The sequence below is a fragment of the Benincasa hispida genome, chromosome 1 (genome assembly GCF_009727055.1).
Source record: "Benincasa hispida cultivar B227 chromosome 1, ASM972705v1, whole genome shotgun sequence".
Lineage (NCBI taxonomy): Eukaryota > Viridiplantae > Streptophyta > Magnoliopsida > Cucurbitales > Cucurbitaceae > Benincasa > Benincasa hispida.
The window spans coordinates 81,171,873-81,314,337 of NC_052349.1; the positions used below are offsets into that span (position 1 = coordinate 81,171,873).

Below are 142,465 nucleotides of genomic sequence, written 5' to 3' on the forward strand. Positions count from 1 at the left end.
TTATGGAAAAAATAAATTGATTAATTAATTTTTCAAAGAAAAGGAATTTAGTGTTTTGCAAGAACCTTGTAAGGCTAAATAATCTACTAAAAAAGTTTGAACAATAGGTGCTCAAAGATTAGACATAGATAATTGAAGTAGCATGCCTTTTTGGTAATAAAAAAGTTTAGGGCTATAATTTTGATGAATTGTTTCTACTCCTTTACAAGTTCTAAACACTATCTTTGTTAAAGCATCTCATAATACGTATAAAGCTTAATTATGCCTAGGTTGTGTCTAAGCCATGTTAAATCTAAACGTGTATTGTGCCTATTGTATTATCCGTCCGGTGTTTGGAGCCATACTTAGACCTAAGTGTTTTTTAAATTGAAAATTATGCTCAATACTACTTCATCGCAAGAAAGAAATTTTTCTCAAAGGAAAAAGTTTCACAATGCTCCAAAGATAATTCTCCCAAGAAAGTAGGTGCATAATTTGTTGTAAGAGATAAAGCCTTTGCAATAATGAAATTGTTTGTTTCTCATGGGCAAGTTTGGACATACAGATTTTATTCTTGTTACTTGTCTTAAGATCCAATGCTAAATGTCTATGCCAAGAAAGAAATGGTTCCATGTTTGTCAATTGCTAGACAATCTATGGACCCAACAGTGTGGGTACCAAAGAATCGAAACTGAACCCACATTTGTGTTTGCACCTAGGATCTAGAGCATGAACAGTCTACAATAAAAGAAAACAACAAGTAGGATACTGGATAAAGATCTGGTCAATATTTAACGCCAACTAACAGAAGGCCTACATAAATATCAGCACGTGTAAAAAAAGAACAAGACTCACACATACACAAATAAAAGGATTTAGCTCTCCTCTACATACGCAAAAAAAAGGTATCAGTGAGCAGAATCTTATGCTAAAATACAACTAATAGATACAGGTAGACAACAAAACCAAATGAACAATAGAAAAGGTAAAAAATCACTAATAAAAAACGAAAGGTATAAAAGGAATGTGACACAGCAATATAGGTAAAGTATGACAACGACCTCAACTCTCACCCAATAAATCTGTCCTCAACTAATGAAAAAAATTAATACTATTCTTCGCGCGCTTTGCTGGCTTTGAAGCCAAACCCAACCACAATCACATCCTAACCTTGAGTATCAAATGGTACAAAGTCAATACTCTGTGTAGATCTCAAAGGCCACCGTTAAAGAGAATGCATGTTTATAAAAACACGAAGTTTGACCAATAACATTAGAAAAAGCTAGTGATTAGACAAAAGTATATATATTGTTGGAAAATAGAGAAAAATCGAAACCAGACGTACAATGCTTATGAGTGATCATAAGCACTATCACATATACTCGAATTAATGAAATGTCTATTTGCTCATAATCTAAATGTTTAATAGAACTGTATTACTCTCGCGAAGCTTAAAAGTGATGAAAATAAAATATGAAATCGTACGTCAAATGAACAAGCATAACGAGAACAACTATAATAGAAAAAACAATCAAATAAGACAATAGCTACATATGCAACAGTATAAAATGATTCAAAATAAAATGTACAAAGCCACATTCCTCATTGGATAATAAAAGAAAGGTCTTCCAAATTTGTAAAAAAACCATTAGTAAAGACGAAAAGTTTGTATGATGTCTAAAAAAAACATGTCAAAAAAAAACAAAAAATGCGAAACAATATGCAAACTAAGTCCTCATTTCAAATCTTAAAATGTAATCTCTACAACTCTAAGATCCCTTACATAATACATAATTACACATAGGCATAAATAAATAAATTTCGCAAGAAAACCCTTTTAGAAATATGCTAAAGTCATTATCGGCAAGGGAATACTTAAAACAAACATCAATACAACCATTTAGTAAGAAAAAATGTATTGATCGACCTTTTCAAATGCAACTTACGTTAGGGTATCATCTCAAATAGAATGCTAAAAAACACTAGCGTAAAAAATAAGATTGAACACGTGATATTTTCCCAAACGAAACATAATATACTTCAAGATTAATTGATTGATAAAAACCCAAAAGAGACTGAGCATATATGCAAATTATAAAAAGCCCACATTTTCAAAAACCAAAATTAAGTTTGCCAATCAAAAACACAAAAAATCCACGAAAGTAATCAAAGCCACACTGACAACACACAAGTGCTTTTAGACAAACCACATACGGGATGTATGGCGGAGAAAAATTTCATAGCAATGCTTTTGAAACTTTTTGTGGAAGAAAAGATTTTTCTCCATAATCTTCTCCCGCCTCCAAGACTACTCACACAAACGTGTGTAGTTGAAAGCAAAAATGTTACTTTGCAAGAATTGCTAGATCAATGTTGCATGAGATATGGTTTACCTATATACTTTTGGGCGGGAAGCATTAACACCACTGTTATTTTTAATAGAGTTTTTAATTAGACCTTCTTTGGATAAAACTCCTTATGAACTTTGGCATAACAAAATTCCAAATATTGGGTATTTCAAGTTTTTGGTTGCAAATAGTTTTTTTGAATTAACAAAGAAAAACTTGAAAAATTTTGAATTCTAAGACGGATGTTGGTAATTTTCCTTGGCTATTCCTTACTAGTTAAGCTTAGTAGAGTTTTCAATAAAAGAACTTTAGTAAATTGAGGATCTATGCATGTAGTATTTGATGAATACTTGCAATGTTATTTCTAATGAGCCTATTTATAGTGATGTTTATAAGGAAATTTTGGAGATTTACTTGTTAGTGATAAAGGCAAAGGAAATTGTTTCAAGTAAGCAAAGAGGTGAGCTTAATCGAAAAGAACGAAATTGGTTCTTCATCCATACCAAAAGAGTAGAGGTATGCTCCTTACCATCCCAAAGAATTAATTCTTGGTGATCCGAACAAGTATGAAAACTTGTTCCTCTCTTAATATGTTTAATAATCTTTGCTTTTGTTTCTCAAATTGAACCAAAAATTTTAAAGATGCCGAAAAATGAGATTTGGATTTTAGCTATGCAAGACAGAATTAAATCAATTTGAAAGGAATAAAGTTTGGGAGTTAGTCCCTAGGCCCTCTCACAGCTTCTATATTGGAACTAAACGGGTCTTTAGAAATAAAATAGATGAAAATGAAAATATCATTAGAAATAAAGCTAGACTTGTAGGCTCAAGGTTATTGTCAAAGGAAGGAATAGATATATGAAGAAACTTTTCACCCGTTGCTAGATTAGAAGTATTAGATGTTGCTTGCTTTTGCTTTTATAAGAATTTTCATTTTTATATCAAATGGATGTGAAAGTACATTTTTAAATGGTTATATTCATGGAGGAAGTTTATGTAGAACAACCTCTGGGGTTTGAAAGTTTTGATTTTCCTAATCATGTCTAATAAGTTGAAAAGGGATATTTATGGCTTAAAAACAAGCTCCAAGAGCTTGTAGGATAGACTTAGTAATTTTTCTTTGAGATAGATTTAAAATGGATAAAATTGATACTACTCTTATTTGTTAAGACTAAGAATATGATATGCTTTTAGTACAATATATGTGGATGATATATATTTTGTTCTACTATAATCCATCTTTGTGTGAAGAATTTCTAAGTGTAATGCATCAGTGAATTTGAGATGAGTATGATGGGAGAACTTAGCTTCTTCCTTGGACTCCAAATCAACAACTAAGATGGTATTTTATAAGTCAAGAAAATCACAAGGGATTTGCTCAAAAGGTTCAAATTCAATGAAGGTAAAATTGCAAAAACCTCCTTTGACCACATCCAATAAGCTTGACAAGGATGAAAAAGGTAAGTGTGTGGATATAAAATATATAGAGATGTGGATCTTTAACCTTTTACCGCTGTTAGAAGCCGGTATAGTTGTAGATCTCAATCAATCTTAGTTATATACCTTACCTGATATTAATTTTATGTTTAGTTGTATGTTTAGGCTTATGTCGTAGTCTAAGGAATCTTACCATAGATCATACTTTGCGTTAAAAAGAATATTTTTAAATATTTGCCTTACGGAGGTCTATTGATTTAGGCTTATGGTATCTAGAAAGTTGAATTTCATTTGTAGGATATTCCAATGCGTGTTTGCGGTAGTTTACATTGACCGTAAGAGTACTAGTGGACTTGTCAATTTCTTTGGTAGTTTCTTCGTTTCTTGGTTTAGTAAAAAGCAAAAATTTGGTTTGCCTTATCTACTACCGAGCGGAATATATTGCAGCTGCTAGTTGTTGTGCTCAAATTCTTTGGATTGAAACAAACTCTTTGTGATTTTGGATTAAAGGTTGGTAATGTGTCTATATTTTGTGATAATACTAATGCTATTAATTTGACTAAAAATCCTATACATCATTCTAGGACTAAGCATATTGATTAAGCATCACTTTATTTAGAGAGATGTACAAAATGATAATATTACTCTTGATTTGTAGGCTCTAATAATTCAATTAGCGGATATTTTTACCAAGCCTTTGAATGAAGAAAACTTTTGCAAAAATAAGCTTGAGCTCGGTATTATTCGTTTGTGTGATGCCTCGCTTGGTTTTATATTTTTACTTGTTAAATTTTTTAGAAGGCATTTTGATAGGGGAAGATATGGAAAGCATGTGTTAACATTCTTAGGGGAGTTGTGCTAAATTTATATTTATGTTTTTAAGGAGAAACATTTATGTAGTTCTAAAATTTTTCTTAATTTTTTTTTTATGATTCCAAAGGGGGAAAAGTTTAAGGAAAAATATGCTATAAATTTGTTATGATTTTGATTGTATTAATTAGGGGGAGGAATTTATTTTTTGAGTGAATTTCAAGAATGATCTTTATGGTGATATGTTGAATTTTATTATGTGCTATATATGGTTTTAATGTATTTCAAGCTATTTTTCTTGAATGGTTGTCATCATCAAAAAGAGGAGATTGTTGGCTTTTTGGCCCTTAATCTCAAATTAATTAATTATTAATTAATTAATTAATCAATATTTTGATGATAACAAACTCAATTAATTTATAAAAATCTTAATATTTTAATAGCGTAGAGCTCGAACAACGATTCCAACACCTCTTGAATCGCTCAAATCGGAGTAAACGAAACGATATGACCGAAACAAGTCTATAGAGAAAATACCGTGGTGGATGACGTAGATAACCAGACCATTTGCATTGTAGACATGTGGCAGCATATTGTGTTAATGGTGGATCTTAAGAGATTATATATGATGACTTTTGATTTTTGAATTGATTTAAAATAAAAATTTGAATTTAAAAGAAATTTAAATGGAAAATAAATTTAATATTTTATGTTTGTGTCTAACGCTAGTTTTTACACACGGTATGTTTTTAATTTTTGGATTACTTTAAAAAGAAAATGAATTAAAAGGAAAATAAATTTAATATTATTTTATGTTTGTGTCTAACGTTTTAACACATGGTATGTTTTTTTATTTTTTTGGATTAATTTTAAAAGAAAATAAATTTAATATTATATTTTGTTTGTATCTAACAACTAATTTAGTTTAAAATCTCTACCATTGATTTTTCTTTTCTAAAATCCAATGGTCCAAATTAATTGTGATTTCTAAAAAATTTTCCATTTCTTATAAACCATCTTCCTCTTCAAACTAAACCAACAAATTTTACATTTCATAATCCTCCAAAACTCAAAAGTTCAATTGTTGCTCTCTCTAAGTTCCCAATTTTTTTCATCTTATTCTTGAGAGAGTGCTATTGTATTGTGAGAATAAATTGTTGAGTGCTTAAACTTATAAATCCACTCTAGTGAACGTTGTATTGTGTTCTTAAAAATTTCAACATTTGTAACGGTTTGATCCTAAACCGTGGAAAGGATCAGGTTGCTCTTGAACCCGTAAAAGGAGCGGTGGTGTAACGGTTGGGCTCTAATCCGTGGAAAGAGTCGGAAAGATTTTATTCAAATTTCCTAAGAGGCTTGGGGATGGAGTAGGTCGACCGAATCACTATAAAATTACGGTGTCTTCTTCTCTAACTCTTTTCCTTTTTATTTTTGCAATTAATTTAAACAATTATTGTATTTGTTCTTATTTATTTGCTAAAATTTGATAGAATTAAATTATCACATTTTTGTCATCTTATTTGTTGCATAAATTGAATTTTTCTTATTATTTATAAAAAGTGTATTAATTAGTTTAATTGGGTTAATTTAGAAAAAAAAAGTTTAATTAAACCCTATTCACCCCTCTAGAGTTGCCATATCAATTCAACACTAATCACATTATTTCTGCAGCCCATTGTTAACCAAAAAAGTTTAAAATTTAGTTCAAAAGTATTTTAAAACTGTGAATCTTGATTAAGTTTAATAGAAAGTATAATAAAAACAATAAATCTCGGTTGAGATAATTAATATAATATGATAATTAAAATTTCAAATGAAGATTTTAAAATTAGTTGTTGTAGAAGATTAGAAAATTCAAAATAAGTATTAAATTTGATGCATAAATTCATAACAATTGCTAAAATCGCGAGATTTAAGGATGATTATCCACTTGAAATAATCAAGTTAGTTGGTGCTGAAAGTATACTGAAATATATAGTTGAATTAATTATAGTCTCATTAATACAAATGTCGAATTAATTACACTGCAATTAAAAGAGACGATAAAGGCATTTTAGGATTTCTAAAAATTTGACTCACGTGATGTCCTTGCTTTAATTCAAAACTACTCCGCCTTTTGCTATTTTTTTTTTCAAATAATGATGTAATTACTGCTATTTACCTTATTATTCCAAACATAAACCAAAACCAAGTTAATTTCACAAAATTCTAAAATGAAAATTTCTCCTTAAAACTCAACAAAACAATGAATAACCAAAACTAATACATAAAAATGTCATGATGAACCTTTTAAATTAAATCACAATAAATAAAGTAATTTAAATCGTAAAAATGATCTACAAAGTCTTCACTATTACAAAAATTTGGTAATTCAGATGGTTTCTTTATTTTTCCTCCTACTAGTCCTCCTTCAAATTATGATCCAAATCTCAATTTGCCTCCGCATTCAAATGACATGTTAACACACACTCAACTAATAATGTACAACCTTTATTAAAATATTTATAACGTTTGCACAAGATTGGACCATGAAATAAGTCATTCCTACTTTATAACGTTGTTTACTGTTTTAAGAGTGACTATTCCAAAATGATGACTTAGGTAACTTGACCTTAATCCTGAACTAACTATAAACTTCTTATATTTGCATAGGTGAGGGTTGCCTCAATAGTGTCGGCTTAAGGTTACTCCCTTAAGTACTAACTCCAGATTTTGAACAAGGGACCCCACCCTCTCATTGGCCCAAGAAGGACTCGGTTTTTTGATCGGATCACAAATCAATTGTTCATTAGAGGATCAATGGGACTTAAGGAACAAGAGGTAATCTCGGGGGTGAGTTAACTTACTAATCATGATTATATCGAGTGGACATAATATATGGGGAGTGCAACTCTTTAGTGGAGTGACCCAGTAGTTAACGAATGGGGTTATTTCAGTGTAAAGAGTTTAACCGATTAATCTCGGATTGTTAGAGCCCATGATTTGTAGGTTCACGAGGTCACCCTACTAACTCACAAATGGATTAGCCTTAGAGTAACGTGATAAGTTAATTTGAAAACGTTTTATTTTGGAATTAAACGAAATTGAAGAATTAATTAATATTTAAATATGATTTAAATATTAAACTCATGAATAGAGATTTATGATGGTGGAATTAGTGTTAAATTAATTTAATATATGATATTAAATTAATTAGAATTAATTAAATTATTAAATTAATTAATTATTATTAATTTTATTAGAAAAATAATTATTGAATTAATTTTGTAAAATTAATAGAGATTTCATTTTTAAAAAATTATTTTGGAAATCAATATAGAAAATCAAAATTGAGAAAATGGAAAATCCCAAAAGTGGAATTTCTCCACTTTCAACTTAGTAGCTCACATATTTTCCACCATTGTTTTGAGTCAAATTTCCAAGCATGAGGTGCAATTCATGTAGCAATCCTCTTTGCATGATAGTCTTTCAATAAATAGAGAAGATTGAAGTGGAAATCGGGCATGCATTTGATAGTTTTTTGCTGAAAAACTTGAGGTTGAAGAAGGTGGTATGTCCTGAAACCCTCTTATTAGTGTATGAGCATGCTTAATTTAAAGTCAAAATTAATGAATTAAAATGTTTAATGATCCATTTTACTTCCGCTGTGTGTTTTCTAACTCTAACAAAAACATAATAAATAAAGGTCGAAAAGTTAACATGAAACAATTATAACCAGTAACAAAAAGATAATCAAAGAATGAGGAAAAGGAAGAAGGGAAAGTGTGTATAAGAGAAAATAGAGGGAAAAAAAGAGATTATAAAATTGTTAGGCCATGGATTGAAGCATAACAAAGATAGGAAATGGAATAGGCCCAGGTGATATGGTGTAGATAATGGGTGTGAGAATTTTTTTAAACATTTTTTTGGGGGAAAGAATAATGACATTAATGCAACTTTTCAAAGTTCAAAACAGTAAGAATACGTTTTTTTTTTCTTTTTCTAAAATATTTAGAGTACTTTTTAAAAGTTTAAGGATATTTTTTAAATAAATTATTGATGATTTTCATTCAAAACTATTGGTGAGATAATTTTTAATTTTTATTTTTATTTTAAATTTAAAGGTATTTTTGAAACTTTTAGAAGTTTAATAGTATTTTTAACGCAAAGTACAAAATTGAATGGTGGTCTTAGTGATTTATTGTTGCCCGCAAACCCCTAATAATCAAATATATTTATAAATACTGATCTAGGCTACTACTATCATAAGGCGTAGTACTGGTGGCAAGACTGAATCGATCCACAGAGAAGCACGAATGTAGCTTCAAGTAATTAGGATTTCTAGCTAAAGTGGTAGGGGGAGTTGGAATGGTTTTAGGATTTAAAGTGAGGAAAGTAAAGTGTAGGAATGTAAAATGCAGAAAAGTAAGGTGCAAGAAAGTAAAAGCGAGTCTAGTTTAGAGAATAGGATTCACCCAGTTATTTAATTTGATCATCAGATTTTCCATCAATTGGTGTGTTTAGCCTACTTATCCGAAATTTTGGGACAAGCACCCTAATGCAATTAATTACTTAATTATACTAGATACATGATAGATTATATTCGTAGTGTCCATAAAAATCAAACATCCACAACAACACTAAGGGATTTTTCTAAGTCAATTAATAACTCGAGTAGCTCTAAGTTACTAATTGATTATGTTGTTAAAATCCATTATTTATGGCTTAGAAATTTTTAATGGGTTATTGTTGTTTTTTCTTAAGAACATTGTTTGTGACTTACAATGGGTTATTAATTATTTGTGCCTCTAAGTTACCTTAGAAATTTATTGTGTTGGAAATTAGAGATTTTTTTTTTCAATTTATGAGTAGAAAAGATGGTGAGTAGACCTATATGCATGTATTTTATGGTGACTGTCTATGATGTATTTTGAATACGCATGTTAGATGATCTAGTGTGGAAATAGGATAATATATTCTTGAGTTATGATCTATTTAAGTCTCTCTTGGAGTTACCTATATTTCGAACCGTAGTCATTTTAATCTAAAACTATTAACTAAAAGATGAGTTAATTTGAGTCAATTTAGTTGTCTCGAAAGGCCCCACCGATTAGCGAGTCATCTTTCATGATGGTTGGTAATATTATATTAAAGGAAAATAAAAATAAGTTTGTTTTCCTATTAAAAAATATAGATTTGAACTCAAAAGAATGGAAAGAAAAAAAATATCAAAAGAAACATAATTGAAAAAAAAAAGAGAATAAATTTGTAATGTATATGCATGGATATGAGTAAAAAGAGATGTCTATGTTGTGATCAGTTAGGTCACCCATAGAACCAATTTCTCTGAGTACGATTCCCTGCATTGAATGTGTGAAAACTAGTATCTTAGGTAAAAAAAATCAAGTTCAAGCTACTTTTAAATTTCAATCTCTACTTTTCAATCTTTAAATAAAACCCAAACAATTTTATAATAGCTAAACTTAATATGGGCATTTGATCTCTAGAGAACGATACTCAGTCTCTTAATGTTGCCTTACTATACTATTACTTGAGACGTGTTGTCACACCCCCTCTCAAATTACCCCTTGATCCAAAAAGAGATGTGAAGATGCTAAACATCACCTCCCTTGATGACATTTAGATCCAACTAACCAACTCAGCCTGTATCTGAATCTGTACAGTTACACAATAATCATTCAAAAATCATTTACAAAGCATAGCATATTAAATTCTCGTTTCTTATCAAATCCACCATCTCAAATTTACTTATAAAATCAAACAAATCGTAATAAAGTAAAATCATGCTCTGATACCAATCATTACACCCTGTTCTAGATTTCTCCTCTAATCCAGAACGAAGGGTGAAGACGTTAAACATCATAATAAATAACAACATCACAATAACAAAGCCACATGATTTAATTGTTTTTATTAAAAACTTATTTACATGCTATATATAGTGATGCTCCTTAATGGTATATCACATTATCAAACTCCTGAAGCTTGACAACTATCTCTCACAACCTTAGGTGCATCGCCCATTTCCTATTGTATTACCACATATATCCTTCCTTGTTGGCGAGGTTAATCTATCACTCCCATTTATTTTACTCAATAAGCTTTAATTTCGTCCAAAAATGGCAAATTTGCACAACTAATTTGGGAGAACCATCGTCTTCTCCAGACCCCAACTTTTTGGCCGAAGCTACTCACTTTTTTCTCCAATCAAAACCCTCCGATCAGCTACTTAAAGGTTAAAATATGGTGTTTCCTTTTTTTCCCCCTCCTATTTTTCACCTTTAACTTTTAAAGTAATTAAAAAGAGCAAATTGCAACGTAAACCTTACATTAGAATCAAATCAAGGTTTTGGTGAAAACTTAAGTGAAATTGATTATATTTGAAGGTTAATTTTCAAATAATTGGATTAGTCATGTGGAGGATAACCAAGGGATTATGAATACAATTTTAGGATAAATGGGAGTCGGAGAAATTAGAAATTTGAGGAGAAGCCAGTTGAATGTGAGTGGTTTATTTTCAACTGTTTTTGATATAAACTATATGTTTTGAACTGTGAGTGGTTTTATTTTAAGTATTTCGATTTGAAAAATATATAAGTATGTTAATATGTTATGATTTATGAATGTGATGACATAATCTGTTTTACTTGACTATGATTTAAAAAATGCTTGGATCATGATTTCCAAACTCTCATTGGCTTTATATGAGCTGGATTTATGAAAATGTAGTTTGGAACCTAATTTTACATTATTGTGATTTGTATGGTTTTATATGAAAACCTCTTGATGGTGGATTTAAGAATGTTAAATGGTTTGTGCATACATTTGAGAGTACTCCAGGATAGTTAAACTTGTGAGTTTCATGTCATGTGAGGTCTATTAAAAATAATCCTTAATGTCAGTTTGTAAATCTTTTTAAATAGTACTGTGATTTAAACTGAGTTAAGTTCTTACCCTCTGTTAATGAATGTACACTATTTTTGAAAATTAGTTGGGAAGTCTGGGATTTGAGTACAAGATATGTTAAGAGTTGGGACGTTGGAGGTCACAAAGAGAAGTGATGTTTAACGTCTTCACGCTTCGTTCTAGGTCAGAGGAGAAATCTAGAATGGGGTGTGACAGTGCACTTTCGTTTCACATTAGGTCGTGATAGCTCTTGAAAAGAGCTATTTATTTGTCTGTAATCTCCTTTGTTGTGTTTTATGTGTTCAAATCTTTATTTGTAGGAATTTGAGCAAATCATGCAATTCAGAGTGTTACGGACCGCTCAAGGTTGATTTGGAGCTATTGGAAGTGAAATCGGGCACCCGGAGCTTCAAGGACACAAAATTACGAAAATGCCCTTAAGGCTAGCGTAGCAACGCTTTTCTTAATGCTTAAAGGCATATAGCAACTTTGGTGAGAGCATAAAGTAGAGCGTAGCTATGCCCTATTTTACACTGCGACAACCAAAAGGCAGCGTACCTATGCTCCTCTACAGTATAGATATGCTCTACATTATCTATAAAATATTCTCTTAGACTTTTTAGGGTTTTTTGTGGTGGATTTGATGGAGACCAAAGTAAAACATCAAATTTCTCTTCCCTTCTATTTTTCCTTCATCTTTACATCATATTTTACTTTTTGTTTCAATTGTAAATAATGGATTAGAACTTCTTTCTTTATCTTTCTTTGTCTATGAAGATTTTGAAGTACGTAGTTCTTTTCTTGTTCTTGGGAGTACACTATATGTAAGTTTTTTAGGATTATTTTGTACAAATTTCACATCGTAACTATGCCTCTTTGAATCTATTTTAATTATTGTTGTATGTTTTTGGATGGATTGACACCCTTACCTTCGAATGTATGTCTTATGTTAAAGATTTCAGGCTTGCACGATTCTTTGTTGTTCGTCTAGCTTCAATCAATAAGTAGTAAATAATTGAATCTTGTATGCTAGGGTTTATAGACTATTCTTCAATCTTAGAATGCATGATTTGATTAGGTTCAAAGAAAATTGGTTAATTAAGTTAGAGTTTCCAATTAATTAAACACACAATAGAAACCTTAGGCTTAATTCAAATGTAAATTGGTTCTATATGACTGCTTAGGATCTAATAGGATTGGTTGCATTTAGTTTAGTTAGGGATTTGCTTTAAGACTTTAATGATTAATTAGATCACTTGCATGGTTCAGTCTTAGCTAGTTGTCTGCCATTATAGAGGCTAGTTCGATCGTGTCAAGCAAATTATTGTGCAAAGCGTAATCAAATATGAGTTTAATCAAAATAATTCAATGGTAGACAATTACCATAGGAATCCAATTTACTCCAACACTAGATTTTATAATCCTTAATTACATTTACCTACTTTATCTTTACTTTCTTGCCTTTAAATTCATACTTAATTCGTATCCACACCAACCTTCTCCCTTCCCCCTCATTTACCGCTCTAACTAGATAATTAGCTTTCCTGAAGTTCGACCCGGACTTACCATTGTTACTACGCCATGGTAGTATTAGGAGGATAGTTTTGGTAGTTCACAAATTTTGTTGTAATCCTTTTTGGGAATAAAACAATATTGAAAAAGATCGTTGTCAGGTTGCCCGGGACTCAAACCTTGAACTAGTTGTATGGAGTAGATAAATTGCTTTTAAAAAAAATAAGAAAAATCCCTCCACAAACCGTGCTTTCACTTTTGATTGCTCAAACTTTACCTATATATACATCCAAAACATAGTTACTTCCCTAGGCATGAATCTAAATAAGAAAGTGGAAAATTATGTTGATCAACTATTATTAGAAGAACATTTCATAATAGAAATTAATATGGAGAAACCACGATGAGCATCTTCGCTCCATGCAAAACACGCTCGAGCATCTTCACTCCTGGTAGAAAAAGCCGTTGACTTCGACCACTTCATTGACGAAATGCTTAAGATATCTTTTTTGATATGACCCATCAAGACATCAAATTATTAATTATATTTGTTTAATAATTTTGGTGTAGTTTTTCTTATTTTCACTCCTGATAGAAAAAGCCGTTGACTTCGACCACTTCATTGACGAAATGCTCAAGATATCTTTTTTTATATGACCCATCAAGACATCAAATTATTAATTATATTTGTTTAATAATTTTGGTGTAGTTTTTCTTATTTTCCAATTTTATCCTTTCTTATTTTCCAATTTTTTTCTTTCAAAAACCTATTAAATAAGGCTATTTTTACTTTTCTAAGGTTATGATGTGAAACACATTATGTTTTGGGAGATTATATAACAATCTACCCATTAGGTTGTGTAATACAATTTTTGGATCTTGAATTTGGGAATTACATTTTCCCTCTATAACAAAGATTCATCACCATTGTTTTTGCAATTCTTAATCTAGAGTTGCATGCTTGAGAAGATCGATCAACTTATTGTGGAGTATTCAAATGTTGAGTAGAAAAGTAGTTCTCCTTACCTCATGGTTTTCAATCACAAGATAACTTCTTTTTTTTTTTTTTAAAAAAAAAAAGAGCTTTGTGCTAAATTGATTTTAGAAGTTTTAGTGATTGAATTAGAGGTTATCCTACTAAATGATTGTTAACTTTATTTATAGATGATTTTTTTTATGGTTTAAAATGCTCATAGTATAAAGCTGAGAAAGACGGTTCAAATACTTTTTGAATCACTCAAATTGAACATTAAATAAAGAAATTGTATCCAAAAGAAAATTTGAAAGTAAAATTCTACGTGGTAATGATGTGACACAAATGGACCAATCATGTGACAATATGGGTGGAAGAGATAGTACATACATGATAAAAGAATCAAATTAATCAAAGGGATCAAATCAAGAACATGTGCCCTTATTTGAATATTTGTTTTAAATTAAAAGAAAACAAAAGGCATTGGTTTTTTAAATGATTTTTATTTTATAAAAAAGGTTTAAAAATTTGACCAACAGACAAATGTTAAAGGACTAGTTACATTAATAGAATCAAAATAATAGAATATGTAGTACAAGGATAAAATAATTGCATATATAGATCAAAAAATGGTAAAAGACTAAAAAACTCATGCCTAACCACCATTTTACTCGCTTCTTCCCAATTTTCTCAAATTTAAAACTATCACTGATAGCAGTTATCAATGATAGCCACTAATAGCTACTATCAGCTACTATCGCTGATAGATTCTATCAATTTCTATCGATGATAGTTGTTATCAGTGATAGCTTTCATTTGAGAAAAATTAATACAATCTTGAAATAGTAGTTTTTAATTTGCTATCAATTATCAGTAGCTATCATTTATTCACTTTCATCAATTGGAATCAATCTTGAAATATCAATACGTAAGGCTATCAGTGGCTATCAATGATAGATTTATAAATAGTGATCAACTTTGAAAGAAGACCAACAACTTTGATTACCACAGTAGCTATCACTAATAATCTTTTATCATGGTTATCACCGATAGCGTCTATCAGTTGCTATCACTGATAGACTTTTATCAATTAGAATCAAACTTGAAATATTAACACTTAAGGCTATCAATGATAAACTTCTATAACTGATTATCATTTTTGAATGAAACTCGATATATTAGATATCACCTAAGTTTTATCACTGATATCACTAACATCACTCATATTGTGGTTATCAGTGATAGCTTATTTGATTGATAACATCATTGATAAGATGCTATCAATGATCTCACTGATCTCATGCTATCAGTGATAGTTCTCTATTATCGATAACGTGCTATCATGGTAACTTCTATTACTGATAACGTGCTATCGGATAACTTCTATTATCGATAACGTACTATCGGGTAGCTTCTATTATTGATAACATGCTATTAGTCTTAGTTTCTATCATTAGTAATATGCTATAATTAGTAATTTCTATCAATCATAGCCACTGAACACCTTTTTGCCATTTTCTTGTCATTCCCAAACATTTATAAGTCTCTTTTCTTTTCGATGATAGCTTCTATCACTGATAAACATGCTATTAGTGATAACTTCTAGGCATTCCACTTACATTTTAGTTCGAGATTCAACTTTATTAATTAAATTCACCAAGTTGGCTATCAATGATAGATTTCTATAAGTGGCTATTAACTATGAAAATATAATAAAAAATTAAGTTGTCAATGATAGAAAATATTAGTGGCTATCACCGATAGACTTTTATTTGCTATTTATATTTATTATCTGTTATGATAATCAAACTTGATGATTGACTTGTTGGTGTTAAGTCACTTATGAATCGAGTACTTTTCAAGTCTTGGGTACGAAACTCAGCCTCATAATTCTTGTGAAAAAAAATAAGAAGAATAAAATAAAATAAAGGAAAGAAAATAAAAGTTTAGAAAAAAAAGAGGTGTGCAATAAGATAAGACAATGGAGGGCGAAATTGAAAATTAAAAAAAAATCAAAGATTGACTAGTCAACTCATCCATATTTTTAATATGCAATATATTTTTAGATTTTTTCTCTTATTCTACTGTTTATTACAAATATCCTTAGCATATTTCAAATATCCTTTACCTATGTATACATCTAAAACATAGTTACTTCCCTAGGCATGAATCTAAATAAGAAAGTGGAAAATTATGTTGATAAACAATTATTAGTAGAACATTTCATAATAGAATTAATATGGAGAAACCATGACGAGCATCTTCGCTCCATGCATAAAAACACGCTCGAGCATCTTCACTCTTGGTAGAAAAAGTCGTTGACTTCGACCACTCCATTGACGAAATGCTCACGATATCTTTTTTGATTTGACCCGTCAAGACGACAAATTATTAATTATATTTGTTTAATAATTTTGATGTAGTTTTTCTTATTTTCCAATTTTATCCTTTCTTATTTTCCATTTTTTTCTTTCTAAAATATATTAAATAAGGGTATTTTTACTTTCTAAGGTTATAATGTGACAACATTGTGTTTTGGGAGATAATATAAAAATCTACCCATTAGGTTGTATAATACAATTTTTGAATCTTAAATTTGGGAATTACATTTTCCCTCTGTATTGATGACAAAGATTCATCACCACTGTTTTTGCAATTCTTAATCTAGGGTTGCATGCTCGAGAAGATTGATCAACTTATTGTGGAGTATTCAAACACTGAGTAGAAAAGTAGTTCTCCTTACATCGTGGTTTTCAACCACAAGATAATTTTTTTTTTTTAAAGCTTTGTGCTAAATTGATTTTAGAAGTTTTAGTGATTGAATTATAGGTTATCCTACCAAAGGGTTGTTAGCTTTATTTATGGATGATTTTTTTACGGTTTAAAGTGCTCATAATATAAAGCTGCGAAAGTCGGTTCAAATACATTTTGAATCACTCAAATTCAACATTAAATAAAGAAATTGTATCCAAAAGAAAATTTTGAAAGTAAAATCCTAAGTGACAATAATGTGATATAAATGGACCAATCATGTGAAAATATGGGTGGAAGAGATAGTACATACATGATAAACAAATCAAATTAATAGAGGGATGAAATCAAGAACATGTGGCCTTATTTGAATATTTATTTTAAGTTAAAAGAAAACAAAAGGCATTGGTTTCAAAATGATTTTTATTTTATAAAAAAGGTTTAAAAATTTGACCAACGGACAAATGTTAAAAGAAAAAAAAACTTTTTCACTGTGACCAACGGTCACATTTGATTTGATTTTTATTTACTAATATTAATATTATCATCATTATTAATTTTATATATACTTTCCTTCTTTAACCATTTTATCTCCACTCTTGATTCCTTCAAGTCCTCATCCAAAGACTATTTTCAAATCATACTTTAATATTATTTTTAGGCCTAAATTCTCTTTAAATTCCAAAAATCATCTTCTTCAAAAATGAACCACTTTCAGTTGTTAAATCTCTTCCTCCAAGACTAAATTCTTCCGTTTCCTCGAACTTCAAAAATTTAATCTCAGGAGTGATTATTTTTTTAGTGTTGGGAGAATACTTTAAGTACTCACAATATGTATAATATACTCTTATGAGAGTTTTATTTTATGTGGGAACTCAATTTCATCACTTCATTATTGGGTTTTGTATTAAGGTACGGGTGCACATCTTGGATTTTAGTGCATTGTTTTAATCCTGAACTTGAAAAATGATTTAAGTGTGGTGTTTAATCCTGAACCTCGAAAAAATTTAGTTTGATTTAAAACTTAATTATAAAAGAATTGGTTATGATTTGAATCAACCCATTTCTTAATTATAATCAAGCTATCAAGGTCTGTATCGCAGTGACATTAGAGATAATGTTTGATTATAATTCTTCAAATCAACCCAATTCTTAATTATAACCAATTTGAAGAATTGGGTTGATTTGAATCAACCCATTTCTTAATTATAATCAAACTTGAAAAATTTAGTTTGATTATAATCAACCCGACGGAATCGCAAAATTTAGTTTGATTTAAAACTTAATTATTAAATTCCAAAAAAAACTTAATTATAAAAGAATTGGTTATGGGTTGATTCTTCAAATCGTAAAAAAAGTAGTAAATCGGTTTGGTTCTCACCTACAATAGGATCCATGCAGTTAAATATCAAAGAAGAAATTTTGGGAGTGGAGTATGGATTTCAAACCATTATAAAAATTATCAGTGTCATTTCTTTTTCTCTTTGATGCACTTAATTGTTTTTATGAGAAATTGCATGCCAAGTGATTTGCTTGTACTCATTGTGCAAAATATTAGTTGCTTATTTGTTTATTTTAGATTAATTAGTTTCAATTAAAATTTGTCAAAAAATTTATTTTTTCAAGCAACCCTATTCACCATTTCCTTGCTCCTAGGTGCTAGAGTTTTCCATGTCGATTGATATCAAAGAGAGAAAGAGATGAGACTAAGGTTTAGAAATATAAATTGAACGAGAGCGTAGTATTATTTCAAATATGGTATCTTCAAGAGTGGAATAATCATCGAGAGAGGAGATTCAAGTTATCTGAATCGTGTTAGAATGGATTGGATAGAAAAATTTATGAGAGAGAAGATTGAATGAGAAGCCTAATTTAGGTGGGATGTTTTGTTTTTGTAATTAAAATATAAAAAATTTTAAAATTTAGGGGACGTTTGGGGTAAAAATTATCATAAGATTATACTAACCTCCATTGTTACAGTAAATATTATTTTAAAACCCCCAATTAGCTACAATAAACACTCATTCAAAAACTCAATTTGCTATAGTGTTACTATTTGTTACATATTTTATTATTTTACATTCATAATTTTTTATTTTATACTACCATGTTTACTATTTCATTTTCAAACTAAAATAGTTTACACCTCAGAAATTATTGTAATCTAAACTAAAATAATTTATATCCTAAACACAAACTATTAAAATCCAATTACAATAATTTAGAGTATAATAATCACCTTATTACTCCGAACAGTCCCTTGAATAGTAGGGGAAATAATTTCCCGATATTTTGAATTATCGGTACTATTATCCGAATATATTTTTCAGGAAAAGGAAAAACCGTATACAGTGGAAGGCAGATGTTACCATGTTGGAACGTAGAGATAGCTATTAGCGGGAGCGGTGAGTTGTTTGGACAAAGCTCTCTCATCCCTTGTAGGTGTCAGGAAGGGTAAAACGATGCTCTGTGCAGCTCTTTTTGGGCATCCCCTCACCTGGACCTGGACCTGGACCAACTCTTCTACACTGCCGGTGCCGGTTAAATTCCAGCATCGAGCTGCGTCCGTACACTTATCCCTCTCTGCAAACATTCCCGTCGGCAGTGACATTAGAGATAACAGAACCCAACATTCAGTCCACCTGGACAGTCTCAGAGCGCTGGAATGGGATAAACTTTGCGATTCCGTCGCTTCCTTCACCCGCACTTCTCTGGGGCGTCAAGCTATCAAGGTCTGTATCGCAGCTAAATTGTCATTTTCCCGTCCATGGTTCTGTTTCTCCTATGAAGAGCACTGCTTCACCTTTTGATTTATAGGATTGAATGTATGTTACCTAGCAAGGCCAAACTAATTCCTGAAAGTTGGATATTATCATAACTAACCGATTGAAAAAATCCGAATCTAAAAATATCAACTGCTACAAGATTTCATTCAAGCAATTGCTCTGTTATACCCCTCAAATTGGAGCTTGAGTGGTGAGTTTAATTTTGTAGTGGATGAGGGGTGTGTTTTACATACATTTTCAAGTATTTAATTTAAAAAATAAGTCATTTTGGTGGGAGCGTTATTTTCATTTCTTGTTAAAAAAACAGTAGATTTTTTGTGATGATCGTTTTAGCCTATAACAAGATTTCTTAAATTTACATACGTTTCCTTTGGCGATTCCTTATTCTTGAATAAACAAAGAACCGTGAAAGGTAAGTGCTCTCTTCTCTTCCTTCCTTCCCTTTTCCCTTATCAATTTTAGTCTTCTTTCGTTGCTAGTTTTAATAATTCCGCTTGTCCATTCAGATTCTTAAGTAATTTTGCTGTCAGTATTGTTCTTTATGTTTCAAATTCTTTTTTTATTGAAAGTTATATGGAGGTGAGGAGTTGTTGTATTCACTATTCTTATTTCTGAATTTCCGTCTGGAATGATACTTTTTTTTTTTGGTCGGAGACATGAGTAACACGCGGAAGCAAAACAAGTAAGAGAGGATAGTAGGTATCACAAAAGTATGGTATTTGCCATCCTCACGCCTCCTTCTAGGCGAAAGATGTAAGCTTGGGAGGGGGTGTGACATACAATCTGTTTGATCAAAAGTCTTAAAGGAAATTTTGGGAATTCTTGATTTTAGAAGGTAAAGGAAATGGTTGGATTGGATGAGAACCTCGGAGTGATGGTCATTGCATTGCACGATGATCAGAGACGAAGAAGGGGAGGGAATCCCAACTTCAGCCGGAATGAAACTTGTGAAGTTCTTCTTAACTTTGATCGACGCTTCTAAAAGGTCCAACCGGGAGAGGGTTTTCTTGGCCACTTCAATAAAACCTCTGCAGGCGTCCCCGATAAATTTGAAGGAGCTGTCATCCCATCGATCTAAAGGAAGATTCCTAATTCTAATCCAATTGCCATAACAAGGGACGACCGGTTATCTTTTGCGACATTGTTGCTCCATGGGGACAACTTGAGAGAGAAAGGGCCCACCTTGTAGCACTCCTTGATTGCACCAAGGATTGTGGCTTGATCTGTGCTTTCACAACGTAAAAGGGCACGATTGGCTTGTATAGGGTTAATGGCACAACAATCACATCCATGGATTTGTAATGCTCTCATAATGTTGTACCAATCATTGTGGAAGCATTGCCTCTTAACGATTATAGTTGTGTTGAAATGTAATGTGGCATGTGGGTACTCCAAGGCTGGCTTGATCTAATGAACGAGGTCCGAAGTGAGCATTAACGGAGATTTGGCTTTAAGCGCCTCTTTGGGGGGGTGGGTGCCTCAGAGCTGTAGGGGACATTTGTGGCGGCTAGTTGTGGGTCAAGCTTCTTTTTTGGTATTACAGCAAGGTATAAAAGGCTTTCCAACCTCTTTTTCCTTCGCCAATCGGTATAAGGATCTTGTTTAGGCCACCATTGTTATCTAGTTTGGTAATCTTGATTAGGATACCCCTTTTGTTTGATGATTTTTCAATCTAGATCGTTTGGTTGTCGAAGCGAAATTCTTTGAAAAATTTCTGGTTTAAGGGGGCAATCAGTAAGATCGAGAAGGTTTTGGTGATCCAATTGAGTGTTTGCCAGTGAAGGGAGATGAAGAATGCACGATCTTTTGTGGTTTCGGTCAAATGGATGTGGGAAGCCCTGTAATACTCATCGGAATCAATGGAGAAGACTTTCCGGTCTATGGTCACTGAGGACTTTGACGGAGGCATTTCGGCTATGGATAAAATAAGGCAGTAGCATGATTCATGGCCGCCGGAGACAGATCGGTAAGGGGAGGCGAGTCGGGATGGAGGAGAGAGAGTTCTCCGGAGACAGATCTTTGGCTGCCAGAGACAGATTGGTAGGGGTTGTTTTCTGTATCCCAACTAGCATACTTCTGCAGAATGTTTCAAACTTACCCTAGAGATCTTCCTAACTAGCCAGAAAATACTTTTTAATGCATGAAAAATAAAAAATGCGGTGAACTCTTGATTTATGGTTCCAATTAACTTTAATTTTTTATTTTTTATTTTTTATTTTTTATTTTTATTTTTTATTTATTTATCTTCCGTTTTATATCTGGTACTCTTTGAGCTTTGTCTCTAGCCATTGATGAAAAAATTTGTTTCTTGTTAAAAAGAAAACATGTATTTTTCTTCAAATCAAGGAGGTAAGCCTCCTCCATCAAGTCTCAATTCGTCATTCAAGAATGCATTTTTTTTTTTACAAGTTGAACAACGGCCAATTGCCAATTGTTTTCACAGATAAAAGTACCCAAATAGTATTTAGCGGCAACTAGAGAAAAGGTCTCTTGATAGTCCATTCCATAAGTTTGGATGGAGCTTTTAGCCACACGACGAGTTTTGAAACGCTCTGTACTACTATTTGCATTGTGTTTGGTTGATAAAATCCAAATTCAAGTTCAAAAATTATTTCAGTAATATTATGAACATGTAATTGATATTAATTACATTTGTGAATTTCTTTATGTTCCATTTAAATCTGTTTTGAGTCACTTTATTGTTAAATGAACAGGCCCAACTTTGGTCTTCGAACTGGACATATGAAGAAAGCCTTAGACTTTTGGATGAGACTAATGCAGCAGTAGAAATGCACAAGCATGGTGGCTGCAGCTTGGATTTAAGTGGCGTCAACCTTCATCTGGTTAGTGCATTGTCACATATTTTCCCTTTTTACCATTGTGAAATCATCTGAAATTTGGGAAGATGGGAAGGGAAGGTAAGAGAGTTTTTTCCTTGGACAAAATTTTGAAGCTTCAATGAATCGGTATTTTGTCTTTTTAACTTCTTTAATGGTCAATGGAGAGTCCAATCGGGAGATACCAACAGTCAAACTCTGTACTGACTTAAATGTAGGCGCCTCTTTGTCTTTTTCAATAAAGGGAAGTGAAGAGGACACGGACACCATTACCGAATATTCATCCGAAGAATTTAATTCATTTTGCTCACCAACCTCAGTAATGCAGTGCTCAAGAGGCAAGGCAACTGAATTATCTTCCATCTCCAACCTACCTTTTTGGGTTCTTCTAAAGATAGCGCTTTAACTAAGTCGTTAAAAACGCCAATTTGACAAATTGATTTACAAGCTGTCTACAAAAGTTGGTTATTTGCTGATAGCATATCTTCTTCCTGAAAAGGTCTAACCATACATTGTTTCATCATTAGAGCTGAATACTAAAGCCATCGTCAAACCAACTAGAGGGGGTGGTGAAGACCAATTCTTGGAGAACTTTAGAAAACTTAGCAATTTTGTTATATCCTTTAAATGAAAATTAACCCTTTAAATAGACCCAAAGAGGAAGGGCTTGGTCACACCTATACTACAACTAATCCTAAACAAAGTTTAACAAACTTGGCAAACTGTAAATAGAAAATATCAACACAAAAGATAATGAATACCAGCAGCCTATACAATCGGTAAACTACCCAAAAGGCTCGTACTTGGGGAGTGTTGGATTTTCATTTTATATTGTAAGCATGAGTTGTATATTAATTGTCTTTTTTTTTTTTTTTTTCCTTTTCTTTTTTGAATTGCTTGTATTGTCTATATTTTTGTTAAATTTATATGTTATTTTTTTCTTTAGTGATAGATGACTTTTCTCCTAGTTAAGAACTTGTGTTTGATTCATAAAATATAAGAGAAATATGATATTTTATTTCTTAAAATCCTAGTGTTTTTTCACCTTGTTTCCGGAAAAAACAAAAACTAAAAGTAGTTACTGATGCCATTGTGTGTTGTTGTTATTATTATTATATTTTCATTTTTTTAAACAAAAAATGATGCTCAAAAGATGCAAACTCTTATAGTAAAAAGAAAATTACTAATGTACTATGTACTTTTGGAGAATAAATTTCTTATCATTTAGTTAGATAAAAGGTACATATATATAGGAGAATGAGAAACCCTAATCTAGGATATACAAAATTACAATAAAGGACGACTGTACATGTTAATTTAATTATATGTTATAACACTCCCCCGCAAGTTGGAGTAAATATGTTAATCATGCCCAGCTTGTTGCATAAATAACTTATTCTTGCTTCATTTACATCTTTGGTAAATATATCTCCCAACTGTTCTTCAGTCTTCACATATCCTATAGATATTAACCCATCTTGTATTTTCTCGTGAACAAAATAACAATCCACTTCAATATGTTTAGTTTGTTCATGAAATACTGGATTGGATGCAATGTGAGTGCAGCTTGATTATCACACCATAATTTAGTTGGCACGGTAACGCTGAAACCCATCTCAGATAAAAGTTGGTGTATCTGCTAGAAACCATTATTCTTTTCTCTCAATCTTAGGAGGAAAGGATTTCTTAAATAGAGGATTTCTTAAATAGAAGAAATACCTAATTACAAATAAGAACAGAATAAAATATAGCAAATGTAATACAATAAGTACAATATAAAATTTCACAATAAAGGAAATAATCAACATTCCCCCTCAAGCTGGTTTGAAGATATCATTCATAGCCAGCTTGTCAATCAACTTGTTGAATTGCCACTTTGGAAGACCTTTGGTTAACACATCTGCAATTTGCTCTGTTGTCGGGAGAAAGGGAATGCATATTATTCCTGCATCAATCTTTTCCTTTATGAAGTGTTTACAACTTCAATATGTTTGGTCCTATCATGAAGGACTGGATTGTGGGCAATTGTTGACTTGTTATCACAATAGATGCATATGGGCATTGTCTAAGAGAAATTCAATTCTTCCAATAGTCTTCTTATCCATATGCCCTCACAAATACCATGGGCTAATGTCCTAAATTCTGCTTCAGCACTACTTCTTGCAACCACACTTTGTTTTTTACTTCGCCAAGTAACCAGATTTCCTCCAACAAAAGAACAATACCCCGAAGTAGATGTTCTATCAGTCGTTCTTCCTGCCCAATCAGCATCAGTGTAAACCTCAATGTTTAGGTGGTCATGCTTCGTGAATAATATACCTTTTCCTGGAGTACCTTTCAAATATCTCAAAATTCTATAAACTGCTTCAAAGTGAATTGACCCGGGAGCATGCATGAACTGACTTACTACACTAACTGCAAAAGCAATGTCAGAATGTGTGTGAGAGAGGTATATGAGTCTCCCTACAAGCCTCTTGTACTTTTCCTTTTCTTTTACTTCTTTTGCAGTTGTAGCAACCAATTTTAAATTTCGCTCAATAGGAGTTTTTGCTATCTTGCAACCAAGTAAACCTGTCTCATTCAGTAGGTCAAGAATATACTTCCTTTGGTTGACAAGAATGCCATTTTTAGATTTGGCAAACTCCATTCCTAGGAAATACTTTAAGGTTCCCAGGTCCTTGATTTGAAAATCATTAGCAAGGTTTTTCTTCAAGATATTCAGTCCTGTCTGATCATTACTTGTAAGAATGATATAATCAACATACACTATCAAAATGACCAACTTACCACTTCCAGTATGTTTATAGAACATAGTATGATTAGCTTGACTTTGACTGAATCCATAGCTTGTGACTGCCTTTCCAAACCGTTCAAACCATGCTTTGGGAGATTGTTTAAGCCCATATAATGATTTTTTTAACTTGCACACTTTGTTAATCTCGAGATCCACCTCAAAACCAGGTGGCAAGTCCATAAAAACCTCTTCTTCAAGATCCCCATTGAGAAATGCATTCTTCACATCAAGTTGATAAAGAAGCCAATCAAAATTAACTGCCACAGACAACAAGATTCTAATAGAATTAATTTTAGCTACTGGAGCAAATGTTTCTTGATAATCAATGCCATAGGTCTGAGTGAACCTCTTGGCAACCAATCTGGCCTTGTACCTTTCAATACTACCATCAGCTTTACATTTTACAGTGAACACCCATTTGCATCCCACCGTCTTCTATCTTTTGATAGTTCGACTATGTCCCATGTGCAATTTTGTTTCAGTGCATTGAACTCTTCTATCACTGCTAATTTCTAATTCAAATCATTTAGGGCTTCCTGGATATTCTTTGGAATAAATAGGTTGGTTATTTTTGATGTGAAGGCTTTATGACAGTCGGACAATCTATGATAAGAAAGATAGTTTTCAATGGGATATTTGGTGCATTTACGAGTACCTTTCCTATGGGCAATTGGAATATCAAGATCAAAGACATCAAGTAAAGGATTAGGAGGAGATGAAGAACTAGGAGAAATAGAAGTAGAGTGTCTAATACCTGGATCTTCAGGTCATTCCTCAGAGTATTTGATTGGTCCTGTGATAAGTCAATTGTCTGATCTCAGACTCTTTGAGTCAAGTTTCTTCTAGTATAAACCTAAAGTTCAGGATTTCGACTTGTAGAGTCATTTTGTAGTGTTTCTCCCCCTAAAGAAGGACTCTTCATACTTGGTATCGAAGGACTAAAGTTCATAATGGTAGGACCACTGATGTTTGGGAGAGATAAAGTATCCCAAAAATTATCTTCAAGGTTAGATATCTCCTCCTGAAGAAAATTTGGGCAAAAAAAGGTTGATTTTCCAAAAAAGACACATCCATACTCTCAAAATACTTGTGGGTCAAAGGATCAAAACATTTGTTAGCTTTCTTATGAGAAACATAGCCTACAAAAATGCATTTAGTGGCTCGAGGATCAAGCTTAGTTCGAGAAAGTGGAGAAGTATGGACATAAGCAGTACACCCAAATAATTTAATTGGTAAATCAGAAGATAGCCGGTTATTAGGAAAAAACTCATTGAAGTGATTAAGAGGAGTTTTAAAATTCAAAACCTTAGACGGCATTCGATTGATCAGATATGTAGCTGTAAGAACGGTCTCACCCCACAAATATTTTGGAACATTCATAGAGAACATAAGGGCACGAGCAACTTCAAGTAAGTGTCTATTCTTTCACTCAGCAATGCCATTCTGCTGAGGCGTGTCATGACACGTAGCTTGATGAAAAATGCCATTTTCTTGCAAAAAAATGGTTAATTGTTCATTGAAATATTCAATGTCATTATCAGAGTGAAGAATTTGAATTTTAGTTCGAAATTGAGTCTTTATCATATTGTAAAACCGAACAAAAACCTCTTTTACCTTTGACCTTTTTGTTAACAAATAAAACCAAGTTAAACGAGTGTGGTCATGTATAAAGGTAACAAACCAATGCTTACCACTATGAGTTAAGACTTTAGACGGACCCCAAACATCAGCATGAATTAAGGAAAAAAGTGATGAAACCTTGTACGGTTTAGGCAAATAGGTGGATCGATGATGTTTGGCAAAAGTGCAACTTTCATATTGAAAAACTGAACAATCAAATCCTTTAAATAAATCGGAAAACAGATACTTTAAATAAAAGAAATTTGGGTGCCCTAATCTACGATGTCAAAGCATGATAGTTTCTTTAACAGAAGGAGAACAAACACTACTCAAGCCTTGAACTTTTTTATGACTAGCAGAAACTTCATCAAAGTAATAGAGACCGTCAATCATCCTAGCACGTCCAATCGTCCCCCCCCCGATTCCTGATCCTGAAAGATACAATGAGTTTCACAAAAGATTACACGACAATTAGCATCCTTAAACAAGTTACAGGCTAATTTTGGAACATGAAGGACAGAACGTAATATAAGTTTTGTAGTCAAAAGAATAGTTCCTTTTCTTGCAATAGAGGTGAAGCTGCCATCGACAATGTGAATTTTTTCATTGCAATACACAGGAGAATATGATTCAAATAAACAAGAGGAACTGGTCATATGATCAGAAGCTTCAGAGTCTATAATCCATGGAGATGAATTAAGGCAAGAGAGAGTTTGAGGACAAGTACCAGATTGTGCCAAGGAAACACTAGGATTACCAGATGATGAATTGGTTTGTAGCAGCTTCAAAATTTGATCAATTTGCTCTTTGTTAAACGGGCTGGAGTCAACAACATTAGCATTAGAGGCATGTTGCTTAGAACTTTTCCAATTCGCAGGTTTTCCATGAAGTTTCCAACAAGTTTCATGTGTATGTCGAGGTTTATTGCAATGGTCGCAAACTCGAATGATGGGTACCTTAGTGTCCGACATATCGTTGAAAAAAAAGGAAACCCATAATACAAAATCAGTAGATTTGGAAAAAAAACAACACAATGGCTTAAACTAACCAGCAACTAGGAAAATTATAGCTGACGGACAGCGGCAACCGATCGGCAGAAGACTGGATTTTTTCTAGGGTTTCAAAAAGAAAAAAATAGGTTTTTAGGGTTTAAAAAATTTTGTTGCTCTGATACCATACTAGAAACCATTATTCTTTTCTCTTATTAATCTTAGGAGGAAATGATTTCTTAAATAGAAGAAATACCCAATTACAAATAAGGAAAGAATAAAATAATTACAAATAAAGAAAGAATAAAATATAGCAAATATAATACAATAAGTACAATATAAAATTTCACAATAAAGGAAATAATCAACAGTATCCATACTATTTCACACGTGGATTGTGACATAGCTCTATATTCTGACTCAGGAATCGAACAAGAAACTACATTCTGTTTCTTACTTTTCCATGACACTAGGTTTCCTCCTACAAAAATACAATATCCAGAGGTTGATCTCCTATCCTCTCGAGATCCAGCCCAATTAGCATTTGAAAAACATTCAACCCTTGTATGACCATAATCTTTATATAAGATCCCACGTCCAAGTGCAGCTTTTAGATAACATAGAATTTGTTCTACTACAACCCAATGATCCACTGTAGGAGAAGACATAATCATAAACTAACTCACAATACTCACAGAGTAAGCAATATTTGGTCGTGTCACTGTCAAATAGTTCAACTTTCCAACTAATCTTTTGTATCTCTCAGGGTCATTAAATAATTATCCTTTTCTAGTGTTATAATTCTATAGTTAGGGTTTTCCATTCTTGTAAATATTTTGTGATATTTTCCTTTTCTATGCTTTGTACACTTGTATATATTCATATCTTTGGTGAATGAATAAAGCATTCTGATTCTTTCTCAAACCTAAAAGTTTTACATGGTATCAGAGTCCTCTAAACAAACTTAGGATTTTGTGAACCTTAGGGTTTGAGAATTTAGAATCCGTTTGTGATACGTTTAGGGTTTTGTGGAGAGGTGGGTTTACATTTTTGCTCACAAACGCCGTCTTTGGTTCGTTCGTTGTCGTTAGCCGCTGCCGCCACCGCGGGAAAAAAAAGGCTATTTTTTCGACACCGCCCAGTTTGTCGAGGAGCCCAGCCGCCGATCTATAAAACCCTAAAGTTCAGATCCCATCTGACCAGCGCGTGAGGCTCACGCGCCAATTGTTCCTCTTTTTGTTGTCCGTCCATGCACCGGCACGTGTAGGTGCGCGTGCCCGTCTTCTATGGGTTTCCTAAGTTTTGTTGACTCTTCTTGGTGGTGTGTTTGTTTGGGATATATAGATATACTCACTGCTTGTAAAGACATCAGTAAATTAGGGTTTGATTCTCCGCTGTCTGGTGTCTATTTTTTGAGGTAATGGCTGATAAGAACCAGTAGTCATGTCTGAGATTGTTCCTATGGTGTCAAAAGTAACTGAACATAAGTTGAATGGATCCAACTACTATTCATGGAGATCAAATGTTCGCCACTTTATTAGGAGCATGGAGATGGATGATCACATCACAGAAGAGCCACCGATTGATGCTAATAAGAAGATTTGGTGGCGGGATGATTCAAGAATGCTTCTACAAATCAAGAATTCTATTGACCGTGAAATTGTTGAACTAGTAAATCACTGCGAATCAGTCAAGGAACTATTGGAATATTTGGATTTCCTTTATTAGAATATTAATAGTGTTTGATGTTTGTAAGACTCTATATCAACCTGATCAAGGAGAAAAATATCTTACAAGCTACTTTATGGAGGTTAAAAATACATGCGCGGAATTCAATGCCTTGATGCCAATCAGCACGGATCCAAAAGTTTTAATGGCCCAACGTGAAAAATTGTTTATCATGAGCTTTTAGTAGGTCTTGCACCTAAATATGAGATGGCCAAAGATCAAGTGTTGTCAAGCTTGAATATCTCATCGTTGGAAGAAGCTTACACTCGAATACTTCGTACTGAAAAGACACAAGCAGTTACATCATCTGTAACTAGTAGTTCTTTGATTGGGTACACGAATGATTATAGAGGTAATAAGGGGGTTGAATCAAATAGCTCCAAAAGTCATCCCAATAACCAAAGATCAAATCCAGGAGGTGCTGTTTGCTATTATTGTCATAAACTTGGCCATACGAAGCGTGAATGCAGAAGATTGCTGAATAAGAGTCAGAGGATGCCATCACCCTCCGCACATGCCGCTTCTACTCCTGGTAATCTTGACAGGTCAATTACGATTTCTGCAGAGGAGTTTGCTAAATTTCAGCAGTATCAAGAGTCATTAAGGGCATCATCTTCTACTCCCATTACGGCCATTGCAGAGACAGGTAACATTTCTAAATGCCTTATTTCCTCCACGTCAAAATAGGTCATTGACTCTGGTGCTACAGACCATATGATAGGTAACCCTAGTTTATTCTCTAACCTTTGTACATCTACCTCTTCACCTAATGTCACTATAGCTGATGGAACCTCCACTCCTGTTTTAGGATCATGAACCGTCCATCTTTCTGAATCAATTTCTTTATCATCGGTTTTAAATTTACCACATTTCTCGTTTAATTTGATTTCGGTCAGTAAAGTCACTCGTGATCTTCATTGTTATGTCTTCTTTTTTCCTGGTTATTGCTTATTTTAGGATCTTACGACGAAACAGACTATTGGTAAAGGGTGTGAATTTGGAGGTCTTTACATCTTTGAACCACAAACACCTATGGCCATCACATGCTCAAACGTGTCGTCTCCCTTTGAAGAGCATTGTCGTTTGGGTCATCCGTCTATCTCTGTGTTGAAGAGTCTTCGTCCACAACTTCAACATTTGTCTTCTTTAGATTGTGATCATGTCAGTTTGCTAAATTTCATTGTTTGAGTTTGTATTCTCGAGTCAATAAACGAGTTAGTGCTCCTTTTGAATTAGTCCATTCTGATGTTTGGGGTCCATGTCCTGTTGAGTCCAAAGGAGGGTTTAGGTATTTTGTTACATTTGTCGATGACTATTCTCGTGTTACGTGGTTATATTTAATGAAAAGTCGTTCTGAGTTACTTTCTCATTTTCGTAACTTCCATGCTGAAATTCAAACTCAATTTAGTGGTGCTCTTAAAATCCTACGGAGTGATAATGCTAAGGAATATTTCTCTCATACACTCAAGTCTTATTTAGATACCCATGACATTTTTCATCAATCTTCTTGTGTCGATACTCCATCTCAAAATGGGGTTGTAGAACGAAAGAATCGTCATCTCCTTGAGACAGCCAGAACTTTGATATTTCATATGCATGTTCCAAAATCTTTTTGGGCTGATGCTGTTTCCACAGCTTGTTTCTTAATAAATCGCATGCCCTCTTCCATTCTTAAGGGTGAGATACCTCTTTGTACTTTATGCCCCAAGCAACATTTGTTTCCCATTCCACCCAAAATATTTGGTTGTACCTACTTTGTTTGGGATGTTCGGCCTCAGCATACCAAGTTGGATCCAAAGTCCTTAAAATCTGTTTTCCTTGGTTATTCCCGTGTCCAAAAGGGGTATCGGTGTTATTGTCCTAGTCTAAATAAATATTTTGTCTCTCCTGATATCACGTTTTTTGAACATACCCCATTTTTTTCATCATTGTCTTTCTCTTTGAATAAGAGTAAGGGGGGAGCATAAGGAATTAGAGGATGATTTCCTTGTCTACATTGTTATTTCTCCTTCTGAACCTCTTCCTGATTCATCTCTACTTGTGGCTACCTCTACTCTTCCACCCATCGTTAAGGTCTATACTCGACGACAACCTCCTTCAGTTCCATGCCCTGTACCAAAGTCTTCTTCGTCATTGGATCCAGAAACGAGTGATGATCTTCCTATTGCTCTTCGTATAGGTAAACGTACATGTGCTCATCCTATTTCCTCTTTTGTTTCATATAACCATTTGTCGCCTTCCACATGTTCATTCATTGCATCCTTAGAGTCTGTATCTATCCCGAAAACTGTTCATGAGGCTTTGTCTCATCTTGGTTGGTGTGCTGCAATGGTGGAGGAGATGACTGCCTTAGATGATATTTGTACTTGGGATTTAGTTTCTCTCCCTGCAGGAAAGAAGGCTATCGGTTGCAAATGGGTGTTTGCAGTTAAAGTCAATCTTGATGGTTCTGTTGCTCGGTTAAAAGCGCGCCTTGTAGCGAAAAGCTACGCACAAACTTATGGCGTTGACTATGCTGATACTTTTTCTCCTGTAGCAAAAATGGCATTTGTGAGGTTGTTTATTTCATTAGCTTCAATCAATCATTGGCCTTTACATTAGCTTGATATTAAAAATGCATTTCTTCATGGTGATCTTCAAGAAGAGGTGTATATGTAGCAACCCACCAGGATTTGTTGCTCAGGGGGAGAATGGAATGGTGTGTTGCCTTCGTAAATCCTTGTATGGATTAGAGCAGAGCCCATGAGCTTAGTTTGGAAAATTTAGTCAAGTGATTGAAAGCTTTGGAATGCGGAAGAGCATGTCAGATCATTCAGTCTTTTTTAAGAGATCTGAGGGTGGTGTCATCTTTTTAGTCGTATATGTGGATGATATTGTGATTATTGGTGATGATGCTTTAGGTATCCAATCTCTAAAGACCTTTCTTCATAGTCAATTTCATACAAAAGATTTGGGCATGTTGAAATACTTTTTAGGAATTTAGGTAATAAGAAGCAAGAAAGGAATTCTATTATCATAGAGAAAATATGTACTTGACTTGTTGACTGAAATAGGAAAGTTAGGAGTTAAGCCATGTAATACCCCAATGATGCCCAACTTACAACTCACCAAAGATGGAGAACTGTTAAAAGATCCTGAAAGATATAGGAGGTTAGTGGGAAAACTTAATTACCTTACAATGACTCGACCCGACATAGCTTATTCAGTAAGTATTGTGAGTCAGTACATGTCATGTCCTACAATTGATCATTGGGCTTCATTAGAACAGATTCTTTATATAAGATTCCACGTCCAGGTGCAGCTTTTAGATAACATTGAACTTGTTCTACTGCAGCCCAATGATCCACTGCAGGAGAAGACATAAACTGACTCACAATACCCAAAGAGTAAGCAATATCTGGTCATGTCATTGTTAAATAGTTCAACTTTCCAACTAATTTTCTGTATCGCTGAGGGTCTTTAAATAATTCTCCTTCTCTAGCAAGTTGCAAATTCGGTATCATCAGAGTACTAGATGGTTTGACACCTAATTTTCCAGTCTCAGACAACAAATCAAGTACATATTTCCATTGTGACAGATAAATACCTTTTTTGCTTCCCATTACTTCAATACCCAAGAAATACTTCAATTGTCCCAAATCTTTAGTATGAAATTGACTCTGAAGAAAAGTCTTGAGAAAAGATATACCTGATATATCATTTTCAGTGATAACGATATTGTCAACATATACAACAAGCAAAGTAATACCATTATCATATCGTCGATAGAATACAGGATGATCAAAAGCACTTTTCTTCATACCAAAACATTTGAGTGCTTGACTAAACTTACCAAACCATGCACGAGGACTTTGTTTCAGTCCATACAAAGATTTTTGAAGACGACATACCTTATCACTCTCTCCCTGAGCAACAAACCCAGGTGGTTGCTCCATGTAAACTTTCTCCTGAAGATCACCATGTAGAAAAGCATTTTTAATGTCGAGTTGATGCAAAGGCCAATTATGAGTAGCAGCTATGGACAAAAATAGTCGAATGGAAGTTAATTTAGCAATAGGGGAAAATGTATCAGAATAATCAGTCCCATAGATTTGGGCATAACCTTTGGCAACAAGACGAGCTTTCAAGCGAGCCACTGTTTCGTCAGGATTGGCTTTTATAGCAAACACCCATTTACATCCAATAGCCTACTTTCTTCTCAGATGCGAGACTAAATCCCAAGTACCATTCTCATCCAAGTAGCAAATACCCATTCACTTGAGTTTATGACCCAGTTAGTAGATGATGTAAGAAGGAATTTCGAAATACCTGTCTCAACAATGGTAGCAGTAGGGTTTGATGAAGAAGATGCCTGCAGGGATTCCTGAAATACTTGAAATTTAGCAAAATCGTTAGCAGATATTGTAATAGACTTTTCAGCCATATCACTGGTGGAAGCTATCTGAGCATGTTGAGATCGTTGAGCCTTGTTCAACAATTTCCGACAATCACGTTTCAGATGTTCCGGCTTACGACAATAGCGACAAACAATCTCCTGAGAATCTAATTTTTGATTATCATAACTAGGCTTTTGAAAATTTTTGGTCATCCCTGGAGTAACCCGAGAATTATTATTCTTGCTTATAAGAGCACTACTAGGATGAGAAACAGACAAACCAAATTGTGAGCTCTCAATACGAAGAACACGACTGAAAGCCTCCTCTAGCGATGGAATCTCAGAATAAAAAAAAATCTGTGTTTTAGCCATTCCAAATTCAGGTAAAAGTTAATTAAAAAATATCATAACAACCATCTTTTCTCACTGGGTTTGTTGAACTTTGACATCTGGACTAAAAGGTAATAATAAGGCAAGTTCGACAGCTATCTTTTTAAGCCTCATAAAGTAGCTTGTAACAGATTTTGCTTTCTGTTTGGCTCAAAAGAATTGCATACAAATTTCAAATATTCGATGGACATTCTCTTTTCACAAGTACAAAAATTCTAAGAACTTTAAGTGTTCCTTAACAGAATTACAATGATCTACCAAACCAATAACCTCACTCTCAATGGAATTCTTAATCTGAACATAAAGTCGAGCGTCATCATGAAGGCAAGCCTTTTCCTTATCATCTTGTGGTGGATACTCAGTCATATGATCATCCATATCAGTACTATGTAAATAAAACTGAATAGTACGATGCCAATCATAGTAATTAGCTCCATTCAACTTATGTTATGTTATCTTTGATGCTAAGAGAATTACATTGTATACAACCATATGCTTCATCTCATCCATTAAGAACCAACACACGATCCCACAGGTAGAATTAAACAAATCAGAATTGAATACAAGGTAAATCAAATAGCGAAACAGCCCCAAATGAGAGCAAAACATTCACAAACCCTAGGAACAAAAGGGTATTTTCCAAACAGCCTCACACTTGAGTAGATGTTGGTAGAACTAAAGGCATTGTCCATAGATGGACCGGAAAGGCTAACCCGAGACGAACCCAACTGACGGAAGCAAAGAGACGGCCTCACGCGCTCCCACACGCTGGCGTGTGGCGATGGAGCGATCTGAACTAGTGGCGTGTGCGACTCACGCTCGGATGTATCTGGTGAACGACGATGGCAGACTGAGTCAGACGACGGTGGTGCTCTTCTTGAGGTGGGCAGTGTCGTCAAATGGCCACTCGAGGTGATGACCCAAATTCAAACCCTAACTCACAAAGCCGTCAACGAATATTCTAAACCCTAAAACAAAGTATGGCTGTGATTCCATGTACTCTGTACTTTTGGAGAATGAATTTCTTATCATTTAATCAGATAAAAGATACATATATATAGGAGAATGAGAAATCCTAATCTAGAATATATAAAATTACAATAAAGGACGACTGTACATATTAATTTAAATATATCTTATAACAACTAAGGGCATGTGAAGGCATTTCAATTCAAACAAATATAGTGCAGAAAAAATAAAGAAGAAGAAGAAGAACGAAACAATATAATGCAAAAAGAAAACGTTAAAGGTTTTGGGAAGAAAACATCACCAGGATGAAGCGTTTAAGATGAGCTGAACCAAATCAATCTATCCAAGAACAACATTTGTCTCTGATTTATCTCTAGCCATAATTTTGAAATCAAGGGTTTGACTGCATTGATCCATAAGTGAGGCCTCAAAGGTAAAGGTAAGACCAATAAAACTGGAGGACCAATACTCTTGGCCGTCGGATAAAACACCCACTGCAAATTGAAGATACTGAATAGTTTGTATCAACAAGCCATTGAGAAAGAACTTTCACAAAATATGTGATTGAGATTCCCCTTCCGCATGGCAAAAACAGCAAATAGGAGGCAAAAGACATGAAGTAGGAAGCCTCCTCTGAAGCACATCAGCTGTATTCAGATAACTATTAAACAAAATCCAAGAAGGAACGTTAATTCTTTTTTGGCATTTTTATCTCCACAAAGTTTTTTACAGGTCTTTTGACATAGGAGAAGAATCCGCCTGCTAACAATTCTGTAATTACTCCTTTCTACTTCAATGTGCTCTGTCTTTTTGTTAAAGGTGAAATCTGCAATAGAACATGCTCAAAGGAGTCTGCCAATGGATGGAAATGAAGCAATAGCTATTGCAGCTCTTCTACAGTTTGCTGATATGTTGCAATTTAATTTGAAAACAGCAATCAAAGAAGATGCTGATTGGTCTGCACGTTTTATGCCCCTAACAAAAGTGGTAAATAAGTATCTGGGTATGACCTTAACCACTGCTCTATTCTGTAATATAATATGACGTCTTATTTAAACCTTGATTGTAGATAATGGGAATGCTTGTAAATCAATCATTGATTAAACTGATACTGAATGCTGTAGATGAAGATGGCTCGGTCAAAGATTCTGCGGTTCGCTCCTTATAAACTTGCTGGTTTTAGTTTTTTTACTTACATATGCTTTTCACATTTAGAACCCTAATAATTTTGTCTTAAACGCTCATCTTCATATTTTAATTTTCATTTGGTTATTTATGTCATTTCCTTCACATTTCATTTATGGAGAAAATATATTAATATTTAAGTATGTAAACTTGAGTATGTAAATTTGAGAACATCTGTTATTTATTTATTTATTTTTTCTTAATTTACCATGGTCCATAATCTCTCTCTCTCTCTCTCTTAATTAGAGTTATGCCTTAAGAGAATCTCGAGATCAAGTTCGCAAGCTTGAAAAAAAGGTGACGTCTATTTTTCTTTTATTGAAGTTTCGAGGAAGCTTTGTTGTTCAGGGATTTGTTAATTCTTTTGACATAAGGTTTAGTTATATTTGATGAATGACAATGAGGGTTAATATTGGGCTACAGCATTGGAATATGTTTATAATGTTTGCTTTCGTGGTGTTTGAGCTTTAAAAAACGCTGGGAGTAATCTTTAGTTTTTCTTTGCCTTCAGAATTGAAAGGTTTATATTCCGGGATTTCTTCTTCAACAAGAAATGCAAAACTTTTGATTGAAATTATGAAAGGAAACTAATGCTCAAATGATGTTTGATTGAAATTATGAAAGAAAACTAATGCTCAAATGATACAAACTCCTTGAGAGAGTGAATAAGGGAAATAAATAAAAGCCTTTACAAAAATAAAAACATCCCAATTTATGATATATCTGTCAGGCCACCAATCATCCATCAATACAAGAGGAGGGGTAATAGGGTAATTGTGTAGAGTTAGTTATCATGTGGGAGTGAGGAACGTTAGAGATGGGCAGTGGGGGATCAAGGGGAGCGTGGTGAGTATCCTTGTAGAAAGGGGGGGGATATAGCAGTGTAGGGGGAGGGGGGTTGTTTTTCATCTTTTTGCTGAACTAAGCCTTTCTCACAATGAGAGGGAAGAGTTGTATTACCTTAGGGCAAGTTCTTATTCAATAATATCACGTGGTAAGGGAATGCCTTACAATGTCACATAAGGGAAAAAAAAAATCAGCAAAAAACTTAGATTTTTAGTTTTTGAGTTTTAAGATTATGTGCAATTGGTTTCTAAGTTTTTAAAATGTATTATCTTTTGTCCCTGAGTTTTTAAATAGGTTTGAAAGGTCCTAGTTAGGTGTTAAAAAATTGGTTTGAGTCGACAAAACGAGCCGAATTGAACCAAACCAAACCGAATCAACTGGTTAAGTTTGGTTTTCTTTAAAATAAATGGAATCTCGGTTTTGTAGCAAAGAAAACTGAAAATGTTGGTTCGGTTCTCAGTTTATTGTGGCGAAAATCTATATATGTGTGTGTGTGTTTTATATTTATTTAAATTAAATAAGCCCAGCCCATAGTTTTTCGAATTCAAAGAGGCCCAATTCCCCACCCACCCATGATCTCATGTCACATGTCATGCCAGCTTTCTTTTCTCCTTTATTCATGGGAAGTGATGATAAAAGACCCTAAAATTCTCATTTCTCAAATCTCACCTTCAGCCTCAATTCAAGCACACCCCACCGCCATTTTTTTCCCTTCAGTTTCCATGCTCAGATTCTTCTACCAGCCAGCATCCTCCAACCTCCCATCTTCTGCATAGTTGCCAGCCCTGCTAGCCTCGTTGATTATTGTTGATCCATTGCCACGCCAACCTCTGAACCATTCCACCTCAGATTCTTCTACCAGTAAACACCCTCAGGCCTCCAATTTTTTCCTTAGTGGCCAGCCATACTAGCCTGTTTTTTTGTTCATTTAGGGAGTATTTGGGGCACTTAGTTGGTTATATAGTCAGTAGTTATTATAGTTTGTGGATTATAATAGTTTGTTGGTTATAATAGTTTATGTTTGGGATGCAAATTATTTTAGTCTTGGCAGGAAATAGTAAACACTGTAACAAATATTTTAAGAGAGGTTTAGTAGGAAATAGAACACTGTAACAAGTAGTAAACACTATAATAAATAGGGATTTGAAATAGTAATACTGTAGTTAGTAGTAGGTAATAATAGTTGGAACACCAACTATTATAATTGAAGCCCCAAACATAGTATGGGATGTAATAGCCCACTCCACCTTCTTGAAAGTGGTGCTGCAAACACCCCCTTAATGAACTTAGAGTTTAAAGTGATTAGTCTGTTTATGCTTAGGAAATCTGCCGACCACCGCCCTTGTGCAAGCCTCCACAGAAAGCCACAGATCTATGTTTTTTCCTCTAATTTTTTTCTCAAAAAAACTGACCTGAATCGAATCAGGGTGGTTCAATTAAAAAATCAAAACCGAGTTGTATTCATTTTGGATTGGTCTTCAAGATTGAAAACTGACATGTTCACTTCGGTTTGTGGTTCTGTCCAAAATCAGACCGAACCGAATAGTGAACACCCCTGGTTGCAATATTTTTTTTTTATTAATTTAAATTGCAAAATAATTTTATAAAATTATTTATTCTCTCTAAAATTATTTTTTAAACTTATTTTTCTAATTTAAAATGTTGTACAATTATTTAAAATAATAAAAAAATTACTTCAAAGTCCTTTTAATTTTATTCTTAAATATTTAGGGACTAAAATGGTACATTTTGAAAACTCAAGGGCCAAATGAACTTGTTCTAAAAAAATTCGAGGACTAAAAAGGTATGTTTTAAAAATTTATGGACCAAACACACCTATTCTTAAAAACTCAGGGATTAAAAAATAGTTTTATCAATATATTTTATGTGGAATCAATGTGGACTCCAATCTTAGACATTTCTTTATTGCTCAGGTCGTACATCTGTTAGCTTGATGTGATCCAGGCCTAAACCATTAACAAAGGACCACATGATGATTCTTTCTTAATTTTCTGGTTTTTCTCTTAATCTGCAAGCCACCTTTTTAAGGACTGTTTTAGTCTTCTTAGTCTAGAAGAGGATAAAACCAGCCCACCCTTGTTGTCCCACCACTTCCAAAGATCTTTCAATTACCTGACACACTCTTGTTATTTAACCAACTATTACAAAATCTGAATGGAAATGGTCCCCATTCAAAAGCCCTGGCTTCAAACAAAAGAGGGAAATGGTCTGATATAATACGTGTTTGCCTTGATACTCTTGAATTCTCAAAGATCTTGTCCCAATTATTAGAAATAAAGAATCTATCAATAAGAGATCTTGAAACCACTTCTCCTTCTCTTGACCACGTAAATCAACCATTGGAAAGAGGAATTTCAAGCAAATTAGATTCTCTGATGAAATCGTTGAACTGCCTCATTTCTCTTGTTGCTCTTCTCATTGGAAGTCTCTCCTGCCTTCGCCGGATACAATTAAAATCCCCACCAAGACTCCATGAATCTTCACATCGTTCAACTAAGGAAGACAATTCTAACCAAAGTCTTGTTCTTTCTCTATAATTATTCGGACCATACACGTGTGTTATCTGGCACACTTTCTTACATGTTGTTAGGCATTTTACTGTTAAAGAGAATTCAGCTTTAAATACCTCTGAAACTGAAATTTTTCTTTCATCCCACGTAGTCAAAAGGCCTCCTGATCTGCTCGTTGCTTCTACAAAAGTCCACCCCACCTCCTTTGAACTCCAAATAATTTTTATGAATGATAAATCAAAGCTGTCTCTCTTTGTTTCTTGAAGTAGCACTAGATCCGGATTAATCTTTTTCAAGAATCTTTTAATCGTCGATCTTTTTGCCTTATCACCAAACCCCCCGATATTCCACGAGATAATCTTCATATGGCCAGCACGCTTCAATGAGCTTTTCTGAAGGAATTAATGTATACCCCTGCTCATCCAAGGGTCCAATATAGAATGCAACTCCTGAGGTATGTTGGATTTGTTGAAAGGGGCAAAAATAAATCCTTCTTCCTTTTCTGTCCCCTGTTTTTTTTCTTCTTGGAATAGATGATCCAATGCCTTGTCAATTTCAACTAATTCTTCGTTAGCCTCGTGTTCTTCTTCAGGATCTGCTTCCTCAAATTCCCTCACTGCTCATGCTTGCAATTGACTCTTCATCGTTTTCTTGTGATATACTTCTTGAATTGTATGAATCATTGCTTGAATTACCTTGCACAAAAGAGATATTTGAGTCTGATAATTTATTGATTGATTGAACAAAAGAATTTCGCTTAGAATTTAATCTTACTGACCTTTTCGGATTGCTGTTGGGAAGTTGAAGCCTAACACAACTTTCCTCAAGAAGATCCGAATTTGCAATAAAGGACCATGATTTGATAAAGGATCTTCTTTTTTATGCAAAATGCTTAGGGAATGGCTTGAAAAGATGAGTACACCTTTTAGTAATCGAGGGGACTTCGATCTCTCTGCTTACAATAGTCTCCTGAGTAATTGGGGAGGCTTATGGTATTAGAGTATTCTGATCTACTGATTTCTTTTGAAGGGAGAATGACTTTACATCTTCAACTTCCATATTGTTATATAAGACCATCGGGGAAGATCAAGAGACAATTTTTGAAATTTTGTTTTCCCGCTTACTGATGTTATGCCGATTTGGTTATCCTCTTGGAAACAGCCTTCTATGGAACTCTCTCTTCTCAATAAATCCTTGTTAGTGTTCACACCAAGCTGGATTGGGTTTGAGGAAGGCTGCTCCGTCGATCGCATCTGTGTGAATGGTTGCTTCGGCGGACTCTGTGACCGTATCTCACTTTGTTTCTTTGAAGAACTGTTACTGACCGGATTTCTGAAAAAATTGGAATTGTTTCCAGCTGCTTCAAGGAATAACCATTCAGGTCTTAAAAAAACCGGTTCCACTTCATCTTTCAACATTTGGTTAATCCGAACTAAATCAATTTGATTAGCAAAGTCTTTCATATATAAGTCCCCTTTAACTTTAGGGAGAGGATCTTGAAGCTCTATGTCTCCGTAATTTAGAAAGATATTACCACACTTCACATCTGAAATTTCTTTAGTGGCTGGCATAAAACCACAAAGATTCTCTGGCTTGATTTTTTGCTTCAGCTACATTTATCAAATTTAAAATATCATTTGAAATACTCTAATCCTCCAAAGTAGGCGCCTATGGCTTCAAATTGAAAAAGATATTTAGGAAGTTAAACAAATCTCAGCAGAAAACCTTTTTGGTGGTGGGGATGCTTTAAAATTTCTCTTCCAAACAGAGGAAGTTCAGGGGATTGAAAAGAAGAATCCACTGTTTTCCATATAAATTAACAAAGACTGCATACCTCAGGAGCTCAATTCTCTAATTGAAAAATGTGAACTTACTTTTGGGTAATCATTGTCCGGAGCTCATTAAACCTTAATAGCAGTATGAAGATCATCGCATGGAATATCAGAGGGCTTGGTGATAGGAATAAAAGATTGGCAATCAAAAGAGTTTGAAAAAAATAAACCCTGATATAGTTCTTCTCCAGGAAACAAAGAAAGACAGCTTTGATCTACCTTTTATTGAAAGCTTATGGAGCTCTAAAGAAGTAGGCTGGGCTTTTGTGGAAGCTTCGGGAAGAGCAGGAGGTATTCTATCTATGTGGGATGAAGCCAAAATTTCAGTTTCAGAAATTTCAAAAGCATCATACTCTTTGACCTTAAAATGTCAAACAATTTGTTGAGAAAGTTGCTGGGTAACAAATGTGTATGGTCCGAATTGCTACAGAGAAAGGGACAGCCTTTGGGCTGAATTGTCTTCTATATTAGAATCTTGTGATAAGCCATGGTGCCTCGGAGGGGACTTTAATTGCATCCGAAGAAGACAGGAAAGATTTCCAATAGGAAGATCTACAAGAGAAATAACAAAATTCAATAAGTTTATTCGAGAATCAAGTTTAATTGATCCATGTCCAATGGAAAATTCTCTTGGTCAAGAGAAGGAGTAATGCCATCAATATCCCTCATCGACAGATTTTTTGTTTCTCAAAATTGGGATGAATTCTTTGAAAATTCAAGAGTATCAAGACAAGCTCGAACCATTTCCGATCATTTTCCCCTTCTTTTTGAAGCTGGTGCCTTTGAGTGGGGTCCTTCCCCTTTTAGATTCTGTAATAGTTGGCTAAAAAATAAGGAATGCTGTCGGATAATTGAAAACCATAATTCAGATAGAACAGCCTTGATAACATTGACCCACAGAATCTGGTGCGATTTCTTGACAGCTGGCCCTATCAACATCTGCTGCACATTTAGGCTAAATTCTGCTCCAAAGGACCAGCTCAAATTGAAGACATTGAAGAGCGAGAACCAGCAACTTTGTGCATAAACGCAGTTAAAAAATAGGTGCTGTTGGTCTTCCCCATTCTCCTTACACAAAACACACATATTGGGGGAGAGAAAATGAGAGGCAAGCTTCTTTTGCAGCACACTTGAGCAGTTTAGGGACCCAAAAACCATTATCCAAAGGACTATGTTTATTCTCCTTGGGCTTTTTGATTTTCAAAGAGCTTCATGAAGTAGAGGATCCATTCGGGGGGCTTTGCAAAGAAAGTTGGATAAGGATTTGACCGAGAAGGATCCATTGGTTTCCAAAGACCAAAACCTTGAATCTGGGCGATCTTGCACCTTTAGGCTAGAGATGAGGCTTAACAATTCTTGAAAATCCGAAATCTCTTCATCTTTTAAGTGCCTCCTAAAAGAGATGCTCCAAGAGTCGGTGGTGTGGTCCCAATGCTCTCTCACAGAGCCATTTGAATGAGTGGTCAATCTATATAATCTAGAAAATCTGGATGAAAGGGGAAGATTGCCTACCCAAGTATCTAACCAAAAGCCAATATTAAGCCCATTGCCCAAGACAAACATAGACAGATTTTCCACTATCAACCAAGCTCTTGAAATGCTGATCCATGGGCTTCTAAGGCAGCCCACTGCTTTATCGGAAGTGCGACCCCTTGAAATGCTACTGCTATGTATACTTTTGACCACTCTACACCAAAGGGAAGAGCTTTCCAGCTGGAATCTCAAGCCTCATTTTGCTAAAAGAGCTAGGTTTTTCTCTTTTAAGCCACCCAAACCGAGGCCACCTTCTTCATAAGATTTGGACACAAGTTCCCATTTGGCTAAATGATTTAGTTTGCCCCCTTTGTGGCCTTCCCAAAAGAAATTCCTCAATTTTCTTTCTAAGATTTGCAACACTTTATTAGGAATCAAGAAGGTAGACATGTAATAAGTGGGGAGGTTTGAGAGTACTGACTTACAAAGGGTTGCTCTACCTCCTCTTGAAATGTTGTATCTTCTCCATTTATCAAGAGTTCTTTGAATTTTATCAATAATAGGCTGCCAGAAATCAGTCTTCTTCGGATAACCTCCCAAAGGAAGTCCTAAATAGAGAAGGGGAAGTTGCTCTGCTTTACAATTGAACTTTTTTGCCCACTTATCCAACATGTCTTGGTCAATGTTTATACCACAAAGGGATGATTTCTCCCAATTAATTTTCTGTCCAGAACACCATTCAAAGAGGTCAAGAGTAGCTCGAAGAGATTCTAACATATCATCATATTTGCAAAAAATAAGGGTGTCATCGGCAAATTGCAAAATAGAAATGTGGACTTGATCTTTTCCAACCAAAAACCTTCAAAGCGATTTTTCTCATGCAACCGGTTGATTAAGGCATTTAAGACTTCTCCCACAAGGATGAAGAGGTAAGGAGAAAAGGGGTCTCCTTGCCTAATTCCTCTAGATGCCACTATCCTTCCACGAGGCCTTCCATTGATAAAGATGAGAATTTTGGATTGGTGATGCATTCCAAAATCCAAGATATCCATTTTGAGCTGAAATTCTTTCCAATTAGAACTTTTTCAAGGAATGACAAGTCCACTCTATCAAATGCTTTCTCCAAATCAAGCTTTAGAAGCCATCCTTTCTTCCCTTTCGATCTATAGTCCTCGACTGCTTCATTTGCAATTAGGATGGGGTATAGGATCTATCTTCCTTTGATAAATGCACTTTGAGTGGGGGCAATTATGCTTGGCATGATCCTTTTTAGTCTTTCCACTAGGGCCTTTGCTATTATCTTGTAGAAGAGGGTGGTGAGACTAATTGGTCTGAAATCTTTGACTTTCATTGCATCAGTCTTTTTTGGAATTAGACAAATAAAGTTCTCTTTAATGATGCATGAATTGAGCTTACTGTTTCTGTAGAAATCATCAAACATTTTTATTAAGTTGTCTTTCAGAATATGCCAAAAATGGATGAAGAATTCTGGTGTGAAGCCATCCGGCCCTGGAGCCTTATTCCTTCCTAACCCTTTCACTGCCAGCTTGATTTCTAGGGCAGAAAAACTTACAACCAGCTGCTCATTTTGACTTCTTGAGACTCTTGACCAGTCAAGGTTGATAGGAATGACTCGAGGATCATTACCTTTTGAGTATAAAGATGAGTAGAAGGCCAGAATAATATCTTCAACATCCCGGGTGGATTTGGTTGGAATATCTTGATCATTAAGCAATTCTGCAATCAAGTTCTTCCTCTTTCTGGTTGATAGGAATCTGTGGAAGAAAGAAGTGTTTTCATCCCCTTCTTTTAACCATTTTAGTTTGCATTTTTGAATGAGGCTTCTTTCTTCTAATTGGTAAAAGGCTAGAAGATCTGCCTTCAAGGAAAAGGCTGCATCTTCTTCACTGACTTGAGGGTATTCTCCCACTGTTTGAGAGTCTATTCTATAAATTTCTGCTAGTAAGCTGTCCTCTTTCATCTTCTTCTCTTTTTCATAGTCATGAAACCATTTTTTTAGGACTGATTTTGTTTCTCTTAAGTTGTGGAGAGAGTAAAACCTGCCCATTTATGTTTTCCTTCATTTTCAAAGATTTTTCAATCAATTTATAGCAATCTTTGTTGCTCAGCCAGCTGTTACAAAACCGAAATGGTGAGGGCCCCCATTCAAAAGCTCCTTCATCTAATGTAAGAGGAAAGTGATCTGACATGGTTTTAGCTTGTCTTGTAACCCTTGAGTCATCGAAAACTTCTTCCCATGTGTTTGATACAAGAAAGCGATCTAGGAGAGATCTTGAAGCCCCATTACCTTTCCTTGACCAAGTGAATTGTCCATTTGATAGTGGAAGTTCCAGCAGGATGTTTAATCTAAACTTATTGAAGTTATTCATGTCTTACGATGCTCTACCAACTGGAAATCTCTCATGCCTCCTTCGAATGCTGTTGAAATCTCCCCCAATACACCATGGATCATCAGATTTTTCTGCCAAAGAGGATAATTCTACCCAAAATCTTCTCTTTTCTCGGTAATCACAAGGCCCATAAACATTTGTTATCCAACAGATCTTTTTGTTTAACGTTTGACATTTGATTGAAAGGGAGAATTCATCTTTTGAGTTGTCAGTGACTAGAATTTTGCTCTCATCCCACATTGAGAGTATGCCTCCCGATTTTCCTTTAGCTTCCACCAACACCCATCCTACCTCTTTTGAGCTCCAAAGGCTTTTGATAAATGAACCCTCAATTCTGTCTTTTTTTGTTTCTTGGATAAGGACAATATCCGGATTGACTTTTTCTAGAAATCTTTTTAGAAGCAGTCTTTTTGATGAATCCCCTAAACCTCTTGTGTTCCAAGTCACTATCTTCATTGAGGCTCTCTGTGAATTCTTCAACACTTTTCCTTATGATCAAGCTAAAATGAAATCACACTCTTTTATGATGGAGTGTAGATTCTGTGGTGCATCTGACAAATTTAGAGGGGGGTGTTTCGGCTGGGAAATTGACTATCTGCAGAGAAGTTATCATTTCGGGTACAATGTAGAGGAGGTTGGATAGGACACTCCCTTTCAGGTCTCAAAGTTTGAGGATTGGCTTGTAGGTTAGCACAACTTACTTCAAGAATATCCGGGTTAGAGATGGCTGACCAGGGGTTTTGAAAGGATGTTTGTTTTCTGATGAAGTGTCTGGGAAAAGGTCTTAGCTCAAATGAATTCAATTTTGCAGAAATGTGATGCTTGAGTGGCTTAATCCTTTTCACTTTTTGGATCCGTCTATGGGAGGAAGGAATGGAGATCAAGGCCTTCGGCTTCTCTGTGATTAAGTCTTGAGTAACAAACTTCTCAATTTTGGTTGAAGATGAACTGACATTCTGATTTGGAAGGGTTGGACCGGGTTTTCCCAAGTCAAGTTTGGCGCTTTTGTGAGAAGAATTTGAAGGATCCCGATCCTCTGTTTTACTTTCAATCAGTGGATCTATCTTGGCACCTTTTTGAGAGGAAGTTAAAGGGTCACGCCCCTCTGTAATTTTTTCTTTAAATAACTCTTTGTCTTCTGTAGACGACGCTGAAGGTGACTGCTTGGGAAGGTCAAAAGGCAGAGGCGTGAGGCATGAATGGGGGGCGGCTCAGATTTCGAGCGGCCTCTTAACTTCTTGGCCTTGGATTCAATCTCTCTCATCTTACTTTCTTTATTATCCACAAAGACTCCTGGACTTCTAGATGACTTAATAATGTAATTAGAGGGAAGTAGGAAGTTGAATTTTGAATTTAACGGGTCACAATAAAAGCCTTCATCACGTTTAGCTTCATTAATCTGGATTAAATCAATTGGATTTGTAAAATCCGATTCAAATAAGTCACCACTGACCTTATTAGGAGGGCTGGTTGATATGATATCTCCAAAATTCAAGTAAATTGATCCTCTTTTTTCATTAGATACTTCAATTGTTGCTGGGATAAATCCACAAAGATTCTCCTTTACTTTAATTTTGGCCTCTGAAACATTGATCAAATTAAGTGTCTCCATAGTTATGCTTTCTAATCCCCCAAAGTATTTCCTGGCCTCGAAGGTCTGTTTGCACCAATAATCCAGGGGTAAGTTCTTGATTGAGATCCAACCCCCATAACCCTTGACATAAGCTGGTCTACCATGGGAGGAGTTGTTCCATCTTTCAAATTTCAGATGGAATGAGCCAAATTTCTGCCACTTGCCTGAGAATTTATCTAGTTCATCCAATGAGCTTCGGTCCATTGTTACCAGGGCATTTTCTGCAAATAGAGGATTGATAATAACATTAGATTGAAAGTGGTCTTTGAGTACCTTACAAATATCAAGCCAATTATCGAATTCAACAAGGCGTGAGACAATCCAAAGATTAGAGAAATCAGGTTGGAGCACATTAGCTTGCTTGATCACCCATTGATGCAGCCTATTCTGTTTTCTGATCACCGAAACAGGGGACCTCTGTTTTCTTTGGGAAGTCTGTGACTGAAGAGGGGAGCTTAGTGCTGGCATGTCTACAATTGAAGGGGGGGTTGATGAGGAGTTCTTGAGGCAGCCACTGACCATATCATTGAATTCTTGCCAGCCTGAGATTCCATCCCCAAAAGGGATGTGAATGTTTTTCCTTCCACCCGATGATGGCCAGACTGCACATTCTATGAACCAGCCCCTGCTATTTCGGAATTTGGAGAGGCGCATGACTCCCTGATCAACCCTTTCTTTAAGGAGAAAAAAATTCGAAAGATGAGCCATACAGTAATCTCTTCAGATTACCCTCTAGCCATTGCACCATTAGTGGGGAAAGGAGAACTTTTTGTCCTTTTTTCAGATCTTCTATGAAAAATCCATTGTCTCTTTTCCACATACAGAAGAAATGGACACCTATTTTGCAACTCTTCACCTCCATGGATTCTGGGGCTGATTGAAGGATTAGGAAACCACCGTGGTTTGGGATGGCAAGGCCAAGGCTGGAGAGCAGGGCTGAAACAGGGGAGGAAAAGAGGTCAGGGAAGGGGAGGGGGTCGGAGGGAGAACGGAGGGGCAGGGGAGGAAGAGGTAGTTAGAGGGAGGGAAGGCTGCAGAAGGCATGGTGGGTTCCGGTGAGGTGGTCGGAGGGGGGAAGCTGGGGGAGGGAGAGGAAGAGGAGAGAGGAGAGAGCATTTTTTTCCCTTTTGTATCTTGGACCTTGGAAGGAATGCGCGTCAAAACCTTTGATAGAGTTGATTGGGAGTTTCTTGAAAAAGTTCTCCATGAAAAAGGCTTCCACTCAAAATGGATATCTTGGATTATGGGCTGTATATCCAATCCTAAATTATCCATATTCATCAATGGAAGGCCTAGAGGAAGAATAATGGCATCAAGAGGAATTAAACAAGGAGACCCCCTTTCTCCTTTCCTTTTCCTTTTAGTAAGTGAAGTACTTTCAGCCTTGATCAAAAGAATTCATGAAAAAGGTTTGTATGAAGGTTTTGTAGTAGGAAAGGATAATATCCATATTTCAATTCTCCAATTTGCAGACGACACCCTCTTATTTTGTAGAAACGACGATGGAATGTTAGAGATTCTCCAGAAAACTTTTACATTATATGAATGGTGCTCTAGTCAGAAAATAAATTGGGAAAAGTCAGCCATATGTGGAATTAATATTGAAGAATCCAAGCAAGAAGCCGTGGCATCAAGGTTAGGCTGTAAATCTTTACAGCTGCCTTTTTTATACTTAGGTCTTCCTTTGGGCGGTTATCCAAAGAAAATAGACTTTTGGCAGCCGGTGTTAGACAAGTTTCAGGGTAAACTCGATAAATGGAGAAGGTACAACCTCTCAAGAGGTGGTAGAGCAACTCTATGCAATTCAGTGCTTTCAAATCTATCGACCGATTATATTGTCTTCTTTCTTAATGCCAGAAAAGGTTATTTCTTCTATGGAAAGAATCATGAGAATTTTCTTTTGGGAAGGACATAAAGGAGGAAAACTAAATCATTTGGTAAAATGGGAGATTGTATAAAAAAAAGTTGAAGATGGGGGCTGGCACTAGGAGGTTTAAAAAACAGAAATTTGGCTCTTCTTGCCAAATGGGGGTGGCATTTTTTCCATGAAAATTCCTTTCTATGGGCACAAGTAATAAGGAGTATTCATGGCAGAAGTTTTGGCGATTGGCACACTCTGGGAAAGTCCTTTTGGAGCCTTCAAAGTCCTTGGATTAGCATATAAAAAATCTGGTTGAAAGTAGAAGCCTTGGCTGTCCTCAAACTGGGAAATGGTAGCAGATTTGCTTTCTGGCATGACTCTTGGGCTGGTAATTCACCACTTAAACTCAGTTTTCCCTCTTTATTTAGAGTTGTTTCCAACCAAAATGGTTCTATTATGGACCATTGGGATTCACAAACACTCTCTTGGTCTCTACCCTTCAGAAGACTATTAAAAGAAGAAGAAATACCAGAATTTCAGACTTTGCTCTCCTTGATTTCCAGCATAAAGCCTTCTTCCAGACCTGACTCTCGATCTTGGTCTTTAGAAGCAAGTGGTTCATTCACGGTAAAATCATTGTCTAACCATCTTGCCTTGGCCTCACGTATTGACACCCACCTTTTAAAAGCTTTGTGGAAGACCAATAGCCCTCGAAGAGTGAACATTACAGTCTGGATCTTGCTGTTTGGATCCTTAAACAGTGCATCAGTTCTGCAACACAAGCTGCCCTGCCATTTTATTTCTCCAAATCAATGTGTTTTATGTAAATCAGCAGGGGAAGACTTGCAATACTTGTTCTTTGACTGTTCCTTTGCAAGAAATTGTTGGTTAGTCCTTTTTAAATCCTTCAATATCAGCTGGGTGTTTGACTTTACTTGTAAACAGAATGTTCAGCAGTTACTCACTGGTCCTATCCTCAAAAAAGCCCCAAATCTGATTTGTTACAATGCAGTAAAAGCAATATTAGTTGAAATTTGGTTCGAAAGAAATCAAAGAATCTTTCAGGATAAAGAACACACTTGGTTCTTCCGCTATGAGGCCGCCAAACTTAATGCTTCTCAATGGTGTTCTCTTTCAAAGCACTTTGATGCCTACTCACTTCAAAATTTATGTTTGAATTTGCAAGCATTCATCTTCCCAGTTTGAATATGTTTCAAGGAGAAGGATCATTACTACCCAATTTTGAAGACTCAAGGAGCTAGGTTTATTTTATGATTCTCTTGTTTCCCTCTTGGCTTGTATTTTGGCCATAAAAAAGAGGACGTTTTCTCTGTTTTTTCAAATATTCTGTAAGCTTCATATTTTCCGTCTTTGTCTGAGTTCTATGGATATGATGAGGACGTTAAGGGGGTGTCAACCTAGTTGAGATGCCCGGGTGCGTTTCCCGATCCCTTATCTTGTATCGATCCTATTCAAGTACACATCTCTTGTACTTTCTTTTTATGAATTAATAAAATGTTTGTTTCCCTTTATAAAAAGAAGTAGGAGCATTTGAGTGGAGACCCTCACCGTTTCGTTTTTGTAACAATTGGTTGAGCAATAAGGAATGCTGCAAATTGATTGAAAAAACTCTAAGGAAGGGGGAAAAGCACCATTGGGCAGGCTTTGCTCTCTCCACAAATTTGAGAGAGATTGAATCAGCTCCTAAGAAATGGTTTCATGAATATGGGAAAGGGATGAAGTTGAAGGAGGAAAGCTTATTAAATGAAATTCAAAGAAGGGATCCACTGACAGATGAGGAATTTTCACAAAACAGGGTTGAAGAAGCAACCATTTCCTTGAAAGCAGACCTGCTGGCCTTATATCAACAGGAAGAAAAAAGCCTCATTCAAAAATGTAAGTTAAAGTGGTTAAAAGAAGGAGACGAGAATACCTCTTTCTTCCATAGATTCCTATCTACTAGAAAAAGGAAAAATCTGATTGCAGAATTGCTCAATGATCAAGAACCTCCAACCAGATCCACCCGGGACATTGAAGACCTCATTTTGGGCTTTTACTCCTCTTTGTACTCTAAAGTGGTTTTCGCTCTTCAATGTCTTTAATTTGAGTTGGGCTTTTGGGGCAGATTTTAGACTAAATGTCCAGTAGCTGTTGATTGGTCCGATTCTCAAGAAATCTCATCAGATTCTGTGGGTCAATGCTGTAAAGGCTGTGTTAGCTGAATTGTGGTTTGAACGCAACCAAAGAGTCTTCCAAGACAAGGAAACTCCATGGTTTTCAAGATATGAAGCAGCCAAGCTGAAAGCCTCTCTTTGGTGCTCCCTCACAAGCTCCTTTGCAGCATACTCTAGTCAGGAAATTGTCTAAATTGGCATTCATTTCTTTCTTCAGCATTCTGAAGTCCAAGCTACAAAGAAGCTTTAGTTCTCAAGGCTGTGTTTTCTTTTTTCTTTCTTAATTTTCCAGCTCGGTTTTTCTTTCTTGCTTTTAAGCTTTGTATCCCATTGTATTGCTTTAATTTAGAGGATTTTCTAGTGTTCGGATGTGATGATGGGTGCTAAGGGGGTGTCAACCTAGTTGAGATGTTCGGGTGCTGATCCTTTTGATTTCCTTGTAATTTGAGCATTAGTCTCACTTCATTTTCTTAATGAATAAAGAGACTTGTTTCTTTTTTAAAAAAAAAACAGCATTAGCTACTAATGCAGCCAAGCAAGAGGATAGAGTTCCAAAGAAATTCAAGTGCCTTTTATTAGTGGGAGCAGCCCCTTTAAATAGGCCAAGGGGCTGAAAACAGAAGCTTGACAGCTGGACAAACTAATCTTGGCAACTAACTAAAACATTACAACCTTACAAAAGACTAATTAAAACATAAGGGATAACTCCTTCGATGATAATGTTACTCAAATCCTAGTTGGTCTGTCATTCAAGCCTCAATCGGATTTGATTTGGTCAATTGTGGAAGAAAGCATTGCTTGCTGAAAGTTGGTTTTAGGAAGCCAAAGGGTCTTTCAAGTCAAATCTCTCACATCACTAGAGCGTTTTGAAATTGCAATGCTTTTTGTTCTCTCGTGGTGTTCCTCTTGGTGCAAGTTATATGTTTGACTTGATGTGCTTTTATTTTCTTTGATTAGCTTTATTTTTGCACACTTTTGGATGCTTATTTTTGTATTCTCATTATTTCTATTCTTATTTCAGTTTGAACATTAGTCTCTTTTCAATAAACCAATGAAAACTTCGGTTTCCTTTCCCAAAAAAAAAAAAAAAAAAGAGAGAAAGAAAAAAAACATAAAGGAAAAGGCCAGCAAGACAAAACTAAATACATCTTTTATATTACTCAAGAAAGTTGCCAAGAACTAACAAGAATCAGAAAAGAATCTCAATAAGAGATGTCCTACATCAGCTACCTTTGTTTCCATAATATAATTTGCCTGCTAATGAGATTCGTAATATCATGCTGCTGCCTTTGATTCAAATAATAAAACTTTCTCTGAGCTCGATGCTATAAGTGCACTTCTTAATACTAAATTCAACATCATTTCTTTATGTACAGTTACATCAGTTAATGGACAGCTTAGTTAGGAATGCAAAGAGTGGAACTTCCTTTTTGGTAAGAAGCATCAGATTGGACTTGTATTATGTATTGACTCATTTGTTTGTTTTCAAATAAATGTTCATTTATGATGATAAGAAACATATGTAAGTTAGTGGACTGATTGTTTATCTTTCTAATGATACTATACAATTTTGGCTTAGGAAGTGGAAATCGTTGATGGAAGGTGGTGTATAAAATCAGAGGGTGATCAATTAATGGATGTTAAGGGTCTCCTGTTGTCCAGGTTCATCCATGCATTCATGTTCCGTTGCATCAGCTTATGAATTATGCTTTTTGGCCCTCTTTCTCATGCTAAGTAATGCTGGTAATGAAAATGTTGTTTATCAAATGCAGTATTTTCTATTGAAAAAAATAAGAAACCTGCAATCATATTAACGAAGCTCTATTGCAAAAGAGGACAAGTCAGAAGTTTTCTTCTTGATAGTATTCCAGCTAGAAGCCAAAAGTATGNATATACTTTGTTATGCTGTACATATGAGGAAACAAATGATGAAAATAAATTATTAATTAAACAATATAAGGATAGGGTTCTATCTCTAATAACGCAACTAAAAAAATTATAATACCTTCCGGGAATTTGTACATTGTATGCTAGTGAAAAACCGGATAGCAGTTAAATTTGAAGAATTTGTATGCATTTCCCCCAACTTTTTCTTATAAAAGGAGATCAGCTCCTAAATGTTCCTCATCTGAGAAGAATATATTGTTGTAGTGATACAGGGACTGGTTTCATCTTAGAGCCACTCTCTGCCGTTCCTTTAAATGATGAGTTGCAACAAGCAAGGGCTTCAGTGGCAAAAGCTGAGGAAGATGTTCTCTTTATGCTAACTGAAAAAGTATGGGTGAGATGGTTCGAAAATAATAGGTGACCATAAACGTCAAAAGTTAGAACACCAGCGTTAATTTTGAAAACTACGTTGTTTTTTATGCAACCATCATCCTTCTGGTGATTTGAAGTTTATTTATATATTTAGAGTATATTAGTTTATGATATGATGTTAAATCATATTTAAACCTAAAATTTTAAGCTTTTAGGTTAGAATTAATACAGTTTTAATATCAATTGATGATATTTTAAAATCTTATATGTTTCGTGACAGGTGAAAATGGATTTTGAAGATATAAACAAACTCATTGGCTGTATAATTGAATTAGATGTGGTGCGTATTTTTCACAACACCGTCATTCCGTTTTTTGGCCAATTCTTGATGTTCTTTTTGAAATAAAAAAGCGCACTAACTATAACTACATCTAGAAGCTTATTGGAGTATCTAAATGAATGATCTATTTTTTTTTTTTTTTTTTTTTTTTTTTTTTTTTTTTGGATAGAAACAATAACTTTCATTGAGAAAGAATGAAAGAATACAATGGCATACAAAAAAACAAGCCCACAAAAAGGGTTTCCAACTAAATAAAATGTTACTTGAGGAATAATTACAAAAAAGCTTCAAAATCGAAGTCCAAAGTGAAACATGAAACTTAACTAAGGACCAAACTTCCCTAGGGTCCTCAAGACCTCTAAACAATCTCGGAATTTTCTCACCCCAAATATCTCACAACGTAACGCACACCCCAACAAACCAAAAAAATCAGCCTCTCTCTAGAAGGCGGATGGAGGAGGAACTCTCCAATCGTCACACGAATATCCCTTTGGCCGGAAATTTGAATCCCAAACTCCAGCAAGATGCAAATCCACACAAACCTCGCAAACTGACAATCCCAAAGTAGGTGATCTAGGTCTTCCTCTGCCTTTCGGCAGAGAATACAGTAGAAAGGACCCATTAGTATTGCCATCTTCCCAACAAGCCTATCTAAGGTGTTCACACGACCTAACAAGACTTCCTAGGTACATAACTTAATTTTCTTTGGTATCGATCCTCTAAAACACATCAATGACCGACTCACTACCAGGAGAAGGATCTAAAAGCAACCTGAAGAAAGACTTACAAGAGAAGCCTTCAAAAGGATTGGGCCTCTAGACATGAACATCCCTCCTTCCCTCCTTAAAAATACACTCATCCAGCAAAGAAAGAAGGGAAGGAACCTCCGCAGTCTCCTTATTGGATAAATGATGATAGAAACTAAAGGAAAAAGACACAGAGCTTCCCGACCATACTAGGAAATCAAAGATCGGGATATTTTTAAGGGAAGACAAATGAAAAAGATGAGGACAAGCATAACAGAGAGGGCTATCCCCCGCCACCGATCTTCTTAAAAGAACGTATCTTTACCATCCCCACAATGTTTAGTTATAAAACATAACTCTCCTTTAATTTCAAAAAATCCTAATTCTTTCAATTTTTTTTTTCAAATTTTAAAAAGATAAATAAGATGTTTTATCACAATATCTCCAAAATCTCCAAAGATTCTATTAAATTAATAATTCAATTAACTTCTCAAATTACCTTAATTTAGGCTTCAAAAACCAAAATTAAATGGCATAAAATCCTTGATACAAATTAAGTCCTTTCAAATATTTAAATTAATTTAAAACCACATAAAATTAATTATCTTTTAAGTTGGCTCCAAAATCCATCAAAGGGAGGCAAAATTCAATATTTTCAAGATAATTAGTTCAAATATCTAATCAATTAAATTCATTTTAACCAATAAAAATTTTTCAATTATTTCAATTTAATCCCAATTTTCAAAAATGAAAGGGAAATTAAAACTCAATAATTTTAGATAACTAACTTAAATTTTCCTGAAATTTAGGATGTTACAATCCCCCACAATGCAACTGACCCAAGGAAAAAAAATGGGAAGCTCAAGCGAGATATCTTTCCAAGGGTTTCGACATGTGCCTTTGACCCCCTTAGCCACCCATTCAAAGGGAAAAGAGCCATGCTTATTCACAATGATCTTATGCCACAAGGATTTCGAATCAAGGGCAAAACGCCAAAGCCACTTAGCCAACAAAACTTTGTTACGTAGCCTTAAGTTTCCAATCTCCAACCCTCCCTGATTCACAAGACCAGATGAGAACCCTTACTTTCATCCTATTGGAATCTTTATGAATATTTGACCACCAGATACTAAAAGTTGTAGCCTGCTCTAGCTTTACATCCCTGTTTGTAGTTCACTGTTGTCTGGGCCATCCTTCTTTGTCTGTGTTGAAGAAACTTTATCCTGAATTTCGTTCTTTGTCGTCTTTGAATTGTGATTCGTGTCAGTTTGCTAAATTTTATCATCTTAGTCCTAGAGCCCATAAACGAGCCAACGCTCCATTTGAGTTAGTTCATTCTGATATTTGGGGTCTTTGTCTAGTTGTGTCCCAAACAGGTTTTTGTTACTTTGTTACTTTTGTTGACGATTATTCTCCTATGACATGGTTATATTTAATGAAAAATCATTATGAGTTATTGTCTCATTTTTGTGTTTTTCATGCTGAAATTCGAAATCAATTTAATGTCTCTATCAAAACCTTGAGCACGGATAATTTCTGGTGAATATTTCTCTCATGTACTTGGATCTTACTTATGTAATCATGGCATCATTCATCAATCCTCTTGTGTAGACACTCCATCTCAAAATGGAGTTGCTGAAAGAAAGAACAGACACCTCCTTGGAACAGCCCGCATCTTATCCTTTCAAATGCATGTTCCAAAGCAATTTTAGGCTGATGCGGTATCTATTGCTTGCTTCCTAATTAATAGAATGTCTTCCTCTGTCCTCAATGGAGAGATTCCTCATCATACTCTTTTTCCTACAAAATCTTTGTTTCCTATTGCCCATAAGATCTTTGGTTGTTGCTTGGGATATTCGTCCACATCGTACCAAATTTGATCCAAAATCTTTGGAATGCATTTTCTTAGGCTATTCGTGTGCTCAAAAGGGTTATCGTTGTTATTGTCCTTCTCTTAATAGGTATCTTGTCTCTCCCGATGTTACATTTTTTGAAGATATACATACCTTTTAGTCCCTTACTGTCCAATCATTGTAAAGGAGAGGAGGATGATCTTTTTATCTATGCGATTACCTCTTCCACATCATTTCCTACTTAACATTCTTCTGTATCTCTTCCTTCTCGCCCATTGGTCACTTGAGTTTACTCTAGGCTATTTCTATCCATGGCTACTACTCACAGTTGGCCTTTGCATCAGCTTGACATTAAGAATACTTTTCTACATGGTGATCTTCAGGAGGAAGTTTACATGGAGCAACCACCTGGGTTTGTTGCTCAGGGGAAGAGTGATAAGGTGTGTCGTCTTCAAAAATCTTTGTATAGACTGAAACAAAGTCCTCATGCATGGTTCAGTAAGTTTAGTCAAACACTCAAATGTTTTGGTATGAAGAAAAATGCTTCTGATCATTCTGTATTCTATTGATGATCTGATAAAGGTATTTGCTGTTTGTGTATGTTGACAATATTATTACCATTGGAAGTGATATATCTGGTATATCTTCTCTCAAGACTTTTCTTCAGGGTCAATTTCATACTAAAGATTTGGGATAATTGAAGTATTTCTTGGGTATTGAAGTAATAAGAAGCAAGAAAGGTATTTATCTGTCATCACGAAAAAAACGTATATGATTTGTTGTCTGAGACTGGAAAACTAGGAGTCAAACCATGTAGTACTCCGATAATACCAAATTTGCAACTTGCTAGAGAAGCTAGGTATAGAAAAAAGATATGTTTTTCTTAAATCTGAGTGATTGAGAAAGACTCAATATATACAAGAGAATTATCAATTAGTGTGCTGAAATTAAGCCGTCAATCTATACCTATAAGGAAAGAATAAAATTACAAGGTATAAGGAAATAATATGAATTAATTCTCTAATTTACAAATGCATAATTAACTTGATTTCCTATATTTAGCTTAATTTCCTACACTCCCCCTCAGGCTGAATGGTATATGCTAGCCATTTCAAGCTTGGAAATTAGTCTACCAAGGTTTGTTCGATGCGAAGCCTTAGTTAATATGTTGGCGACTTGTTGTTGGGACGACACATATCTCAAGTTGATGGTATTTGTCTCAATCTTTTCACTGATAAAATGACAATCTATCTCGACATGCTTCATTCTATCATGATGTATTGGATTTCTTGCAATGGCTATGGTGGATTGATTATCGCACAATACTTCTATAGTGCCTTCAGTCTTAATTTGAAGTTCAGTGAGAAGGCGTTTTAGCCAAATTCCTTCACAAATTCCATAGGTTAATGATCGAAATTCAGCTTCAACACTACTTCGAGCCACAACTTGTTGTTTCTTGCTACGCCAGGTTACTAAGTTTCCCCATACGTAGGAGCAATATCCCGACGTTGACTTACGATCAATAGGGGATCCAACCCAATCTGCATCAGTGTAAACTTCTAGAGATTTGGTCATTGTTTTTCTGAACATAAGGCCTTTTCCAGGATCGCGTTTGAGATATTTCAATATTCTATACACAGCTTCCATATGTTTTCTAGAAAAGGTTTGTTCAGAAATTGACTTACCATGCTAATTGCAAAGCTAATATCTGGTCGGGTGTGAGTCAAGTATATGAATTTTCCCACCAGTCGTTGATACCTGTTGCGATCAACTGATTCATCTTCGAGATTAATTCCAAGTTTTGAATTTGCATCAATTGGTGTATCAGCAGGTTTACAACCGCTCATTCCAATCTCTTTTAAGAAGTCTAAAGTGTATTTTCGTTGGGTGACAGAAATTCCTTTGCTTGATCTTGCTACCTCCATCCTTAGGAAGTACCTTAAATATCCCAAGTTTTTGATCTCAAATATCTTTGACAGGTGTTGCTTCAATCGAGTTATTTCATAAAAAACGTTTCCTTTAAGAATTATATCATCATCGTATACTATTAACACGATGATCTTACCTGGAGAGAAATGTTTGATGAATAGAGTATGATCAAATTGACACCGAGTATAGCCATCTTGCTTCAATATAGTGATAAACTTTTCAAACCAGGCTCGAAGTGACTGTTTCAGTCCATAAAGGGACTTCTTGAGTTTACATACCTTTCCTCAAGTATATTTGTCCTCAAATCTTGGGGGTATATTCATGTACACTTCCTCTACTAGATCACCATTTAAAAATGCATTCTTTACATCAAGTTGAAATAATGGCCAATCTAAATTGGCAGCAATAGAAAGGAGTACCCGGATAGTATTTAACTTGGCGACTGGTGCAAAGGTTTCCTGATAGTCAATCCCATAAGCTTGGGTGAATCCTTTGGCCACAAGGCGAGCTTTGAATCTCTCTATACTGCCATCCGGTTTATGTTTGGTTGAAAAAATTCATTTACATCCAACTGTGCGTTTACCTAGGGGCAAATCTGTAAGAACCCATGTTCCATTTTTCTCAAGGGCCTGCAATTCATCTAGAGTAGCTGCTTTCCATTCAGGCTTTTGTAAAGTTTCTTGTATAGTTTTTGGAATTTTTACCTGATCTAGTGACGTCACAAATTCTCTAAAAAGTGGTGACAAATTTGTATAAGATAAGTGGTACTGTATAGGATGTTGAGTACATGAGCGAACACTTTTTCTTAAAACAATAGGTCTGTCCATGTCTTCTTCTGAAATCTCGTTTACTATTTCAGAGACACTAGGATTTTGGTTTAGATCTTGGCTTTGCTGAACTTGTGTAGATTGTACTTTATTTCTCTCAGGTTTCCTCGTTCTTCGTGAATATCTTGCGTTTCAGAACCACTTACTGAAGGTTGATTTGTTTAGCGGGTGTACCATCAGCAATTCGAACGGAGAGGTTTCCCCTATGGGGAGAGAGATGAAAATAAAGATTTATCACCTGTCATATGATCTGATGCTCTAAAGTCCACTATCCATTCAGATGGAAGGGTTTGAGTATGGAGAGCACGAGGCTTTTGGTTACTTTGTAGTTGCCCAGTCCCAGAACCACTTACTGAAGGTTGATTTGTTTTATTCAGCAATTGTTGAAGCATGTCCAACAGATCTTTTGTCAGTGGTTGTTGGTTTGAAGTTTCAGAGACAGCAGCATTGGCCCTAGTTTCACGGTTTGATCTTACAACATTTGGCTTCCAATTTGTAGGTGTTCCATGTAGTTTCCAGCCAGTGTCTTTGACATGTCCCAATTTATTACAATGGTCACACCATGGTCGTCCTTTGCACGGTCAACTATCACCTCGAGCAACAAGAGCAAGTGGATATGACCTTGTTGGGAAATAAGAGCAGATCCACTTGGAGTAAAGGAACGTTCAGTTGGGCCCATCATTACTTGCTTTCGACTCTCTTCTCTACGAACTTCAGAAAAAACTTCTCGAAGACTAGGTAATAACTTAGTACAGAGGATTCGACCACGAACTTCATCTAGAGATTTATTCAGACCCATAAGGAACTTGAAAATCCTTTTTGTCTCCACGATTTTTCGAAATAGAATACCATCAGTAGAACATTTCTATTCATGATTTTTGAATAAATCCAACTGTTGCCAATAGCGAGATAAAGTGGTGTAATAAATGCATGGGAAAAATATTCTTTAGCATTATCGCTCCATAAGATTTTAAGAGCACCACTAAACTGAGTTCGAATTTCAACATGAAAGTTACGAAAATGAGAAAGTAACTCAGAACAATTATTCATTAAATATAATTACATTACACGAGAATAGTCATCGACAAATGTAACAAAATACTGAAACACTCCTTGGGACTCAATAGGACACAGGCCCCACACATTAGAACGGACTAATTCAAATGGAGCACTAGCTTGTCTGTTGACTCAAGGATACAAAGTCAAATAATGAAATTTAGCAAACTGACATGACTCACAATCTAAAGAAGACAAATGTTGAAGTTGGGGATGAAGACTCTTCAACACAGAGATAGACGGATGACCTAAACGACAACGTTTTTCAAAGGGAGACAACACACTAAAGCGTATGATGGCTGTAGGTATTTGTTGTTCAAAGATGTAAAGAGTAATGATCTTCCTATTGCTCTTCGTAAAGGTAAGTTGAAGTGCCTACTTTCACTCAAGCCCTAAACCACTCAACTATTGCCTACTTTCACTCACTCCCCCTCCTATTTATAACAACCTTCGGTAACTAACTTCCTATCTAATTACCCTCATACCTCGTATTAATACCATACTTATATCCTTATCTAGGCACCTCAGATAAAGTAACCATCAAACGAAGAAAATGTATATATTAATCTTCTTTATATTTCTTTAGGCTCCAAAGATTTCTAGAGAATTTGTTTAGTTAAGGACAAACTTCATGAAATTTTTTTGAACATTTTAAATCCAAGAAGAGCCTAGAAAAGCCATTTACTTGGTCTTCAAGGATCTCATACCTATAAATAGGGAGTGTGTCCTCCAATCATCTCTTTCTTAATTGCCTGTTTGTAAAAAGGTGTTGAATTTCATCTTTAATTATCCAACAATCCTCGATCAAATTCAAGTTCCAAATTATGTGGAATAAACAATTTATAACTCGTAACCTTAAAAAAAATAGATAAACCAACCTAAGCTTTCAAGTAACAAGAACGATAATAAATCAAGTTTAAGGAAAGAGAGATGACACCCGATTTATACTTGTTCATCCCATGTGGGCTACGTCCAGTTCTATGCTACCAATGCAGGTTCCACTAAAATAGTCAGGAAGAATAGTACAAGAGTTTACAACACTTAAGAATGATTTATCTCACTTCTTTCTCAAGAAAATTGGTCATGAATCACTCTTACAAAGCTCACAAAACTCTCAAATGAAAGAAAAAGCACTCACAGTGAACAACCAAAGAAGAACCTCACTCCAACGACTTTTCTTTCTTCAACAAAGATGAAGCTCTCGACACACACTCTTCTTCTAAATTGTGTTGTATATATAAAGATTTTCACCGCCCAAATTTTCTTCAATTATTACTCACCTCCCCTTCCACCAATCACAAACTTGCTTAAGGGTTAAGTACAAAGAAAATGGGCCTTTGTTGTTTGGGCTTCGATTTTCTTAACACACAGTTATATGATCCTTGTGCAAATTGCAAGTGTTATAATTCTATAGTTGGGGTTTTCCATTCTTGTAAATATTTTGTGATATTTTCCTATTCTATGCTTTGTACACTTGTATATACTCATATCTTTGGTGAATGAATAGAGTATTCTGATTCTTTCTCAAACCTAAGAGTTTTACATGGTATCAGAGCCCTCTAAACAAACTTAGGGTTTTGTGAACCTTAGGGTTTGAGAATTTGGAACCCGTTTGTGATACGTTTAGGGTTTTGTGGAGAGGTGAGTTTACACTTTTGCTCACAGTCGCCGTCTTTGGATTGTTCGCCGTCGTTAGCCACCGCCGCGGGAAAAAAAAGGCTATTTTTTCGACACCGCCCAGTCCATCGAGAAGCTCAGCCGCCGATCTACAAAACCCCGAAGTTCGGATCCCATCTGAATGACGCGTGATGCTCACGCTCTGATTGTTCTTCTTCGCCGTCCATCCACGCGCCGGCGTGTGTAGGCGCGTGCGCCATTGTTTTTGGTTCGTCTCTGCGGGTTTCCTCAATTTTGTTGACTCTTCTTGGTGATGTGTTTGTTTGGGATATATAGATATACTCACTGCTTGTAAAGACATCTCTTCGGTAAATTAGGGTTTGATTCTCTGCTGTCCGACGTCTATTTTTTGAGGTAATGGCTGATAAAAAACCAGTAGTCATGTCTGAGATTATTCCTATGGTGTCAAAAGTAACTGAAGACAAGTTGAATGGATCCAATTACTATTCATGGAGATCAAATGTTCGTCACTTTATTAGGAGCATGGAGATGGATGATCACATCACAGAAGAGCCACTGATTGATGCTAATAAGAAAATTTGGTGGCAGGACTATTCAAGAATGCTTCTACTAATCAAGAATTCTATTTACCGTGAAATTGTTGAACTAGTAAATCACTGTGAATTAGTCAAGGAACTATTGGAATATTTGGATTTCCTTTATTCAGGGAAAGAGAATATTAATAGAGTTTTGATGTTTGTAAGACTCTATATCAACCTGATCAAGGAGAAAAATCTCTTACAAGTTATTTTATGGAGGTTAAAAATACATGTGCGGAATTCAATGCCTTGATGCCGATCAACACGGATCCAAAGGTTCTAATGGCTCAACGTGAAAAGTTGTTTATCATGAGCTTTTTAGTAAAAGTTGTTTATCATGCCTTGATGTCAATCAGCACGGATTTCGGTTAGTAAACTCATTCGTGATCTTCATTGTCGTGTCTCCTTTTTTCCTACTTATTGCTTATTTCAGGATCTTACGACGAAACAGACTATTTGTAAAGGGCGTGAATTTGGAGGTCTTTACATCTTTGAACCACAAATACCTACGGCCATCACATGCTCAGGCGTGTCATCTCCCTTTGCAGAGCATTGTCGTTTGGGTCATCCGTCTATCTCTGTGTTGAAGAGTCTTCGTCCACAACTTCAATATTTGTCTTCTTTAGATTGTGAGTCATGTCAGTTTGCTAAATTTCATCGTTTGAGTTTGTATCCTCAAGTCAATAAACGAGTTAGTGCTCCTTTTGAATTAGTCCATTCTGATGTTTGGGGTCCATGTCCTGTTGAGTCCAAAGGAGGGTTTAGGTATTTTGTTACATTTGTCGATGACTATTCTCATGTTACGTGGTTATATTTAATGAAAAGTCGTTTTGAGTTACTTTCTCATTTTCGTAACTTCCATGCTGAAATTCAAACTCAGTTTAGTGGTGCTCTTAAAATCCTACGGAGTGATAATGCTAAGGAATATTTCTCTCATACACTCAAGTCTTATTTAGATGCCCATGGCATTCTTCATCAATATTCTTGTGTTGATACTCCATCTCAAAATGGGGTTGCAGAACGAAACAATCGTCATCTCTTTGAGACAGCCAGAACTTTGATGTTTCAGATGCATGTTCCAAAATCCTTTTGGGCTGATGCTGTTTCCACAGCTTGTTTCTTAATAAATCGCATGCCCTCTTCCATTCTTAAGGTGAGATACCTTTTCGTACTTTATACCCCAAGCAACATTTTTTCCCATTCCACCCAAAATATTTTGTTGTATCTGTTTTGTTCGGGATGTTCGGCCTCAGCTAGGGGTGGAAACGGTTCGGTTCGGTTCGGTTTTGGTGGTCAAACCAAACCGAACCGAATTTTTTAAAATGTGAAACCGAACCAAACCAATTTATTGGTTCAAACCGAACTGAATCGAACCGCATAGTTTCAAATTCGGTTTTGGTATTTTTAAATAATCCATGTTATTTCTTTTTAATTAAAAAGCGGTTCGGTTCGGTTTTAAATTCGGTTTTGTTCTTTAAATTAAAAGTGGTTCGATTTTAATTTTTAAATTCGGTTTTACTCTTTTTTTTTTAATATATAAATAAATAAATATATATATTAGTTAAAAACGGTTCGATTCGGTTTCAAATTCGGTTTTCAAAAATGAAACCGAACCGAACCGAATTAATTCGGTTTAAAAATTTCTTCAAACTGGATCGAACCGAATTTTTCGGTTTCACTGAGTTTTCGGTTCGGTTTTTGCGGTTTGAATGACCACCCCTAGCCTCAGCATACCAAGTTGGATCCAAAGTCCTTAAAATGTATTTTCCTTGGTTATTCCCGTGTTTAAAAGGAGTATCAATGTTATTATCCTAGTCTAAATAAATATTTCATCTCTCCTGACATCACATTTTTTAAACATACCCTATTTTTTTCATCACCGTCTTTCTCTTCGAATAAGAGTCAGGGGGAGCATAAGGAATTAGTGGATGATTTCCTTGTCTACACAGTTATTTCTCCTTCTGATCCTCTTCCTGATTCATCTCTACCTGTGGCTACCTCTACTCTTCCACCTATCGTTAAGGTCTATACTCGACGACAACCTCCTTCAGTTCCATGCCCTGTACCAGAGTCTTCTTCGTCATTGGATCCAGAAACGAGTGATGATCTTCCTATTGCTCTTCGTAAAGGTAAACGTACATGTGCTCATCCTATTTCCTCTTTTGTTTCATATAACCATTTGTCACCTTCCACATGTTCATTCATTGCATCCTTAGTATCCATCCCTAAAACTGTTTATGAGGCTTTGTCTCATCTTGGTTGGTGTGCCGCAATGGTGGAGGAGATGACTGTCTTAGATGATAATTGTACTTGGGATTTAGTTTCTCTCCCTGCAGGAAAGAAGGCTATCGGTTGCAAATGGGTGTTGCAGTTAAAGTTAATCCTGATGGTTCTGTTGCTCGGTTTAAAGCGCGCCTTGTAGAAAAAGGCTACGCACAAACTTATGGCGTTGATTATGCTGATACTTTTTCTCCTATAGCAAAATTGACATCTGTGAGGTTGTTTATTTCATTAGCTTCAATCAATCATTGGCCTTTACATCAGCTTGATATTAAAAATGCATTTCTTCATGGTGATCTTCAAGAAGAGGTGTATATGGAGCAACCACCAGGGTTTATTGCTCAGGGGGAGAATGGAATGGTGTATCGCCTTCGTAAATCCTTGTATGGATTAAAGCAGAGCCCACGAGCTTGGTTTGGAAAATTTAGTCAGGTAATTGAAAGCTTTGAAATGCGGAAGAGCACGTTAGATCATTCGGTCTTTTTAAGAGATCTGAGGGTGGTGTCATCTTGTTAGTCGTACATGTGGATGATATTGTGATTACTGGTGATGATGCTTTAGGTATCCAGTCTCTAAAGACCTTTCTTCATAGTCAATTCCATACAAAAGATTTGGGTATGTTGAAATACTTCTTAGGAATTGAGGTAATAAGAAGCGAGAAAGGAATTCTATTATCACAGAGAAAATATGTACTTGACTTGTTGACTGAAACAGGAAAGCTAGGGGCTAAGCCATGTAGTACCCCAATGATGCCCAACTTACAACTCACAAAAGATGGAGAACTGTTAAAAGATCCTGAAAGATATAGGAGGTTAGTGGGAAAACTTAATTACCTTACAGTGACTCGATCCGACATAGCCAAATCAGTAAGTGAGTCAGTACATGTCATGTCCTACCGTTGATCATTGGGCTGCATTGGAACAGATTCTTCCTTTTCTATGCAATGAACAGATTCTTCCTCTCTATGGCTTGGTTTTTGTCCTTATTTGTCTAATAAGGAAACAATGGATGTCATGGTGCTCTTATCTTTGATTGTTATAGTTCTATTGTTAGGGTTTATCATTATTGTAAATATCTTGTTATATTTTCCTTTTATATGCTTTGTACACTTGCATATATTCATATCTTTGGTGAATGAATAGAGTATTCTGATTCTTTCTCAAACCTAAGAGTTGTCCAGGAAGAAATAATGACACTCGTTTATTAGATTTATTACTTGACTTGTAATGTCATCAGTTGCCCATCTCAAAACAATATTGCTTATGTAACCGCCCTTTCTTTTTTCTTTTAAATTTATCTCAATATTAAACTTGACAATTGGCGTTGACATATTTATTTCTGAATTTCTATGAAAACATCACAATATCCCTGTTCTCAAATCTTATTTCTTAGTTGGAAAATTTATGTTTTTCCTTAATGGACAGGTCAATGCTCGAGCATCCTATGGTCTTTCATTTGGGGGGACGTGTCCCAATTTAATCCTACCAGAAGGCTGCAATTCTTCTATTGCTAATGTCTGCTTATCAGGGGACCAAACATCTGAGGCATCACACTCGAAGAAGAATGAATGGGTCCTCTATTTACAAAATGCCCATCACCCTTTACTACTTCAGCAATATAGAGAAAATTTGGAAAATGCCAAGAGGGATGTCCAAAATGCTTTTACTGTAAGCTATCCTGAGTCTGTTACTGTAGAAAGCAATTATTTATTAAATTGAGCTGTTCTGAGCCATCATTTTTCTCCTAGGAGATGGGGAGAAAACTTCCTGGGGGGAATATGTCATGGAAAGAAAAAGAAGTTGTAGATATTTCATTATTAAAAATGAAGGTAATTTGTTAATGTGATTTAGTGTCAGTTGATAAAATCTTCTTGCATTATTATTTAATATGTTCTAATGCAAAGGTGCTTCTTATTAGGTTGAACAATTGGAAAAAGCTCGTCCTGTTTCGGTTGATTTTTCAATATCTCGTAGAATCCAAGTATTAGTTATAACGGGCCCTAATACTGGGGGTAAGACTGTTTGTTTGAAGACCATTGGATTGGCAGCCATGATGGCGAAATCAGGTATTTTTATGAACTGTCTGCTTTCTTTTAATTTTCTTTTTTTCTTTTTTTTTGGCCCACAACGTTTTTTTTGTTTTCATTTATGTAACGAATTCAAGCTACGCTTGGTTGGTCAATCTTGTTAGGCCCAAGTGGGGCCGTTAATGTGGTGGAATGGGGTCTAATTTATGTAACCACTTCAAAATGTGGTGGAATGAGATGCAGAGCAATATTACCTATATAATGAATAGAAAATGTGTGATATCAAAAGTCTACCTTCATTATTACTATACTTCAATTTTGTCTCTTGTGATATTGGCTTTTTAAAACGGAATATTTAAATGACCATTCTTTCCTTTTGATCACATCATAGGGCTTCATGTTTTAGCTTCAGAGTCTGCACAAATCCCTTGGTTTGATTCGATTTTTGCTGATATCGGTGATGAACAGTCCCTTACCCAATCTCTGTCCACCTTTTCTGGCCATTTGAGAAAAATAAGTGTAAGTAAAAATTTGGATCCTAACCCTATCTTTGTCCACTTCATTCCTTTTTCGAATGATTTTATATTTATTTGGTTGAGATACTATTCTATTCTATATATTCTCATGAGCTATATTTTTGTACTTTAGAAACAATTTCATTGATGTATGAAATTACGGAAAAGGGAAAAGTGATCCCAATCCAAAGGAGTTATGAAAGATGTCTCCAATTGGATAAACGAGGGGCAAAGGTATAAGTAGAATATATCTAGAGAAAAGCATAGACAAGTTACACCAAAATATCTCTGAGAAAATAACATGTTCCAAGAAAATATCAAATGACTGCCCTTTGTTGTTGAAAATGTGGCTATTATGCTCAGACCAAACCGACCAAAAAAATACCCTGGTGAGATGCATCCCTAAGAGACTCTTCATTCAATGACCCTCAAGAATGGAAGATAAAAAACAAGGGATGTCCATGGGTGAAGCCGAAGACCAATTGAAAGCAGAGAAAATGAGACTCCAAATTCTGTTGGAAAAAGGACAGAGAATAAAGAGTTCCGACTTGCTATCTGCATACAGAGGGGCACCGACCGGGAGATATAGTCATATTAGGCAAAGCAAAGCTGTTTTTGTACTAAATATTGCTCGTTTCCTTTTGTATTTTTCCATTGTATTATATCTTCTTGTAATTTGGAATTTTGTAATACATTGAAACTTTTCTCGAAAAAACTACAATATAACAAATTTCCTATAATCCATTAACTTAGGCTTTGATAAGCATTTTGTTTTTTGTTTTTGTTTTTGAAAATTAAGCTTATGGACACTACTTCAACCTCCAAATTTCTTCATTTGTTATCCATTTTTCATCAATAGTTTAAAAAACCAAGTCAGATTTTGAGAACTAAAAGAAGTAGCTTTCAAAAAGTTGTTTTTGTTTTTGGAATTTGGCTAAGAATTCAACCATTGTACTTAAGAAAGATGCAAATCATTGTAAGAATTGTAGATAAAATAGGCTTAATTTTCAAAAACAAAAACAAAAAATCAAATAGTTACCAAATGAGGCCTTAAGTTTTTGGGTTTATTGGTCATTTAACGTGGCTTTTGAGTTGATCGATGATTTAACATGGTATTAGAGTCAAAGGTCTTGGTTGCACTCTTGTAATGTCATTTTCTCCCCATAATATTGATTTCCACTTGTTAGACCTTCTACAAATTTCTTAATGCACGAATGTTATTGAAGTATTAATATAATTAAACACACTTATTAATCTTTACAAATTTTCATACTTATAAATGAATGGGAGTATTGAAGTATAGATATAAATAAATTTACAATAACCCATAAGGTATTATATATATACATAGTCTAAATTCTATTTTGGTCCCTGAACTTTGAATTTTGTTCTATTTTGGTCTTTAAACTTTTAAAAATGATGAAATATAAGAAAAGAGAGTCCAACACACAGTTTACATGGAAACCCTAGAACAGGGAGAAAAATCACGATACAAATCTTTTTCTTATTATTTTAATTGATACACTGAATACAAGAGAACAGGGTGAATAAATAGACAGTAGAGAGCCCTAGGGTAGAAGACAATTACAATAATACCCCTAGGGAAAAAACCCTACTTTCAACACTCCCCCTCAAGTTGGGGCATAAATATCAATAAGACCTAACTTGCTGATAGTAGTCAAAGTTTGGTCTAAGTAACCCTTTGGTGAGAACATCTGTCACTTGTTGACTTGAGGGAATATAGGGGATGCAAACGCTCCCATTATCCAGTCTTTCTTTAATGAAGTGTCTATCAATCTACATGTTTTGTTCTGTCATGCTGGACTAGATTGTTTGCAATGCTTATTGCTCCTTTATTATCACAAAACAGTTTCATTGGAAGCTCACTCTCTTGGTAAAGATCAGACAGCACCTTGTTCAACCAGATTTCTTCACATTTCCCTAAGCTTATTGCTCTGTACTCAGCTTCAGTGCTACTTCAGGTCACCACTCCCTGTTTCTTACTTCGCCAGGTGACAAGGTTACCCCAGACAAAGGTGCAATACCCAGAGGTTGACTTTCTATCAACAACAGAGCCTGCCCAATCAGAATCGGTATAAACTTCAATAGTCCTTTTTTTAGACTTCCTGAACATCAGACCCTTACCAAGAGTCCCTTTCAAGTACCGAAGAATACGCTCAACTGCAGTCATATGCTCCTCATAGGGAGCTTGCATAAACTGGCTTACCACGCTTACTACATATGAAATATCTGGTCTCGTATGGGACAGGTAGATCATCTTTCCAACCAACCTCTGATACCTTTCCTTGTTAACAGGAACTTCGTTGTTTATACCACCAAGTTTTGGATTATACTCCACGGGTGTGTCAGCGGGTTTACACCCAGTCATGCCTGTTTCTTTGAGTAAGTCCAGTGTATATTTCCGTTGCGATACTGAAATACCTTCTCTTGATCGAGCTACTTCCATTCCAAGAAAGTATCTCAGCTTGCCAAGGCCTTTAATCTCAAATTCTCTGGCCATTCTTGTTTTGAGCCTTGTAATCTCACCCTCATCATCGCCAAACAGAACAATATCATCAACATACATTATGAGGACTGCAATCTTCCCGGAGTCGGACCTTTTCGTAAACAATGTATGATCTGAGTGCCCTTGTTTATATCCCTGTGCTTTAACAAATGTGGTGAACCTATCAAACCAAGCCCTTGGAGACTGTTTCAGTCCATATAATGACTTTCTCAGTCTACAAACCCTGTGCTTGAACTGACTCTCGAATCCAGGAGGAGGGCTCATATAGACTTCCTCTTCAAGTTCTCCATTGAGGAATGCATTTTTAACATCTAACTTGTGAAGTGGCCAATCTTTGTTTACTGCAATCGACAACAAAACTCGAATAGTGTTGAGTTTGGCAACGGGAGAGAAAGTTTTAGAGTAATCAACTCCGTAGGCTGGGTGAAACCTTTAGCAACCAGTCTGCCCTTATATCGGTCAATTGTCCCATCTGATTTGTATTTTACGGTGAACACCCATTTGCATCCAACAATCTTGTGCCCTTCAGGTAAAGGCACCTGTTCCCACGTTCCATTTTTCTCAAGAGCCCTCATTTCTTCCATAACAGCCGTTTTCCATTCAGAACTCTCCATTGCTTCACGAAAACTACTTGGGACCATGATAGTGTCCAAACTGGTAGTGAAGGCTCTAAATTCGGGAGATAGATTACTATATGTTATGTAGCTGTGCATAGAGTACCTCGCGCATGAACGAGTACCTTTCCTCAGTGCTATTGGAAGATCAAGAGAGGCATCAAGATTTTCCAACTCTCTAGATTTCTCAGCATGATCGGTCATCTGCATATCAAGAATTTCAGTAGTATCTTCCACTTCCTTATCAAAAACTGGCATTTTTCCTTTATTGCTATCATTCTTAGTTGTCTCCTCATCTGTCACATTTTCAATATTGTCACCTCCTTCATCCTTATCTTCCCTGCACTTGTCAGTCTCCATACATATATCAACATCATTAGTTTCAGGGATACACGTACCTGGACCAGATGCAGAGTTTGATTCATGGACCGGAGCCAGCTGTTCAATAGGTGGCGTCCCTTCCTTTTTAAGATTCTTCCTATAGTAGGTTATCCATGGAATCTAGTTGGTAGGGAGGACAGGACAGGCTTTTTCAGAACTAGGAGAAGGAATCGGGGCGGATTCCCCTAAAGGGATATCATAGGAGGACCACTTAGGCTCTTCACTCAAGCTCTCCCCCTGAAGATGACTAACGGGGAATAAGGGCTGATCTTCAATGAAAGTAATGTCCATGGAGACAAAATACTTACGAAAGGACGGATGATAGCATTTATACCCACGTTGGTGGAGATGGTACCTAACAAAAACACATTTCTGAGCACGAGGGGTGAATTTTGTGCGATTTGGGCCATGGGAGTGGACAAACGCGACACAGCCAAAGACAACGGAGGGGTACATCAGAAATCAGGTGAGTAGCCAAATAGGATTCTTTGAAAAGGTCCAAGGGATTATGAAAGTCAAGGACACGAGAGGGCATGCAATTAATGAGGTGAGCCAAAGTAAGAATGGCATCTCCCCATAGATAGAACGAAAGAGTGGCAGACAACATTAAGGACCGAGCAACTTCCACCAGATGACGATTTTTACGCTCGGCTACTCCATTCTGTTGAGGAGTATAAGCACACGAGCTTTGGTGGACAATCCCCTTAGACACAAGAAAGTCACGAAAAGAGGTGTTAAAGAACTCTCGTCCATTATCACTCCTCAAAATTCCAATCTTTGCATGGAACTGTGTTTCAACCATGGTATAAAACTGTTGAAAGGTGGAAGACACCTCAGACTTATCAGCAAGTAAGAACACCCAAGTGAGGCATGTGTGGTCATCTATGAAGGTGACAAACTAACGTTTACTAGTGGAGGTAGTAGTAGGTGAGGGTCCCCAGACGTCACTATGAATGAGGGAGAAATGACTGGATGGCTTATAAGGTTGAGAACGAAAAGTAATACAACTTTGTTTAGCACGAATACACACATCACAATTTAGAGACGCTATATTAATTGTAAAACTCTTAGGTTTGAGAAAGAATCTGAATACTTTATTCATTCACCAAAGATATGAATATATACAAGTGTACAAGGCATAGAAAAGGAAAATACCACAAAATATTTACCAGAATGGAAAATCCTAATTATAGAATTATAACACTCCCCCTCAAGTTGGAGCATATATGTTAATCATGCCCAACTTGTTACATAGATAATCTATACGTTTTCCATCCAATGCTTTCGTGAAGATATCTCCTAATTATTCTCCAGTCTTCACATATCCTGTAGATACCAACCCTTGTTGAATTTTCTCATGTACAAAATGGCAATCAATTTCAATATGTTTAGTCCTTTCATGAAATACTGAATTAGACGCAATATGAAGTGCTGCTTGATTATCACACCACAACTTTGTCGGTGTGGTGATTTCAAATCCCAACTCAACAAGAAGTTCATATATCCAAATCAATTCACACACAGATTGTGCCATTGCTCTATATTCTGATTCTGCACTTGAACGTGACACCACATTTTGCTTCTTACTCTTCCAAGAAATCAAATTACCACCAACAAATACACAATACCCTTAGGTTGATCTTCTGTCTTCTTTAGATCTTGCCCAATCAGCGTCTGAGAAACATTCAATATTAGTATGACCATAATCCTTTTATAATAAACCACGCCCGGGAGCAGCCTTCAAATAACAAAGAATCTGTTCCAATGCAGCCCAATGATCAACTATAGGGCATGACACGTACTAACTCACAATACTTACTAAATAGGCTATGTCGGGTCGAGTCACTGTAAGGTAATTAAGTTTTCCCACTAACCTCCTATATCTTTCAGGATCTTTTAACAGTTCTCCATCTTTTGTGAGTTGTAAGTTGGGCATCATTGGGGTACTACATGGCTTAGCCCCTAGCTTTCCTGTTTCAGTCAACAAGTCAAGTACATATTTTCTCTGTGATAATAGAATTCCTTTCTCGCTTCTTATTACCTCAATTCCTAAGAAGTATTTCAACATGCCCAAATCTTTTGTATGGAATGACTATGAAGAAAGGTCTTTAGAGACTGGATACCTGAAGCATCATTGAATCGTCCCGCCACCAAATCTTCTTATTAGCATCAATCGGTGGCTCTTTTGTGATGTGATCATCCATCTCCATGCTCCTAATAAAGTGACGGACATTTGATCTCCATGAAAAGTAGTTGGATCCATTCAACTTGTGTTCAGTTACTTTTGACACCATAGGAACAATCTCAGACATGAGTATTGGTTCTGTCTCTTATACACATCTAGATGTGTATAAGAGACAGCCTACACGCGCTGGCGCGTGGACGGACGGCAGAGAAGAACGATCGGCATGTGAGCCTCACGCGCTGGTCAGATGGCAACCGGACTTTGAGGTTTTGTAGATCGGCGGCTGGGCTTCTCTTTGGACTGGGCGGCGTCGAAAAAAACAACATTTTTTTTCCAGCGGCGGTGGCTGACGACTGCGAACGAACCGAAGACGGCGACTGTGAGCCAAAAGTGTAAACTCACCTCTCCACAAAATCCTAAACGTACCACAAATGGGTTCTAAATTCTCAAACCCTAAGGTTCACAAAAATCCTAAGTTTATTTAGAGAGCTCTGATACCATGTAAAACTTTTAGATTTGAGAAAGAATCTGAATACTTTATTCATTCACCAAAGATATGAATATATACAAGTGTACAAGGCATAGAAAAGGAAAATATTACAAAAGGAAAATATCACAAAATATTTACACAAATGGAAAATCCTAATTATAGAATTATAACATTAATATTGCGGAATAAATGCGGAAACAAGTCCTAAACGATAATACCATAACATAAAGTCATTTTCGGAAGTAGAAAAATTTAAAGACATAAAACCAGTTCTATGATCCTCCCTAGAAGAAGCATCGTCAGAAAGGAAGTAGAGTCCCCTATTGTGCCGGACAGTGCTAATCGTCATCCCCGACTTCTGATCCTGAAACACAACAGAATTTGGTGAGAAAATGGCCTTACAATTCAAATCTCTTGTAATTTTACTGACCGATAAAAGATTATATGAAATTTTAGGCACATGAAGTGTATCACGTAGTACTAAACCATCAAAAGGAGAGGTATTTCCTTTCCCTGCAACCGGGGCAAAAGACCCATCTGCAATTCTAATACGTTCATTTCCCGCACTCGGACAGTATGAAACAAACAATTCTGAAGAGCTGGTGAGATGATCTATGGCCCCTGAATCTACAATCCAGGGTTTCTTGCCATTGATGCTAATAAGGCCAAAAGATGGAAATGTACCTGATTGTGCAATGGCACTCACCTCGACAGCACTCAAATTGGTCTTATTATCGGCTGAGGGTTGATGCTGTGTATTCTCATTAACCGAGTCACTTACAAGTACACGCCTAGAGTTTGATTTGTCATGTGACTGTCGTCGCCTACTGTTTGGGGGCCTGCTGTGTGTCACAATCTCTCTTTCGGAAGCTTCTCTTAGCGATTGTGCGGCACTTGTTCCCGCTCACGAACAAGTCAGCCAACTCGAATACGGACTGCCGATGGCACACCGAGTGCCTCTCGCAACCTCCACCCCCGTTTTACGGAAAACGGTTTTAGAAAACGGGTTTGGAGAAAAGGTTTTCGTAAGAAGTTTTTGTAAGTGTGAATAAAGAAAGAAAGATTGTAGTAGACTAAAAAGCAATAAGCAACAACAACAGCTTTATAGAGTACTACTCCGGGTATGAGGAAGTGATTGTTAGTCTTATCCCCATATAGTGAATTCTGAACAAAAAAGCCAACTGGCGCCCTTGCATATGCAAAAGGGCGAGTGGTCACTTACAAAGAAAATGTAAAGAAAGCAAGCTAACTAAGCTAATACAATACAAGATATGAAAGTATGCTAGAAGGGGGTTGGATCGGGCATGCGGCCATGGCAACAGGCCCTGGACAAGCATGACCGTGACATTCTCCTCCACTTAATTGGTTGACGTCCCCGTCAACTGACCTTGTTCAAAATCTGCGATGGCTGGAGCTGCATTCTTCAAATCTTCGGCCCGCTCCCAACTGATCTCTTCGTCGGGGAGATCCTTCCATTTCACTAAGAACTCTGTCAGTTCTCGTCTGGGTCTTCCAATACGGCGCTGTACGTTTATCCAGGATTTGTGCAACTTCTTTCTCTGCAGAAACTCTTCATCGTGACCGGTGGGCGCCTTAAGCATGTTTCGTTGTTCATCCTCGGATCGGGATGATAGGGCTTCAAGATACTCACATGGATGACAGGATGAATCTTCATCCATGAGGGTAACTGAAACCTTATATGAGGTTCTCCCGATCTCAATTACCTCCACTGGACCTTCATATTTCCTTACTAGCCGTTGGTCTCTCTGGCCTTGGAAACGAAACTGTTTCGGTCGTAGCTTGATCAGGATCTTGTCCCGGCTTGAAACTCGAGGCCCTCCGCTTCTTATCAGCCCACTCTTTTCATCCTTCTTGATGCTCTTTCTAGGTAGGCGCGAGCTATCTCAGAGGTTTTGCCTCCACTCTTTAGTGAAGTTATGTGCCTGAGGACTTTTGCCTGCAAAGGGTGGTTCACACAAGTGTGGCATGAGTGGCTGTCTACCGCACACCACTTCGAAGGGCGTTTTTCCAGTCGCGAAAACTCTGCTAGCTATTGAAGCTGAACTGAGCCACATCTAACAACTGGACCCAGTTCTTCTGCCTAGCGTCGATAAAGTGACGCAGATATTCCTCGAGCATACTGTTGAAGCGTTCCGTCTGGCCGTCAGTTTGGGGATGATAGCTAGAGGAGATATTCAGTGTTGACCCCAATATTTTGAACAATTCTGTCCAGAATGTCCCAGTGAATTTTCCGTCCCGATCGCTAACAATGCTCGCGGGGACGCCCCATAATTTCACGATGTGTTTGAAGAACAACTGGGCAGTCATCACGGCTATGCACATTTTCGGCATTGGACGAAAGTGGCAATATTTTGAGAACCGGTCGATGATAACAAGGATCGATTCGAACTCACCCACCTTGGGCAAATGGGTGATGAAGTCGAGAGACACGCTCTCCATGGTCTAAAGGGCACAGGTAGGGGTTCCAGCAGAACCGCTAATTTCGCCTTTCGACCTTATCTTATTGGCAAGACAAGGCAAGTCTTGGTAAATTGCATGAACATCTCTCGAAGGCTTGGCCAACAGTAGCCTTGTTTCAGAAGGGCAATAAGTCCTCTACCAACCATTATGTCCTGCCACCACGGTGTGTCGTGACACTCCTTCATCACAGCGACCCTTCGTAACCTCCGCGGATCTGGGGATGTAGAGGCGATTGCCCTTGTGTAATAGTAGATCATCTTCCACCCAGAACTGGCGTGTCTTCCCCTCTTTGGCCAACTGTAGGATGGCCTGCGCCGCTGTGTCGTTTGTCAAGTGAGTTTTGACAGTTTCTCGTACTGTTGCACTCAACGTACTTGCTTGTAGGTGGGCGAACATGCATAGGGCCGCATGTTCGCTCTTTCGGCTAAGAGCATCGGCCGCTTGGTTACTTTTCCCGGTCTATGCTCGAATTGGAAGTCGAACTCCGCTAGACACTCCTGCCACCGTGCCTGTTTCGACGACAACTTCGGTTGGTTGAAGAAGTGACAAAATGGAGTTGTTGTCGGTCTTGACCACGAACTTGGCCCCCAAGAGATACTGTCTCCAGGCCCTCAAGCAGTGAACTACTGCTAACATCTCTTCTCGGAGGCGGCATACCTCCGTTCGGCATCATTTAGTTTCCTACTCTCATACGCGATGGGGTGTCCGTCTTGGAGGAGGACACGCCAAAACGCGAAGTCAGAAGCATCAGTCTCTACTTCAAATGGCTTGGTCACGTCGGCAATTCCGAGGACCGGCCCTTCAATCATCACTTTCTTCAAGCCCTCAAAGGCGGCTTGACATTCAGGAGTCCAGCTCCATTGGTTATCCTTCTTCAACAGTTCGGTTAATGGCCCTGTTCTTCTCGAGAATCCTTCTACAAACTGCCTATAGTAGTTGGCTAGTCCGAGGAAGGATCGTAGTTCGGTCACGGATGATGGTACCCTCCAGTCTCTAATCGCGGCCACCTTGCCCTCTTCCATACTAATCCGACCACACTCAATCACGTGGCCGAGGAAATTTATGCGCTCTTGGGCAAAGGAGCACTTCTCTCTCTTACAATACAACTGATTTTTCCTCAGCTTTTCGAAGACTAAGTTGGAGGTGATGTCGATGGTCCTCTCAGCGAGGCACTAAGACCACAATGTCATCAAGATACACTACGACGAATTTGTCGAGGATTCAGTGAAACACTTGGTTCATTAAGGTACAGAAAGTTGTTGGAGCATTTGATGAGGCCAAAGGGCATCACGAGGAATTCGAAGGCTCCATATCTCGTGACACAGGTCGTCTTAGGTTCGTCTCCTTCAGCAATTCGGACCTGATAATATCCAGACCGTAGGTCAGCTTTGAGAAATACTTAGCATCGTGAAAGTTGATCAAATAAGTCAATAATGATAGGAAGGGATATTTGTTGCGGACTGTGAGCTTATTCAAGGTCCAATAGTCGATGCACAACCGGAGGCTCCCATCCTTCTTCTTCTGGAACAGTACTGGGGCTCCGTAAGGGGCCTTTGCCGGTCTGATAAATCCCTGCATCTAACAACTCGTCTAACTGTTTCCGGAGTTTCGGCCAATTCTGGCGGGGCCATCCGATATGCATTCTTGGCAGGCGCTTTGCCCCTGGTAACAACTCAATCTCATGGTCAATCCCCCTTCGTGGGGTAAGGACTTGGGCAAGCTTTTCGGCATAACATCCCGATACTCTCCAAAGACAAATAGAACATCTTGGGGATCTCCTCTTCAGTGGACTCAACTGATTCTATCGGGATGGCCATGAACGTGGGTTCGTCGTGGGCCAAGCCTCTCTCAATTGGAGGGCTGAGATCATTTCACCCCATTTGGCTGCTTGATACTGCTTGGACTACGGTGGGTGTAGATCCGGTAATGACTAAACATTTGGCGAGGGGCATTGGTATGACTTTAATGTTCAAGTAGGAATTCCAATCCCCAATATTCACATCGAAATCATCCATCTTGACAATCACGAAGTCCACGAAGCCTTCAGTCTCCTAACTTCACCGGAGTTCTCTTCGCTATCCCCGTAATCGGTAGGGCTGCGGAATTCACAGCTTTCATCTTCCCTGCATCTCTTTCCCAAGTCAAGTTCAGGCGGCCGAGCTTCCGTTTCAGCCATGAAGTTATGGGTAGCCCCAGAGTCAACCATAGTGTTTTTGGCCGATCTTTGGTTGACCCAAACGTCCACATACATGAGTCCTTTCTCTAGTGGCTCCGTCGCCTTTCCCATTTTCTCTGGAGTGCAGATAAGAATTCAAATGCCCCCATCCTGGGATTCTACAATTTCTGGCAAAGCTTGGCTCGGTTACCATCTCCTCCAGTTCAGCCTTGTCTTCGGAGGTAGAGGCTAACGTGGCTTGAAAAGCATTGAACGCGGTTCGATTTGGACATTCGCCCGCCCTGTGTGGCCCTCTTCATCAAACCGATTGACCAAAAACATGGTTGGTCAGTCGGTTTTGGGGTGCTTAAAGTTGAGAGTGAAATAGGGAACAACATTGAAGTAGAAAGAAAATGGAGAGCAATGTTGAGGGAGAAGGGAAAAAAGAGATGAGAGTGATGAAAATCAAACCGACCATGTATAGAACATATTTTCTTGAGGTGAGGTGTTGATGAAGCAATAAGCATAATCCCAAAACAAAGAGTGACGAAAAATGTTGAAGTGATGAAGAGAAAGGAGAAGGGGAAGGAGAAAAGAGAGAAAGTTGAGAGAGAGAAAAGAAGTAATCATGATTACTTAACTCAAAGTTGGTCGGGTTTTTCACAAATAAGGGAATCGATCGACTGTTGATTTTGCAAAATGGTAAAACCGACATTGACCAACTGTTGAAATCATCAAAGAGCGTCTCATTAATGGGATCAATAGGCATCTCTGAGATTTCCTTCGAAGCATGCAAAAAAATCTGGACAAGTTTTTGTCGTTACAACAGCTACTACAATCCATTGATAACCAAAATCAAGTAATTTGACGGATGAAGAAACCCAAAACTGATGCTAACCAACTTAATTGACGGCATCGACTTTAACTTCAAGACCCACAACCACCAGCAACTTCTGTGACTTCTTGTATTATTTTTGTCTCTCTTTTCCCATTTCTGTGTTTATTCCATTCGTTTTTATCTTTCTTTTTTCTTTTTCTTTTAATTTTTGTTTTTTCTTCCATTTGTTAAAGGATAATTATTTTAAATGACAATAGTGCTGAAAATATTTTCAAATATTGTAAAATGTCACTATCTATTAGTGATAAACAACGATAAGCACTGATAGACATCTATCAGTATCTATTATTAGATGTCTATTAGTGTCTTTCAATAGACAGTGACAATTTTGTTATATTTATAAATAAGTTGGTTCATTTTTCTATATTTGAAAACAACACTTTGTTAAATATGTGTGCATGTTTCACAATATGTCAAAATATGTACACATATTTTATTTATGTGTCCCCAACGTCGCGTCCTACTTTTTTGAAAATTGACACTTCACCGTGTCGTGTGTCAGTGTATGTGCTTCTTAGAGTGAAACAAGTGGTCAAAGAGAGACGAACAACAAACTAGCTAACCACCAACAGTTAGAGCAAGACAACTGATAAAGACAAGTTGTTCTGAGACGAAGACACTAGTGATCATTGAAAGGACAAAGGTTGTGAGTGGGAGAAAAGAAGGACGTGAGTGGAAGGGAGAAAACAAAAGGTAGGACGTTAGACAAGAACGCATGAGATTGCAAGGAGAGAAGAAGATGTGAGGATGTGAAAGGCAAACAATCGACAAGCGGCAAAGATAGAGAATGTTGGCTGGCAATGACGAGAGAAAACTAAAAGAGTACCACAAACAACTACTAAAACATCTGGCAGGTGGCGAGGATGACAACCACAAGTAGCGACAATGAGCAATGACTTGTTGGAAGGATGACTGACGACGATGGGTGGAGAGGGTTAGGGTTTTAGGGTACGGGAGGAGTGTGGGAGGAGAAATAGCTGGAATAAATGTTGATAGTTAGCTTAAGCTTTTGAGTTAGTTGAAAACTTTTCGGATAATTAGTGTTTTGACAAAACATAACAGAATACTTGGAAAGAGAGGTGCTGAAGAGTTTTTTAATGAAGAACTGTATGTNTTATAAGCTAATTGCTAGGGAACAAACCAAATTTCCCACCACTTACACCAACAAATCATCAGACGATTTGGTGGCGACTAAAATCAAGATAATAGCTGTCTCTTATACACATCTAGATGTGTATAAGAGACACCCCAAAGGCTATTGTCTATAATGCAAATTGTTTCATACTCATTTATTGGAATTATCTGATACCTTTTCTTCATATGATTACTTTCTTGCATATGACAGGACATACAGTCAGTTTCAACTAGTCGGTCGTTAGTACTATTGGATGAAGTAAGTATGAAACTCGGTTCGGAAACAATTGAAAAACCATCGTCAATTTTAGTCTAGTTTTTTCTGCATGGTAGGTTGGAGCAGGGACCAATCCTCTGGAGGGAGCTGCACTTGGGATGTCACTGCTGGAATCTTTTGCTAAATCTGGCGCTGCATTGACAGTTGCAACAACACATCATGGAGAACTTAAAACCCTAAAATATAGGTACAGTATGCAAATTACAGATAGGATTTGAATGCAAAATTTACAGGTTTTTTCTTTTCTTTTCTTTTCTTTCTATGAATTCAATAATGACAGGTTTTGGTTGCTTGACTTTTTTAACTTTATAATAGAAACCTTGTTTTTTAAAAAATAGTAAAACAAATAAATCAAGTATCCTTTTGAGTACACATGCTTTTTTAACAATTCTTTCCTTTTTCTTGCTCAAAGATCTTTTATTCATGGTTGTGAAGTTTTTCTCCACAGCAATGAAGTCTTTGAAAACGCATGCATGGAATTTGATGAGGTGAACCTAAAGCCAACTTACAAGATTCTCTGGGGAGTACCAGGTTCTCACTACTGAAATATGATTAACCATTTAATCCCCTCACATTTTATACATTCTCCCCCTCCTCTTTTTTAAAACTTTTGTTCTTTCATTTTGGATAAGAGAAACATTAGCTTTCATTTATTATTCAGTAATACCTTTGGGCATTTAGTATGCAAATATGAGAATGCGACGCCTAGGAATGCAACGAGTGTGTTTGGACATGGAAATAACATCGATAAAACTTGATTTCGAATTATATTTATTTTCTTTATAAAATCCTATCTTATTCAATAGAAGTGAACTGATTGTATAAAATTCCAATAAAGGATCCTCAAGGAATTCCTGAGTTCTTTTCATATGCTTGTTGAATTAAATTTGTTAATAATGTTGTCTGATAAACCACTTCCTGATATATTTTAAATGAATTATTTTAACTTGCAAAATGAATTCTTAAAATCATAGGAATTTAAAGTACGTAATTAATTCTTGAAGTTAATTATGTCTTAGGTTTAAGATGTCAATGTCTAATTATTGAGAAGAGGTCGTCTGAAGAAACTTTATGCCCTGGCATAATGCTCTCTGTGACCATGAAATGACATTTTTCCCAATTTAAAACAAGTTTGGCATCTTGGCACCTTTACAAAATTGGAGATAGGTCAGCAAGACATCAATAAAAAGAGGATAAAAAACAGGAAAAAAAAAATCATCCACGAAAACCTCCATCACATCCTCTATAAGTCCCTGGAATATGACCATCATGCAATGCTGGAAAGTTACTGGTGAAATGCACAACCCAAATGACATTCTCTTGAAAGCGAATGTCTCTTATGGACAAGTGAATGTTGTCTTTTCTTGATCTTCTAGATCAATAACAATCTGATTGTAACCTGAAAAGCCATCAAGAGAACAGTAATGAGAAAAACCTCCAAGCCTATCAAGCATTTAATCAATAAAAAGAAGAGGAAAATGATCTTTTCTAGTTGCTTTATTCAATTTCCTGTAATCGATATAGACACGCTAGGGGTGAGCATCGGTTGGTCGACATCAGTTCTTGGGTGAAGTTTCAGCTGCCATAAGCCAAAGATGCTATTGAGGGAGGATTCATTGGTGTCTAGCCTCTGCAAAGCATTAGTAAGCAAAGCCATTTGAGCTTTTAGAGAATTTACCTCATCAATCTCATATGGTCCCACCACTTTAGTTGTAGATGATCTCTCACTGAGCCTAGCTTGTCACTAAGCCAGTTGTAGCTTGTATTGGCTAAGTTCTCCAAAAGAATGTGAGCTGCTTGGGTTGTTTTTGCAAATATGAACCCTTCTGCTGCAATATCCAAGATAGATTTCATGGTACTAGTCAAACCATACAACTGGATTTGAAACCAGTCTGGATATCCACGCTGTGGACACTTCCTTAGGAGATCCTTATACATTTCTCATGCCTCAAAGAGTGGCTCATCATCTTGTTGAGAATGTGCCAATCTTTGTCCTCAGTCTGGTTGTCTTAGCTCGTGGGAAGTATTTGTTCGAGAAAGTTTGTGCCAACTCATCCCATGTGGTTATGCTCTCTGATGGGGTGGTTTCCAACCAAACCTTGGCTCTAAGGGTGTTCACAGTTTGGTTCGGTCCGGTTTTGTCCAAAATCGATGATCGAACCGAACATGCTAGTTCTGTGGAATTTTGAACCGAGAAATTGAAATGTTCCTCGATTTCAAGAAAAAACCGAGCTAATCGGTTTTAGCTCCAACCTGTTCGAATCAATTCTTAACCGAATTTTTCCTTTCCGGTGACCTAGCCACACAAGAAAGAAGGTGAAGAATTGCAGAAGATGAAAAGAAGGTGAAGTTGCGAGAGATAGCACAATTTTTAGAGAAGACAAAAATGAACAACAATTACAAGTTCAAAATGAACATGAAGAAAAATAAATTATGATGAACGACAATCACACTATCGACAATGAGAGAGAGATGATGGAGCCGATGAGTAGAGATGGGAAGAGAAGAACGAACGCTCTTGAAGCTGTGGTGGTAGGGCCTAGGGGTCAAAATGGAGAGGAAAATTAAAGCTTGAAGGAGAGAGGGAGGGGGAGAGGCGACTGAAGTGTTTTGAGTGAAAGGGGAGAGACAAGGATTGTGAGAATTAGGATTTTAAGGCTTTTGGGCTAATATATTATGGGTTTTTAAAACTTAATTAAAGTGTAGGCCGGTTCGGTTTTTTCAGTTTTTTAGAAGATAAATTGTAGACCAAACCGAAAAACTCGATTTTCAATAGAATAAACCAAAAAAATTAAATGTTTAATAAAAATCGGACCGAACTAGTTGGTTTGCTTCGTTTCGCCTCAGTTTATCAGTTTAAATCGGTTTTTGAACACCCCTACTTGGCTTGATCCTGCAAAGAAAAATGCAACGGTCTTAATCTAATAGCATCACTGGAAACCCCATTGATTTTTACCTCCACAAATTTCAATGAATGATTTGAGATGCTTGTGAGGGTCATCATTGGGACGTCTTCTAAAAGCATTGTCCCTTACCATCTGGATCAAGCCCGACTTGAACTCAAAGTAGTTTGCATTTATGAGTGCATTGACTATTCCAGGTTGAGTCAGAAGGGTCAGTTGGAAATACTCCCTTATTGCCTTTTGTTGTAATTCTTCTGTTATCTCACCAGTTTGTTCTTTTTCTCTTGAGATGTTTCTTGAAAGTCCTATCAATCTCAGGATCAAAAGGAAATGTCGTGGACTCCCTTATTTCTTAAAAGCTATATCAAATTAGTTGGAGGTCATCTGTGCTAACTCAATGCGTTTACTCTCATTCTCTCTATTTTCTTTTGAGTGATTATATTAGTCCTAATATTATCTAATTTTATATATTCACTCTCAGTCAACTTGAGCACTTTCACACATTTTGACTGTTCCTTTGCCTAAAACATGCTACTATTTTATATCAGTTGATCAGGCAGATAAAAGCAATTTAAACATGAACTCTCAAAAAGAAGGTTCAATAAGATGATTCATAAAAGCTTAGGCTAAAACATAAGTATGGTTGCATCATAGGGGCATAAGTCAAACCTTGAAGAGAACTTAGCTCATATTACAATCTGTCGAAAATAGTTGTATTGCCTTAGGGACATATTTGTAATTTTTCCATTGACCCAGGGTTTCCCCTTGTCTATTTATTTGAGCAGTCTCCTTGTATTTTGTGTATCACTTCAATAATAATAAAAAAAATCTCTATCGTGGTTTTTTCTCCCTGGTTATAGGGTTTTCCACGTAAATCATTTGTGTTCTTCTCTTTCATTTTTTATTTTCATCATGGTATCAGAGCAAGGCAACGAAACCCTAGCCGCCATTGATGAGTCCCCTTCGACGACCAACTCCGAGATGGCTGCCACGATTAAGGAGGCTGTCCAACAGTACCTGGAGGCTGTTTTACCTCGTCTTCTTCAACAGATCAGTGCCGGACAAACAACCCCAGCCATGGAGACAGCCTAGCTCTTCGATAGTGCCCAGATCGTGCCCAACCTTTCGACGGCAGCTCCCAGCTGTTCGACTGTCTCTTATACACATCTAGATGTGTATAAGAGACAGGCTCCCAGCTGTTCGATGCCCAGTCGTCAGCTCAACCGTGGATCGTGTCAACCCAGATGGCCTCAAACCCTCGGCTGCAGACGATGAGCCGCGTCGATCTCATCGGTTCGACCAGCCGCGGAGTTTCCGTTGAGTAGCAGTCACCACCGGTTGGTCCAGCCACGTCTGACAGCAACGACGCAGCTCACAGCTTCAATCCGGCAACTTTGAATGGAGATACAGGCAATGGGCGGTCTATGGGTGTTTTCCCTATTGAGATTCAAAGGCGATTTACTTATCTTCAGCAACAGGTTACGAATCTTGGAACGGTTATTGGCACAACCCCATAAAGTGCTCAACCAAAGCCAACCAATCTTCCGTTGTATTTCGAAAACCTGGTAAATTCTTTCCATACTTTACCTACTGCAAATTTGTTGTCTGGATCAATGGGAAATTCTGCAAGAATTATTAATGGAGAAAAGCTAAATGGCCAGAACTTTGGTGTCAGTGCTATTGCACACTCAAGTATGGCTCAGTCCATTGGTCTGATTAGTATAAATGGTAAAAAATCTTGGATTGTGGACTCAGGAGCTACAGATCATCTAACTGGCTCATCTGATCACTTTATTTCATACTATCCAAGCGCTGACAATGAAAGAATCAGAATCGCAGATGGGTCCTTTGCCCCTGTTGCTGGAAAATGGCATCTCTCTCCATTTGAGGGTTTATTATATAAAGATTATGGTCATACTAATATTGAATGTTTCTCAGATGCCGATTGGGCAGGATCTAAAGAAGACAGAAGATCAACTTCAGGGTATTGTATTTTTGTTGGTGGTAATTTAATTTCTTGGAAGAGTAAGAAGCAAACTGTGGTGCCACGTTCAAGTGCGGAATCAGAATATTGAGCAATGGCACAATCTGTGTGTGAATTGATTTGGATATATGAACTTCTTGTTGAGTTGGGATTTGAAATCACCACACCGACAAAGTTGTAGTGTGATAATCAGGCAACACTTCATATTGCGTCTAATCCAGTATTTCATGAAAGAACTAAACATATTGAAGTTGATTGCCATTTTGTATATGAGAAAATTCAACAAGGAGGATATGTGAAGACTGGAGAACAATTAGGAGATATCTTCACGAAAGCATTGGATGGAAGACGTATAGATTATCTATGTAACAAGTTGGGCATGATTAACATATATGCTCTAACTTGAGGGGGAGTGCTCCAAAGATTATTCTAAGACATTTTCCCCTGTGGCCAAGCTTAATACTGTCCAGGTACTGTTGTCTGTTGCAGTGAATAAAGATTGGCCCTTTCATCAATTAGACAAAAAAATGTGTTTCTTAATGGAGAACTTGAAGAGGAAGTCTACATGAGCCCTCCCCCGGTTTCGAAAGCCAATTTAAGCACCGGGTTTGAAGACTAAAGAAGTCGTTATATGGGCTGAAACAGTCCTCGAAGGCGTGGTTTGACAGATTCACCAGCTTTGTTAAAGCCTCAAGGGTATAGTCGAGGGCACTCAGAACACACATTGTTCACAAAGAAGTCAGGTTGAAGGAAGATCGCGGTTTTTATTGTTTATGTCGATGATATATGTTGTCAGGTGATGATAATGTTGAAATTATGAGACTTAAAGCAAGAATGGCCGAGGAATTTGAAATTAAAGACCTGAGAAAGTTCAGGTATTTCCTTGGGATGGAAGTGGCTTGGTCAAAAGAAGGTATTTCAGTCTCTCAACGAAAGTACACTCTTGACCTTCTCAAAGAGACAGGAATGGCTGGGTGTAAACATGTGGATACCCTATGGAGTATAATGCAAAGCTTAGCAATACAGATAATGGAGTTCCCGTCAACAAAGAGAGATATCAGCGATTAGTTAGGAAGTTAATCTACTTATCCCACACTAGACTCAATATATCCTATGCAGTGAGTGTTGTCAGCCAGTTCATGCAGGCCCCCTACGAGGAACATATAATAGTTGTTGAACACATTTTACGGTACCTGAAGGCAACTCCTGGTAAGGGCTTAATGTTCAGGAAGTCCAATAAACGTTGCATTGAAGCCTACACCGACTCTGACTGGGCAGGTTCTACTGTTGATAGAAAGTCGCCGTCTGGGTATTGCACATTTGTCTGGGGCAACCTGGTCATTTGGAGAAGTAAGAAACAAGGGGTTATAGCTAGAAGTAGTGTTGAAGCTGAGTACCGAGCCAGGAGTTTAGAGATATGTGACGAGATCTGGTTAAAGAAAGTGTTGACAGATCTTCATCAAGACAGCGAACTTCCAATGAAATTGTTTTGCGACAATAAAGCAGCAATAAGTATTGTGAATAATCCAGTTCAGCATGATAGAACTAAACATGTTGAGATCGATAGACATTTCATCAAGGAGATACTAGACAATGGAAGCATATGCATTCCCTACATTCCTTCAAATCAGCAGGTTGCAGATGTCCTTACAAAAGGATTGTTGAGACAGATTTTTTACTATTGTATCAGCAAGTTGGGTCTTATTGATATTTACGCCCCAACTTGAGGGGGAGTGTCGAAAATAGTTGTATTGCCCTAGGGGTATATTTGTAATTTTTCCATTGACCTAGGGCTTCCTCTTTTCCTTGTATTTTGGTATCACTTCAATAATAAAAAATAAGTCTCTATCATAGTTTTTTCTCCCTGGTTCTAGGGTTTTCCACGTAAACTATTTGTGTTCTTTTCCTCCTTCATCTTTTATTTTCATCACAATCTAGAAGAAATAAAAGTGCGCAAAAAGTTCATAACAATAAATATTAAACACCGTAGGGATGAAGAGATGGAAAGAAGAACAAAAATCTTGTTGATGGAGTAGCATAACGCTATAGCAGAATTCTGATGCGGTAGCCTTTTTTCCACAGCAACAGCTTCATCGCGAGCTTAAGAATGGTGGTTTGTCCATCTCCACCCATGTACTTCAGGTGAAGATGGAGGAAGAAGATGAAAAGCTCCTCTTCTCTCTCTTCTCTCTTCAAAATGGGATGCAAGACTCTATTTATAATGTATTTCAGCCAATAAGAATAATCCATGTACTTAGAGGGGACAAAAATACTTTATACAGTTGGCTAGCAGTGGTCCCATGTGCTCTTGTCGACCATGTGCACTGGCAGTGGCGCTGGTCTCTAGAATATCTTATCATGCAGCAGAAATTCCACCATGTTATAGCATTGACTTTCCATGATGGTGTAGCATGTCAATTCGACACGTTGGCAATTAACAATCATTTTCCCAGATGCGTCAAGCATCAATTTCCTGATGCATCAATCATTAGAGCCATCACAATTTCATATGAATTTCTAATGATTTTATGATATAAAATGCATTAAGGAACATATTGTGCTAGCATCCTTTTAAGATATTATTGCCATAAAAATTTCTTACAACTTTTGAGTTTTTCTAATGCATTGAGGTTGACATTAGCCCAATTTTAGGTGCCAAAATAACTTGTTATCACAAGTTATCAATATTACCAAATGATCATCCGTCTTCCTTGCTCTAAATTTCGAGTCCTCAATATCTGGTGCTGAGGTACCCTCAGTTAGATGACCATCTTTGCCTCCACCGTCAATATACATAAAAACTTATTGATTCCATTGAAGAAAGTTGTGACCTTGAAGTTTACAATTTGTCATAATTTGAGGAGAGAAATCATGTGGTTGAGGTGAGTGTTCAACACTACTGCTTCCTAACCCGTGTTGTGTCATGTTTGTAGATAATGTTGGAACAAAAACAAACTAGCAGCATACCCACGAAAAAAAATGGGGGAGAGATGCTGAATAGCAGACCCATGAAAAACAGCATTGATTTTGACACAACTTTCGAATCAACTCCACAGAACCCACTGGAAAACAGAATGGACAGCGAATGACGAGTGGCGACGATGATGAGAAGCGCGAAGGAACGATGGGCAGTGAGAGGCGTAACTGAGGGAACCACCTGGACCGAGGAGGATGTCAATGGTGATTAGGAGGTGGTAAGATGCCGGAGAGATGCCTAACGCCGAAACAGATGTCGGAGTAAAACCGGCTAAGACGAAAGACGGCGCCAGAGAAAAAGGGTTAGCTTAGGGTTGCTCTAATACCATGAAGTTTTTGGGAGAAACTTATTTTTCATTCATTCAAATGAACCCCAAAAATAAAAGATATAATACAAAGAAAATTCTAGGAAAGGAAATAACCCAAAAAAGGAATAAAAAAACATTTCACACAAAAAGGAATAAGTCCATACTGTTGGTGGCTTATAAGCTAATTGCTAGGGAACAAACCAAATTTCCCACCACTTACACCAATAAATCATCAGACGATTTGGTGGCGACTAAAATCAAGATAATAGACAAGGGTGTAAAGGATAATAAACAAGAAACATGTCCAGTTATTCACTCAATAGACCACTCATTTGAGGAGGATAAATAGTCATTCAGTTTATGATTACACTCGTTTGAGGTGGGCAATTAGTCAATTAGTTTATGATTCTTCTCTTCTCTCTCTCTCTCTTTTAATAAGAAACTGGGTAGAAAAGAAATCAAAAGGCTGGAGCCAAAAAGACAAAAAGAACCCAATGTCATCCCTCAAATGATCATGATTTTTCCTTGTCATAGAAGACTCTCCAATCCTCTACCCTTCTATCCTCACAAAAAAGTTGGACATGAATTGAGCCATAGAATCCCATGCTTATTGAAGTTTTGACCAACAAACATTTGAGAGACCATTGTCTGAAGGCGTCAAGAAACGTGGACTACAGGGAGGAGGCTGAGAGACCATTTTCTGAAGTTTTGACCAACAAACATCTGAGAGACCATTGTCTGAAGGCGTCAAGAAACGTGGACCACAGGGAGGAGGCTGTAGGACAGGAAAATAAATAAATAAATAAGTGATTCACGTCCTTCAAGCATTTCCTGAACATAGGGCACCAGCTGGGGGCTAAGGCTCCACAAGAGGACTGCGACTCTATGTATGAAGGCCTCCAAGCACAACAGTCCAGATGAGAACCTTACACTTCTTAGGGACCCTAAATCTTCCTTTTGACTTTGGGAAACTAGCTAGGAAAGCACAGGCTTGCCTTTGAAAAGGATGGTGAAGAGGATGTCACAGAAAATCACCAACGCTTTTCAAGGTTTCAAACTCCACTATCTACCAAATCCACTCATTAACTTCGCTGTCAGGAACATGTCTTCTAGGGCAAAAAAACATAAAGTATACAGTTCATGATCAGTGTCTGTTCATGCACGTGAAAATTGATTTTTTAGTTTTAGTTGAGGTTCGTACTTTTTAAGTAAACCAATTGCTTATTGTGCCTTGGATTCTATTATGGTTTTTCTCTCAGCAAATCTAAAGGAGGCGAAATTATGTTTGTAGGACGTTCAAATGCTATTAATATTGCTGAAAGGTTAGGGTTGCCTAGTTCTGTTGTAGATGATGCTCGGGAACTCTATGGTGCGGGAAGTGCAAAGATAGATGAGGTAGAATGCAGAGTCATTGCAAATTTGTACCTTTCTTTTTATGTATGCCTTTTTATTTGTGAAGCATCATAAAAAGAAAAGTTTATGGGATACTATCATTAGCTATTATTTTGTTACCGTTTACCAATTCAATATGTTCTTATTTTTTATTCAATCTGTATTCTTTCTTTAATTTTTTTTTTTTTTTTTTAAAAAAAAAAAAACCCTGAAAGATGGTCCTCTCTTCTCCAGTTAGCAGTACCAGTGGCAGATATGGAATGTTAATTCCTTGTGCACTTAGTATATTGCTTCTCAAGCATATGTTAAACTATATTATTTACAATTTAATGTTACATTTTAATGCAGGTCATAACCAATATGGAATGTATAAAGAAAAAGTATGGAGACCTCTTACAAGAAGCTCAAAATAACTTGACGTGAGTCTCGTAAAAGTAATTTTATGGAAACAATCTCAGTCCAATCTAGTCATCCTGTAATAATATCATAGCCATAGGTCTGATTTAAATCCTTGTATGTTGATTAAGTTCCGGACATTGTTAATTCGTATAGTTGCTGAAATTGTGATATCAATCTTTTTTTAATCGTGGCTATTATTATCCGCATAACGCAATTTAGAAAAGAAATTAAAAGAAAAGAAACTGACCCTTTTAAATGTGAAGGAGGAGATATTTGGAGAAGGCGTTGAGCTTTTTTATGTGATATCCATATCTAGATAGACGATAGTTCCTTTAAAGTCGTATATATTTAATAATTGTCAATTTCTCTCTAGAAAAACTATCGAGATACAAGTTTGTTTCTAGCCTATATATAACAGTTTTAAGTAACAAATATGGTTCTTTCCTCAAAACGCTAGCTTTATTTCATCTTTTCGTCATTTTCAATAGATGATGCTCTTGAACTTGTGCAATCGTGATCTTTTAACCATCCACCTTTTTAATCATAGGGAGTCAAACAGTCTTCATGAAAAGTTGTTGCTTGCTAGAAGAAACATTATTGAACATGGTAAACGACAGAGGCTTAGAAAAGTGCAAGAGGTAATCAAGGCTGCAACAAGGGCTCGTTCTAACATTCACCAAAAAGTACGGGAACTACGTGCATCTCCAATCGAGTACTCCCCACCCTCTGCCACTGATAGTAGACAACGCGGAGGAATAAACTCTAATAACCGAACTACAGCAGGCAAAAAGAACTTGATGGCATTGCATGCGCATATATCGTCAACCAGTGACATCAGTCAACCACGATCAGGTTTGCCATTGACAAATCTCCTGTTTAATTTTGTGTGTTTTGAAGAGTCGCAAATTTTCTTCCTGATAGAAGCTCCGTTTTTTATACTTAAGTTGTCGGTTATGTGATGAAAAGAATTCTTGTTACCTTATCTTTGTGAATTTTGTACATTACAGAGGAGCCCAAGTTTCCCACTGTTGGCGATACTGTGTACGTTTCTTCCTTTGGGAAAAAAGCGACAGTTTTAGGCGTAGAGCCATCGAAAGACGAAGTAATTGTTCAAGTTGGTAGCATAAAGTTGAAAGTGAAGTTCACTGACATAATGAGATAATCATCTAGAAGCCATGCGATGTTGACGAGTATACGTTAATCTATAAAATTAACCAATTTCATATCTCTATTCTCTTTGTTGGTTTCGCCTGATGAACCCAATCTGAAAAATTAGAAAAATGGCCACAAAATAACTGAATTGGCTGAGTAAATGTTTTTGAAAACAAAATCAATTTTATTCCAAGCACTTTTGAAAAAAAAATGAATTATCTAAATTAGGTTTAGTATACTATACATTCTTCAATTATTTGTTTTTCAAACAAATATTGAAATTCTTTAGATAGATGGTTCAAAAATGACTTTTCAAGTGCTACTCTCAAATTCTCTTACTTTCATATCTAGTATAACGAAAATTTTCATCATTTAGAACAATAAAAATTTTAAGATAGAATAACATATTTATTGAAAATACTTTTTGAAATAACTAACAGTCGTAGATGAATAGTGAAAATTTGCTAAATAGTTTGGTTCATTTTCTTATATTTGAGACCAACTTTAAAAAATATTAAAGTTATGTTGCATTGTGTCAAAAAGTCATTTGAAAATTCTTTTGATCAAATAATTCAAATTAAATCAGTTAAAATCACTTTTAAAAACGCATTAGTTTCACATTTACTTGATTCTTCTAAAATCAGGTAATCTTTTTAATTAACATTTAGTTTTCAATTTTATACTTAAAAATATATTTATATATTTATATATTTATATATTTCTCATCTAATTAAATCTATTTTCTATTTTTTAAGAGTTAAATGCATCATTTAAAAATAAAAAAGTGTACCATATTGATATTTTTTTTAAATAAAGTTATTTTCTTTAATATTTAAAAATTAATCTATAACAAACAAAATTTATCATACTAAGTAACTATTTAAAATTTTAAATTACAAAAAAAAAAAATTGATGATAAGTCTATTTTAATTATTATACCTAAAATAATATGTTTTAATATTTATTTACCAAACATTCCAACCTACCTTTTCAAGTTTAATATTTATTTACCAAATATTATTTAATTTCTTTTCACAATTGATTTTTCTAAAAACACAATTGCCAACAATTATTTTTAAAGCTATAGCAATTCTAAAAGAAGCCTAGATGATATTTTTAAATGGTTACATAACCTGACTTTGAACCATCATGTCTTTTTTCTTTTCTTTTATTTTTTTATTTTTTATTTTTTATTTTTTATTTTTTATTTTGACAATGCACTGGACCATCTCTTCGGAAAAAACAAATTCAGAATTGAATGCACGACATCCTCCAGAAAGAGGTACGATAAGTTTCATTGGAAAAGAAAAACTAAATTGCCATGAGGTGAGCAAGAATTCAAAGGTGACAATAAGAAGGTGAAAAATAAGATGAAAACATAGAAATAGGTGGAAAGATCCAGAAAACAGAGGAAATGAGAAGTAAAACCAGAAATAGGTGCCTTCTATTAAGGTGAGTGGTGAAGACGGCCCAGCCAACAATAGCAAGACTCACACGTCAGACAAATCCAACACAGCTAACATAGTCAGCAAGTCCACGCCAATAGATATCCAAATAATTTGCTCAACAAATTATGTTAAGATGAAAACATAGTCAGCTAACATGGTCATCTATTTTTATTATTTCCTGCCCATCCCAAATTAGGGATTTTTCCGTATAAATATTCCTTAAATATTTGGAAATAATACAAGGTGAATTCATATTCAAATAGCGGAGATTCACGAAGAAGTCTTGCGCTATTTACCAGTGCCTAGACTGAATATCCAACGAGATAAAATCATCTTGATCTCCACAATATACTTAATAGGATGGTGGTGCCGCACGCTGTGTTAGGTTAAGAGCAGGTCAACTCAATCATGTATGATGGAATCATCAAAGATTTGACCTTTTCGACCAATCATGCATCTTTATTTCTCCCATGCTTTCCGTTGGTCAACAACCAACCACTGCTCTCTATAGTGCATTGTATCATTTGGTCTACGTACCGGAACTGATAACATTCGAGATTATGCAGGATTTCGGTTACGACGACAAGGCTCTCTTTGAGAAGACCTATTGCTCCCCATATCTATAGGCGGCAATGGTCAGAGTTGTCCATAGATCAAATTATTTCGTAGATTGGATTTTACTTGACTGTCTACGGCTCCATTGCGTGTGCTCGGGGTTCTTGTTTCCTTTGTTCAAAATAGAATATGTAGAAACTTAGGGCTAACTCCGTGCCAGCAACCGCGGTAAGACGGGGGGGGGGGGGGGGGGGGGGGGGGGGCAAGTTAAGAAAGCGCTTACCGAGGAATAGAAAGGAGGGACAGGGTGGTTCGAGGACCCAAAGGTCTCACTCATTGATCCCCGGTAAGGTAATCAGTCGGTGCCGGTGTCTTCCTTTCGAAAAGATCCCATCCAAATGTCTCGGCCAGTCTCTTCTTCTTCTTCCTTATCTTGGTATCAGAGCACGAGGAATGGCCAACGCCAACTTCAATGGAGGCCCGGCCACAAATCTGGGTAATACTAATGTAACTACCCGACTCCCTAGGACTCAAGTTAGGTCGTTACTAAACACATGCATGCATGGAACTTAAAACGATACCCTTTTATAGTGAAATAAATAAGGTAAATGTAAAAGACCTCTATTAAAATCAAATGATAGGGTACCCATAAATTATAAATGATAATAAATAGGTCTGAAAACAAATCTTAACAGTCAGTTTCCAAATAACAAGACTGAAAGTTAAAAACATAAAAGAATTCTTAAAACGTGAGTGGAAGCATTAAAATTGGTTCCAGTGTCTGATAGCACCGAAAATGTACTATTTTTCTCCTCTTAATTCGAGGTTGTTACTATATTTAATGTGTTTATTTGATAATTTTGTAAGTATTGAGTATCTTAGAGGTAGAATCAGTCGTTACGAACTATTTGGGGTTAATTTGGAGCAACTAGGAGCTAATTTGAGCAACCGAGACATGAACAAACAAAAATACCCCTGGACAAAGCGTTGCAATGATTAAACAAGCATTGCTCAACGCTATAAGGCAGTAGCTACCTATTTTGGGCAAAATAGAGCAGCGCTGCAATGCTACGAATTGAAGACGGAAGCATACTGCAAGATAGAGTAGCGTTGCAACGCTACCACTTTCCATTTGTGTAGCGTTGCAACACTGCTACGCTGCTCTTTAAATATCAGTTTTTCATTTTAGGGCAGAAAGATACATCCGTCGGCCTCCAGCCGAATTTCCTCTCTCTTCTCTCTTTCACTTTATATATTAGGCATTTTTTTAGTAATTTCCGAGTAATGTCGGATTGTAGCTTCCCATCCTCCATAGGAAGGTAAGATTTTGGTTTCTTAGTTCAGGGATTTGGACGAACTCGATGTAATTTCTTGAGATTTCGATTTACTGATGTATACAAACTTATCTATGGGTTTTAATCCGAATTTATATTTATGAATTGCATTATTTTAATTGTTGATTGATGCCTAATAATTTTGTTGTGTGATTCTAATGCTTTGCGATTAACTTGTAATATTTGATACATATTTATAAGTTAATCCCAATGGAAGCAATAGGTTAGTTAGGCAAAAAGGACTACTCCTAGCAACCTAGAGAAAAACCATATTGATTGTTTAATTAGACGTTGGAAGTTAAACACTCATCTTAGCATAATCCTTAGAACTTAATGTGATTCGTTAATTTGTATGGAGCGGATTCGTTTTCTATGCATTTTGATTAATTAGATAATTACCATTGGTTGGGATTCCAATCAATTGGAATAAGCATAAATAAGAAGTTTAAATCATAAATTGGGTCAATGATCTAAATTACATTGGGTAAATTCATTCCTCTAAGCTAAGATATCTTGATTAATTGTGCTTCTATCTTTTATTTTCTCACTTTATTTTATTCGTCCACACCAAATCCCCCCCTCCCCCTCCCAATTTATCTCTTTAACTGAAAACGAGCTTTGACAAGCTAATCTTCCGCGCTTCCCTGAGGTTTGACCCTGTACTTGCCGTTTGTACTACCAGTTGGTATAAGTAGTTAGTTCGGTGATTTATAAATATTATTTGCATAGGCACGAGTTTACGGGCAACGGTAAACTCGACACTACCAAATTGGCATCGTTGTCGAGAAAGCTAATTAGTTCTTTTTAGTTAGTTTTTAGTTAAAGTTTCTTTTGCTTTGATTTGTTTTCTTTTTGTGTCAATTAAGCATGACAGGAATTCTGAATCAATCTTCGACGTCCAAAGGTCAAGTTGCAAATTTTGATGACGAGGTAAGTGGCCTTCGCCGCAAGCTTACCGAATTGACTTCCTTGGTTGGCCACTTGGTGAAAAGGAGATCGCAACAAATAGAGGTGTGTGAGAGTTGCCTACTCGAGGGGCAACCCACACAAGCATGTCCGAGGTTGCAGTGGATGTCAGCACTATGTGGATTCGTCGAGGAGGGGTATTATGGTCCTTGGGACTACGAGCCTCACCATTCTTGACAGGAGGAGTCCTTTGACCGTGGATACTCAAGATGGAAACAGAGCTTTGACGACCAAGATTTCACAGCACCACGCCAGTCGACTTATGCTCAGTCTTCAGGGTCAAGTAAGTCTTTGAGGCTTTGGTTATGGAACTTGCTGACAAAGCTTTTAAGTTTGAGCAAGACAACCTCCGTAGGCAGCAAGAGTTCGAGCACATCTAGCAGGAGAGCCTTTGTCTCGAGGCAGAGGCTAGAACTGACTTGCAAAGGCTGAATGACCTTGTTGCTTAGTTTGCAACTTCAGGTGGGAGGCCGGACGAGCCGTTTCCAGACCATTCCTTTGATTTTCCAGAGGCCCAAAGGCATGAGGTAGTCCATGTCGACATGGTGGAGGAGCATGAACCACTTCCTGGGGATTTATGTCCACATATGACGTTAGAGTTTTCAATTAATGAACTTGCTAATAGTACTCTTCAGTCTCAGTAGGATCTTCAAGCCCGGCTGCAAGGATTGATCACCCATGTTGCCCAGCTAACTGATGCCACGCAGAGACTAGAGAGCACACCAGAGCAGCCCATCGTCCTTACCTCAGAGGCCAAGTTCCTTGCGGAGTGCTACTACTCTAGTGATGATGAGGACGTCACTTCATGCTTCACAGTTTGTGAGGTTAAGGATAATGTTGAGCCTAAATCTGACGAGATCCAAGTGATAGAGTTAGTGGTCAAAAGACCTCGCCCTATTCTAACCCCTGGTGTTTCGTATATATTTGAGTTTTGTTCCCCTAGCCCTCACGAGTTTGTTGAGTCTTTTATGTGTTTCAACTCTTTTAGGTCATTTGAATTTTTTTATTCTTTCTTTTTACCTTTTTTACCATATTCTAAAAAACCAAAATTTGACTTGTCTAGTTCTCTTCAAAAGATGAGAAACCTTATAGTCTTACCGGGATATATTAACTCATTCAAGAAAGGACTAGAGAAATACGACAATTTCTTTGTACCTTGATAGGGGAGAGGTCACGTCGAGAAACTGACGTTAAAAATTTGTAAAAATTTATTGCTTTCCTTTACTGCTTTCTAGTTTAACTTCTTGTTTTTCTTTTGTATGATCTTTCCCTCTACCCTAAAGAAGAAGATCAATTTAGCGTCGCCTTTTTACCACCATCCCATGTGTAGAAATGTCATCAAGGGAAGTTTTCTATTCCCTTGACTCTCTTATTTTATTAGACTTAGATTAGAGATACATTGGGGACAATGTATCATTTTAAGTTGGGGTGGGGTATGTTGTGATTGTTTGGGTCTTTGAGCGTTGTGCTCGGACGATGTTTATGTGCTTAAATTGCTTACTTACTCTCTTGCTTGGTTTGTTATGATGAAGTAGTTGATGACACACCCTTTTTGTGATTAGGTTTGCATGAAACTAAGTTTAAAGAGCATGATCATGATTTTTAGCCCGTTTTAAAAAAAATTCTTATCTCTCATGCATCTTTAAGTCCCTTGTCCAGCGAAATTAGGACTTGCATACTTAGAGTTGTATTGTTGGACTTATATTTTTGTTGTCACCCCGAAAGGCCTAGGTGATATGTGTTAAGTGACTGAAAGCTCAACCTAGTAATGCATACCTAGGTTTTTGCCAAACTCTTGTTATGTATTGTAAAAGTCAAGTGTAGAGTATGTAAAAAGCAAGTTTGTAAAAGGCAGAGCGTGTCGTAAAGTAAAAGTAAGTTTGTATGTTATTTTTTAAGGGGATTACTCCTCTTTCTTGGATTATAATTAACCTGGGGCGGCTATGTGATAACTTGTAGAAATACAAGTTATTTATACTGCTTTATTTAGATATTGCAGCCAAAAGAAAGGAAAATTGTGTCAATTGTATAGAAATTAGCTAAGAAATGCGAGAATTATAAATTGTCGTCAATATACCCACTGACACCATTGCAATGGTAGAAAAGAATATTTCAAGTCTGTTTTGCAGGAAATCAAGTCACCGCATGCGTTCATGGCTCAAGATAAAAAGAACAACGCATCTATGTCGCATTGCGCCCATCATTCAGAAATGAATAGACGATCAACGCAATGACGGCGCATGCGACAATCAATCAAGAGCTAAGCGATTACCGCAATCTCAACCACATGCAGCAATCAAAATCAACACCACATGTGGGCAAACGATCAAAGAAGTAAAGAGCAACGCAATTGCGGAGGATTCTGACGCGTGTACAGCTGACCGTTGTGTATTTTTGAAGGGATTGATTTCGTAACAGAAGGAATATTCACTCCACCATTTTCGGAGCTGCCATAACAATAAAGTGGGGACCACAAGTCAGAAAGTTAAAGCTAAGCCTATAAATAGCTCCAGCCATTCCACTGAAAAGATATACTTGATACGAGCATATTTTGATATTTGTATATTGAGAGAGAGACTGGTTTGAAGAGCCTGATCGGAGAAGATTCGGGAAGATTTAAGAGACAAGGCCGAGAGGTGAGTCTTCAGGGCAAATCCTTTCAATCCCCGCCGTTGAAGCTCTGTACCAAGGTCACTTCTACCGAACGAGCAAGCCTGAGAGGAAAGCTCTTCTCTTCATCCATTCCATACACCGGCAAGCAAATCCACCGTCCAGATCTGTGTCAAGACGTTGGCACTCATCTGTATTTGTTTCTATCTTTTTATCATCAATTGTACTCATCTTCTTAGTCAATCATTCACACCATGTATCAGACGCTAAAGCTTAGTATTGAATGTCATGATCATTTCCATCTCCATCTTTTTGTCTATTTTCGTTCATCCGTAATTCGCTTTCTCTATGATGTTTTCTTAATCCCCTGGTAATTAGCATGAATCTAACAAGTAAATTAATCTATGTTAAGGATATAAATATGTTTAGCTAAAGTATGCTAGACGGCATCTTCACCTATAAGAGCAGAAATGAAGATGCCATTCCTCCTGTCGAGAGAATGTTGGAAGAATTCAACTAAAGTGAGAAGTACTTCCAGAGATGGAAGCAACTTTGCGTTCATTACGTTCATCCCTGTTTCACCACAGAGATGTGGAAACACGGCCGATCACCGAGAGGTGTACGCCAAGGGAAAGCGAAACCGTAGTTATATCTTTAACGCAATTAATAACTTGCAATGTTCATATTAGTTATCTTTTCTATTTCTGTTTCATACATAAAGACTTGCCATCGCATATCACGACCATTTGTATAATCTTCACAGTCAGTCTCAAACTTAGTATCATGTATCATGTATCATGTATCCTGTATCTTGTATCATAATAGCTTAGGTTTACTTTTATCGCACTTTATTTTATTAATGCAACTTTACTTTACCGCACAATTTTACTTCACTGCAACTTTAAATTCCTGTATAAACAAAACTTTTATTAATTGAAAAACCCCCGGTCGCATATATCACGAACGTAACGCATTAACTAAGCAATCCCTGTGTTTGACCTCGGATTACTTCGAGAAACTTGCGTTGGAATTATACTTGGTTTCAACGTAAGGAAACTTGTGACAACGCATAGCATATACAAGCATTCCATTAATAACGCATATATCTAGAAGTAGTATCGTATAAGTATGAATAAGCATATCACAGCATCCACATTCCATTTTCATCCCAAGTCAACAAATTTATGGCAACATGAGCTTGTATGATCCATCATTCATATTTGCCCACATGCTTATTTTCAAGAACATCAAATTTTGCGTACCACTATGACACCCGTAGTTTCCCTCTGAGCTCAAGTACCTCGAGAAATGAGTAAGCTTCAGCATCTTGTTAGAAGACATTGCTTGTAGTTGGATGACTCGCATGACACCCGTGTGGGTAAACCAAAACGAAGGTGATGTGTCTAGATAAGGTTTTCTCTTTGTGTAAAGTGTATATATATATATAATAAAATAAAAGTTTGGTTTCCTTAAGTGTGTTATTAGAAAGTTGAGTCTAGGAAGCTTGGCTCTTGAACCTTCGAACCAGTGTAGGGGGAAAACGAATTGAGGGCCCTATAAAACGGTTCCAAGCTTTATAGGGCTTTTGACTCACTCATGCATGAAAAGTTTAGAATCATTTTTAATTGTGCTTCATTGACTGATTATAATTTGATTTTTTTTTTATTGCAAATCTCATCCTTATAGACTGTTGAGACTAGAGTAACGACCTTTGTGATGGAGCAAGCATAATTTTCTGTGTGAATTTGTGATTCTACCTTGCTCAAGGAGGACCAAAAATTAAGTTGGGGGTATTTGATATCATCGAAAATGTGTTATTTTCCTCATCTTAATTTGAGGTCGTTACTATGTTTAATGTGTTTATTTGATGATTTTGTAGGTATTGAGCATCTTGGAGGTAGAATCAGTCGTTACGAGCTATTTGGGGTTAATTTTGAAGAATTAGGAGCTAATTTGAATAACCGGGCTTCAAAGGGACGTGAACAGACGAAAACACCCCTAGACGGAGCATTGCACAACGCTATAAGGCAGTAGCTACCTATTTGGGCAAACCAAGGCAGCGTTGCAAACGCTATGAATTGAAGACGGAAGCACGTTGTAAGGCAGAATAGCATTGCAACGCTACAACTTTCCATTTGTGCAACGTTGCAATGTTGCGACATTGCTCTATAAATATCAGTTTTTCATTTTAGGGCAGAAAGATATACCCACCTTCGGCCTCCAGCCGTGTTTCCCTCTTCCACTTTATATTTTGGGCATTTTTTAAGTAATTTATTGAGTAATGCCAGATTATAGTTTCTCATCCTCCATGGAAAGGTAAGATTTTGGTTTCTTAGTTTAGGGATTCAGACGAACTCGATGTAATTTCTTGAGATTTCTTATTGATGTATACAAACTTATATATAGGTTTTAATCCGAATTTATATTTATGAATTGCATTATTTGAATTGTTGATTGATGCCCAATAATTTTGTTGTGTGATTCTAATGCTTTGCGATAAACTTGTAATATTTGACACATATTTATAAGTTAATCCCAATGGAAGCAATAGATTAATTAGGCAAAAAGGATTACTCCTAGCAACCTAGAAAAAAACCATATTGATTGTTTAATTAGACATTGGAAGTTAAACACTCATCTTAGTGTAATCCCTAGAACTTAATGTGATTCGTTAATTTGTATGGAGCGGATTCGTCTTCTATGCATTTTGATTAATTAGATAATTAGGACCATTGGTTGGGATTCCAATCAATTGGACTAAGCATAAACAAGAAGTTTAAGTCATAAATTGGGTCAATGATCTAAATTACATTGGGTAAATTCATTCCTCTATGCTAAGATATCTTGATTAATTGTGCTTCTACCTTTTATTTTCTTGCACTTTATTTTATGCAATTTTAATTATCCATCAACACCAAACCCTCCCCCCACCCCATTTGTCTCTTTAACTGAACACGAGCTTTGACAAACTAATCTTCCGCGCTTCCTTGAGGTTTGGCTCCGAACTTGTCGTTTGTACTATCAGTTAGTATAAGTAGTTAGTTCGTTGATTTATAATATTATTTGCGTACGCACGGGTTTACGAGCGACGGTAAACTCGACGCTACCAATGGCTCGATCATGGATTCCGCTTGTCATTCACAAGCACGTCCCTGCTCTTACCTAAAACATCAGCATGAGAAATGATAAGTATAAAATACTCAGTAAGTAACCCCACTACCAGGGTCAGACTAAGCATTTATGTCCAATAAATGCTACATAAACTGAACTTTTTATTTAAGGCATACCTGGCGATGATGAGGGATTCGTTACTAGGCTACCGGAACTATCTAGACTTTCGTAGTACGTCAGTCTTCAGAACCCAAAACATGGACTCTGATACCAACTGTAACGAACTGATTCCCTACGACTCAAGCTAGGCCGTAACTAAACACATACATGCATGGAACTTAAAACGACACCCTTTATAGTGAAATAAATGCTAAATAAATAAGGTAAATGTAAAAGACCTCTATTAAATTCAAATATTAAAATCAAATGATAGGGTACTCATAAATCATAAATTATAATAAATAGGTATGAAAACAAATCTTAACAGTAAGTTTCTAAATAACAAGACCGGAAGTTAAAAACATAAAAAAAAACTCTTAAAACATGAGCGGAAGCATTAAAACTGGTCCCAGTGGCTCGATCATGGATTCTGCTTGTCATTTGTCAGCGTGTCCCTGCTCTTACCTGAAACATCAACATGAGAAAGGATGAGTTTAGTAAGTAACCTCACTACCGAAGTCAGGCTAAACATTTATGTCCAATAAATGCTACAGAACTAAAACTCTATACTAGTGGGACCTGAAGATTTCTTTGAACTGGCTCACTCTTTTACCTTTCCTTTAGACGTGCGTCACTTTCACACACATCAGGTCCGATGTATATCTCTTTCATATACATCGAACCCTCTAAGAATGCATCACTTTCATATACCCCAGGTCTTCTCTATACATGTAGGGATGTGCACCTCTTTCATACACATGGTTATGTATACACTTCTTTTGTATACACATAACCCATTAGGCGTGTACCTCTTTCGTACACCTCAGCCCCTCTAGGTATGTATCTCTTTCATACATACAGGCCCTAGTGCATGACATCTCTTTCATGCACTAGTGCCCTTAGACATGCATCACTTTCATATACTCAAATAAATAAAATACTGGAAAGGAAAAGAGATCGCATCCGAGATCATATTACATGTAACATTTTCCTATTCATGAGTTCTATAAAATCTTGCAAATAATATCACGCAGATCAGTCTAGACAAACATGTGTGACCTCATAAAATAAATCGACCCTAATACATCTCTTTCATGCATGACTCCTTAAAGCATTCACATAAAGGATCATTCATAATTTCATGGTAAATCACACGACATACATTCATAGATCCAAAAATAAATCTCATGAAAACATATACATCAACATATATCTAATTTTCGTCTAGCGTTGTGGAATTTTAGTGATAGTGTCACTTATCTCATAATTTAGGCTCAAGCTCAATCGTTCTGTTAATGTACCTCGTAAAAATCATAAATCATGCTCATACATATAACATTCTTCAAACATATTATTACATACTCATATATTCTTTCTAAACAGTTCATTCAATCTCAAAACCAACAAAATTATATGTAATCTTATCGTCGGACACAAAAGCAGTTCCAATAGTAAGATTACTTACCTTAAACTCAAGTCCAAATATATTCAAGCAAGCTTATCTCCTCTTTGCCCAAATAAATCTTGAATCAAGCCCTAAAATTTATAAACCAAATTTATCGGCAAAATCCCAAACACACATTTAACTTATGACCAAACACCATGTTACTTACCCAACACGTGGTTTGATCCAAAACCACTTCGAACTTCAATCAAATAATCCAATTTGAACAGGGGTCACAACTAGATATTAATAAATAAACCTCCAACAATTAATCTTAATCCAAAAGAGGACAAAGCCTTAAGACTTACCAAAATCTTGTTGAAACCACTTCCAAATCCTCTAGACAACACATTTTTAACTTCAAAACTTCACCCAAAACTCAAATTTAAAGCCCAAAAAAATGTGTATCAATAGATTGAAGCAAAACTCCGTTGGCTAAGAAATTCAATTAAAATAATAAAATCTTACCCCAAATCAAAATTTGGCGAAGCTCACGACAACTCTTGACAACAATAGAGGGTTGGTAGCACCAGATCAGCAAATGGACGACCGATTGAGCTGGGCAACGTTCAGACGCGTGAAGGAGAGAGAACGCAACGGGCAGAGATAGAGAGACTAAATTCGAGGAGAGAAAAACGAACCCAGGCCGACGACAGACTGCTGGAGGAGGTGACGGCTACTGAGCGGTGCAGGTCTGGCGCACGGCTGGGCTGGACGTGCAGAGAAGCTTTGGTTGGGTGTCAACGTGTTGAGGCTGTGCTGGCATTTGGCTTGGTCCCCAGCGGCTAGCTTCAATGGTGCCGACGAGGTCAGGCAAACGGCGTCGCCAGCTTCGACAAAGACAAGGCGTGACGGCTGGCTTGGGCTAGGGGGGGAGGGTCGGTTTTCGTGCGACAGAGAAGGAGAAGTGATATAAAGCTTTATTTTATTTTAAAGAAAGATTAAAATAAATTAAAAATCAAAAAGAAAAGTTTTATAATATTCCATTTTATTTTATCATTTCCTTCAATACATAAATATATATATTATATGATGAAGTTAAAAGATATAGTGTTTTTTTCAAACTATTGACAAACATGGAGTATATGGGAAAGTATTTTTAAAAATAGTGGGAATGGAAAGTATTGACAAAAGTAGGGTAGTGAAATCGTGTACGGGGTACACGATTAGCATTTGGAAGAATTGTGTACAGGGTATACGATTAACATTAATCCAGTTAGCACCACGTCAGCTAGTTGACCGTTCGCATGGAGACTCGTGGACTCGGTCCACAATTTTTTTCTTTTTTTAAAAAAATAATTGACTAATTATTTTTTTTAATCGGAGATGTACAACAATATTAATACAAACTTAATTATATATTTAATCTACATGAAAACATAATTATTCTGCACTCATATTAATAAAAAAAAAAAAAGGAAAAAAAATGTCATGATACTAAAGAAGATTTACAATTAGTTCTTTAATTTGAAAATAGAAGTTTACATGAAATTTAAAGACGACCCCATGGCCCTTACCTCACATGGGGTTGTCTTCGTATGCCTCTAAATTAACTTCACCCTGCTGTCGTTGTCGTCTACGACAAATACGTCTTCGATCGGTGTCAGCAACATTGAGTCATCTTGTTTGTTGAATATTACTTTCTATATTGACCAATGTTTGGTGACACATTGAACCCAACTCTGATAAGTTGTGCTGCACTGAATATTGTTGTACATCTCCGGTAAAATTATTTTGTACGATGAAAAAAATAAATATTAAACAATATTCATATCATATATATGAAAAATGTCTGATTTTAAATCTCTTACCATGCAGTAATAGTAAGTGTCATCAGGTGTGATAAATCGCCTCATAATTGAATCGTACCAGGAAAAGTAGTCATCTAATACAGCTGGCCCGTTTGTTATTTCTCCCTGTGCACAATGATCATTATATTCCGCGTAGATTTGACGCCAATCTTGGTCATGCTTACCTCTCAAATCAATTTGGTGTAGTGCTGTGAGTGTATAGGACAATGAAGGTATCGCTTGTCGCAGACCGAACTGTCTCAACACACGATTTGGATGATGTTACTCTATTATATGGAAGCATATAAGAGGGCTAACAGTCAACTAGATGTCTTCACCATCACGACAGTAATCAGGTAGTGATGACCAAATCTCTTGTGTGTATGGCGTCCCATTAATCTAACAAAAAAAAATAAAAAAAGAAAATAAGTATACATCCAAAATGTTTTAAATATTCATTTATATATACATTTGTTACCTGATTGTGCATCAGTCTGTCAAATATTTTTCGGTATACTAGCAACATATTTACTGACTGTTCAAAGGCAGCTAATACACCACTCTATCTAAAATTATAAAATACAATTAATTTATATTCTTACATAAAATGATAACGAAATAAATATATAAATGAAATAATATCTGGCACTAAGTGAACGATGATCTGGGGCTATAACTGGATTTGTGGTGCTATAATTGAAAATCTATCATAAGCCCATACCTATAGTAGTATCAGTGGCCCCGTTATTTCCAACGCTTGTGCATTGGTAGCCTAAGAAAGTTCTCTATACAACCATGAAAGACATGCACCACCCCACGAGTACGTATCAGCATGCTCGAAGTCAGACAGTAGTGGGAGAAACATGAGATGTACTAGAGTATTTGACTTGTTAGTGAACAAAAATTCTTCAATAAGCTGCATAATGTATGCTCGTGCATACCTACATACGCTGATGTCGTCGGCATCGGGAGGTAATTCTAGAAATTGGACGCCAACTAGAGGATACTCAATCTTGAGCCTTTCAGATCATCTGGTAGAACGCCTAGGAGCTCTTCACAAACATTCTTCCAATTATATTGTAGTGAACCTGTCAATGGTTGCCTATCCACTCGTAACCCAAACTGTATGGCAACATCGTGCAGTGTAATTGTACATTCCTCACAAGGCAGGTGAAATGTGTGGGTTTCTGGTCTCCAACGCTCAACTAGAGCAGTAATGAGGTGCCAATCAAGTTGGATAAATCCGATTTGTGCAACCCCAAGAAAACCTGCATGTTCAACGTAGGGAATAATACGTTGATCAAATGGGATAGTATGTTGTGCAAATGTATCCCTTCTTTGACAACTCAAAACTACGGTAGAAGAACTATCCCATATCGATTGGGAACAATGCGTATTTTGTTGATATAGTTGTACAGGACTAGAAGGACCAGACTCCATTATCTAAGAAGTTCAAATTACATTACATAATAAAATCCATCACATAAAAAATACATAAAAAGTACATAAGAAGATACAATTACATGAAAAATAAATTCATTTATACTATAATTATCTACACATATACTCTTTCCCTTCAAAGTTGACCCTAGTTCACATGTTGAATTTGTAATTTTCCAATCTATTTGAGTGAACATATCCGACGGTACCAACTCAAGATCATGTTCCCCACTATTATCGTTTCCAAATAATTCATCAACTTCAACGTCAATATCACTGTCTCCATCATTTCCAGGTTCAAGAATAACTAAATCTTCAGGACGCATCGACATATTTATGATTTTTTCAACTGTTATAGTTAAATATGTTAATATATCAACCCAACAAAATCCAATTTCTAAGTTCAACATATAAGATCTAAATATTATACATTTAAATCAACCCAAATCTAAGATCCATAAACTATACATTTAAATCAGTTCAAATAAAAACAAAATAGTATATCCATGAATCATGCATTTAATTTAGTCCAAATGCAAACAAAAAATAATATATAATATTATATGAAGCAATCTTTATTTTTATAACATATACTATATTTTTCTTAAATTAACCCAACAAATAGGCCAACATAATCATCCAAAAAAATAGCCCAACAAAATCTAATTTCTAAGTTCAACATATATCCAAAAATAAATCATGGATCCATAAACTACACATTTAGTTAGCCCAAATACAAACAGAATTATATATATTAATATATATATATATATATATATATATATGAAGATTATACATTTAAATCATGATCCTAAACTATACATTTTCAAACTTGATCCTCATTTTCATAAACAAATACATATATTGGAAAAAATTAAAGAAAAAACTTTACTTCAGTCAAAGAAAACCCTTTGGTAGATCGACTCACGGTGGTAGCAACAAGAGAAAAAGTGGCGCCGCGGAGGTTTTCGGATGATGTTTGGATGGAGGAAGAAGGATTCGGATGGTTTTTGGATGGAGGAAGAAGAAGGGGCGTCGCGGTTTAATGGAGAACGAAGTCGTGTACCCGGTACATGACTTGAGATAATCGTGTACCGGATATACGATTACCTCAGTCAACGCTGCATGACTGCCACATTAGCAGTCTGCACGTGCCAGATCACAGGCACCCTTGTACCGGGTACACGATTTAGGTGTAATCGTGTACCGGGTATATGATTAAAAAACCTATTTTTATCAATCTTTTCAGTTCTACCCTATTTTTGTTAATATATATTAAAATAACATTATTTTAAAAAAAAATCTTTTTACTTCCTCTTCAAAATCCAAATTTCAAAATAGAACAATTCTTCCAATAAAATCTTAATTTTTGACGTTAACCTAAAAATTAAATTAATTCAACATTCACTTGACATAACTCCTAACTTTTCCTTTAAAGAAAACTAAATTTCAAAATTAACAAAATGTCCTCAAATATTACAAAAAAAATACTTAATTTAGATTACAAGAACTTGGGATGTTACAACTACAACAGTCCTCCTTTAAATCAATTACTCAACCAAATCACCTACATCAAATTAGATTGGAGAATTTTTTCTGTTGTGGAAAAACCTTGCCCTAGCGATTCTTCGCAGTTATCAACTTGAAGGTCCCCTGACCGGTCAAAAGGTGTGTCCTGCAATGTTTTTGCAAGCAATTGTGGGTGAAAATGCCAACACTGGCAATGTTGGGATGACCATTGAAGCGTCCAACTCAAAAGGAGTATCGAGTGTTGGAGCTTCAAGCTCTTTGGCAACCTCTAAGGTAAATCCTCGATATGAATCATGGATGGCTGTGGATCAACTTCTTTTCAGCTAATATACAACTCGATGACACACGAAGTAGCTGTCCAAGTTATGGGATGCGTGAGTGCTAAGGACTTGTGGAGCAGCATCCAACAACTATTTGGTGTGCAGTCAAGAGCTGAACAAGACTATCTTAGACACTCTTTTCAATCAACACGCAAAGGTAATTTAAAAATGGAAGAGTACTTACGAATTATGAAGAATAACTCTGATAATCTTAAGCAAGCTGGCAGTCCTATTTCGACAATGGCCTTGGTATCACAAGTTCTTTTAGGCCTTGATGAAGAGTATATTGTTGTTGTTACCACAATTCAAAATAAAGTAGAAGTAAAATGGTTAGATATGCAGTCAAAGCTGCTTCTTTTCGAACAACGCCTAGAGCATCAAGCTACACAAAAAACCATTGTTGGATTCAGTCGTAACACGTCTGTCAACATAGCTACAGAGGATCAAGCAACAGCCACAATCAGAAACCACAAAATGGAAGCAACCATAACCCAAATGGAGGACAAAGGGGTAGAGGCAACAACAGAGGTCATGGAAGGGGCAGAGGATACAAACAAACCTATCAGGTTCAAACCCCCTTTATTGTCGCACTTGATACTCTTACTAATCCTAGCTAGTATGCAAATAGTGGAGCTTCAAGCCATGTGACAGCTGACTATAATAATCTAGGAAATTGATAGCTTGTAGAAATACAAGCTATTGCAGTCTTTTACTTAGAATTATGAGGGGTGATGAGTAGAATATGCATTGATATTGCTGAGGATTCATGTGGAAAAATGAGCTTGCATCGATCAGCACTGAAAATCCTCACTAACCCTATATCTTGCGTTATTTTATGTCAAAATGTCTATTTTTGTAGTTGTCATAGGAATCGAAAGCATGCGTTGATCTTCATGAAGACAAGTTCGTCGCATGAAATGTCGCAACTACAGAGTGATAACCATGATAGAAGGTCAATCGCAAAGTGGGTAGAATGCGTTGATACTTCAGAAGAAACAATCATGAACGCATACCTTGGGAGTATCAAAGAGATAAGATGATGACGACATTTCACCTACCGCGTAAAAAATGGCAGTGATTCAAAGTGATACTACCAATGTTGTCGGTGTTCAAGCTCTATAAATAGAGCCTTGAAGCCAGATTCAAGCATCTGAGTCTCTACCTTAGGTAGATTCTTGTGATCACAGATAAGAGCATGAGCAGATAGTCTTTGAGAGTTCTTCATTCTCACAACCCTTTTCGAGTGACGATTGGAGCTTCGCCAGAGAGAGAGCTCGAGAGAGACTACTCTATCACCCATCCATGACATCACCGGCAGCCTTGACATACATCTAATGGAAGCAAGAGATTGCCTACATCTAGCTCTCCACCTCTCCTCTTAACTCTGTATTGTATTACATTTTGGCTTAAGGCATTAATACATTTTGTAATCAATGCATTTCTTTAGTTTCTTCAACACCATCTTCATCATCCTCTTCTATTTTATCATCTTCTACTTTCATCACAATTAGTTAAGTGTTGATTGCAAGAGTTCTCGCATACTTAATGATGCGATATAGAGATATGACGCATGTAGCAAACCATCGAGAGGTGTGTGTTGCGCGAGTATAGTGAACCAATCCTCTTTGTTTAGTATGAGGCTATCGCAATGCTTGTCTATGAGCTGAGTGGCTATAACCAACTGCCTGAAAGGGTAAGTAATGGAACTCACTAAGTAAAGTAAGCAGTGTTCCTAGAGATAGGAATAATCTTATGCTCAACGTAACCATGTGTTATAGAGATAAAAGCATGTGGCTGACCACCGAGAGGTATGCGATGCATTAGTGTGACGAGCTGGGATTACCCTTGCGACCAAGCTTAAGAAAGCAGTGAATTTATTTCGTCCACAATTCTACTTCTTCATGCATCTTATTGTTAGGGATGATGCCCTAAAATCTCATGTCCTGTGGTTTATAAATACAGTTTGTACGAACGCTTGTGATGTACAATTTATGATATTTTCTTCACTACTTGACTTTGAATATTGGATGTTTTATTTGCTTTACCACAAACCAATAAACTAAAATCCCTGGTTGTCATTATATAACTTAAGCATGTATGTGGTGACATACAAGTGGATCATGTCTTAAGTGATAACCAAAATGGTCTGTAGTATATGAATATAGAAGAAAAACCTTATCTTAGTAATGCTACGGATGCGGCCCGCTTTGTGGAATAGTTACAAGTATTGTGATTGCTACAAATGGTCTGATCCTGATCATTCGTGTGGGGACATGCGAGTGGAGCCATCCTATATAAAGATTTTATATAATACCTAACCATGAAGTATTAATGTCTCACGTTCATAATAGAGACTTCACTTCACTAGGATGACCATAGGTATAACATGACTTCAATCCTGAGTGAGTCCTTTGGTTTGCATGGGTGCGAGTAGCCAGGTCGCCGACTCAAATCTACCACTTTAGAGATTCGTCTGATTTGGGAGCTGGGTTCTCGAATACACAAGATGGAATTCACTCCTTCCCCGAAGTGGGGTAAGTAGATAGATTTCTCCCTTAAGGGTAGATCCGGGGCTTGAACGATGTGGTGTCACACATCTTCTCATGGCCTGAGAGGTGTCCATACAAAGTAGGACTATGATGTATTGTTCATTAGAGGGATCAATGGTACTTAAGGAGTTAGATGTAACTATAGGGGGAAAACAGTAAATTGGCTTAACTGTACTTACGAGCATCTGTGAAGGGTTATCGTACTGTTGATTAGTTATATCCGATGGACACAGAAATATATCTGTGGTAAGGAGAGTTTAGGTGTCAGTCTTTAGTGGAATGCCTAGCAGTTAAAGGATAGTGGATCTCATGGCTAAAAAGCTTAGTAAGGTATTCACGTACCGTTGGAGCTTCGAGCCATAGGTCCATCAGGTCCCCTTGGTAGCTCAATGGATTCAAGTTGAGAATCAGTTTTTGGGTCAGTTTGAAATGTTAAAATTGACAAGAGGAAGTTCGATTATATATGATATGATTGAACTAATTAATTATATATGATATGATTAACTTTATGTATGAGATACATTAATTAGAGGAAAATTGATATAAATATGTTTTATATCTAGTAGAGGATAAAACATTGTGGTTGATATATGATATTAAACTATAGGTTAATGAATATAATATGATTATATTTATTATTTTATTTTGAGAATTATGAGATAATTATGCACGCCATTTTCTCCGTAACTGTGCGTTAGTGGGAAATTCCAATCAGTTTTCGTAACTGAAGAATAAAATGAAAATTATTTTCATTTTGGAAAGATCACGGTTAATTGCTCACAAAGTGTTTGTTGCCCATCACTTAGTAAAATCAGAGACTATACGATAGCTTGAATTTACTACACGATCGCTTACACACACGCGCTTCTTTCTAAATGATCGCTTAGCACCCGGGCAATTACTAAATGATCGTATAGACGTTCGCTGCCTATTTTCTACATGATCATGTACTTCATCTAAACGATCAAGCATTTTGTCTGTACAATAGACGCAGCCTTCTCCCACTTGCTTGATCGTTATATATGATCTCCATTCCTCCTTCCCTCTACCAAATCTGAATAGAGTTCACTCTTTGGATTCTCACACCGAGAATACTAAGGGTTCCAAGTGGTGGTGTCGTCCCCATCTTTCTTCTGTTCGTGTGGAGGTCGTTCATGGTAGACGACTGATGGTGTTTCTGAGCAAGAGAAGTCTGTTCGCTTGGAGAGAACGAGCTTTGCCGAGGAGAAAAGTTCTTCAACTGGTAAGTTTCCTTGTTCTCTTGTTTGTTTATTGTTAAAACATGCCGGTAATTTACAATATGATGCATATCTGTTTGTTTGAGTATAAATGTGGTAATTCTGTCACAATGTCTTTAGAAAGATCTGCTTCCGCTTAGAGGTACTCTTGTATAAGAGTTCCTTCAATTGGTATCAGAGCCAGGTTTCTGATATTTCAAATTCATTGATGCAAAGAATTGCGTTTACATTCTCGGTGGGTAAAAGCATGTCTACTCTCTGTTTAATCGTTAAATCGTTTGTGGATGTGTGGATTAATGGAGTTTTTAGGATAAAGCCTTAGTTTGTTTAATTTTTTTTACATTTCGAGTTAATTGTAAAGGACCTTGCGTTTTTGGGCATATTAACTGCTATCGAGTCTGTATTTCAAAGTTGTTTGAGTCTGTGAGTTGTTCGTGAAGAAGCTTCATAGCAAGGGTTGTTGTTCTTCGAGGAAGAAGACGATCAAGCATTGGTCGGGTCGTGTAGACGATGGGGTAGACGATCGTTGAGTATCGGATACTCGGGAGCTATTTTATGCACTGCACTAGACGATCGTATAGCTCAGCAAGCTTCATCGCTTAGTTACTGACTATACGATCTCGCGGAGTAAATCGTTTACCTATCACATGTTAAGCGATCGTCTAGACTATCGAGCTTCGCAACTTCGTTGTCATCTAAACGATCCGTTTAGCAAATCCGCGTGTTATCAACTTGGTGTCGCTACAAAAATCATTTACTGGAGGACTTTACTATCGATGGAAGCTGTCCAGCGGTTCAAGACCCGGTTCGCCTATGAACTGGTTTGCTCGGTGGAAAAATGTAATAGATAGAGTTTTTCATTCTAGTTTTGAGGTGGTTCATCCCGATCCATTAATCTGTGTTAATATACATAGGATGTATGTTTTAATTTATATGTCATATGGTATGCCATATAGAAAAATCCCACCTTAGGTTATGCATTGGTCATGCATCATCTCTTTATTATAAGTGTTATGATTTAGAGAAGCATGATTTAAATTACGTAAGAGCATGGTCATACATCATATAATATAAGAGTTATATTTATGCATGCATAAAGCATTGTCATGCATCATCTTTATATTATAAGTGTTATAGTATAAGGGTGCATGGAAAGCATATATGCTTGGTTGTTACTTGTATATAAAAGTTATGTATAGTAATGACCAGAAATTGCAGAAGCATGACACATAGGTTGATTTATAAGTGTTATAAATACCTCGTTGGGTGGAAATGTATGTTTTAGTTGTTTCTCTTATAAAGGTTATAAAAAGAAATTAGAATTAAAATCAATAAGAAAGACATGCATGCCAACTTAGGTTTAATTCATGGTTTTAAAATCCTTAAAACTTGGATGAGATAGACTTAAGATCACGGTTCTAATATGATTAGCAACCTTAGGCTTTAATCTTTTATCAATTTAATAGGATTGAATTGACTAATAAAAGGTTAAAGTGTAGCAAATCTATCTATAAGGAACCTTTTGTCTAAGGCGGGTTCTGTCTAGGCTGGGCTTTTTAAAGTGACGAAAACGGAACACCCCTACCTGGGAACCTACCTGGAAAGGTGAATTAGATAGATTTGATGCATGCATGCAAGGTTAAGGATAGTCCATTAAAGAGTTTAATGTGACTACTTGAACTTGTTTTATTTGAAAGACAAAAGTTGTTTTTGAGCGGTTTAAAAAATGACTTCGACTAAAAGCAGTAGCCAAATTGTCTAGGTTAATGAACCCCTAGGTAAAACATTCAGTGGGAAGTACTTGGGCTATTTGATGCTTCATTTAAACCTCTCGCATTTCTCCCTTTATTGTCCACACCGTGAGACCTATCCTCAACCTCGTGGCACCCTAGAAGTGTCCCCCTAAAGGATGGTGTTTAGGTAGGTTAATATCAAGGTGGATGGAGAGAATGTTCATAGTAAGTGGGAGCGGGAAGTGCGACAGCATATCCCACGGTCTCTCTCGTTAGGTTGAAAAAAGTTTTTGTGCATCGCCTCGTGGCACCCTGGGAGTGTCCCCCTATAAGATGGAAGTTTTGCTCGTTTCTTTATTTGATCTCCTGTAAGAGGATAAGGTTATTAGTCTCTTGTCCTAATCTGCTTCTTTCTTATGGTGGGCGCATTAGGGCGGGACTCTAGGGCCGAAAACAAAGGGTCACACTTACGCGAAATTGTTAAAGATTAATAGTTCTGGACCAAATAAATCGTGATTGTTAGATTCAGTTCCAAGAGTTGGTTCTGCCTAATGGTTGAGAATGTCTCATCCCAATGAAGGGGCATCTGATCACCCCACCGGTGACGTTTGTCCTGCCTTCCTGGGGCATCATTGCAAAATAGAAGTTTAATCACTTAGGGTACTTGAAAACTATTTTGCTAAAACTAATTAGTTAAAATGTGGTTTAGCAAAGTCTTATAAAAGTTTGTTCGTTTTTCAACAACGGTTTTAAAAATGGCTACATCCAAAATTGCATTGTTAAGTGCCGAAAAACTTACTGGCGACAACTATTCGAGTTGGAAATATATGATCACAATGATACTCATCATCGAGGATCTCATATTTGCCCTTACGGAGGTCTGTCCTCTTATTCCAGCTTCAAATGTCGCTCGAAATGTTTGAGAGGCGTACGAGCAATGGACACGGGCAACGAGAAGGCCCGAGCCTATATCTTGGTTAGTCTTAATGACGTGTTGGCCAAGAAGCATGAGTCCATGGTCTCAGCGCGTGAGATCATGGAGTCTCTACGGGGGATGTTCGGACAACCATCTAGATAGCTCAAGCACGAGGCTCTGAAATACATCTTCAACTCTAAAATGGAGCAAGGCACTTGGAGAGTCACTGATGTGCGCACAAGTTACCCCACATTAAATTGTCTAAAGATTGACAGCGGCATCAAATTTATGCTGGTTCCCAAATTACACAGGGCTTGCCCAATATAGAGTCCTCCTATGGAGCAAGGAATAGTGAAGCTCCCAGGATCGCTCATCTTCGGTGGAATAATAGATTTGGAACTTTGCATTAATGCCACCGTGGAAAATTTTCTAGTGCCTCTTTTCTTAGTTACCATGTCCTTCAGAAACTTGGCATAGGCAGGCATTTCCTCAATCGCTTCACTGAAAGGAATGTTAACATGTAATTGCTTTAACATAGATAAAGAGCGTTGGTACTGTACCTCTTAGTTTTTCTTCTTTCTTAGCTTCTTAGGGAAAGGTGGTAACTGGAATTTTACGGTTCCCCATTCATTTGACTTTAAGGTCGACGCAACCTCAGGTTCCACTGCTTCATTCTCTCTTTCTTCTTCTTGCGTTACTGCAATCTCGGGCTCAGTTGCAATGGAAGTTGTTCTACTCTGATCCTTCTTTTCTCCCTCCACAGTCTTTCCACTGCGCAATGTCACAACCTGACATTGCTCCTTACCTGATCCCCCTGGGTTGCGTGGAAGTTCGGTAGAACTTGGCAACGCCCCTTTCGGTCTACTTTTCAGCTCATTCGAAATTTCGTCCATTTGCAATTCAAGGTAGCGGATGGTCGTAGCCTGACTTTAAAGCACTGTCTCGTTTTTCTCTATATATTGCTTCAATAGGCTCTCTAGAGAAGAAGATTGCATTGGTTGTTGTGAGCTATTAGCTTGGTTGCTCTGCTGACCGTTGTTACGTTGAAAGAATCCTGGTGGCCCTTCTTTTTGCGCCACGGATTGAAAATTTTGTTGTTGATCCTTTCAAGCAAAATTGGGGTGGTTTCTCCACCTGGGGTTGTAAGTGTTTGAAAAAGGATTATTCCTTACAAAATATACAAACGTGGATTTTGCGGGCAATCTTCCACCGTATGCCCATCACTGCGAGTCGCACACCTTGCGGTGTTTTGACTTATTGCGTTAATTTGCCCACCTTGGGTGTTGGGCTGCTGATCGCCATTCCTTGAATCAAATTCATCATTGCGGTCATTTAGTTTGTAATGAAACAATGGCACCATTATTTGCATCGGAATCTTTGAGTCTCAATCTATCGTCACTCTCCCTTCAGTCTTGATGGTTCTTGAGATGCGGTCCAGAATATTCTTCGCCTCTTAGTAAGTTTTGTCAAGCAGACCACCAACGGCTACCGCATTGTCAGCGTCTGCAAAGCAGGATTCAAACCGTGATAGAAATATTTCCATTTGAAGGCCGTCTGGTAGCCCATTATGCGAACAATCTCGGACCAACCTTTTAAACCTCGCCCAAGCATCACTGAGCGATTCGTCCATATCTTGTTCAAAATTAGTAATAAGCTTTCTTCGTCTTGCGTTCTCAGTAGGTGGAAAATAATTTTTCATGAATTTTTCCACTACCTGCTCCCAAGAAGTAATCTCTCCTAGTTCGAGCGAATAAGCCCATTTCCTAGCCTGATCACAGAGAGAAAATGGGAACAACGTTAGTCGAACTTCTTTAGCAGAGATGATCGGGAACACAAAAGTATTGCAGATTTCAAAAAAATTTTGGAGGTGTGCGTGCGGATCCTCGCCACGCCTTCCTCCGAATTGACCTGCAGTCTGGATCATCTACAGCATCATCGATTTCATCTCGAATCTACTTCCGTCAAAGGCAGGCCTTATGATTCCTGGAGAGAAATCATACAGGTTTGGCGATGCATAGTCCCTAATGAGCCTATTGCAATCGTTTGCCAACAGAATCGGATTTGCCATGACATTATTATCATTTGGTGCTCCACCTTCAGGCTGCTCCGCCATCTCTTCTTTATCGGATTTTGGTTGTTGTTGGCGGTCTCATAGTCTCCTTTGAAATGTTCTCTCAATCTCCGGGTCGTAGTTCGCCAGAGATTGAGAGTTCTGCAAAGAAATCACAAAAATTACCATTAACAACTATTTTACCGAAGTTCCCGGCAACGGCGCCAAAAACTTGATGCGTTAATTTTATTAAGTGGAAATATGGATGATATGCGTTGATGGATTGCGTTGTGCACTCAAGTTTCCTCAGCAGGATTCAAGTGTAAATTCCTCTGAGTTTCCTGGTAAGTCCAGGGTCAAACACAGGGACTTGTGAAAATAGTTGCGTGGTGATTTTTATGAAAACTTGCGGTAACTAGTTAAATAAATAAATTGTTGGGTTTTTTGTTTGTGTTGATGAAAATAAATAACGAATGCGGAAGAGTTTGAAAAGAGTTGGTAAATGGAAAATACGATGAATATGCGGTGAATGGGTTGAGAAAAGTTTCGGCTAACACTCCCTAGAATGCGTTCATGCTTTGCGATCATGCAACATGCATACAATAGTAAACCACCACAAGGCGTGAATGCTACGGCTTCTAAGGCTAGAACACATGCGATAATCATGCGATAAATCTACAGGGTTTACACATAAACCTCTATCTCTATTTATGCAATGACAACATGACATTCACACAAATATGCGACCACATAATATAATTCCCATTCCTAGGATGCATGCGATGCAAGTTAACAAACAGAGCTTATCTCTAAGTCCCTATCTCTTGTTTATGCAAGCCTAATCTTGCTCTTTCGAGTTTAGATTCTAACCTAGCTCTCTCGAGACATTAGGTTCTTTCTTTAGATTCTCTCTCGAGTAATTCTAAAGGGTATTTTGCACAGCATAAAACAAGATAATCGTAAGCAATGAACTTCCTAGGTCATGTTAGCTTAGTTCTTCTCAACCCATTCAACTAGTTTAGCTACTCATGCGTATTAAGAGAGTGAGCAGATGTAGAAATAGAACTTCCATTGAATAGATATGAGATAAAGTACAAAATAACAATACAAGTATAGCAAAGAACCTGGTACAATTTCTTGCTGCCAGGCGTTTACACTGTTTCTAATCATGCTCTAAAAATATTCTCGCTCTCGCGAGAGACGGCCCCCTCTCTACTCTTACGCCCGAAGGTTCTCTCTCGAGCTGCCCTAGGCGATCTTCGGCGCTGCCACTCTTCTCTTGCTCCGCCGTAAAATGGAAAAGAAAACTATGAACAGAAGCACTGGTGAACTTGTTAACTGATCAACCCCTTTTCTGAAGAATGCACTTGGTATTTATAGGGCATCAATGGTGAAAGGTGACTTCTCTCTCCCGGTTATACAGATGGGATAGCTTTAATTCTCGATTGATGCACCAGATGATTGTTACCGATAAAGCTGAATGTACTCTGTGACTGTTATTGGCTGTCAACTTAATTTGGATCTGACTGTCATCAGCTTTCTGTCCCATTGCTCTTAATTATCCTTTCACCCGGATGCGCCCACCATGTTGCGCTGACTAAGTTGTGGTGATTCTTCTTGGGTGAATGTTTGTGAGCACAATCAACGCAAAGTCTTGCGATGAAGTTGCACTTGACCAATGTATTCCTATGATCGCAATCTCTGCATTGCGTTAACGCATATTCTGCACAAAAATGTAAAGATCAACTGCTCTAATGCGTTGGACGCATACGGCCGCAATATTATAAAATTTATGCTTAATGGATGGAATTTAACATATTTCATCAACGCAATCCAACATTGTTTAAGAACTTAGTACTATGATAACGTGCATTTCTGCCGTTATCACACCCCCAAATTTAAACAATGCTTGTCCTCAAGCATAAGCTAAAGATTCCTTTAGCAAGTTAACCGCAAAGTTTTCTTTCCTAGATTTCTCAAGGATACTTCATTCAAATCCTATATACCAGAATTTCCTTAAGTCTTGTTCAAGTCTCTTCCAAAAATATTTCTAAGACTTAGGGATTGCAAGCTTAACTTTCAAAAGATCTTTACTAAATTCCGGAACATCGCATGACTTATTTTAAAAGAAAATTTTCTTTCGGGGTGTCAAACGGTTTTATCCTTGCACAAAAATTTTCTTCATTGCTATTTTTTCTTACCCTGCGCTGATCCGAGTGCCTTGCCTTCGTTTTGGCTTGCCCCCACGTGTGTCATGCGGACATCCAACTATGAGCAATGCACTCGTTCTCAGACTAAACTCATACCAATTTGGCAGTGGAGTTGCGGTCATTGATTTATGCATTGATCCTGGTGACTTACTTTCGTTTTGGCTTGCGCCTACGTGTGTCATACGGACATCCAACTACGGGTAAGTTCCTTTCACAACTTAACTCTTATCAACATGGGTTTTCCATTGCGTTGATAGTGGAGTCGTTATTCTCAAAAATGTTTTTTTTTAGAAGATAGCAGGGTCGAAAATAAATACCTCACCTCCAAATTTAAAATACAGCAATGTCCTCATTGCCAAAAGAAATCAAAATAGGTCATATGATGGTCATAGGATGCTTTGTAAAGAAAGTTTGAAAGAAAGCTAACAAACCCCTAACTTCGAGAAATATTTCATGAGGTGACTATTTTAAGATTAAGTTGACTCTAGTGTATACGAAAGAAATAGAAGCATATTTATCATCATTGAAATCATACTTGGATAAGAAACAGAATGCGGTAACTCACTAAATTTATCTATGTCAAATGATTGCGGTGATTAAAGAGGATGCAGTGATAAATCTTTGAAAAGTGAAAGGCAATGCGATAGCGCAAAATTTGAAATAAAGATAAGAAAGAGTACACCCCCAATTGCAAAATTTGAAATAAAGATAAGAAAGAGTACACCCCCAAATTTTGCGCTGTCGTCCATATTGTGTAGTGATGCATCCATCCTTGTGGCAATCTTTGCTTCTTTGGATTGTGGTGATGGAATAAGATAAGTGCTACTTCGCGTAACATTTTCGCAATCCAGCGCCTCGATCATTGTAAGAAAAACAAAAAGAGGGTCAAATTATGTTAAACAAAATAAAAATCATTATCGCAATTTTTTTTTTTTTTTTAGAATAACGATAGTGATAGTAAAGTAAGGATAAATCAGAATTGAAAAGATAGTGAGAATTCTGAGTAGTGGAGAAAAGAGTTGAGGACTTAAGGTTTCCCAAAACTTGCGTCCCTGATAAGTTGTGATCATTTGATAACGTAGGGACCACCCACTTCCTTCTTCATTCAAAGTCTCTTAGTTCCATGGAGTCGACTTGGCGATGCCAGTCTTCTCCATGGTATGCCTTTACTCGTTGCCCATTGACTTGGAATATGTTGTTTCCGTCGTCATTTGATAATTCCACCTCACCATGCGAAAGTACTTGTCGAATTATGAACAGTCTGGACCAACGTGACTTTAGCTTTCCCGGGAAGAGTCGTAGACGTGAATTGAAAAGCAAGACTTTTTGCCCGACTTGGAGGTTCTTACTGCATATGCGTTGATCATGTCAGCGCTTGGTGTGCTCTTTATAAATCTTCGCATTTTCATATGCGTTGTTCCTCCATTCTTCTAGCTCGACCAGTTGCATTTTCCACGCTTCCCCTGCCTTCTTCAAATCAAAATTCAGCTTCTTTACCGCCCACAGTGCCTTATATTCCAGCTCCAAAGGCACGTGACACACCTTACCAAATACCAGCGCATAGGAGGACATACCTATGGGTGTTTTAAATGTGGTCCGGTATGCCCACAATGCCTCGTCAAGCTTTGTTGCCCAGTCTTTTCGTGAAGGCTTTACTACTTTCTATAGTATCAATTTAATTTCTCGATTGGACACTTCAGCTTAGCCATTTGTTTGCGGGTGGTATGCGATGGCCACTTTGTGGAGGATATTGTACTTGCACAGCAGCTCCTTGATATTATGATTGACAAAGTGTGATCTTTCATCACTTATGATGGCAAGGGGAGTGCCAAAACGAGTGAAAATATTTTTCTTCAGGAACTGGGAGACTACTGTCACATCACTTGCGGCGCATGCAATTGCCTCTACCCACTTGGAGACATAGTCGACGGCTAATAAAATATAGTGCTTACCGTTCGAAGGAGGGAATGGTCCCATGAAATCAATCCCTCATACGTCAAATAGTTCCAGCTCCAAGATAGTGTTCATTGACATTGCGTTCTTCCATGAAATGTTGCCTGTGTGTTGACACCGATCACATTTCATTGCATAGTCGACAACATCCTTAAACAATGAAGGCCAAAAGAATCCACTTTTCAAAACTTTGGCTGCAGTACGTTGCCCTCCAAAGTGCCCTCCATATGGCGAATCGTGGCACTGCGACAATATGCGTTGTTGAGCAGCATCTAGTATGCATAATCGAATGATTTGGTCTGCACCTCTTTTATAAAGATTCAGCTCATCCCAATAATAGTGTTTGCATTCATTCTTGAGCTTTTTCCGTTGATGGTAGGTGTAATCTTCAAGGAATTGTTCACAAACCAAATAATTAACGATGTCCGCATACCAGTGAAATTCTTCTATGTGGAATAGCTGCTCATCCGAAAACACAACACTCATCTCAGATTCATTGCAGTCAACCTCGGGATTTTCCAATCTAGACAAGTGATCCGCAACTTAACTCTCTGTCCCCTTCTGATCAATTGTCTCGATATCAAATTCTTAAAGGAGGAGAACCCATCTAATCAACCTCGCCTTAGCATCCTTCTTTGTCATTAAATATTTAATTGTCGAGTGATGGAGTGCATGGCTTGCAACTCATGCTTAAGGAATCAAAGTAGAGAAGATAATGGTTTTTGTGTGAGCATAAAGATGATGGTAATGGAGAAAATCCATTTTCCATTTTGTGCAACCATGCAAATTCTTTTTCCATTTTCTTTTTTAAAACACAAAATGACTTTTAAATCATTTTAATTCAAAATTTGATTTTCTTAAATAAATTTAATATCAAATATTAAATTAATTTTTGCACAATAATCATCTTCATATATTTAAATCATATTTACATATTTATTCTCTTGTTCCGTTTAATTTGAACGTTTCAAATTAATTTCTCAAGCTACCCTAAAGCTTACCCATTTACGAGCTAGTAAGGGAACCTCGCGGACCTACAAATCATGGGCTCCAATGATCCGAGATTAATCGGCTAAACTCATTAGACTGATCTAAACCTCATTTTAATGGGTGATTCCACTAAAGCCCATAGCTGAACTCCCCTCACTGTAGATATATTATGTCCACTTGATATAACCATGATTAGTAAGTTAACCCTTCACAGGTTGCTCGTAATAACGGCTAGGTTGAATCTCTATTTTACCCCCGAAATTACCTTTTGTTCCTTAAGTTTCACTGATCCCCTAATGAATAATTGATTTGTGATCCAATCAACAAATCGAATCCCTCTCAGCCCAATGAGAGGGTGAGGCCTCTTGTTCAAGACCCAGAATCAGCACTTGAAGAGAACAACCTCTCTACTAACCCTAATCGGGTAGGAGTGAATTCCCTCTTGCACCCTATGTTCCCAGCTATTCATCCGGTCTTATCCCCAAAATGGTAAGCTTATTGAGTAGAGGCAATTGGTCTACTCTCACAGTTTGCAGATCAAAGGATAATCTCGAACAAACAAGAGTCCATAGTGAGCTCAGGATTAAGATTAAGTTACCTAGGTCATCTCTTTAAAATAGTTAGCCTTAAACAGTAAACAACATTATAAAGTAAGAGTGACAGGTTCGTGGTCCGATCTTGCATAAAACTCATTTGCACATGACACCCTCACTCCTCATGTCTCAACATGCACGAATTAAGATCACTTTGTATGTAGCACTTTACAACTCTTTGTAACAACTACAGAGTAGGCCGCATCCAATAGTGTTACTAGAATAAGGTACCCAACCTTATTCATATACTGTAGATCATTTTGACTATTTACTCGAACCTGATCCACTTGTATGTCTCCATATAAAGTTCAAGTACTCATATAATAGTCAAGGGACTTAGGTTTTGGATTTCTAGAAAACAATATATTCAACAACAACTTTATCGAATTCTCAGAATAAGTTCTAATGTTTACAAACCACGAGTTTTAGGACATAAAACCCAACAATAGGACGTTCCATCAAGGTTCAACCTTAAGGACGAAGTTTGCACCTTTTTCTTCTAACTCTGGAAATGGGAAGAAGAAGAAGGGTGGTAAAGGGAAAGGGAAAGCGCCTGCTAACCCACCACCTGTCGCCCCGAGGAGGCATCCGCTGGCGATTGAAAAAGGAAAATGTTTCCACTGCAACCAGAACGGATACTGGAAGAGGAATTGTCATCGCTAATTGAAGGAAAGGAAGGTAGCCAAGGTTAAGGCCAAGGCAGACAAAGGTAAATATGATTTACTTGTGCTAGAAACTTGCTTAGTGGAGAATGATGATTTAGCCTGGATAATTGATTCGAGCGCCACTAATCATGTTTGTTCTTCTTTTCAGGGGATTAGATCCTAGCGACAGTTGGAGGCTGGTGACATGATGATGCAAGTAGGCACCGGGCATGTCATCTCAGTTGTGGCAGTAGGAAGAATCCAGTTATCTTTAAAGAATAGATTTCTTATTTCAAAAGATGTATTTGTAGTTCTGATGACGGGAAATTAGATGTCAATTACTCGACAACTAAAATCCCTTGGACGCAATATGTGATTCATTTACTTAAGGTATGCATTGATTGTCATGCGCTGGAATTACTATGCATTAATAAATGTATGCGATGACCATGCGTCCTATCACAAGTTTTCTTGCTCTCACGCCAAGTATAACGCGAACGTAAGTTTCTCGGGTGATCCGAGATTGAACACAGGGACTTGTAGCTGGATGTATGCGGTAATGTGCATGCGGCGGTTAAATAAAAGAATGATGGAGGGGTTGCTAAGCTAATACTACTCCTACTCCTACTCCTAGCTAACAGACAACTCAATGAGAATATGAAAGAGAGGTAGATACACGACAACTCATGACATGAAACAAATGAATGGGAAAATAGATAAAATGTGGAGATGATTTCATTGCAACCCTTACAAGTGACCGCAAGGGCAACCTTAGTCAACGCAAGCCATGCGATCATGCTACACACACTAAAAGCCTAAATCTAGGACGTATGCGGTGGGTATGCATAAGTGTCGAGATGACCACATACAACCACCATATCCTACTTCCTGGACACATGCAATATCCTATCCGTAGGGTGCATACGCTGTGTGAAGGCAAATGAAGCTTATCTCTAAGTTCCCCATTCTTGCCTATGCGTTCCAATCCGCTTTCTCGAGTCTTAGATTTGGATTTTAGACTACTCTCTCAAGTATGCCTAAATGATGAATGATGTGCTCATAGACAATTTATCCGCATGAACTTTGCTGACATAAGATTATTCCTATCTCTAGTGAACAATGACTTACATTGCTTAATGCGACCAACCACTTACCCTCCCAGGCAGTTGGTTGTTGCAAACTTTACTCATAGACAAGCATTTCGTCCGCCTATAGACAAGCGTTGCTACAGCTTTACACTAAGCAAATAAGGTTTTATCACACACTCACGCAACGCCCACCTCTCGGTGGTTTGCTACATGCTTCATATCCCTAATCCACATGACTAAGTATGTGATACTCTAGCAATCTCACTAAGTGATGTAATGAAAGTTAAAGATGCTAAGTAAAGAAGATGGAGATGGAGTTGAAGGAAACACAGAAATGCATTGAACATATCAAGTATTAATTACTTAATCACAAAATGTATACAATACAATATAAAAAGAGAAGAGAAAATAAAATGACCGGCTGGAAGAAATGACTTGCTTCCAACAGATGTGCATCAAGGCTGTCAATGGTGCCATGGATGGGTAGAGGAGATGACTCTCTCGAGATCTAGCTCCGTCAAAGGCTTCGTCATCACTCGAAATGGAGGGAAGGAGGTGAAGAACTCTCAAAGCTTTTTCTCACGCATTTGTCTGGATCGCAGGGAAAACCCTGGGTTGTAGGGGTAATCCCCAGACCAGTTGAAATTCTTCTCCTCGACTTCTTTATATAGAGCCTGGATCGCCGACAACATTAATGGATTGCTCTGAATCTGACATTCGCAGGGCGTTTTAGTCCTTCTGAATCTCTACTGCTAACGGCGTGGTAGGTGAAATGTCAACATCATCTTTTTTATTTTTCCGAGAAGATGCATTGATACGTTCATTCCACCAACCTTGCATTGATCCCTTTATCATGTGTTATCGGGTAGTCGCAATCATGCAGTGACCGCATTCACTTAATATCGCAACTCTACACGATGACCACAAATCGCTTGACCGAGTGCAACTCCCATGCATTGAGAGAACGCGTTTGCCTTTCTGATGGAGAGTTTCTCCGCATGCGGTCATCTATGTGGTGGTTCGTTTCCGCATTTGCATCCACTTCCCGCGTTAATACAAAAATAGAACATTGAATGCATAATAATGCATAATATTAAGTTAGCCGAGATTCTTTCATGCTGACTGACGCAAGCTCATTTTCTCATGAATTCCTAACATAATTGCCGCATATTCTGCTTAACAGCCTTCATAATTCTAAGTAAAAACCTAAGATGACATGCATTTCTGCATGTCATCACACCCCCAAACTTAAATCATGTTTGTCCTCAGCATGTGTTATATACTCAAGAAATTCTAACTCACCTTCTTGCTTTCCTTTGCAATGACAGACTTCTGAGAATATAATTTCCTCATACTCTAACCATCGTCGTAATGTTCTCCTCCACTTTGGCTGCTTCTGCAAAAAGATCTTTTCAAGTTTAAATCCGGCAAGCCTTTGCTCAAAAACTTTTTATTCATTCACCGCAACTTTGCATTTAGCTTTCGAGAATGTGTTCGTTCAAAATACTTCAAAAAAATTTCGATTATTATTCAAAACGGATTAACCTAGTTATGCCCTTCATTTTGGCTTACCCCCACGTGTGTCATGCGGGCATCCAACTTCGATTGTGTTCCATATTCACTCAACTCTGTCTTACTTGCCTTGGCTTGTGCCGGACAGAGGAGTTGTGCTTATGCGTTGATCTTGGCAACTTACTTCTTCATTTTGGCTTGCCCCATGTATGTCATGCAGACATCTAACTATGGGTAATGCCTTTCCACACATTACTCTTATCAACATGGGTTTCCCCATTGCGTTGACAGTGGAGTTGTTATTCTCAAAATTCTCACTTTTTTTTTCATATGATCGCAATGCAATGAACGCAATTCTCCGAGACCGCTGCCACCCCCAAACTCAGAGGTTGGCAACGTTCTCACCGCAAAGCTAAAAGCAAAATTACAGGAATGCGGTAACAAACGTTTGAGCGAAGGCTTACACAAAATAAAACTTAAAGACTTTCAAAGTTTGAAAAAGCTAATAAAAGTAGGGAATGCCTTGTGATGATTAATTGGAAGATGCGGTGAATTATACATACCATCATAGAAACATCAAAAAACAACGCAATCGGGAAAAATAGAATTTCAAAAGGATAAGGCATAAAAGATAACAAGAAAAGAACCTTAGGCGGAACAACGCATGCGATTATGTGTTGGGATCCACGCGATCGAAGCCATGTGTTGAAGGATGAAAGGAATTCTTCCATTGCACTGCGCACTGAGGAAGGAGACTTATTGTTGCACCTACAAAGAGCAGACACACCACAAAGATAACAAGAAAGAAGACTTATTGTTGCACCTACAAAGAGCAGACACACCACAACAAAGGAAGCAGCCATATATCCAAAATAACAATAAAAATAAAAATAACCTAAACTAAGAAACTAAGTTAAAGATAAAGTAGAAAACGTCCCTGGAAAAATAAGAGTGTTGTCACTGCAAGGAGTCTTCCATGCAGGAGATTACTCTCAACTGCCGAGGTCAAGTTGCCTTGACCATTTGAACCTCCGACAATTGTTGGGTGCATGTTGGCCACCATGTGCTTAAAATTACCTTCAGTTCTTACGACTGATTGCCTTTTTACCTTGGGGTCAATACTAGCTTTCGGCACATCGCCTAAACTTCAATATTGTTTGCAACCTAGTCGCACAAGATGCAATACTCCCAAGATAAAAAGGTTGCCTGCAGAGACATAAAACTCAACAAACAATTAGCTGCCAAGTCCCCGGTAACGGCGCCAAAAACTTGGTGACGGAAAATTAGATGTCAATTACTCAACAACTAAAATCCCTTAGACGCAATATGCGATGCATGTTCTTAAGGTATGCATTGATTGTCATGCGTCGATGATCATGCGCTGGAATTACTATGCGTTAATAAATGTATGCGATGACCATGCGTCCTATCACAAGTTTTCTTGCACTCACGCCAAGTATAACGTGAACGCAAATTTCTCAGGTGTAGCGGAAAGAAGAAATAGAACCTTGTTGGACATGGTTCATTTGATGATGAGTTACACTTTCTTACCAGACTCGTTTTGGGGTTTTGCAGTAGAGACTGCGGTATACATACACAACTGTGTTCCTTCAAAGAGTGTTGCAAGAACACCTCTAGAGTTGTGGAACGGGCGTAAAGCTAGTTTACGTCACTTCCATATATGGGGTTGCCTAGCACATGTGCTTGATGTTGGATTTTCGTAGTTTGTAATATCATATTCTTGTTCAATAAAGTTGTTATTGAAAATCTTTAGTAAATTTAAATTCTATATTCATGAATCCAATAAACTAAGGTTCCAATGCTATTAAGTTTAAGTTTGAACTTTATGTAGTGACATAAATGTGGATCAAGTTCAAATATATATAGTCAAAATGGTTTATAGTATATGAATAAGGTTAGGCACCTTATTCTAGGGACACTATGGATGTGGCCCATTTTATTGTTAGTACAAACGATGTGATCCTAAACCGTTCATGTGGAGACATGAAAATGGGGGCATCCTATGCAAAGAGTTTACATAAGACTGAACCATGAAATAATCACTTTTACGTTCTAAATGTCGTTTAATGTATAAAACTGACTATTTCGTTAATTGATGACCTAGGTAACTTAATCTTAATCGTGAGCTAACTATGAACTCATGTTCATTCGGAATTATCCTTAGATCTGCATAGGTGAGGGCAGCTCATTATCGTTGGCCCAATAAGCCTCCCATTCAGGGGTAAGATCAGGTGGATAGCTAGGAATATAGGGTGCAAGACGGAATTCACTCCTGCCCGTTATAGGGATAGTAGATAGGTTGTTCCCTTTAGTACTAAATCCAGGTCTTGAACAAGGGGTCCCACCCTCTCATTGGCCCGAGAGGGGTTCGGTTTATAGGTTGGACCTTAAACCAATTGTTCATTAGAGGATCAGTGGAACTTAAGGAAAAAGATGTAGTCTCGGGGGTAAAATGGTTTTTATGACCCAGCCGAGATTACGAACAACCTGTGAAGGATTAGTTTACTAATCATAGTTATATCATATGGACACAAATATATCTATAGTGAGGGGAGTGCAACTACGGGACTATAGTGGAATGACCCGTGAGTTAACAAATGTTGATTAGCTTCATCTAAAGAGTTTAGCCAGCTAATCTCGGATCGTTGGAGCCCATGATCTATAGGTCCATTATGTTCCCCTACTAGCTCATATGGAATAAACTTAGAATAGTATAATAGAATAATTCGAATTATTCAAATTAAGTGAAGAGAGAGAAATCGACAAATATATGTGATATAGTGATCGATTTTTTAGTTTAGAGATACAGCTTTAATATTTAAATGTGATTTAAATATCAAGAATATGAATACGTTCATATTCGGAACCTTGAAAATAATGGAAATGGTCAAAAATATAAAAAGTCAAGAGTTGACTTTTGACTTTGAAAAATCAAACTTTGACCGACTTTATATTCAATTGTGCTTTGAATTTTGAGAAAATGAATGCAAATTCATGCTCGGGAGGTCAAAATTAGTCAACACGGAAAAAATCATAAAAAGTCAAAATATTGACTTTTTGGTCAAAGTTTAACTTTGACCAAATGACTATTTTGCCTTTTGACTAAAGTTAGTGGGAAATCCAAACTTTTGTTGGATAATTCCACTAACAAAATAGTGGGCTAGGTGTCGGCTCATAGTGGAGACATTAAGCCCACTTAAATAGTGCATTCTAGGTGTTGGAATTTTATGAAGTTATTTCATGCAATTTTGCATGGCCCTTTTCTATTAATATGAGCTTGTGATTTTGGATTAAAAACTTTTGGATATTTTGCAGAAATTGATTTTTAAAATTTGGGCTAAAAAAACCTAAACCCAACCCAAAAATTCACTCTACTATTTCCATTTTTTTTTCTCTCTCTCAGGTTCTTCATCCATTGGGTCCCACAACCCGGTTCTGAGTCCAGAGGATAGTAGGTCAGCTCTAGTGGTTGTCCGGTTCGTGTTCGAGTGGCGATAAAGGGGTTTCGGGAGCTTCAAAGGTATTATTTCAAAATAACTCTAATTAGTTCATTTAGGGTTGCATGTTTAATTTGGGCAATTAAAGTAAAATCGATTCTTATTTCCGCTGCGCATGCCGAATTTTCCATCACTTAAGGCTAATCCCAAGAAGTTGGATCCACGGTCAAGGTTGTGCCTCTTTGTAGGCTATCCCAAAGGTACACGAGGTGGTTATTTTTATGATCCGTCGGAAAATAGGGTGTTTGTTTCCATAAAATCTACTTTCCTTGAGGAAGATCATATTAGGGAGCACAGTCCACGTAGTAAAGTCATGTTACGTGAGCTTTCCAACGAAACTACTGAAACTTCAACAAGAGTTGTTGAAAAGCCTGCTTCATCAGCAAGAGTTGTTGATGATAGTTCATCTGGTATGTCGGTTCCACCTCACGAGTTGAGGGAACCTCGACGCAGTGGTAGGGTTGCAAACCCGCTTGTTCGCATCTGGGTTTCACGAAAATCCTGGCTATGGTAGCCGATGGCGATGTTGAGGATCCGTTGTCTTATCAAAAGCGAATGGAGGATGTTGACCAGGATGAATAGGTCAAAGCCATGGATCTCAAGATGGAATCGATGTACTTAAACTCAATATGGGATCTTGTAGATCAGCCTGATGGGGTAAGACCTATAGGTTGTAAATGAATCTACAAGCAAAAACAGGGTGCCGATGAGAAGGTGCAAACCTTCAAGGCTCGACTTGTGGCAAAGGGTTATACTCAAGTGGAGGGAGTCGACTATGAGTTAACTTTCTCAGCTATTGCCATGTTAAAGTCGATTCGTATCCTCCTGTCCATTGCCGCTTATTATAATTATGAGATCTGGCAAATGGACGTCAAGGGCCTTTCTAAATGAAAATCTTAAGGAGACCATTTACATGGTGTAACCCGAGGCATTCATTGCCCAAGGTCAAGAGCAAAAAGTTTGCAAACTGAATCATTTAATTTATGGGCTGATATAGGTGTCTCGATCTTGGAACATTCGGTTTGATACTGCGATTAAATCGTACGGCTTTGACCAAAACATTGATGAACCTTGTGTCTACAAGAAGATCGTCAACGGTTTAATAGTTTTCTTAGTGTTGTATTTAGAAAATATCCTACTCATTGGGAATGATGTAGTTTACTGACTGCAGTTAAGAACTGGCTAGCGACTTAATTTCAAATGAAAGATTTGGGAGAGGCTCAGTTTGTTCTAGGTATACAGATATTTCAGGATCGTAAGAACAGAGTGCTAGCACTGTCTCAAGCATCATACTGTCGTTCAGGCATGGAGTCATGGACATGGTCCTAAGATGACTCAAGAGGTTGAGGAGATGAGACGGGTCTCATATGCATCTTCGTTGGCAGTCTGATATATGCGATGCTTTGTACTAGGCCAGACATCTGTTATGTTGTGGGAATAGTCGGTAGGTATCAGTCTAACCCAGGGCAGGGTGACTGGACCGCAGTTAAGAACATCCTCAAGTATCTTTGGAGAACGAGGGACTACATGCTTGTGTCTGAATCTAAGGATTTGATCCTTACTTGATACACGGATTCTGACTTTCAGATTTATAAGGACTCTCGGAAGTCCACTTCAGGGTTAGTTTTTACTCTTAACGAAGGAGCTATAGTGTGGCAAAGCACTAAGTAGGGGTGCATCGTCGACTCCACGATGGAGGTCGAGTATGTAGAGGCTTGTGAAGTTACTAAGGAGGCTGTCTGGCTCAGAAAGTTCCTGACAGAGCTGAAAGTGGTTTCAGATATGTCTAGGCCCATCACCCTATATTGTGACAATAATGGTATTGTGGCGAACTCCAAAAAGCCCAGGAGTCACAGGCACGACAAACACATAAAGCGAAAGTATCATCTGATCCACGAGATAGTGCATCAAGGGAACGTGATCGTCACGAAGATCGCTTCAGAGCACAACATTGCTGACCTGTTTACGAAGGCTCTCACGGCTACAGTGTTTGAGGGTCACCTTCAGAGCATGGGTCTATGGGACCGCCTGCGGCTAGACTAGGGCAAGTGGGAAATTTTATTGTATTGGGCCTTAGTACCCTAGTTTATTGCTTTGTACTAGTTTTTATACACCCCACTTTCTTTAGAACAAGTGGGATATTGTTGGGGATGATGCCCTAAAGTCTCGTGTTCTGTAGTTTGTAAACACAATTTGCACGAACGCTTGTGATATATAATATATAATATTTTTTTCACTACTTGACTTTGAACATTGGATGTTTTATTTGCTTTACCACAAACCAATAAACTAAAATCCCTAGTTGTCATTATGTAACTTAAGCATGTATGTGGTGACATACAAATGGATCATGTTTTAAGTGATAACCAAAATGGTTTATAGTATATGGATATAGGAGGGAAACCTTATCCTGGTAACGCTACAGATACGGCCCGCTTTGTGGAATAGTTATAAGTGTTGTGACTTACTAAAGAGGTCTAGTCCTAATCATTCATGTGGAGACATGCGAGCGTGGGCATCCTATACAAAGAGTTTGTATAAGACCTGACCACGAAGTGTTAACGTCTTGTTATATAACTCCGTTCATGACAGAGACTTCACTTCACTAGGATGACCATGACCTCAATCCTGAGTGAGTTGAGAAATCCTGCCTTTGAGGGCGGTCCTTTGATTTGCATGGGTGTGAGTGGCCAGGTCGCCGACTCAAACCTACCACTTTAGGGATTCGTCTGATTTAGGAGCTAGAAACTCAGCTACACAAGATGGAATTCACTCCTTCCCCGAAGTAGGGGTAAGTAGATAGATTACTCCCTTAAGGATTGACCCGGGGCTTGAACGATGTGGCACCACACACCTTCTCATGGCCCCAGAGGTGTCCACACATAGTAGGACTATGTTGTATTGTTCATTAGAGGGATCAGTGGTACTTAAGGAGTTATATGTAACTATAGGAGCAAAACAGTAAATTAGCCCAACTATACTTACGAGCATCTGTTAAGGGTTATCGTACTGTTAATTCGTTATATCCGATGGACACAGAAATATATTTATGGTAAGGAAATCCAGTTGTCGGTCTTTAATGAAATGCCTGGCAGTTAAAGGATGGTGGATCTTGTAGCTAAAGAGTTTAGTCAACTATTCACGTACCGTTGGAGCTTCAAGCCATAGGTCCATAAGGTCTCCTTGGTAGCTTAATGGATTCAAGTTGAGAATCAGTTTTTGGGTCAGTTTGAAATGTTCAAATTGACAAGAGGGAGTTCGATTATATATAATATGGTTAAACTGGTTAATTATATATGATATGATTAACTTTATGTATGAGATACATTAATTAGAGGAAAATTGATATAAATATGTTTTATATCTAGTGGAGGAGAAAACATTATGGTTGATATATGATATTAAATTATAGGTTAATGAATATAATATAATTATATTTATTATTTTATTTTGACAATTAAGAGATAATTGTGCATGCCGTTTTCTCTGCAACTGTGCGTTAGTGGGAAGTTCCAATCGGTTTTCGTAACTGAAGAATAAAATGAAAATTGTTTTCATTTTTGAAAGACCACGGTTAATTGCTCACGTGTTTGCTGCCCATTGCTTAGTAAAATCAGAGACTATACGATAGCTCGAGTTTACTACACGATCACTTACACACAAGCACTTCTTTTTAAACGATCGCTTACCTTTTCCTAAACGATCACTTAGCGCCCGAGCAATTACTTAACGATCATATAGACGATCGCTGCTTATTTCCTACATGATCGTGTACTTCACCTAAATGATCGAGCATTTTGTCTACATGATAGACGCAGCCTTCTCCCACTTGCTTGATCGTTGTATACGATTTTCATTCCTCCTCCCCTCTACCAAATCTGAACAGAGCCCACTCTTTGGATTTTCACACCAAGAATACTAAGAGTTCCAAGTGGTGATGTCGTCCCCATCTTCCTTCTGTTCGTGTGGAGGTCGTTCGTGGTAGACAACCGGTGGTGTTGCTGAGTGAGAGAAGTCTGTTCGCTTGAAGAGAATGAGCTTTGCCATGGAGAAAAGATCTTCAACTGGTAAGTTTCTTTGTTCTCTTGTTTGTTTATTGTTAAAGCATGCCGGTAATTTATAGTATGATGCATATTTGTTTGTTTGAATGTAAATGTGGTAATTATATCACAATATCTTTTAAAGATCTACTTCTGCTTAGAGGTACTGTTGTATAAGAGTTCCTTCACTTATTACGCGTTAACAGTTGTCGTATCTCTACCAATTCTCATAGTCAAATTTCCATTGCTCGGTTTGTTTAGGTAGAAGTAGGAGTAGCGCATAGCAATAAACTTCTTTCTTTTTATTTTTATTCATCGCCTCAAATGCATGACTTTACAAACATCATTTAGTTGCAAGTCCCTGTATTCGATCTTGGATCATCCCGAGAAACTTACGATCTCGTTATACTTGGCGAGAGAGCAAGAAAACTTGTGACAGGATGCATGGTCATCGCATACACGATTAACTCATAATGCATATTCTTCATATTAATGCATGACCATCAACGCAAGATAATTAACAGAACAATTCATTCCCTAACAGAAATCCAACTGAATATGGAGGTAAGGAACTTGTAGTTGTAGCAAATGGTAATAGTCTTACTATTTCACATATAGGAGATGTATGTTTAACTAATGGTGAATCTCTCTTGAAACGGAAAAGTATGCTATGTGTGCCTAATATCTCTAAGAACTTAGTAAGTGTATGTAAACTTAGTAAAGACAATAATGTGTTTATTGAGTTTCATGATGATTTCTTCGTTGTTAAGGACAAGGATACGGGTCAAGTCATACTGAAGGGGCTGCTTAAAGATGGTTATTATCAGTTGAAGGATGCATAAGTCAGTTCGAGAGATGACTATTTGGATAGCTCACACCACCTACAGTCAATAGACATAAATAAAACTTGACTGCATTTTTCTTGTCCAGTCCTAATATATCTAATAGCAGCAAGGTATCTAAAACCTTGTGGCATAGGTGTTTTGGTCACCCTTCTTCAAAAACACTTGAGTTCATATTTAAGAGTTGTGATATCCCTACAAATTTTAATGAAAAAGTTGAGTTTTGTGATTCGTGTCAATATGGCAAAGCACACTCTCTTCCGTTTCCTAATTTTGATTCTCGAGCTACCAACATGTTTGAACTTGTGCATACTGATATATGGGGGTCTACACCTTTACTGTCTTTGGAGTGTTACAAGTATTATGTGATATTTGTGGATGATTTTAGCATGTATACCTGGAAATATCCTCTTCGACTGAAAAGTGACATTTTAAAAGCGTATCAGCATTTTATTAACCTAATTGAAAGACAGTTCAATGGCAGTGTCAAGATATTTCAATCAGGCAATGGGGGTGAGTATACTTGAGTACATCAGTTTTGTCAACAATAAGGCATATTATCCAGGTTCTCATGTCCTTACATTTCTGTACAAAATGGTAGAGTTGAGCCCAAACACGGACATATAGTTGACATGGGCCTCACAATGCTAACTCAAGCCTCCCTATCTCTTTACCACTGGTGGGATGCTTTTGTATATACAACATACCTAATTAATGGTTTGCCAACCCAAGTTCTTCGAAGGAAGTCACCCATTGAAATTCTATCTAAACAGAGGTTAAACTTTGAGAACTTGAAGGTGTTTGGCTGTGCGTGTTTTCCTTGTTTGAGGCCATACAACAGTCATAAATTTAGTTATCATATGGAGAAGTGTGTCTATCTAGGTCCTAGTTTGTGTCATAAAGGATACAGGTGCTTGGATATGACAGGTCGTGTGTTTGTTTCAAGACATGTTGTATTCAATGAGCATGACTTTCCCTATAAATTTGATTTGGCAGTGGTCAAAGCAGCTGGTAAAAGAACTGCACAATCTCACACTCTGTCTATTCAATCCCCAACTCTGTCAACTCACCCATAAATCTCCCACCACTTACAAATCCCTTGCCATCTCCTAAAATGCAGTCTCCAATTCTTAACACTCCCATATCTTCACAGTCTTCGAATCAGGCCAATTCCCCATCATCTTCTACTCCTGTATCCACCCCTTACAACCCTTTAGTTCCACCATCAGAACACTCTACAAGCCAACCTCAAACCTCTACTAACACACCACCCTTGACTATTAATCCCACTACCCTACAACGTCCACTTCCACTGCCCACTCACTCTATGATTGTAGGGTTTTATGTCCTAAAACTCATGGTATGTAAACAATGGGGCTTATTCGAATAATTCAATAAAGGTGTTATTGAATAAATCTATTACTTGAATAGAAATCCAATAAACCTAAAAGTCCATTGATTATTCGATGAGTACTTGAACTTTATGTGGAGACATAAAGGTGGATCAGGTTCGAGTAAATAGTCAAAATGATCTATAGTACATGGATAAGTTTGGGTACCTTATGCTGGTAACACTATTGGATATGGCTGATGCTTAATTTTATGAAGTGAATTATGGATGATATGCGATGGTGAAATTGCATTGTGCACTCAAGTTTCCTCAGCAAAATCCAAGTGTAAATTCCACTGAGTTTTCTGGTAAGTCCAGGGTCGAACTCAGGGACTTGGGAAAACAGATTGCGATGGTAATTTTTATGAAAACTTTGCGGTAACCGATAACTCGATTAATTGTGGGTTTGTTTTTTATTGCGTGAATGAAAAATAAACAAATGCGGCGGATTTGAGAAAAGTAAGTTGTGTGGTAGATGCATTGAGTATGCGGATGAACGGGTTGAGAAGATCTTTAGCTAGCGTTACTTGGGAATGCGCCAGACTATGCGATCATGCTACACCCATGCACAGCAAGTCATTTTCCAAAGCAAATGCGATGCTCCTAAGTCTAGGACGCATGTGTTGAATGCAAAAGTGTCCATAGAGCTTATTCCTAAGTCTCTACTCTTTTCCTATGCGATGATGCAAAATGCATAAAGGCAAGGTGACCGCATACAATCATATTCTATCTCTCGGATACATGTGATGCGTTAATAGCAAATAGTGCTTATTCCTAAGCTCCTATCTCTTAATTATGCGTTCTAATCTAATTCTCTCGAGCCTAGATTCTAACCTGACCTTCCCAAGCCTAGATCCTATCCTTAGACTACCCTCCCGAGTATCTCTAATGGACGAATGAAGTATACATAATACAAGATAATCGCATAGAATGAAGATTCCCTAGTTGTGTTAGCTAAATGCTTCTCAACCCATTCAACTGATTTAGCTATTCATGCGTAAATAACAGATAATGAATAGATATAGAGAAGTAGATTCCATTTCGATAAATGAGTGGTGTACAAAATAACAATGGAAGTTAAAGGTAGAAAGCATGGTAGCAATTCCTTGCTGACTGAGGCTTTTACACTGTAAATCTCTACTCGATTCCAAAGATGTTCTTGCTTTTGCAGGTGTTGGCCCTCTCTCTATCCTTGAAGCTTCCAGCGCTCTCCCAAGCTTACCGGAACGATCTGTCGACACAACCTCCTTTCTCGCGTCCGCCTTAAAACGAAAGAAAACTATGAACAAGGACGTGTGAACCGAATGTATGAAACTTCGAACTGTTGAACCCCTTTTCTAAAGGATGCCTTTGGTATTTATAGAACATCCAGGATGAAGGGCGGCTTCTCTCTCATGATTGTACAGATGGGACGACTTTAATTCCCCTGACTGATGCGCCGAATATTTGTCATCGAAAAGATGAATGTACTTGTATCGTTAGCGGCTGTCAACTTAATTTGGATTCAACTGTCATCAGCTTTCTGTCCCATCAGGATTGATTAGCCTTTCACCCAGATGCGCCCACCATGTTGCGCTGACCAAGTTGCAACAATCCTTCTCGTGCGAATATTTGCGAACACGATCACCGCAAAGCCTTGCGGTAATGCTGCGCTTGACCAATGATTTCCTATGATTGCAATTTCCACCTTGCGTCATCGCATATTCTGCACAAAAATACAAAAATCAACTGTTCTAATGCGACTAACGCATGCGACCGCAAATATTATGAATCTGATGCTTTTTGGATGTAATTTAACATGTTTTATCAACGCAAGCCAACATTGTTTAAGAACTTAGTACTATGATAACGTGCATTTCTGCCCGTTATCAGACCCCAAATTTAAACAATGCTTGTCCTCAAGCATAAGCTAAAGATTTCCTTTAGCAAGTCAACCGCAATGTTCTTTTCCTAGATTTCTCAAGGATATTTCGTTCAAATCCTATATACCAAAGTTTCCTTAAGTCTTGTTCAAGTCTCTTCTTAAAATATTTCTAAAACCTAGGGACTACAAGCTTAACCTTCAAAAAGACTTTACTAATTTCCGGAACATCGCATGATTTATTTCAAAAAGAAAAAAAAATTCACCAGGGTGTCAAATGATTTTATCCTTGCATATTTCTTGCCATTGTTATTTTTTTCTGACCTTGCGCTGATCCAAGTGCCTTGCCTTTGTTTTGGCTTGCCCCCACGTATGTTGTGCGGACGTCCAACTACGAGCAATGCACTCTTTCTCAAACTAAACTCATATCTTTTTGGCAGCGAAGTTGCAGTCATTTATTTATGCGTTGATCCTGGTAACTTACTTTCGTTTTGGCTTGCCCCCACGTGTGTCATGCGGACATCCAACTACGGGTAAGTGCCTTTCACAACTTAACTCTTATCAACATGGGTTTCCCCATTGCGTTGACAGTGGAGTTGTTATACTCAAAACTTCCCCTTTTTATTTTTTATTTATTTTTGTTTTTTAGAATAGAAAGGTCGAAAATAAATACCTCACCCCCAAATTTAAAATGCGGCAATGTCCTCATTGCCAAAAGATTGAAATAAGTGATGCGATGTTCTTAGAAAGTTTCGTAAGGAAAGTTTGAAAGAAAGCTAGCAAACCCCTAACTTCTAGAAATATTTCATAAGGTGGCTATCTTAAAGTTAAGATGACTCTAGTATAGATGAAAGAAATAGAAGTATGTTTTTCATCATTGAAATCATAATTGACAAAGAGACAGCATGCGGTAACTTACTAAATTTATCCATGTCAAATGATTGCAGTAATCAAAGAGGATGCAATGATAAAAATTTTAAAACTAACATGCAATGCATTATCGAAAAATTTGAAATAAAGATAAGGAAGAATACACCCCCAAATTTGTGTTGTCGTCCGCATTATGTATTGACACATCTATCTTCGTGGCGATCTATCTTCTTTGGATTGTGGTGACGGAGTGAGATAATTTACTGCTTCATGTAAATAGATAAATGATGATTAAAGTGACGAAGGAATGAGAGTTCAAGAACCAAACAAAGGGTATTCCAGGTTTTTCAGCTTCACTGAGGTCTTTTCTGGCTGGAAATCACCTCTGCAATATGCCTTAACTCGCTGTCCATTAACCTTAAATGTACAGCTTCCATCTTCAGTGATCAGCTCCACTGCACCATGTTGGAATATTTCTTTAATGATGAAGAGTAAGACCTTTTGCCTGACTTGGAGGTTCTTACCGCATATGTGTTTGTCATGCCAGCGCTTGGTGCACTCCTTGTAAATCTTCGCGTTCTCATATGCATTAATCCTTCATTCTTCTAGCTCGACCAGTTGCATGTTTCGCGCTTCTCCTGCTTTCTTCAAATCAAAAGTTCAGCTTCTTTACCGCCACAAATGCCTTATATTCCAGCTCCAGAGCAAATGAACACGTCTTAATACCAACGCATTGGGGACATACGTATTGGTGTTTTAAACAGTCTGTCAGTAGTTATGCCCACAAACGTCGTCGAGATTCATTGACCAATCTTTTGCGTGTGAAGGCCTTACTACCTCTCTCGAGTATCAGCTTAATCTCCTGGATTGGACACCTCAGCCTGAACCATTCGTTTTGCGGTTGGTATGCGGTGGGCCAACTTTTGTGGAGGAATGTCTATATTTGCACGCAGCTCTTTAATAGTATGATTGACAAAAGTTGACCCCTCATCACTTTATGATGGCACGAGGAGTGCCAAACGAGTGAAAATGTTCTCTTTTAGAATTGAGAGACTATCGCCGCATCGCTTGCGGGCATGCCGCTACCTCTACCCCGACTTGAAAATACATAATCGACGGCTAATAAAATATATGTTTACCATTCAAGGGAGGGAATGGTCCCATGAAATCAATCCCCCATACGTCGAAACAATTTCAAGCTCAAGATGGTGTCTATTGGCATTGCATGTTTCCATGAAATGTTACCGGTGCGCTGCACCGATCAACACTTCATTACATAGTCAACTGCATCTTTAAACAATGTAGGCCAAAAGAATCTACTCTGTAAAACTTTAGTGCGGGGCGCTGTCCTCCAAAAGTGCCCACCATATGGTGAGTTGTGACATTGCGATAATATGCGTTGTTGAGCAGCATTTGGTATGCATAATCGCAAAATCTGGTCTGCCCCTTTTTTATACAGATTCGGCTCATCCCAATAATAATGTATGCATTCATGTTTGAGCTTCCTCTGTTGGTGATAGGTGTAATCTTCAATAAATTGCTCGCAAACCAGATAATTGACTATGTCTGCATACCAAAGCAATTCTTCAATATGGAACAGTTGCTTATCCGGGAACACTACACTCACCTTAGACTCATTGCGGTCAACCTCAGGATTTTGCAATCTGGACAAGTGATCCATAACTTGGTTTTCCGTCCCCTTTCGATCAATTGTTTCTATATTAAATTCTTGAAGGAGAAGAATCCATCTGATCAACCTTGACTTTGTGTCTTTCTTTGTCATTAAGTATTTTATTGTCGAGTGATCAGTATGGATGAGTACCCTTGTTCCCAGCAGATATGCTCGAAATTTTTCCAACGCAAAAATTACCGCCAGAAGCTCTTTCTCTGTGGTGGTATAATTTGTCTGAGCAGGAGTTAATGTTTTACTCACATATGCGATGGGATATAAGATTGTTTTTCTCTTTTGTGCCAGAGCTGCTCCTATCGCATACCCGCTTTCATCGCACATAATTTCAAAAGAAAGTGTCTAGTCAGGTGCAATTAACATGGGTGTGGTAATCAGCGCATTCTTCAAAACTCTGAATGCGTTGAGGCAGTTGTTGTCAAATTCAAATTTTCTGTCAGCCTCTAATAATGCACTCAGTGGTCATGCTATTTTGGAAAAGTCTTTGACAAAGCGTCTGTAGAATCCAGCGTGCCCCAAGAGACTTCGTACAACCTTCACGCTTGTTGGAGGTGGAAGTTTTTCAATTGCTTTGATTTTTGCTTTGTCCACCTCCAACCCATCCCGGGAAACCTTGTGCCCCAACACTATGCCCTCCTTCACCATGAAATGGTATTTTTCCCAGTTAAAACCAGATTCGTCTCTTCGCATCTCTTCAGTATCTTCTCCAAGTTGGCTAAACAGACTTCATAGGTGTTCCCATAAACAAAGAAGTCGTCCATAAAGATTTCAATAGAGTCCTCAAGATAGTCTGAAAAGATGGCCATCATGTACCTTTGGAACGTGCTTGGTGCATTGCAGAGGCCAAACAACATGCAACAAAAAGCAAATGTCCCATATGAGCAGGTGAATGTGGTCTTGTCTTGGTCTTCTGGAGCTATCATAATCTGGTTGTACCTGGCATAACCATCTAAAAAGCAATAAAAGTCATTTCCAGCTAGACGGTCTAGCATTTGATCAATGAACGGTAGAGGGAAATGATCTTTCTTTGTGGCCGCATTCAGCTTGCAGTAGTCCATGAAAATGCTACCACCAGTGACGGTTCTTTGCGGTATTAATTCATTGTTTTCAATTTGGGACTACCGTCATGCTACCCTTTTTCGGCACACACTGCACGGGCTGACCCACGTTCTATCTTGCTATAGGATAGATGATGCCGCGATCTTATTAATGATCTCCTTTATTGACCTCTTTTTCTCACGCTAGTTGTGTATGATGTTCGATCGTTGCTTGTGGTCCTCTTCAAGCACGAATGCGATGCATACAGTACGCTGGGCTTAATTCCTCTATGTCGCGAGCGTCTAGCCAATTGCTCGCAAATGTTTCCTTAGAATGCCTCATCAACGGCATTCTCTTGACCTTTGTTGAGCTCAGAGGAAATGATAACTCCCGTGCAGCTTCTCATTTTGCCCAAAAATGCGTACTTGAATTGGGTCGGTAGGGTCTTTAATTCCAGTGTTGGTGACTCTACTAGGGGATGGTTGCGTTGTTTTTTTCTTTCTTTTGATTTGCGATCATCTCTCTTCCTTACTTGTTTTTGTTGTTGTGATCGCCATTATAAGGCAGCAGACGGATGCGCTGGCATCCTCTTCTTCATTTCTCTTCATCAAAAACTTTTCTTCTTTCAATCACATTTCTGGTCATCATCTTGAGTCATGCAGGTCTTCTTCATCTTGAAAACTTCATGGCACGAATTATGTTAAACTTGAGCTTCATTCCGTTTGATATCTCAAGATGATTTCCCCTTTATGTACATAAATCTGAGCACGCCTGTGATAAAATGTCGCCCCAGAATGATGGGCACATCTTTGTCGGCCTCGTAGTCCAAAATGAATGAAGTCGTGCTGGTAGGATAAATTTGTCATTTGTTATCAGGCACATCCTTCATCTTTCCCTCTGGATGCACGCAGAATCTATTGGCCAGTTGGGAAGTCACCGTTGTGGGTACAAGTTTTGCCCCACTTCAGCTGCCTAAATATTGACAGAGCATCAAATTATGCTAGCTCCCAGGTCACACAAGGCTTGCCCGATGACAGTCCTCCTATGGAGCAAGCGATAGTAAAGCTCCCAAGATCGCTCATCTTGGTGGAATGATTGATTTGAACTCTGATTGTTAGCGTCACCATGGCAAACTTACCAGCTCCCCTCTTCTTGGTTACCATATCCTTCAGAAACTTTTGCGTAGGCAGGTATTTTCTCAATCGCTTCAATGGAATGAAATATTAATATGTAATTATTTTAACATTAGACAGAAAGCGTGGTATTGTTACCTCTTCGTTCTTTTTCTTTCTTAGTCTCTGTGGGAAAGCGGGTAACTGCACTTTCACGGTTCCTTTCTCAGTTGACTTTTGAGGTCGACGTAACCCTCTAGTTCTACTGCTTCTTTTTCTCTTTCTTCTTCTTTTGTCACTGCACTTCAGATTCTCCGCAAATGGGAGCTGTGCCGACTAAGCTCCTTCTTTCTTCCTCCACAGTATTCCCACTTCGCAATGTCACAAAACATCCTGACATTGTCTTTTATCTGATCCCCTCGGGTGGCGTTGGGAGTACTGTTTGTGAGGACTACTTGTGTAAATCTTTTT

At 37.2% G+C, this 142,465-nt stretch overlaps 2 protein-coding genes across 20 annotated transcripts; one reads left to right on the forward strand and one right to left on the reverse strand.

Moving 5' to 3' along the window:
- Positions 1 to 19,053: 19,053 nt before the first annotated feature.
- Positions 19,054 to 91,532, forward strand: LOC120082749 (endonuclease MutS2). Of its 19 annotated transcripts, none has more exons than XM_039038108.1 (23): positions 19,320 to 19,448; positions 20,157 to 21,049; positions 21,179 to 21,542; positions 22,217 to 22,345; positions 36,024 to 36,191; positions 36,274 to 36,357; positions 36,636 to 36,686; positions 52,527 to 52,583; positions 52,730 to 52,812; positions 53,302 to 53,431; positions 53,690 to 53,749; positions 57,436 to 57,558; positions 66,081 to 66,323; positions 66,404 to 66,484; positions 66,574 to 66,721; positions 67,074 to 67,201; positions 80,274 to 80,321; positions 80,396 to 80,526; positions 80,788 to 80,870; positions 89,802 to 89,905; positions 90,251 to 90,321; positions 90,849 to 91,153; positions 91,309 to 91,532. In XM_039038108.1, exons 3-23 carry the CDS (start codon positions 21,441 to 21,443, stop codon positions 91,461 to 91,463), a joined length of 2,484 nt encoding a protein of 827 aa, XP_038894036.1. In that variant the 5' UTR covers positions 19,320 to 19,448; positions 20,157 to 21,049; positions 21,179 to 21,440; the 3' UTR covers positions 91,464 to 91,532. The 19 variants fall into 19 exon arrangements, with proteins under 19 accessions (XP_038893991.1, XP_038893974.1, XP_038894094.1 ...); XM_039038125.1 differs by having other exon boundaries at positions 21,281 to 21,542; XM_039038133.1 differs by having other exon boundaries at positions 19,323 to 19,448; positions 20,335 to 21,049.
- Positions 91,533 to 105,866: 14,334 nt separating this feature from the next.
- LOC120079597 (serine/threonine-protein phosphatase 7 long form homolog) lies at positions 105,867 to 106,310 on the reverse strand. The gene has a single exon (XM_039033829.1). It carries the CDS (start codon positions 106,308 to 106,310, stop codon positions 105,867 to 105,869), a length of 444 nt encoding a protein of 147 aa, XP_038889757.1.
- Positions 106,311 to 142,465: the final 36,155 nt, after the last annotated feature.

Coding starts and splice junctions, on each gene's coding strand:
- LOC120079597 (XM_039033829.1), bottom strand. CDS start 106,310: ATGGAGTCTGGTCCTTCTAGTCCTGTACAACTATATCAACAAAATACG.
- LOC120082749 (XM_039038039.1), top strand. CDS start 19,179: ATGCTCTGTGCAGCTCTTTTTGGGCATCCCCTCACCTGGACCTGGACC. Junction 36,687..52,526: donor TTCGCAAGCTTGAAAAAAAG/GTGACGTCTATT, acceptor CTTTATGTACAG/TTACATCAGTTAATGGACAG. Junction 80,527..80,787: donor CTTAAAACCCTAAAATATAG/GTACAGTATGCA, acceptor TTTTCTCCACAG/CAATGAAGTCTTTGAAAACG.